Source organism: Camelus bactrianus, chromosome 20, assembly GCF_048773025.1.
Source record: "Camelus bactrianus isolate YW-2024 breed Bactrian camel chromosome 20, ASM4877302v1, whole genome shotgun sequence".
NCBI classification, from domain to species: domain Eukaryota; kingdom Metazoa; phylum Chordata; class Mammalia; order Artiodactyla; family Camelidae; genus Camelus; species Camelus bactrianus.
Window position 1 is genome coordinate 42,913,376 of NC_133558.1, and position 144,179 is coordinate 43,057,554.

Here is a 144,179-nt window from a genome sequence, read left to right on the forward strand (position 1 = left end):
CTGCCACACCCCAGCGAGGATATGCCTGAAACCCAGCCTTTCAGCCACTCACAGTGGTGCCCTCTGAGCAGACTCAGAATAAGAAAGGACAGGATACTGTCCCTAGATAGCTAGGTGCTTGCCAAAGGAATGAATTCAATAACCCATATATTTGCTTCTTCCCATACATAGAAAAGCACTAAATACTTGAACTTGAGATATCTGGCTTTCTTTAGATAACAAGCAATCTTTTATTGTTCCAAGTACCTGGTCTTTGTTGTAAAGCTCCTATTTATCCAAGCTCCTCCCCTACCTCTTGGGAGCAGTCCCTCAGAGATCTGAGAGGCTGTCATCCAGGCTCGAGCCCTCCCGCCAAATAAAACATAACTCTTAAATTTTAGGCTGAACGATTATTTCAATGAAGTCCCAGAATAGACACAACTCATCAATTCTGTAATGGAACACACTGAATCAGGAACCAAAAGCATGTTCTAGTCCCGAAAAACTACGGTTTCCTCTTTTTTCCTGTCATTATACAATCCCACCAGAACTCATTAATTTGCTGTCTGCACGCTTGGCAACCAAACTCAGAGAAGATTCAACTTAACAGAGCTCCATGCTGGGGAGAAACCCCCGCAGAAGCACAGCGGTCGGCCTGCCCTCCCGCACGCTCTGCTGACCCCTAGTGTCCTCCGTGGAGACCAGGCCAACAGAACTGCTCCAAACAGCTACAAAGTCCCACAGATTAAATAAAAGCATTTTATTTTATACTATATGTTATGTATATACTCATCTCTGAAAACAGCTTTGCCAGAAGCCCAAATCTTCAACATTAATCTGCAAAGGCAAATCCGGTCCCCAAGGGAAAACAAGTTTTATGATGATGCTATGGCCTCCAAAGTCCTCTCCAGGACCATCAACCAAACTGCCTGCAGGCCTGCAGCTGCAGGCGGCTACATGTCTGCTTTTAAAGCAACCCCTTCCTGCCCTCGGGCACTACAATGTCCCTCTATGCCCTCCCTTCTCAGGGTAAGAGCAGCTGCTGCAGAACCTTGCAGGGCAGCACTGACAGGACTGGACAAAAGGATCAGAGCTAAACTAAGCCTTCTGATGACACGAGCTGTGTCACTTTACAGATGAAGATATATATAGAGAGGGGTGGGGTGATATTGCTCAAAGTCACACAGCTAATAAGTGGCAAAGTCCATACCTCTGCTCCTCCCTCTGGCGTGATGCCCCAGCTGGGACGCCGACAGGGTTCTCTCGTGCCTGCCTGACCAGTCCTTTACTGTCACTCATAACCCACAACACGGTCTGAACCTAGCCTGCCTTTTCAGCATCTTTTCCTTCCAATCTCGCAGGAACAAGGCTGCTTGGGCCACTTTATGACTTCCGGCTTCCCAAAACCTCCATGCTCAGGCTGGTCTTGCCTGTGCATCCTTCCCCATGCTCAGAGGCACTTCTTCCCCTGCAGGAGGACTTTTCCACTCTCCGCAGGGACACCCCCTCAGGGGAGCCCTCTTCTTGCCCTCAGAATGGCAGGTGTCCCAGGCCACATCCCGAGCTGCCCCATTAGGTCTGCGGGTGCTCAGGTCTGCTAGTCAGACCAGCAGCCTCAGAGCCAGGAATTATGCCCGGGTCACCCTGCAAACCTACTGCCCACCTCACAGCCCCCAGCCAGCAGGCCACCTGGAAGTCACAGCAAGTGCCCCACCCAATCCAGAAGTCTCTTCATTTGCCGGCACCGCTGATGACTTGTCTCCAACCTTTGGTCAGTTTTGCAAAAAAGAGCACCTTCCACAGTGAACAGTGGGTTTTCACTTCAGCACCCATCCTTACTGCAAACGTCAAGGGAAACCAAAAGGCCTTTTCTCAACACGTTTCTGATGACACCCTTCCACCCACTATACTCATATGCTCAAGAAAATTGGGTCCACGTGATTTTGTTTCCCTTACGCTAAGTGGCTCAAAACACTGTGTGATTTTTTTTCCCTTTTTTGAGGGTATTTGTACTCAGTTTCTCGGCTTTAATCTGTTTTTGTGTCTCTCTTCAGTATCCCAAGCAGTTACCACTTCTTAGCCACTTCAACAGCCTCCCTCCCAACATCTAGTCTAGGAAATGAGCTGTGATGAGGGGCCTGGAGGCAATCACAGAAGAAGCAACTAAGGGACAGAGAGGCGACATAGTTTGCCCAAGGTGATCAGCCTCAACCCCCAACAGTGTGTTTCACGTCCCTCTGTTAAACTCTTATGCTAAACAAGCTAACTTTTTGTAGATTATGGTTATAAACAAATGAGGTATCAAAATACATACAAGGACACACATCAACTCTAAGATGTTCATTAACTTCACTATTTTGTTTCTATTTTTTTAATTTCTATTAAAAAATAATTAAGAACCTCTGCAGTCAATATAGAAAAATGTTACTGGGTTTTAATCCAGAATATAGAGGTGTTGTGTGTCATTACTCATACTTATTTGTATGTTCACAAGACAAAATGATTTGAAGGTCTCTCTCCCCTCCTCCTACTCAGTACCTGCTCTCACCAGATCTCCCAGTCCACACATCTAACAGCCTTACACTTCACCCACAGCTGAACTCATCAGTTTTCCCCCAGAGCTCCCTCTGCAGCTTTCCCTCCTCAGAGCACAGCAGGACCATCACTTACCTCATTAATCCACCCAGAAACCTGGGCCTTCCTCCATCCTACCTTCACAGACAGCATTCATCCTTTCATTTTTACCATCTAAACATGCCTTCAATCTGTTCGCTTTTACCCACTGACCGTCCCACCGCTCAAGTGGAAGCCACCAACACTGTACACCTGGACTCACGAGTCTCCCAAGTGTCCCCACAGCCGCTCTCACGTACTTGAGACAAAAGGGATTGTGTCACTCCCGCGGTTTTAGGACTCTTTTCAAACCCACTCTTCTTAGAAGAAACTCCCAGTTCTTCACCTGGTAAAGATCTTTGCCATCAAATTGTCAGCTCAGGGAGGGCAGGACACGCCCTCTCCCCTCGGCCCCTCCCTCCGGCAGAGCATCAGCTTGGGAGGACCTGCTGAGCTACACCAGCCTGTATTCTAACCCTGGTCTTGAGTTCTTAGCAAACTGCTTCACTTATCCATACAAACCCAAGGTAGATTAGAAAGATTTTAGATGTTGAGCTAGACTATTGATTTGGGGATTTTGCACTAGCAACCTGCAAGTACATGTTCTAATGATTCTGTCTTCTTAAAACCACACCCAGATTTAAGGAGTATTTGTGGAATGTCTTCGGAGTAAAAGGGACTGTACTTTAACAGACTATATGTTTTATAACATGAACAACCCTGACAGGGTCACAAATGGAACCACCTCACAAGTGACAGAAGACAGGTGAGAGGCACAAAGCAACAGGTCACAGAGATGGTAAGAGCAAATTTGTTTCTCCAACCCCCCAAAAATTTTTTGAAAGAACCGAAAACTCTGAATTTTAAAAGTATAACACTATCATATAAAGAAATAAATTAAATAATCCTCTTCATCAGTGTTTCAAGATCTGACTGCAGAATTTTTAGCATGCCATTCTGAATCCTAGCACAGAAAAATCAGATGGACTAGTGGTGCGTAAGTTCCAGGGAAACGGCAGCAATTCCTCCACTTGTAAGAGGACACACACTCAATTGTCGAAGGTGATTTTAAACCACATTCTGGAGAAATTCAGAAGATTCAGGCACCGATTCTAGATGGTGATGACTCGGAAGGACGGGTTGGATGCATGCTTCTAACTGAGTCACCGGCATTCTTACACTGCAGGGGGAAACGGAGGCTCTCAGTTATGAGCAGAGATGTTCCTGTCATTTCTCCCAGGCCGTGCCTAGGGGACTCAGTGTCCTGCAGCAGCCTGGCCCCAGGCGAGGACCCGCAGCGTGGCCCACTCAACCAGGAGGGGCACTGTGCTTGAGAAAGCCCATCCCCGATGGGAGAAAGAGGGGCTGGTGGGGTTGTGTGTAACTATAAATGATCATAGAAATACACCTGCATACATTCATTTGATACAATTAATATTAGCAGGCTATTTAACAAAATTTCAATTGTCAGTGTTAATTTTACCATTCCTTTCCTTTTGTCCCCTGCACTCTGAGACAGGCTTAGGCTCTCTCACACCTGCAGCTCTGATGCAATAGTTGTGAAGTCATTTTACTTTGCTGCATGTGTCCTCGCTCCCCGTGTCGCTGTGACTGTCGTCTCTTAACAGAGTCAGATGTCTTCCTGGATCTCTCCCTGAGTTCCTTGCTCCTGCTTCTCAGATCCTGAGATAAAGAACAGGTGAAGACACATGACTAGAAAAGGCACTGTGGACTTGACCAAAGTCCTCAGTGACCCCTAGGTGAGTGCTGCCCACCCCTTACCTTCGATTCTCAACGTTCTGCCCAGGGTGACATCCAGACAGGAAAGAGTCTTGGGCCCAATTAAAAGCTGTGAGGCTTGGGTGCAGGGAAAGGTGCAGGAGCTGGTTCTGGAGCCGGGCCCCTCCCCACCTCTGCTACTCTCTCTCCCGAGGCCCCGCCCCCAAGCCCCCAGGCTCCCTGATCTTCTGTCCTTCTCTTCTACACTACTCCAAGCCCTTTTCCCCTTCCTTTATTCCCTGATTATCCCCAGCTGGAGTGATTTTTTCATCACAGCATCTAAAAAAATTTCCTACAGCTGAAAAAGAAGTCTCCAGAGGTCAATGCCCACATGGTGGTTCCTGAAGAGAGCCCCTGGTTAGGGGAACTCTCACCAACACTCACAGGGCATCAGACATGTTGCAGGGTCGACCACCCCAACAAGAATTTGCTGTGACCCCTATGCCCGCACAGCATCCCTGTTCACAAAACTTTAGTTGGGCCACTTATCCGTTATTAAGAAGCAAAAGTAAAAAAATTGCTCATGTTTCTTACTAAAATTATCTATGAGGTGGAAAAAGAAATTGTAATAGAAAAGAACAAATTTGACTCCATGTTAGATGTGTTCGTTTGTCTTTAAACCTGTACCCTGTTTTCTAGGCTAAGACTTGTTATCTCTGCACCTTTTGTAAAAGAAAGTTGCCTTTAGCCTGAAATATCCAGGAGGGCCTATTCTGCGGGCTCTGATCTTTAAGGATGTTAGCTCTTCTACACTTATGTAGAGATGGCAAGTTGCAAAATAAAGAATAAACTTTGTTTTTTTGAGGTTTTACAGGGGTGCCATGATTTGACCCACATGGACAGCTGCAAGAACAAAGGATTCCAAGGAAATCAATTCGTACAGCAAGAAGTTTGCAACAACCAACCACACCCCCACCACTTTTTAGTATAAAAGGAGACTGAACTCTGACTTGGGGAAGAGAGTTCTCCTGGATATCAGTATGCCATCTTCTGAGTCTGCCAGCTTTTCAAATAAAGTCACTATTCCTTACTCCAAAAGCTCCTCTCCCGATTTATTGGCCTGTCATGCAGCAAGCAGAACGAGTTTGGACTTGGTAAATAAATGACTGCATTAGAGGTAGTATGTCTCCACTGTTTCCTCATTTCCAGTATGTCACAACCAATCAATTTTATATGCTGTTTAACAACACGACCAAAAAACCTATTATACGGAATTGATTCCATGGAAATAAAATTATTTCTTCTCCTTCAAAACTTTGTTCTTTTCTACTTTATTTTGTTTTGCTTATTGAAAAGAAAATAAAAGTCAAATCATTTTATTTCACCTATTTTTTATAGCTACATATTGTAAATACTACAAAGATATTTAAATTGCAATAAAAATTGTTCATATATTAGTATAAAGATATATACACAATCAAAGCAGAGTAGGAAAGGAGTGGATATTTACTAAAAATCCACTGCACATCCAGTCTTTTACAAGCATATTCTGGAATATAAGCTCTATTATCCAGGGGTCCACCACCCCCATTCTCACTGCCGAGTCCCAGAGTAATCAACCTCCAAGGCACCAGCATAGAACCACGCGATCACTATTTTAGGTATAAATGAGGGAATTAGCTCTTTCAATTCTAAAACAGAAACCTTAAAATAAATACTGAACTTATTTACAAAGAAAATTGGACACAAAAAAGTACAGTTTCTCCCCCAAGTCACAAAGATAATTACTGGTAAAGGCAATATTTGAACTCATCTGCCTGATTCTAAAAACTAAGGTGGAAATCCCCTTCGACTGTGGAGGTCCAGCAGCACAGCCTATCACCCTATCTTTGTTCAGATCTAGCTTTAGACAGCCTGAGACAGCACCCCATTCCTATGGAACTCGAGGGCAAACGATAACAATAAGGATTTTATATTCAGTAGTTTCTTAGGTCTCATTTATATAAAGTGTCAGCAGGTCAGCAGAAAACTCTGGGAAATATGAGTGGGTCCAGAGCTTTTTGCTGATAAGAAACAATCTATCAGGAAAGAGTGACCTTCCCATGAGAGGCCTCATGGACATAAACTAAAGGCAGTTGAGCAATGAAAACTAGCAAGACCATGGAACTCAAGCAAGAAAAATCCCTGCCATCCCCCACCCAGTTGCCTCTTCACCCACATGGACAAGATGGCAGAAGACCCAGGTTCTTGTCCAAGTTACACCATCATGGATTCTCACCCATAAAAATTTATGACTCTATGCTGTCTTAAGCCATTTCCAACTCAAATATGATGACACCAATATCTCAGCAGAATGTCTATGTCTTCACTTTCTCTCTTCTATTAGAATACTATATCTATGGCCAAAAAGCAGAAATCCAATTAAAAACAACATGCACGAAGGCTGGTGAAAGTCTGCGTAAGAGACTTTGTTCTCACGCTCAGTGAATGAAAACTCAGAAAAAGTGTTCCTTCTCCCTCTGCAAGTGGGAGGTAGCCTGATTGTGTGTGTGTTTGTGTGCACGTGTGTGTGTGTGTAAATCAAATACAATGCATTCTGGGATGTGTACAGATTTTTTTTATGTTACTGTCATTTCATGAGGATGAGCCAACCTTTAAAGTAACTTGAATCTAGTGTTCTGAGAGAGTCCCAGGATCTTTTGATGGAGGAGGGGAAAGGGGAAAGGAAAGGAGGAAAGAAGTAAATGAAGCAAAGGAGTAAGAATACTACTAGGGAAAGGCAAGACTTTAATTTTATTCCTACTTGCATCACACACAAATTAGGGACTGACTTTCCCCCATGTCTCGTCAAGAACTGAGTTGCAGAAGAAGAGGCGACAGCCCATTTCTCACTGAGATTGTGACTGTACATGGCATCTTATAGACACAAATTATTTACCCTGATCAAACACTCTAGCAGCAGGCCGTAATTCTCCTGTTTTGAGAGACAAGAAAACAGGAGTTCAAAGAGGATGTATAACTTGAGAAAAGTCAGAGGACCAGTAAACTAAAGAGGATGAATTCAAACTCAGATCTGAATGGAGAGTCTGATCTTCCCACTCCCAGGGCTGGAAAATCCTTAACAGACAGGCTTCCCAGCTCCCTGCATTGTTCCTGGCACCAAGCATTTCCCATGGCGATGGTCTCCTGTTCTCACAGACACAGGGCTCTGTGCAGCCAATAACCTCCATTCGACCTTGATCATATACCTGCCTCACTCACCAGGCTTCTCCATACAGACAGGAAAGCTGGCTTTCAAGTGTGTACAAAGCCACCCCTGGTCTTACCTGGGCTCTTCAGTGGCTTTTCCAGCATAAAGGCAGCCATGAAAGTGCTCACAGTTTGTACATGAGCCACACTACCTCTCTCCATCTGTCTCCCCACCTATACTACTTAGCTATGACCATTTTGAGAATCTTGGAAACAAATTTTTAAAAACAGAAAAGAAAGTATTCTGTAACAAGTACTTAATACTTACAATTTTAAATGACAAGTTACAAAGTGAGTATTTACAAATTGAATCTGCCTTCCTAGGTGTCAGTTTTAACAGTTAAAAAATATAATAGCAAAAATTCTCACTTACAAAATTAACAAAAACATCAACAATAATCTGGAATAAACTCAAAAACAATGCCCATGTTGTACATGGAGAAACACAGGACTGTACTGAGGGGTAAAGTAAGAAGTGTGAATGCAGAGACATCAACATATTGTATGGAGGAAAGCAGTTTTGTAAAGATGAACGTTCTCCTAAAGATAATTCAAAACTTACTTAAAAATCCCATGACAGCTCTTATCTTTTTTTTTTAACTTGAGCAAAATATTTTGGAACTCTTCAGGAATAATAAAGTCATAATACTAGACAAGAAAATTGGGGATGGAAAAAAGAATAAAAAATCACACTGTCATATATTAAATAAATTTTTACAATATGTAAGATATAGCACTGGAGTAAGAAAGTAAGACTGACAGAAATAAACCATGAGCTCAAAAAGAGATTCTAGTGTACATAAATATTTTGTACAGGTGGGATTTCAAATCAAAGAGCAAAGTATGAATTCAATAATTGTCTTGGGACAATCAGAGAATCACCTGGAAAAAACAAATTCTATTCCAGTCATAATGACCACAAGAAAAATTACAGATAGTGATGTAAATATTAGAAAGTACTAATAACAGCAAATACAACTCTTTGCTCATAGTAATTCAACTTCTCCTCACTATAACAAGTAGTATTATCATCTCCATCATAGAGATTAAAAAATCCTACAGAGGAGATATATACCATTATAAGAAAGTATTTCTAAGAATACTATCAAGGATAAAACCCAAAAAGAAGACATTTACTGTCTTAAGATTATTTTCGGCCACAACAAAAATAAACCTACTGAACAAAATGAAAGGCAAGAAATGACAAGAAAAAGCTCTGTGATACATGTTAATGAAGACAAGGGGTTAATGTTCATAACATACAAAGAGCTGTCACAAAGCAACAAGAAGCTCCCTCACTTAAATGTGTGCAAAGGACAAAAGGGATGATTCACCTTTTAAAAGTCAGATGGCTAATGAGTGAAAAATGCTCAATACCTCACTGGTCATCAAGTGCAAACTAAAACAATGAAAAAGCAATTTTGCTCATCATATTGTCAAATGTTTTTAAAAAATATTCTAGGTAGTGTCCGTCTTTGAGAGAACAAACTGAGCGATCTTTTTGGAGGACGACGTGTCAATGGATATGTAAACTCTGAAAAATGTGTGTACACACAAACTGAACTCCATTTTAGGAATCGTTTCGTTTAGAAAAAAAATCAGTTCAAAAAGATGTACTCATCAGAGCATTTACACAGCACTTTTTACAATGGTGGGAAGAAAAGCTGAAGTGAAATCATATCCAGCGATACAGAATTGGTTACATAAGTTATTCTACATCTTTTCATTCCCCGCAGGAGAAGGAATTTCTAGAGTCACTTGAAAGGATCCTGTGATGTATGTAATTGTCACATCCAGGGACTAAATTCCCAGAAACCTTAACTAAAGGAATACTCATACAAGATCACAGGAATGTTTGTACAAGAAGGACGCCAGTCAAACACCCTTTCTGACAGTGGAAAATGGAGAAAACTTAAGTATCCACCATCAAGACAATGATGCGGTAAATCAAGGCGAGCTGTGGGCACTAAGGGGCAGGCGTTTTGGCGTGGTCCAAGGCCTTGTCCACAGTACTCTCCCACCAAAGGTGTCCTTACACAAGAGACCAAATCTACTGCACATCAGGAGACCCCTCTACTCTATCTGAAAGGACCGGGTGAGTCTGGAGTGGGAGGACGTCTATGATATACACCTCAGTGAATAAACCGAGCTGCACAAAACATATAGTATGGCCTTATTTTTCAATAAAGCATATATACACACACATATACATAGATTTCTCATATACATGTATGTATGTGTATATATATATGACAGGCATAAAGGTCATGAAATATATACACCACATTGTCAGCAGTTTTTACTCTCAGGAAAAAAAGGGGAAGGGATGTAGGGGCCTTTCGGTACCACCACAGTTCTCTTTTCAGTATTTCAGTTAATTAGACTTGGAATTTAAAAGTTTATTTAAGTCCGAAGTAAAATGGACGATGCCTCCACAAGACAGAATGCTATACTGGTCATTAAAAATCATGCCAGGGGAGAGAGAATACTGTAGAAAAATGTGTAATAAGCCGAATGGAAAATGGAGGTCTCCACACAGTAAACAGGCACAGAGTGCTCGCTGGTTTTTATGACAGACGTAATACACACTGATGAAAAGAACAGAAAATAGATGTTAAAGTGTTAATTATTATCTCTGAGTAGTGGGACCAGGATAGACACTTTTGTCCCTTTTTTCAGACTTATTATATTAAATACACATTATTTTTCATCTGAAAAAAGCATTTTTAGATGTCTAGTACCACACATTGAAAACATTACACTAGTACTTACAGAAATAACTAGGACACACGGCAGCAGCGTCACACAGTGTAGAACGGGCGATCCTGATTAACATCGTGCAGTTACATAAGGACCCACAAAGTGAGAGCACCTGCTGTCATAGGGCGTAGCCCCCTTCTATTTGTCAGTTGTGTCTTCAGGGCTGAGGCAGTTCTGAGCACGGCCAGTGTCAGTGCTGGTGTCTGGATGGATGCCACTGGAGGTGAGGGCACCTGCAAGCCGAGAGGAAGAACAGAAATCATCCTCTGCTTTTTCTGTCTTGTTTCTTTGTTACTTTTGAAGAGAGGTGTAAATAAGATAAACTAAATCTTCCCTACTAAAATTTCAGTAATGAAACCGTTTTTAAAGTCTTCACAACTTATATTCTGCCTATAACTGTCTTTTCAACAAAGCATCATATTTCTTAAATGTTAATTAACTCAGTTAATTAACTACCTGTTGAAACCTATTAAAGAACATGAAATGCACTATGTAAAATCACCACGCCTGCAGTGACTGGCACAGCTGCCTTGATAGCAGTGCAGTCAGCCCCCACCATCCCTTGGCCCTGAGCTCCTGATGCTGCTAAGAGAGCACGCTGCCACCTCAGATGGAGAGAAACGGTGAAAGCGTTTTCTGAAATCTACAGCACTGACAAAACATAACTGACATATCCCAGGCTCTTTTGAGGCTGTCATTTTCTGTTTCTGGCCTACACCCGTCAATTAGCAGAACCACCCCATTCCCGAGCCATGGGACTCACGTGGGAAGCAGTTTTGGAGAAATTTCCAGGTATAGAATGTAACCAACTATACATAGAACTCTGAAAAAAGAAAAGATGCAATACTCTGATTTTGGAAGAAACTCAAAATATTCTCCTAAGCCTTAGTAGCTGGAAAGGCTGGGCATCTCCTAAGCCACTTATTTATTTCACAGCCAGTGAGCATCTCCCACAAACCCTGTTTCCCTGTGTCTGCTGGGAGCCTCAGGCACACTGTTGCTGTCGATCTTATAAGTCACAGGGCTGAGGCGTGTGTCTCACGCCTGCAACTCTCACACAGGCTCGCCTCCTAGCCTCACTGTCTGAACTTGGCCCCATTTTCTCACCTGTTTATTTGGTATCTGTTCTTCTGTAAGCTGCCTGAAATGCTTTTTGGAACAAGTCAGAAGAATCAGTGGGTAGAGAAATGGACAGATGGACAGGTGAGAGTTGGGGAGACAGAGTGACTCCAAGAAAAGGGGAACAAAGAAAATTTCCTATGCAGAACCCTCTTCTAGTCAGGGAAGAAAACCACCACGGAGAAGTGTGAAGAGGCAGGTGGCTTAGGACTGTTTCCTGGATTCCATGAAAAGTCACACCAAGAGATGAGAGAGTAGAACTATAAATAATAAAAGAAAAAAGCATGCATGCTTGAAAAATATATCTACAATATGTACTTTCTAAAGAATAGATTCAAATCAGCACGGCCCAATAACACAATCCTTGGGTATTTACAGAAGTGAGAATCCCATCTCCAAACCACAAGGCATCCCTTCGGAGCACTAAGAGTCTACACGGGACGGTCATAAAGCTGTCACCGCAAAAGCGATGCTATCCTGCCCTTACAAGGAATGAGCAGCTGTGCTCAGGCTGCCCACGCGCACCATTTACACCCCACAGCACCTCTACGGGAGAGGGACGCCTAGCGAGACCCGTCTCTGCAGGACAGGAAACAAGTATGGGAGAGGCTAAGCCGACCTACCAGTTCTCCAACTCACAGGACTGGTCACTCCAGAGCAGGACTCGAACTCGGACCCAAGTTTGTAACCGCAGTACTACCGTGATTTGTGTGCTTTTTGTGTGTATAATACATTTGTTTCCGGCATGAAAGGATATTTAACAAATGTTCGGTTGTCTTGTCTATCTCATTAGCTCACAATCTTTATATTTTTAATTGTACTCTTTTCCCCTGGAGAAAGGAACGGAAAGAGCGGGGGTCAGAATGAGATGGGGCTCCATTCTTTATCTGTTACCTCATCTCATCCAGTCCCCAACCAGGGAGAAGGAGCAAATGTTCTCTTCATCTTTAAAGAGAGAGCTCCACTGATGGTGACTTACTCAACTCCAAAACCAAGTCTGGGAGAAGGGCACAGACAGCAACCAGAGAAATATCACCCGTAGGAAGGAGAAAAGAGCTCAGGGGAGGGCTCAGGGGGTCAGCCTGATTTAATTTCAATGGATAATATAATACCACAGACTAAAAATACTAGCATGCAATGAATTTGCTATTTCTTGACATCTAGCAAGTTTTCATAGCCCGCATGAAACATTATCGTGAACTAGTTAAAGGAAGAGTCCACACTCAGGGAAAATCAATGCCACAGGCAGGCTGAAACCCAGGCTGGAGGAAAGGAAGAGAAAAGGCATAGTTAAGAAGAGGGGAAAGTCTGGGAAAAAGACATCATCACAAGGAATCTCCAGCATCATCCAGCTATCATATAATCATTCATTCAAGAGAGAGTTACTTAGGTCCTATTTTGTGCAAGATTTTACACAGGGCAAAGCAAGAGTGCAGCGTCCATGGTGGCAGCAAGTGGCGGGGCTATAATACAATTCTGATCCTGGTACCTTGCACACATGTACTCAGTATAAAGGCAAAAAAATAAGGTAAAATAATACTATGTAAACTCTACGCATTGTTGAAAAAAATTAAAGAAGACCTAAATACCTGGACAGACACACCACGCACATTCCTGGATCTGATGACAACGCTCTTGGGATGGCAGTGCTCCCCAGAGCGATCTGTATACTCAACGTGGTCTCGATCACAATCCCAGCGGGCTCCTCTGCAGTAACTGACTAGCTGCTGCTACTATTCATATGGGAATTCGAGGGACTCAGTAACCAAAACGTATTTGAAAAAAAGAAAAAAATGAGAGGACTTGTAATTCTCAATTTCAAACCTTACAACTGTATCTCCAGGTGAGATTACAGGCCATTTTTAAGTTATTACTGGGTTTATCCTTATTTTCAAAATTCTCTACAATGAATATACCTGTTAGAATAAGAAAAATAAAAAGTAAGGTATCTTGTAAAACATGCACAGTGATTCATTCATTGGGAAAAAAATTATTTTAACTATAAAGAGGTAAATATCTAGTGAAAAAGGACTACTTAAAAACAAGTGTGCATTTACAATTTTCATAAATTGAAAACTGAAAAGCACAAAAACATCAAGTTTCTAGGGAGACTAGTGAAACATATTAATAGTTATTTTCAAAAATTCTAATTGAACAATGAAAACTCAAGAAAGGGAAAATTGTGATTGACACCCAAGTGCAAACACATGGAGAGCAAACGCCTAGAAATCACAGTTCTTTAAATCTGCTTCTAACTCAATAGGAGAGGAAATTCCTCACTTAGGGGACAGTGGAATCCCATACATAAGACAGGATACACAGTACAAACTGCAGTAGTATCGGGAGTGAATTTCTTAGAATTCTAATGTTACAACATTGCTGAAAAACTATAAAAACACTGACAGACAGATTAAAACACACAGTCATATATATTATATAGAAACATATGAAGTCTGCTCACATGTTGCATAGAAATACAAACATATTTGTTCATTTATGGGCACTGATTACTTTATCCCAGATAGAATATTTCAACTAAAACAAAAAATCAATAATACACTCCTCTTGTCAAATCTACTTGATAAGTTACTCTGCTATGTAACCATAATGTGTTTAAGATAGATCTAAAATTAGTGAAAAATCTTTGTATGGTTTCTTGAATTGTTCTCAAAATTCCAAGCTAAATTTTAAAATAGATCTGAGCAGTATTTCTATATTATCTTTTCCCTTGTGAAATGAACAACACAGTCTGTTGTCAAAATTCTGTCCTTACAATGATTCACGAGCACCGTTTCCTAACAAAACTGCTGAACAGCAAGGCACTATCCAGACACTGTGACCAAATAAATGAAACACAAGGAAGACAGTGACCCTATCCTGGAGGGCTTATAATCTGTGTCAACAGCGGGTTTTTATTTGATTGGTTTGATTGGGTAGCAAAATAAAATCAATCAAGTACTTTCTGCTTTTAGCATTCTGTAAGTCATGACTGTTTTTAGTGTCATGAGAAGGAAAGAATTAAGCATGACTTGATTAGGTCAACTAGCAATAATCATCACTGGAGAGTGAGTAATAAAGAAGTTAACTGATAGAAATGCTTCTGCCTACATGAGACCTAAAATAAATCTACACTGATATCCGAAAGGAAAATGAGGAGATGAGGTCCCCAATGAGAAAACAAACTAACAAGGAATCAAAAAAGGAAAGACGTTTTCATTAACGATTCCAGGCAGTAGTGGAGCATGGTGGTGAGGATCACAGATGTTTGGGACAAACATGAGTGTCTGAACTCCCACAGCACTGGGTAGCTGTGAAACTGATATTTCAGAGAAATTTTCTGCATCTCAGTCTTCTATCCATACACTGGGGACAACAACCGCACCCATCTCCTAGAACGGTCCTACGAATTAAGTTATTTTATATATAAAATTTTAAATAAAATACCTCAGATTTTAAATAATACCCCAAAAGCACAAGGAACAAAGAAAACAGAGATAAATTGGAGTTCATCAAAATTTAAAACTTTGCTTCAACGGGCACCATCCAGAAAGTGGAAAAACAACACACAGGAGAAATTTTTTTCAAATCATTTATCTGATAAGGAATTTGTATCTATAAAAAAAAAAAAGTACCTCCTACAACTCAACAATAAAAAGGCAACTCAATTAAAAGTTGAATAAAGGATCTGAAATGGTATTTTTCAAGGAAAATATACAAATGGCCAATAAGCACAAAGAAACGATGTTCAATATCTTTAGCTGTAAGGGAAATCAAGTCAAAATCACTAGGAGAAACCGCTTCACACTCACAACAATAGTTTATAATAAAAAAAAGAGTAACAAGCACTAATAAGGACACAGAGGAAGCGGAGCACGCAGCCCTTGCTGGTGAGGACGTAACACAGCGTGGCCACTTTGGAAAACAGCCTGGCAGGTCCTCAGAGAGTTGAACATTTGGTTTCTGAATGACCCAGCAACTCTGCTGTCTGGGCACAGACGTAAGAGAACTGAAAACAAATGTCCACATAAAAACTCCTACAGGAATATTAATGGCGACACTACTCATCACAGCCAAAAAGCAGAAACAACCCAATTGCCTATCACTTGATGAATGGGTAAACAGTGGGGCCCAGCCATACAGTGGAATATTATTCAGCAATAGCAAAGCATAGAGTACTGACCCAGGCCACAACGTGGACAAATTTTGATAACTTTACTCAGTGTGAAATAAGTCAGTCACAATAGACGGTTCCACTTACATGAAGTGACTCGATTTAAATGAAATGTCCAGCACAGGCAAATCCACAGAGAGAGAAGAGTGGCTCCTTGGGGCTGGGGGAGGATGGGGAAGATGGGAATGACTGCTTATGCATACGGGGCTTCCTCTTGGGGGAATGAAAATATTCTAAGATTAAATGGGATGCACAATTCTGGGCATAGAGTAAAAACGACTGTATATTTAAATGGGTGAATTGTATTAAAACTGGTAAGAAAAAAAGCACCTCGGGCCAGTACCTTCCCTAGTAAATGCAAATTGCTAACTTTTATTAGAGGAAGAAGAAACTGCCCTCAGCATGAAAGTAGGAGATCAGCAAATGTGAGTTAACCGAAATTGGACAAGAGCATTTCACTTGAAACAGTTGCTGAGTGTACACGAAATATTCAGAAATAGGAAAATCTGTTTCACATCAGGAAGAAGCATTCTGCTTCAAATGCAGATCAAGGATTCGGCAAGCCCAGATGCTACAAATGACCAGAGAAGAAACCTGGTTCTTAAAACAAGCACCAGAGCCAACAAGGAAATGGTGGTGAGGAAAGCAGGCGGCCGACTATCTGGAACAGTTTGCTACAAATAATTTCTCCAATGAAAATTTAAAAATAAAATGAAAGTGATAAAATGCTCTGTTGACCTCACGTGAATGGGCTTCCTTCGGTGCTCGACTGTTCTGTAACCCCGATTGAGAGACTCAGGAGAATCAGCATGTCTCCTGGGAGTCCCCAAAGGACTGCCCACCAGCACGCTGACCACCATCACATCTGCCAGGGTTGAATTGCAGAGAAGAGACCAACTTCTTAAAGGCACAGGAAATGTTGACAAGGGAAGAAAAAGCTGCAGTCAGTCCTGGGACAGAGGCCCTGTGAGCAGAGGCCAGAAGGCTGCAGGTGAACTGCAGTGGCCGTGGGACAGGAAGGGACCATGGGGGAGCATATCTCAATTCTCTCCTCTCTCTCCATCGGGTAGGAGAGATAAACCTGCATCCTTCTCACCTGGAACTGTGGGTTGGCTGGCAGATGTCTTACCGACATGGAATGATTATTCAAGTCTCTGTGGAAAAAGTCAATAAATCGAGAGGGAGTAGGGAGCCAACTCCACGAGCCTCTCAATTGCATCCTTATTTATTGTGTATAATCAAAGGAAAAATTCATTAACAGTTGTGTGATAGAAATAGGAACTTCGGGAAAGACAGTATGAAGCAGAGATTGTAGAATACACAATGAGTACAAAGGATTAGTGTATCTTTAGGGAAGTCATGGGGTGAGGGGAGCAAGATACATTTTTAGACATGTGAATTACAAAGCAGACCACCAGACCAGCCAGGTCCTTGTTCTGTGGATCATAGACTATCTAACAGCACACAAGCTCAGCGTTTATAGCTGAGGGCCTCGGTCCTTGCTTTGCAACCAGCAGAGTGCTATCTAAAAGCTCAACTATGCAAGCAAAGCATTGTCTCTGCTTTTTAAGGCAAGGAGACTGGAGTGAGGATGTACAGGCACTTGCTTGCAAAGCAGTTTTTAAGCATATATTTTTCTTCTTAAAGTTCACAGGAGGCTGGTGTGTGTTACAATTTTTTAAACCAATCATGGGGTCCCACATGGAACCATTATGGAGGACACCCTAGGATGACAAATCCTGCCTCTGGGTCTTTTCCTGCCATCTTCAGCCACTCTAGCAGGGTCTAGGCACATCCGTGAATAACGATCCTACAGAACTACCCACACTCTTAACTCCTGGTGCTTGAAACTTAATTTTAGCTCTACACAACTTACCGTAGAAAAGTTTCAGAAATAAAAGATATAATATTCCTTTTATATCTCATCATATTACTGATTTTTCTGATTGCTCTAAGTTGCTTCTACTTGGTAAAGCACATAATTCTGCAGGTGAATTCAGTAATTTCCATTGGGCATATCTAGCCATTTTGGGCTCTCTAACTTCTGTTGGTCAAATACCGATACACTTAATTGATTTCTTTGTTTATCAATTTCAGCCGGGAGGAGAGGGAGTGTCACTCTTTTCCTCAGCCCACCCTCAACCCTTTTCTCATCAACTCAGGCCTCCTGAAAACAAAACAAAGGATTTGTTTCCCTTCTACTCTTTCCACAAAACCAACAGGAAACATCAGCCTGGAGAAAGAATTCAACGCAAATGTTAAAACAAAAATCTATAAACCTGGAGCAACTCCATCTCCGAATCATGATACACAATGACATGAGAGTAAGTGTGTCAGGCACAAAGCATGCGTGAGCCTGACCACCTGATTTCTATTCTTCAAAGGAAGGAAGGTTTTCATATTTTTTATTATCATACTTTGTCATTGTTTCTGATTATGCCAAAAAATAGTTTATGAAAGAATTATGCACTGCAATAACAGATTACTATTGTATCAATTATAGAAGGCATTCAGAGGGGATAGGAAAAGCCACCTCTGTAAAAAATGCAAAATTTCTTCCCCTGTTAAGAACACGTATGCAAAATGCAACAGAGAATTCAAATTCTTGTGGAGAGGAGCAAAAGCCACAGAACCAAAGCAAAGTCAATAGAATGAGTTAATTCAGAATTCACTGGACAAACATGCTCAATGCATTCAAATAATTTTAAAGGCACACTGCAAACCATTCACTTAATGATCTGAAGGCTAGAGGAAGCATTTCCCGCTTTAACAGACAACAGAAATCAATAGGGTGCCCCAACAAACAAGGACCAAAGAACAATCAGGTTTTTAACAGCTCTGATAAATCAGCATGTTCTAAAGATCAAAATCCAGAAATTTTAAACATTCATTCACACCGCAATGAAACAAGAACTTAAAAAAAAAAAAACAAAGAAACTAAGCACATAGATCATGTACATAGATCAATGAGGACTTCATGTACCGCTGGAAGAACAAGCTATAGCCTTTTACTTGAAAAATAAAACTACTTTTAATGATAACTGCTAAAACACATTTCATCATTCATGTTGCCTTGAAAAATCTGAGGCACTTGTATCTGATCAGAAAAGCAATTCTGGGTAATAGTAGGTTACAATTCAGTGCCAGTTTGCTTTAGAAGAAAAGAGAAAAAAAAGCTACTGTTTCTCATATCCTGCACAAAGTGTGAAGTGCCTCCCTGCCTCTTTCTCCTCCCGTTTTCTGAGCTCATGCTCCCCAACCCTTCTGAAACAAGTATGAGAAACTCTTATTCCCACCAATATGCAAAATGACAAAAGAATATCAATTTATTTGTGTAAATATATGCCTATACCTTGAACTGTAGGAGAAAGGTATCAGAAGTCCATATGAAACTTAATTCTAGATTCCTGAAATCACACACACAAACGTTCACACAGACACAGACACATACCCCCTGGATTACTGGGCACTTCACAAGTTTAGGAATTCCAACTTCTAGAAGATAACTTTGTAGTTAGTTTAAAATACAAATCTGTCAGCTTTTGAAAGCCTTGATCATCTGCTAAACCATCCAAATATCAAAGAGATCCAATTAGCTTTCTCTGTAGAATGTAATTTCACTTGATAGCAAAACAGACCCTAAGAAGTACTGGATCAAAGATTCGTGTTTATCACTACCTATGATCGTTTTTAAGCACATTAACAGATTCAGAAATGTATGTCTCAACAACATTTATTCTTATTGAAAAAGCATACGTGTTCAACTCTCTATACAGTGACTAGGTCCCATGATGGGGTTTAAGAGCTATTTTGTGTATTGAAATATTTATTTTCAAGTGCAGACAAGGAGGGTGTGTATTACTCAGTTGTAGAGCACCTGCTTAGCATGAACAATGTCCTGGATTCAGTCCCCAGTACCTCCAAAAAAATAAATAAAAATAAGTGCATATTTAAAAATAAGAATAAAGTTATATAAAAAAAAGCAGACTAAAAAGCACTGCAATCTATGTGCTACAATTATACTAAAAAAAAAGTGTTTCTTTCAAATATTGACTATATGCCAATCACAGAGACAATCACAAATCACACCTGAACCATCACGTGTGATTCTCAACAACCCTAAGTAGACACGGATGAGAAACCCGGCACTGAGGATGAGGAGACGGAGCTCGGAAGATCCGGGGACTCTGACCGTCCTGCTCCCCGTGACACCACGTCAACCCAGGGCAAGCTCTGACAGACCTGCTCTGAGGGGACACCCAGCTGCATGGAACCTTGGGGCATTGGGGAGTCCCAGAAAACACTAAAAATTTTTCAGTGAAAAACCAGCTCAAATATATTACACTTTGCCACATCCTTTAAAAAGGGAAAATGACTGAGACCTTTTTGATACCTCCGTGTCCTTTCTGCCATCATCAATTATTTGCCCTCTCAGGGTGACCAGTGATGAACTGGACCCCATATGAAATGCACTCAGATGGAAGAGCTTTTAAAGTTATTTTAAGAAGTTTGTAAGACCCTGTCTATGCCTCACACAGGTGGTCATCCATCACTTCTCACCTGAAATCACTCCTTTTCTGCTTTTTAAAATCCCTTCATCTAATCCAGGATTTTCAACAGCAAAGAAGCACCTCAACCACAGACACTGGACAGCTTTTCACCAAACGGGCTCGAACAGCCCATTGGACTACCTGGAAACCCTTTTCTTCTATTAAAACCACTTCCAGGTACTTCATCATTTTCTGATTGGTGGACTTGGCCTCTGACTGGCCTACTCAGAGAGCTCCCAGCCTCACATGCGGGGGTGGGAGAGGACCCTGCTGTTGGGGGAAATCAGTGAGGAAGGCGGACATACTCCCGCCAGGTCTGCAAGGGTAGAAGTGCCACAACGTGCTCAGAAATTATACCGTCATCACCCCTGGGCTCCCATGGACTTGTTTCACTTTAACCAAACTCATGACACACTGATGAAAGAAAACCAGAAACTTAACTTATTAATGTAACAGAAGACGTGAAACTATGAACCAGACTGAAATATCAGAGTTCAACCATGAGTACATTTTCTCAATGGCCTAATCACGGGGAGGCAGTCACATGGCAAGCATGGACAGAAACAGAGCAGGAAGGGTTTCTAGATTAACTCAATGGACTAAATTTCTGTTATAAGAACTGATCTACTGCCTGGAAAACAAATAACGCCAATCACGATGCACTCTCTGTGGACAGTGGCCAAGACATGACTATGCGCATCTGTGTAACTCTCCTTTCCCTGTCCTTTCTGGGCTAACATATGCACAGAGGTACAAAGATTCAGGGATGCAGATAACTCTAAACACCCAAAGCCCATCTCTGGGAGCCTCAAACCAGTAAGCCAGGGTTTAAATACCAGCTCTGCCACTTACTATTTCTGTGATTTTGGCCAACTTACCCTCTGTGTGCCTCAATTTCCACACTGTAAAACTGGGATAACAATCAAACCTTCCTTACTCGCTTGTTGAGAAGATTGAAGGATTCATTTCTGTAAAACTCTCAGAAAAGAATGTAGCACATTTTGGGTGTTCAACAAATGTCAACTTAATATCAAAGTGATTTACAAGTCTCCATTCTAATCATCTTATGTGTTTCCTGGCTAGTCTAAGTCGCAAAGAAAATCCTTATTTCTCCTTTTATAAACTCTTGGGGAGGACCCTTCTCTTCCATCCCACCACCTGTTTAAACCGAGGGAGGGAATGCCTCCTAACCACTCCTCTGGGCCATGGAGAGTGCTTCTCCATTCACACCCCTGGCCCCTGGCCAACAGCTAGCCCTCCTCACACTAACAGAGTGAGGTGTGAGTCCGGTTAGACAAGCAGGGCATTTGAAACCCTTCCTTTCCCTCCAGTGTTGATCACCATTGGGAAGCACTTGGGATGCTCGGCTCCATGGCAGGACAGCCTTGTGCATGAACGGGCAGGTCCTCTCAAGGGAAGGCTCGCTGTGTCACAGAGCTACATGGGACAGGGTGAGTCTCTAATTCTGGGACACAGTATCATGACACGCATTTTCCCACAGCCCTGAAGTTCATGGAGTACGTGGCTTCATCAGTAACAAATAAGACATTTATCGCCTGCCTACTCTTTTGTGTCATCTCTCAGTTGGCTGCTGGAGACAACATGTGTATAAGTATTGGATCCCTTTAAGCCACAAAATATATGAAGTAACAAAGAATTCTGTGGCTTAACGTTGGTTCAGGGCGACTGTGTAACTGTTCTGACTCTGCTGATGCTTAATTATGGGTATAGGAACTAAGGAACCTCCTCAAATATCTTTCAGCATAAAACCAGCTTTTCTTATTTTCCTGTTTCTTAGTAATTGCCAAAGACTCTCAAATGATGGCTTCACACAAAAAAGCAGCTAAAGTTTATGAGCCCTCTTGACATACCCACTGTGGTAAACACTTTACATAATTTCTAATTCTCACAATTCTACAAAGCAGATATGAATGTCCCCATCTCACAGGCGAGGGAAAAACTCAGAGCAAACTGACTCAGGCTCACGTGGCTCAGTGGCAGCACGTGCACGCAAACCCAACTCAAAAATCTACACCCCTTCGTATATGTACCAAACCTCCTACCACCAATTAACACACAGCGGCAGAGTCAATACTCAGGAACTCAATACACTTTTCAGCTTTAAGGTGCTCCAGAGGCCGCTTCTAGCTGCTTTATAAAATCCCGGCTCACTGACTTCTAACACTGGAAGAAAAGACCGATTTTGCCATTGTTTGCACAGCAAGTCTGAAATGTACACAGCGAGATGACAGAATAAGTCTAAGACATAAGCAGAATAATTTTTCCAGGTAGACAGACATAATGGACATTGTGCTATTCTGAAGCACTAAGCAACGGAATCAAAACAAAATAACATTTGTTAAGCCTTCTTTTGCAAAAGGAATATTAAGACTGTTAGAAGGTGCAACAGCGCCACCTATGGCTAAAATGACCTTCCAGGTTGCCGGGAAAGATGCAACACAAAAATTGCCTGTAGGATCAGAAAAGAGAATCAGATAACTAAAAGCTTATGTAGCACATACTGCACTTTGCTTCGGGGGAAGGGAAGGGTATTCAGTATTTAATCTGATATTGCTAATACTCCTGAATATAAACAAAAGACATAGGTTCATGGAAACTCATCTTAGAAGAGGAAAGAATCCAGTCCAGCCACTTCATTTTACAGGAGGGGAAACTGAGACATGGGTTCTGTCCTGCAATCGGCAGCAAAGCTCTCCCAGGCCTCATGTCTTGCACTGTAGCATAAACCAACAGATCTGTACTAGGCCTATATTCATAAAAGTCACGTTTGTATTTTTCCAACAGTAGGTTATCTAAGTATCTTGCAAAATAATTCTCAAAGAGCCAGGATATCATACAAGATTGATGAAATACAAAAACATTTATTTACATAATAAAACAGCATGAACTTTATTCTATTAAAAAAGTGACTTGTTAAATCAATGTTTTGATATTTTAAACCTGTTAAGAGTGCAGGAAAAAAATCAAAATTTTGCTTAATCACAAAAGAGAGAAGCTTATTCCCTGAAAATGATCAATGTGGATTTTACTAAACTTAATGAATCTGGTCAGAATCCCACGAATTTAAATGTCTGTGTGGATGGTTACACGGCAACATGAATTCTGAGTTGTAACAATAAATATTCTGTGTAAATAATATTCAAGGTCGTCTGATTAAGGCAATTTAACTAGTCCCTGTCTCACTAGTATGATACAGATTTCATTAAAACTTCATACTACACTAAAAAAAAAATGAATCCTTGTTACTTTAAACCATATTCAAAGATATCATATATATAAATATTATAAATACTGAATATGCATCAGAAATAAGCGACACTCTTTAGTATTCAGAGTTGATCCTTCTAAAATATCTGTCATTCTGACAGCACATTTTTATTAAGCACCTCTTGGGTTCTTTGTATACAAGGCGTCTAACTCTCACAGTCAGACAAGTTAAACGATATTACTCAAATTTCACAAATAAGGAAATGTACTTAAGCCATGAAAACAACTTACATATTCACCATCAGGAAAGAAAAGAGTAAAGATTTTACTTATAATATTCACTGACAATCTTGTCTTCCATATTAAGACTACATAAAACCAATTCAGTCTTTGTAAGTATTTCTGTCAATAAGGGCCACTAGAGAAAAGCAAGTAACATCACTAGCAATGATTGGACTTTCAAAGCCCACTTCTCTTTTGCACTATAATTATTTTTAATGTTTTGTTTTTAGTGCTCACAGAGCACTAAAATTAAAAAAAAATTAACTTTTAAGTTATTACCTGAGAATAAAACTTTTGTAAAAATGTACAATTTTAATTTATGCCACTCTGTCTCACATTCTCACTGGTGTCTCTCCTTTGAAGGCCTCATCAGGCTGAGATCACTAAAATCGGCCATTTATGGAGTCACAGCAGTTCGGGTAACCACTCAACGGGAGGCTGATTAGAGGAGCAATTAAGAATGCATCCTGTGCAGCCTGGGTTCCAGCACCGAGCTAGCCACCGCCAGCTGGGTGTGATTTAGGACAAGCTGCTCCATCTCTCAATCCCTCAGCTGCAAAAAAGGAGACACTGATACCTACCCTCAAACACCTGCTATGAAGTAAAACATGAGGAAAGCATTTTAGTGTTAGGTAGGTGTCCACTCAGAGCGAGTTTGGTCATTATGATGATGAGGATGGCTGTTAATAAATTAAGCTAGACCAAAAAGGAGAAATCACCTTAAAGGAGAAACATTTTAATTCAATCAGCATTTCCTTTTGGATGGATTGCAGAATGTTCTATTGATGTTTTTAATAAACCAAGTTTTGTTCATTAATTATAGATTTACAGGTTCATGGACAAGTCTCCAGAAAAAGAATTAGAGGCCTCTAACCTCTGAATACTAAGAAAGTAAATTAAAAAGAAAAATCATTTGGGAGATTATACCTCATTTGGGAGAGTATGTGCTTAGCATGCATGAGGCCCTCAGTTCAGTCCCCATAAACTCCATTTAACAACTTTCTTTTTTAAGAAATGGAGAATTAAAGCAAAAAGATGGAGGAATACAGAATTTTTTAGAGACTCATCTCAGATTTAAGATGGGGAAAAATCCATCCATTTCTCAGAGGAAATCTTGAGAACTATGTAAACAGGATCTGAGTTGTCTAGTCTTCTAACATTATTCATGAATTCATATTACCAAGTCTTAAAACTACCTGATAACCCACAGAGGTGATACTGATCGTAACACCTGCCAACACGGATCGAGCTCCCGCTAGGACTGCTCTGTTCTGACATCTCTGCTCCTGAGGCCTGACCAGGCTGAGAGCACTAAATTCGGTCATTCATGAGAATCTCGTGTAAGTCCTCCATGTGTGCTTCTAACTCTCCCCTCACCAGCCCCTCTGTGGGAAGCACTGTTATCATCATCCCCACCCGCAGATAAGGCCACTGAGGCACAGAGACTAAACCCTTTCCAGGTCACATTGGCATTAAAGGACTTCTGTATTTCTGCTGTTTTGCTTTTGACAAAGTAATCTGAGATATCAATTCAAGGGAGACTGTTAAATAGTCAAGTCTGTCAGGTCTTCACCTCAAAGAGCAGATACTATAAATTCCTGATGTAGGATGAGGCTGCCGCCACAAACTGACTCAGCTTGAAATTAATATCCAAGATGAAGCAGCGGATTCACGTAAATATTCACGAATGTCAACTCTGCTCTCGGGTCTGGGCCCTTCACTGCCTGAACGGGGGTGAAATCCCCACCCGTGTCAGGGAGGGACGCGCAGCTCTTCCGGGACTCACCCAGGATTCACGGGCTGTTTCCCCCCACAGGCTGTCCTCAACGATTAAAAAGCTCTCAAGATTTTTACACCATGCAAAACTAAAAGACATTTCTGCAGATGGAGCACTTTCTCAGACTTAAACCTTTTTTGCCTACACTCAGCAAGGGGCAAAAAAAAAAGAAACATGACTCTACAAAGTCTCTGACCCTCACCACTCACGGGAGTAGCACGGCCACAGCAGCAGATGAGTCTTCTCATTGCACGATGAGAACAAAATAAAGCCGCCCCAACCACAGGCACTCCCAGAGACAGAGCTCAGCAGTCTTCTGCACACTCACAGTTGTGCAGCCCTCACCACCATCTATTTCCTGAACACTTCATCACCCCAGAAGAAACCTCCTGTCACTAACAGTCACTCCCTAATCCCCCTCCACCCAGCCCCTTTCAACCATCACCTGCTCTCTGCCTCTGCATGTGCCTTTTCTGGGCATTTCAGATCACTGAAATCAACAATATGTGGCCGTTTGTGTCTGCTTCCTTTCACTTAAAATGCTGTTTTCAAGGCTTATCCATTTTGAAGTGGTATCAGCATCTCTCTCTCTCTTTTTTTTTTTTTTTTGAAAACGTTGAAGTTTATTAGAAGGTAGTAGGTACTCTCAAAAAGAGTACGGTGGAGCATAAGTGATTGGGTTTCAAAGGGAAAAGTGCGGGTTGAACAGTCAGTGAGGAGTTCCCAGAACAGGTGGCCTTTTTCATTTTCCTCTTTATTTGTTTTTTCTTTTTTATTCACTCTTACATGTGAATAATGTTCCACTACATGGAGATACTACATTCTGTTCTTCCATTCAGCAGCTATTTATGAATGAAGTCCAGTAGAATGAGTGTAAGAAGTGACTACCATGGATGGCATTTAAGCAAAGGGCAAGACGTGCTTTCAAAAAACAAGCCAACAAACAGAGGCACAAGGAAATTCAGTGCGTTTCTGAGCAAAGAGCATGCTTGCTTCGGCAGGACTACCGTGCAGGGCTGGGGCGGATACTGGCAAGAATCACGGTGAGGGAGTCACCTGAGAAGACTCCCCACTGCAAGCAGCTCAGCCAATTCTCCCTCACACTGTATTGTTAGAGCCATGTTTCTAGGTTACTCTTATTTCAAGTAATAGTACTTTAAATGCACATCTGATCATCTGCCTCAGACCACATTACCTAGAAGCCACAGAAAATCATTCACTGACCGGAGCAGCTCCAGGACATAACGGTGATGGATCAGGGAGTCCAGCAGCATTCCAGCCTGCAGGCACAAACCCCACATGTGCCCTGGTGATGTCCGGAAAATAAAATGCATGGAAATATCTCATTGCTGGTACACGACATCTGCCCTCAAATTGCCCCAAAATCATGCTGGCAAAGCACTACTCAAACTTTTCACTCCAAAAAAAAAAATAAATGCTAAGAAGGCAAATTTAGGCCCTTCCATTAAAAGCCAGCAACCATCACTGCCAGTATCTGAGCTGGAATTCTCCTGACTTCAAAAACCACCGCGCAGTTACTTTTCAAAAGTGAAAGTCATATATGTATTCCACGTAGATGATATTACAGTAGGATTTTTCTTTTCAAAATTTCCAGTTGCAACATTAGCACAAGAAAGTTTATGTTTCAGCTTTAAAAAAATCAATTATCCTCCACTTTCTTAATTTTGAACCTATTATTATTTTATAAAGGGAGCTATGCTGCATATTATAAACCAACTCTTTGGTTTCTGCAAATAAGACCTTTATGACCTCACTATTTCAGAGCAAACTTTAATGATGTTTTGAGAGGTGGGGCCTGGGGCGCTCACTAACAGCTCTTTAAATACTGACAAGGATGTGCTCTTAAGTAATGCAAAGGCTCTAACTCCACACTAGCTCAGAAAGTAAAGAAACTGCACCAAAGACTTACTTTAACATTTTAATATATTCCTATTGTTTTGAATATTAAAGTTCTTAAAAGATATGATTTTTTTTGAGAAAGCCAACAGCTGTATTAAATTTCCTCTCACCAAGAAAGCAATCTTTATCAAGAATAAAAACCCCTATAGAAGTCGAAATGACGGGACGTTTCTAGCTAAGTGAACATGCAGATCTGAACACAAACCTATATCCTATCAGATCTCACTCGAACGAGCTCAACAAAGTCCTGGGCTACCCTGGAACTTAGCTCTTCTTTTCCAAAAGTTGGCTGAGCTAAGATCATCACACAAGGCAGGGAAGGAGAGAAGAGGAAAGTCCACCTGGCAGCCTCCATCTGTTTTCTTCCAGCCAAAATTCGCCTCTAGGGTCGCCCTGCTAACAAGCCCTCCCCATAAGGAAATCCGGCATCCACACTGCCCCTGCCGTCCCCAAGCATTCCCGACGCCTCTCTCCCAGCCTGTGAATGTTCTTCTAATGACCCCTCCTGTTGGTGGCACCCTTCCCCTCTTCCCTGCTACACACACACACACACACACACAGAGCCACAGCAGTCTTCCCAAATCACAAATTTGATTACATCACCCCCACTTCAAACCCTTCAGAGGCTCCCTGGTGGAATTCTAGCCCCACCCCAGACACTGCTTGCCCAGCCTCACCCCAGTACACAGGTCCCCAGTGACCTCAGGGGCCCCCTGACTTGCTCCTACTTCCCACTTGTCTCCAGGCTCATTTTGACTGTTTCCCAAGGAAGACTTCCCTCCTTCCAACTACCACAATTTGTTCCTCTATTCCTAGAACATTCTAGGCTAAGTCAACTTCTGACAATGCTAAGCTCACAAGAAGCAAATACATTTTGCTTACTAATGTGGCTCCACACTCTCTCTCCCCTAGACACACAGAAGTGCACGTGTTATGAATAAATGATTGACGGGGTGGGTCTCAAAGAGACAGATATACCTACTCTCACCCGTCCCGACCCTTGTGTCTGTAGAATATCAGAAGAAAAACCAGAATTACCTTTCCTGAGGGTCACTTTCTGATGACACCCTTCACTGACTACTGTGTCAGTTCTAGTAAAACCCAAGCTCTTCCAAAGCCCTCCATCCCGGACTCTCTCCAGTGTCCTCACCAGCAGGGGCACCTTCCACCCTGGACCACACAGGGCACTCTCCCCGTTTCCCCACGCCAAAAGCCTCCAGGCATCTGCCCGGGCTGCACCTGCCACCTGAGCCACATTCTTGACTACTTCTCCTGGCTGACACTCTGTCCTCACAAATGAATGTAGAGTCCATTTCTTCCAGGAAGTCCTCTCTGATAATGTCCTTTAGGGCTTGGTTGGGCTTCATCTATAGCAGCAGTACATGGTGACCAACTGGGTGTTTGCCCGCTCCTTTGAGACCACGAACTCTTGGGGGCCACGTGGGAAGGAGTGAGAGATTACAAGAGGGGTGCGGGAAGCAAAAAGCAAAAATCACAGCCCAAGTCCCAAATTCAAGGATACTTTCTCAGGAAAAAGTATAAACAATTTCACACGTGTGCAATTTGGCTACTGTTTTTGTGGCTTGTGGACAGCAAGAACTTGGTGTTCTAGTCCAAAACCCAGATTACATGCAAAGAAATGTATATATTCATATCCAAAGGAAACCAGAGCTGCTCAACAACAGTTTGCAGTTAGAATTGAAAGGAACTTTGATAAAGGCAATCTCTCTCTCTCTCTTCCTTCTCTTCTGGCATCATATAATTTTAGAAGTATTTGCGTGACCAAGAGATGGCTACAGCCCGTGATTCTTCACTGGAGTGTTTGGGGCTGAGGAAGATCAGATTACATTCACTGCGTAAATGCAATCACACCAACACACTGATAGGTGCCGTGGTGGTGGAGATGATGTTCCAAAGCAGGCAACCTTATTCTGTAAGAGAACTCTAAATAGAAAGTAAGAAATGCAATGTTCTGTAGTCAATTTCATTTGCTATATGGGTCATTAATTGATAGTATATCTTGTCTAATGAAACCCAAAAATAAATTGTCAACGTCGATTTTCTTCATCTGACCATTTTATGCTAACTTTGGATATTAAACCCTCACTCCATAAGTAAAACTCAGGCCTACGCTGCAGCACAGTTACATCCCGTGGAAGAAAGCCGATCAAGGGAGAACTGGAGAGTTTCCCTTCAGAAGCTGCTAAGTCTGGTTTTGCACCTGTACGTGATTTGCAACCACGTCATCGAGAATGGAGAAAACCTAACAACTGTGGGGCGAAAAGCACTGCGGTGCTTCAGAAAAATCAAAGAACGCTGAGCTTTGTGAAACAGTCCTGAGGCACTTAAATCGTACTTTTTCTGAAAGGCTCCAAAACTGACCCAATTCACCATTCCAGGTTCAACAGGGAGGTACCGGAATTAGTAGAGAAAACATGCCCTTGAAGTCTGACAAGGCCTTGCTTGAATTCTGCTGCAGCATTTACTAGCCACTAAACGGACCAATTCCTTAACCCTCTGAGAAGGCTTCCCGATCTGCAAAAGGGGGCTGCCACCGCCCACCTGGGAGGCATGGATGTGAATTCAACACGCAAGTAGGGCGGCCGACTGGTACCTGACACGGGGCCTGGCTAGTTTCCCTCCGCTGCCCTTCTCCCCCTTTAAACTTGCACTGTTCCCCCGGTAAGGATCAAGACCACGGAACAGAATGCCCGATTTTTCTGTGTATCCCCGGATACATGACTTACCCTTAGGAGGCCAGAAAAATTGCTTCCTCCCCAGTCACTATCAACGTTCTTAAGATTCTGGGTATTTTTAACTCTGTTTTCCAGGGAGACTATTCCAGAACTTTCCAAGCACCATTCTCCAGGTTGGCTCCCCTCCCAGCACCCATCATTTCTCACTTCAGATACTCTGTATGATTGCCTTCTGTTCATGGGAAAGCGAGTCCGGTAGGGTGGGGACTCCCAAGGACTCCCCCCTCCCTCACAGGTGAGTGTGACTACCTTCTGCCCACTCCTCACTCCAACTCCAGCTTCTAAGAAGTCTACCCTCCAGGAACCTGCAGACTCTGCATCTTCCCAAGACACACACGTGGCCACGACCCTCCCTTCAGATTTCTTCCTGGCTGGCCCTGCACACCCCCCGGCCCCTTAAAGTTAAATGGCATTAGGCTGAAAATCGCAAATGCCGCTGACTGACACACCAAAGCTGCATGGTCTGGGCTTTCCTCCAACCCAGGCAGGGCCCTGCCCCCCCTCAGCCTCAGTCTGCAGCTCTCGAGATGATCTAATTCCCATGCAAGGCTATGAACACCAGCTAAGAATGACGACTCCCAACGTGTATCTATAGTCCGGCTCCTTCACCTGAGCCACAGTCTCATAGACACGAGTGCCTCTTTGAAGTCCTAACTTGGATGACAAATGGCATCTTAAAAATGCCTCATGTTCACCATTTACTCTGGAATTCGATTCCTGGCAGGTACCTCCCAGACTCCCCATTTTAGTAACAGCCCCAGCACCCAACTATGTGTTTGAGGTCACATTCAATTTCCAATGTTCCCTCCCCTAATCCCTGGCCTGGAATCAGTCCTATTATTTCCGTCGCTAAGCCCATCTCAAATGTGGTTCTACAGGGACCATGGCCGTAACCCCCCAAGTTCACAGCATGGTACACTGACTAACAGTCCTCCGTAGGGTGCTCCCTGGAGGGGGAGGCATCTCCTGCCACTGGTCACCACAGAAGGCACTGTATTCTCACAAAGGAGGCCCAGGAGAAGGGACTCAAGGTTCTCCCGTGGTCTGAGCTTTGAAGGGCCCGAGGTCTGGGGGAGCTCCTAATTAGCAGACACACTTGCCAGTGAGCAGATGAGGATGGAGGAACCCAGGCAAGGCTGTTCTCACTCCAACCCCTGGGCTCTCGGGAGCCACGGGAAAGGCCTGTGTCCAGGGCACAGCCCGGCCATCACAGATCCCAGCCAGCATTAGCCAACACGGACAGCCTAGACTCCATCTAATTGTGACACTTACTTCTGTTCTGTTCCCCATCCAGAATGTGATGGACTCATTCAGATATTATGGCCTGTCTCAAGCGATACAAATTCAGTGATAAATGAAGTGTCCACATTTGGACCAGAGCATGAAAGGAGAAACAAGGCCTCATGTTCAGCATGATGGTGGTGGCCAAACCCTTCCACCGAGTGAGATGAACCATGATGGGGGTGAGGATCCAAGGTCCTAGGTCGGCCAAAACTTCTTCCTTCAAGGTTGGCTGGGGTGTTGCAGACTCCCTACCGCAAACTAACTACACGGCCGTCAGTGGTGGACATCAGCTGCAACAGACACGGAGTCAGCTATTTATGTCAACATGGGTTAAAAGTAAAGGCCGGGGCAGGGAGGCCTGCACGGCTGCTGAGGCAAAGCACAGACCCGTCTCTGAATGCCCACTGGCTGGAGAAGAGAGGAAGCTACGGTCCCCTTTAGCGGTCGCTGTGTCAACAAGATCCAGGTGAGCCAGCTACTTAGGAGAAGGCCATGTTTTCCTGATACTCAGAAAAACCAGCCTCGTAAAGGGAACACAAGAGTGGCATGGATTTTAGACCCCCCTAAGCCACTTTATGAAGGCAAAGTAAAGTAAATGGCACAGGGATGTTGAATGCAAAAAAAAAAAAAATTAAATAAGTAAACGGTGACTGCTTCCTCCAACAGCGTCCCCTGCAGCTGCACACCCATGAGCCTGCCACTTTCTCACCAGTGACCGCTGGCCAGGAAGTGCCATCACGCACGTCACACAGTGACAGCCAGGAACCGCGTGAAGAGCACGTTTGTGTAAAAGCAGGAATCGAGCAAGATGCTGCAGAATTTGACTTTACAAGTTTAAATACTCCATGAAAAGAATCCCTCAGCAGCCGCCTAAATCAATTCGCATCTCACTTCTTCAAAACAATCAAACAAATTTAATAAGGGCGCATTTGTCACCAAATATAAGGAGGACCAAACAGGTTCCTCAAAGCAAAGATTTTAACAGGTATCAAAAACCAGTGGGTGATGTGCTAACAAAGCAAATATTCCAAAAAATTAGAAAATAAAAAATGACTAGGATAATACATGGATCAAGGTAACTGTTAAGTTTTTGCTCTTTAAAGCGATGGAGACAGTACGGAGGGCAATCTGGATATTTCCAATGCAGGGTGTGCACAGCCCACATTTTCAGACGCAACAACATGCTCACTGGGCAGTACAAGAGAAAAAGAATAAAGAAAAAGGAAAAGAGGAACAAGAGAAAATTAGAAACACACAAGAACAAAAATGATTTTGACAGCATGTACAAGAATTTATGTGAGTGTGTGAGGCCAGGGATGCTGGGAAGGTGAGACCCACACTCACCTCCTGCTCCAGGGAAGGCAGGGGCCTGAGGGGAGCGGCGCTGCCGGGGGACCCCAACGTGATCAGCGCCCCTAACCAAAACTCCACTTATATGCGTCTAGGCAGCTTTTGAGCTACAAATTGTGGTCGCATTTCAGGCTGGACAGTATTACTCCCACCAAGAGTAGCAGGAGAGAATTAGGCTGTTCCTGTACCAAAGCATTGTTTAAAAAATTAATGACTGTGGAATAGTAAAAGCAAAAATTGAGTAAAAGTGACTGGAGGAGAATGTGGTTGACCCGAGCTCACTGGCCACGTTATCTCACTGACGTTAAGATGCTGGCTGAGCCCTTATGGTACCAAAACAGACAGACCCACCAGGAGGGAGGTTTAATGCGCTGCTGTATTTTGATGCCGGGAGCCATGCCTGGTACACGAGGTTCTGGGTAAACAATGGTGACAGTGTCAACCACTATGGGCTAAGCACACATCCAGCTACTCCGCCAAATCCCAAGGGCAGACTTCAAAAGGCAAAAACAAGTTGGCATTCTCTGGTGGGTCTGCAGAGTCAGAGCCAAGCAGTTGCTGAGCAAAAATGTCACCAGTGCCTCCTATGACAAAAGAGGAGGCACTGGCCTGGGGCTGGGGCAGGGCTCTAGGCTTCCACTGCTCACCAACCAATCTGTCCAGGGGGAGAACGTGGTCTCTGCGTATGTTGCACCTATGCACCTACCTTGACTGACGCCTGGGGGCTCAGCAGGAGGTGACATGTGAGGTGAACGGAGCCAGCCTCGGTGTAGCACAGTGCTGGCAGCTATGCCCTCAGCAGTGCCCAGGCTCCTAAACCTGACACCTCATCTCCAAGGAGCAGAAGGGGAGTGCGGGCATGAAGATCACAGGGCCCTGTGAGGACAAGTACAGGCCATGACATGCCTTGCCTCTTCCTTAAGCCATAGAGTTATGTCCGGGAGGAACAGAAAATTCATCCAGAGCCCGCTAGGCACCTCACACACGTGGGGGACTCGGGTACCCTGTGTCTATCACTCACAGGGCTGGTCTGGACATTCTTTTTATCAATTCTCTGGCATCTTCTCCTCCAACTTACCAACAACCAGAAAGTAGAATCTGATCTTAGTTAATTTCAAGAATCACAGAGCACCGCCTCCACAGTGGGCCCGGCAGCCGTGCCAGGTCCTCCGACCGTCACCTGTGAGACCGCCATGAGCGCTCTCCAGACTCAAGGCCTGAGGCCGTAGGCCGTGGGCACACAGCTTCCCTCACTCTCCCCAGCAAAGGGGGACCACCTCTCGGCAAAGGCATGTCACCCTCTTCTGCACGAAGGACAGCACTATAGATACACGGGGAAACAGAGCAGATGGTGGGGGGGTAGGCAGCCCAGAAGAGCTCGTCTGTAATTCCGAGACAAAGTGGGGCCGTTGACTTAATCACAGGGACAAAGTGAGGATGAACAATTCCCTGCTCTTTCCCATACTCCGTGATACGCCTTTCCCTGCATAAGGAGTTCATTCGGAGGTCCCTGGCGGTGATTCTGATGTCCCAACATGGCATGCTGGCTGTCGGGCAGGAAGAGAGGGCCTGAGCCGAACAGGTGCTGGGCCTGGGAGGCAGGAGACACCGGCTCCAGCCCCAACTCAACCAGCGCCTCGTTCTGCCTCTCGGGATTCAGCATCTCATCTACAAGCAAAGGGATGAGACTATCTTAAGACAGGCTGCCCAACATAAATGAAATGAGAGCCATGTAAAGAAAGTTTCCCAGTTGCCACATTTAAAACGGTAAACAAAGAAACAAACCAACAAACAAAAAACAAATACTAGAAAATGATTTTAAGAACAAATCTTAACCTACTGTATGTAAAATACTATCATTTTGACATGTAATCAATATAGGAAGTGATAAGATAGTTTACATTCTTTTTACTAGACAAGTCTCAGCGTCTGATGTTCATTTGACCTACAGCAAATCTCAGCTCAGAGCAGCCTCCTCCCAGGCTCTCCTAGCATCAGTGGCTGTGGCTAATCTATTGGACAGCAACTCCAGGGGTCCCACCAGGGTCCTGGCTGAAAAGCTGGAGTAATTGTCCACAATAACCCTAAAAGGATCTCTCTGAAACAAAGGCGGATTCACTTTTAAATGTCTGTAAACCGGCGGGCTGCACCTCCCTCCACCCTTGGCTACAAGAGAGTCCTCTTCCTTGCTGATCCCTTTCTGGATGTAGGGAAGAAACCCGGCACACAGCCAGGGTGGACTGGCCTCCAGGTAAACTTACCTGCTTTCTGTGTCCAGTCCCATGATGTCCTCCTTCTCAAATGGGATGCAGAGAAGGAGGCTCTTGTCCCCAGAATTGTCGGATGCACCGTCCAGCCCCTTGGACTTGGGCAAGATGAAGAGTGACTCAGTGAAGTCCTCGATCCTCTTCTCCACCACCCTGCAGTCCTCGTAAATTGAAGGCCACTTCGGTGCGCGGCTGCTCGGCCACCTCCCCATGCAGCAGAAAGTCAAAGAGCTGAGAGTCATAGAGCGTGGTGCCATACAGCTCCTCTGCACGTGGAGATTTTCGAAGCCTTGGCCGAGAGGCAGTCAGTAATGATGACAAGGCCCAAGACCTTGCGGTGGGTCTGGAAGTCGCTCCACCCATTCTTGGGCGCATAGTGGTGCCTGTAGTGGATACAGTTTGCCCACTGGGAGCCGCACGGACTGATCTGACTCACCAAGGTGATTCACTTATAGATGCAAAAGAAATTCTCCTCTGAGATGATCCCCACGTGTTCGACCACCACGGGGAAAGTCTGGTGGTCCTCAGCACACTGCACGTAGTCAGGGATGCTCATGTTGCAGGCCCTGACGAGAGGGGAGAGGAGATAGAGGTACATACTGTACTGTGGGCTGCAGGCCCATCTGGGTTGCGGTGACCTGGTGTGTACCAACCAGAAGGCAAGGGAAGCTCAAGTAAATCCGGGGGTACAGTTTGTCCTCAGAGTCTTCAAATGGCTACCGTAGCTCGGATCACATTACCCAGCTTTTGGTCTAGGCTTCCTGCCCTGCAGAGAAGGGTCATTTCTTGTTTTCTGTTTCCAAGGACCTACCAAGGCCCTGATGCAAAGTCACTGCTGAAAAATGCTGAATAAGGAAATGAACAAAGGAAGTGCTTTCCCCAACCTCCTTCAGCAGAATATAAAGAAAAGTACTACAGTGGGATCAAAAGATCTGGTTTTCTATCCAATTTATTTGAACTCCTAAGCTTCAGAATAATGGATAAGAAAACTTGCCTTGGGGAGGAGGGTACAGTTCAGTGGTAGAGCACGTGCTTAGCATGTACGATGTCCTGGGTTCAAACACCAGTACCTCATTTTAAAAAATGAAACAAATAAATAAACCTAATTACCCTCCTGAAAAAATATTTTTTAATTCAAAATTCAAAAAAAACCTTGCAATTGACACAACATTGTAAACTTGACTATACTTCAATTAAAAAAAAATCTTTCTCTTACATGAATATATCTGGATTACAGAAGTTTGCAAATGTAAAATGCCTAGGGTACAACCTGCATAAAAAGGGGTGACTGTACAAATTTAGTATCGCTCCTTTATGAGCTATATTTCCTTTGGGGGGGGTTATAACTTCTTAGAGCTAATTTTCTCAGATTAAAAAATATAAACATTACCTGATTCTCAGGACTGCTGAAGAATCAGATAACCCTATGAAAGCATCTGACCCACAGAGGTTACTCAATAATGTTTGTTGAATGAATGAATAAACCAGCAAAGTGAATGCTGCTCCCTGCCACAGACCATCATAATGGTACTGCCTGGAAATCCCAAGCCCACGTTCCACTCGTCTCGACACTAACAATGTGGGTGACCTGGTCAGGCCTGTGTGATTCTCTAAGCCCCAGTTTAATCGTGAATAAAATTAGGGCAATAAAACAAACCTCAAATTGTTAGTGAGTCAGTAATGAATTGTACCCCAAACTTGCAAGTTGGAACCATTAAGGAAAACTATACAAAGGGTCCATAGGCCCTCTCCATATTATCTCTTACAACTACATGGGAATCTACATTATATCTCAAAATAAAAAGTCTAATTTTTTAAAGAGGCTATTGAGGTTAAATGAGCTCACTGTCTCAAATAAGGAACACAAAGCACAAATAGGACAATGCCCAGCACATGAGATACACTCAGTTAACATTCCCACTCAACCCATTGGTCCCTCCAACTTCAGAGCAAGAGGATGGGTCCTCGTGGCAAGAGGCCACTGCACCTGAAGCTAACAAAACTAATGGTGCCCACTTCCAAGAGCTCCTGTCATCACCCTTGTTCTAATTTCCTATTTGTAATTTTTTTCTTTTTATTAAATAGAAACTCCCAATTGCATAGCCTTCACCTGACTAGATATCATGATGGCAGCACTTCAAAACCTGACCACAGAGATCATGATGGCAGCCCTTCTTGGTGAAACAATAAAATGAAAAGCCATTTCCACAAGACCTCTGTGTAAATCTACTAGGGAACTTAATCCTGGACTGAGGAAGAGGACTGGGGAGGAGGGGGCAATCAGGCTCACAGAAAACTATGGGCCACCTGTCCCACGATGGACTTTAGACTCAACCCTCACCCTACAGGAAATTCAAAATACACACCGACAGATTGCTATGGACAAGATTTTTTTTTTTTTAAACAAATCCCTGAATCCCTAGCAGGTCTTATTTCTACCGAAACACAAATGGATTATGTGTATAATGTTTCACAAAAGCCCTAAAATATTATCACGCCAACTTGACACATCAAGAAAAACTGAGGTAGAGAAGTTTATCACATTGTACATGATTAGAGAGAGGCCACGTCAGACACCGCATTTAAATCCAAGCCACTGCTCCAGTGCTCACACTAGAAAGTGTGACATACTGCACCTTTCCTGCCCTCTCCCTGCAATAAATCTCTGAAGAGTCTTTTCTGTGCCACCTGGAATCAAAATCACATCAATTTTCCACAAAGTGCTATGTCACTCCTTGGAGGCTGTATCAAAATCTAAAGGGTTGGGATGGGAGGAGTGATTTGCATTTTCGTTTCTCAAAGGAAACATGGCTTTAAAAGAAACTGAAAAGCACATATCTAGTCTAAGCCCTCATTGTGCAGAGAAAAAAATGGAGGCTCAGAAGAGATGAGGAAAGTTCCTTATTAATAAATATATCCTCAGCGCAGCACCAAGCCAGCCCTGGGCACTGCTGGGGGAGGATCTGGGAGACCCAGGAGAATGAGTGTTAGAAAAAGGAAAGAGAATAAGCATAAAAGGCCCTGTCTCTACACCACCATACCATGGAATTCCACCAAATTACCAAGTAAGGGTGCAGCCAATGTTAAGGTGGGCTAAGCAGGTTATAGAAACCTGGAAGTCTCAACCATATTGGAAATTCCAACATTTACTATGTTTTTTTCCCAGTTCAAGCATCAACTCAGTGGGAACTCTGTACCAGGGACTACACGAGGCCTGGAGTTCTCCCAAATACAGACCTCTATTACCACGTGTACAAACCACATAAAGGCCACCAGAAGAAAAGCACCCACAGATGGAATTACTGAAACTGAAAGCAGCCAACCAGCATATATTACTAAGAAAAATGGTGCTCCTAGAAATGGACTCATGGACATAGAAAGCCAACTGTGATTAGCAGGCAGGAAAGGGGGGATTAACAGATACACGTTAATAAATATAAAATAAATGACAAGGACCTGCTATATAGCACAGTGAACTATATTCAATTTCTTGTAATGAGTTGTACTAAAAACAATCTAAAACATTTATACACATATGCATATGTTTATAACTGAATATCTGCTGTACACCTGAAACTAACATTGTAAATTGACTACACTTCAATAAAAATTAATTTAAAAAAATAAGTAAAAATAAAAGCAACGCCATTAAGAAAAAATAAAAGAACACTCTAATCCCCTTAGCTGTAGCTGCTGAAGAATTTTGGTTGCAAGCACCAAGTCCACTGTATCACTCCAGCACTGGCTGTCACTCTTTCTGACCATCAGAGAGTCACTTGGCTTCACTGAGGTTAATTTTCTCTTCTGTGAAAGGCTACAGTTGCAACTAATGATGTATAGAATCTCATCATTCACAAGCCCAAAAATTAGTGAGGACTTCCCATGGGCCAGGCTCTGGAGAGATGAAAATATAGGGTCCCAGTTATATTCATGGGTAGAAGAAGTTTATGCCATAAAGACATTAATTCTTCCTATTTTGATAGACAGATTCATTGCAATTCTGATTAGAATTCCTACCAGATTTTTCATGGAATGTAACAAGTTAATTTATGGTCAAGAATAGCCAAGAAACTTCTTTAGAACCACCACTGGGGAGGGGTGGATTGGTCATTCATTTCCACTGGTCTTTCTGATGTGATGAAAACGTTTAGGATAATAATTGTTGCACAACTGTAAATATGCTAAAAGCTGCTGAATGGTACCATTTAAATGGGTGGACTTCATGGTGTGTGAACAATATCACAATAAAGCTGTTATATGAAAAAATATTTCTTGACAATTATTTTTCCCTCTATAATACTTAGTCTGCCCCACAATTTAAGAAAAACAAAAAACCAAAATAAACCAAACTGTGCCAGGAGCTCTTTAGGACTGCAATGTCCCTGGTTCTCCAACGCCTCTGGTGGTGCTGTTCCTGTTAACACACCAAGCTGGGCTGGGCTAGTTAGGGAATGTAACTGTCTTTTTAAAATCGATGGTCACACGTTTCACCCTGGGAGAGGGAAGGAAGGAGGATGACACAGCCTTATGCCTTCAGCTCATTTTTAACTGAACCAAGCCCTGCTTTCAACACTGTAATCCCTCTCACTATAAAAACACATGACACCAACAAGCACCGCCATCATAACACCTGAAAGTGTTCAAGGTACTTACCTGGGGCAGAAACACTGAGGGAGGAGACAGAAGCTCGCTTGGCACTGAGGATCCCTTTTCCCGACTCCACCAGTAGCTGGGCTTTACAGCCGGAGGCTCTCAGCCCAGGGAGCAGCGCAGACGCCACTGAGCTGTTCCTCAGGGAGCGGGAAAGGAAGACCAGGGCAGCCCCGGAGTCGCGGGGCAGGGAAATGGGTGGAAACGCGGGCTGCAGCCCCGCTCGGAGGCCATCCCCAGCCCCAGCCCCAGCTGCCCCGTCCGGGTCCGCAGACCCCGCCCGCCTGGGACGCAGCCCGCCCAGTTGTGGGGACGGGACGGTGGCCGAGGAGAGGAAGCCCGGGAGGAGAGGACTCGCGGGCGAGAGAGGGGAAGGGGACGCCAGCAGCGGACTGAGTGGAGCCCGGCTGGGTGAGAGGCGGCAGGTGCACACCTGGCCCCGGGAAGCTGTGGCACTGGGGCACTGGGACAGGTGGCGCGGGCAGAGGGGTCTGGCCCGAGCAATTCAGCTGAACACAGGCTGACTCACGCCCTCGTGGTCTGTGACACGCGGACCGCCCTCCCGCAGCCACCTGACCCCTTTCCCGGGAGACCCCACATTGCACTTCCACAGCCAGAGGCACCGGCCCCAGGCAGGAGCTAAAGGCCTGCCGGGCGACAGAGCTGAGAAGCCTTTGGGGCTAATCCCCGGCTCGGAGATGGAGCTTCCAACCCGCGGTCCAGCTGACACCGACTGCCCACGCGCAGGAGGGCCAGCAATCCGCTCTGGGTTCTGCGAGAGAAGGTGGGGCAGTGAGGGAAGGAAAAGATGGGAGGGGGAGGAGAGGAGGGAAAAAGTGGAGGGAGACAGATGGACAGGAAGAGCAGAGAGAAGGGAGGGATCTGGAAAGTGTAAGGTCCTAGCGGGGATGAAGAGAAAAAGCTTTACCTCTGGTGGCACCCTGAAGAAGGCGGCAGTCCTGCCTCTGTACCCTTCTGTAACACTTCAAGGCCCGCAGCTCAAGTTTTACCTCCCTGATCCAGCCCTCCATCCGATGCTGCTGCAGAACCCCTACGGGTATCACACCTGTTGCCCCCAAGCGGAGCAGGGTTTTCTGTTGGTCTGGGAACCAAGCACCCGCAGGTGTTGTCGCTCAGAACTACCTTGTGAAGAGTACATATTCCCCCTTTACACGCTGGGAAACAGGCAGGCACGATCATTGCCTTAGCTCCACTGTCCCAGGTGTTGGGATGGCAGGGAGCGGGGTGGTTCAAGATCAGAGCCCCAGACAGAGCAGACTGCCTGAGTGTTGGTGCATAGTCCCCATCCGTCCTGGGTAAACCACACTCCACCCTAGTGGAACCATCAAGGGCTCACAGTAGTTCCCTGGGTGTGGGAGAGCTGTCCTCATGTGAAGGAAAAGCCCAGCTGGGCTAACAAGCTAAGTCACAAATCTAAGTGTGATAAGTGTCGGTTTACTGATCTAAATTCTGCTGGGCTAACTCGTAAATCTGAAGTTTAGTGTCAGTTTACTGGGCTAACAAGCTAAGTCGTAAATCGAAGCTCAACATGTGACTATTACAAGTTGACAAGCACCAGTGTGCTGATTCCTTCCTTTTTGTTGCTTGAGCCTTATTGGCTAATACACCCTTACTTGTAATTAACCCTTTAAAACTTCATGTGTATGTCTTGGAGGTGGGTGCTCAGAACTTCGGAGCAGAAGCCCCTCTGAGCCCGCCGGCATAATAAATCTGAGTACGCCAACACTCCGAGTGGTGATTGTTCCTTGGCTGGCCTGTTGTTTCCATAACACTCAGTTCCAGTGCCCAGCTTGCTAGGTATATAGGAGTGCTACCAAATCAAAATTCATTCTCTTCAGTGCAGGACAGGCCAATAAGTTGGGAGACCAGGTGTTGGGGCATGGAATAGCAAGTTTCTGTAGACCTAGATGGCAAACTAATGTCCTGGAAAACCATCTCCCCAAGTCAGAATTCAGGCTCCTTTCCTACGTGCTTGGTTGTTGCAATCTTCTTGGTGTAGGAATTCCTTCTTGTTAGAATCCTTTGTTCTTGCAGCTATCTGCCTGGGTCAAATCTCTGTAAACCTCTAACAAAACAAAAGTTATTTTCTATTCTGCAATTTCTTATCTTTTTATGAATGAAAATGTGTTAAATATACTTAAAGATCAGAGCCTTCAGAATAGGTTCTCCTGTATATTTCAGGCTCTAAGCAACATTGTTTTACAAGCAAGATGAAGCCTAGGAGACAGAGCAGAGGGTTAAAGTCAAAGGAAAAGATCTAATATGGAGTCAGATTTGTTCTGTTCTATTACCCAGGCAGAAGCCACTTGAGGATTTAAATCCCTTTAAGTTAAAAATAACTAAAACTTTAAAGGAATTTACATACATAGGTGGGAATGTGCATAGCATATCTGGAAAAGCACCCAAAGGATAGTAAACAGTGGCATCTCCAGGGAGGGCTGAAAGAAGAGAGGATGAGGGAAAACTTCTTTCACTTGTGTATTTTTGTGCTCTGTTTGAATTTTTTTTAACCATTTGCATGTATTTCTTTTTCAGTTAAAAAAATGTGTAATGGAGCAAAGGAGTAACTAGCTCAGCAAATACAGCAGCCATGGAATCACTGAGTCATCACTTTTGATTTAAGCCAGGAAGCATTTATTGACTCACCTATGTGCCCAGTGCTGTTTTAAGACTTCTTTTTTTATTATTATTATTATTATTATTATTATTATTATTATTATTATTATTATTATTATTATTATTACTACTACTATTTTTATTATTACTATTTATATTATTATTATTATTTTATGAATTAATAACAAGGTATCCCTCACCCCTGCCCATGGCTGGTGGAAAACCAACTGAGTTTTTATTGAGTTGTTTTCCAAGAAGTAGAGATGAGTTATAAACTGAACACATCTTCAGGGCAAAACAGTCGGAGTGGTTTTCCAGCAGGCCAGACAGCTATCAAGGGTTTTCAATAGAGGCCCCCAGAGTCTGAGAGAGAAAGCCTCGAGGACCCTACAAAAAGCTGCCCAAACTGTCTTCTCCATGGCAATACTGAAATAGGAAAGAACAAATCTGACTCCAAATTAGATCTGTTCCTTTGACTTTAAAAAAGCCAAGTTAATACTCTCCGGTCTTTTCATGGGTTAGGATGTCACAGAGGAGATGGACAGGTCAACAAGGAACCACTCTACCGTGATCACGGAGCCGGGGAGCGGGATGGGCGGCAACATGTGTGACGCAGTTGTAGCCGTGCCCGCGTTTCTAGGCAGGTACCCAAAGTCGCCTCGACAAGATGTCAAACACTTGTGCCCACGTCCTCATCACCTGACATGTATTAAAGAGAAATGGAAATGTATAAAAGGCCAATACCCTTGGTGGGTACACCGTCCAAAGAGCAAAGTCACAGTTTGACAACTGGCCATCTCGGTTCCCTGGGCTTCATTCTTGGAGAACCTTAAAAACAACTCCTCTGTCCTTAAGAAGTGCTGCATATTTGTCCTATCTTTGGCTCAGGGATGGAGCACGTTCAAGTGAACTTTAATGTCTGCACAGATTTGACTGTCTTTCTCCAGGTTCACGTGTCCATTCTAAAGAGGCCTGAGCTAAGTCCATCCTCCGTAAGATCTATTCCCTCCAGTGACAGCTCATTGAGCCTGCAATTAAGAGCCAGCAGAACAAGAATGTCCTTAGCTAAAAAGTTCACCCACCCTTCACTGCTTTCTTAATCTCCTCTCCTGGCTAATTGCAACAGACTATCACCACCCTCCACCAAGTTCCCCAACTATGTCAGTTTGTCTCCCCAAAGAGAAGGTAAGGTCCATAAAAGAGGAGACAACTCCATAGTCACCTCTGAATTCCTAGCATAAAGTAATGTTAAGAAATAGAACTATGATTATGGCTTCTTTCCTTTAAAACCTTTCTGGTTATTTGATTGAGACCTTGGAAGACAGGTGTTTGCAGTCAAGTATCTTGATCCTCAAGACTCTGGAGGCCTTTTTCGGAATGGCTGCTCACTGATTCATTCAAACCACAGCTTCTCATTCCAGGAGTAGCTGTGATTCTCTGCCAGGAGTTTGTGGTTACTCTCATGCCAGAAGAGCTTTAAACTATATCCTTACTTTGGATTTGTTATTTTTCCCCTCTTCCAAAAAAATTGACTTTCCTTAATGTCTTACCTTGAGGAATTTTTTTTCATAGTTAACCCTTTAGTAAACCATGCTTCTCGGGATGGGCTTGGCCTTACATATGATCAGTCATCCAACTCCCATTGTGAGAGGACTCGGGCTCACCTCCTACCCTCCAGTCAAGGCAACTGAAACTCAGTACAGGAGCCAACAGGCACCCCAGGGCTTCTAAGGCTCGCGTATCACCCAGAATCCCTGCTTTCTGGTTTGTCTTGGCTTCTGAGGATTTCCCCTCACTTTCTTCACAATTAGCTGTGCAGCTTGAAAGATGAAGAAGGAAGGTTATATTTCTTAATCAGCATTTTAAGAAACTTGTGTAATGAAGGTTTTCACGAGTTTCTAGAACCCTCCGTTGCCGAGACAGAAAACACACTAGATATTTTCTAAGTTTAGCTATCATGTGTATTTTTTCTTTTCTTTTGTTTTCTTAACTGCAAATAGACATTTTTTAATTAAAAAAAATAAGGCCCCAAATAGGATAGAGACTTGAAGGGGCATACAAAATTAAAGGGCAAAGACAGAAAAATGATAAATACTCTACAAGGTTAATATAATACTTACACTATGGATCAGATCAGCAATTCTCAGTAACAGCTAATTGAAATATGTCCATGAGGTAAAACTTCTCTCCTGTCAGGAGATGGCTAACAGAAAATAGAATTAAAACAACAAACTAAAATTCTAAGTCTGGCGAGGTACAGAATTCTACCAGCTAAATGTGTCTTCTTCTGGAAAAGAGGGAGGCTCACCAGCTCTTTACTGTGGAGCCTGAGCCCAGGGGATGGCGGTGAAGTGAGCTCTGTAAGTACCCAATAGCAAACTTGTGATGAATAAAGAGATGTGAGCTTTGATGACAGAGATGATACTACTATTCACTTGTCCTGTAAAGTATGTCTTCACGTTCAGTGATCAATACCTCAGCGTCCTCAGGGATTAAGATTATAGGAAAATTCACAGCGCTGGCCCAGACCTCCTCTTTGAGCTCATGACAATGCACTTAGATATCTCAAAGGCAACTCGAGCTCCACCTGCAAAGAGCTGACTTCACGGTGCTCCTCCAATAGCCGTCCTAACCAGGGCCCCTGGTCGGGGGGCAAGGTCTCCCTTCCTCTCCCAGCTCAGGCCCATCACTCACAGATGTGACTGGACCCCACCTTCAGGGCCCAGATTTCCTCAGTCACCGAGTCCCACCACCCACACCTGACCTACCAGGTACTCACTGGCACTCACTCAGCACTGACTGTGTGCTGGGGACCACGCTGCACACTGTGCACACGTTATCTCACTGGATCGCCACAGCAGTCCTGGGAGGTCGGTACATAACTTCTTCAATTGATTAGATAAATTGTTTACTTCCTTGAGTGCATCATCCAAAGTGACACAGCTACTCAGCCACAAAACTGGGACTGAAAACCACTTGAAAATTCTACACTCCTACACCTGGCAGCCACCCTAATCTGACTCATCACATCACCTCCTGCAGAGCCTTCTAAATGTTTCTAAGCATTCTACAAGACAAAAGTGATCTACGAGAGCACCCCACTCCCCTACTAAAAATCTGTCAATGACTGTCCACTGCCCTTAGGAGAAAGCCCCACCGGGCCTGAGCACAGCCCAATGGCCCGGCATCCGTGTTCCCTGCGCGGCCTCGCCGCCTCACCCACCACACAGATCTACACGTGCCGTGTCCAGGACAGGGATGCTGACTCCGTACAACCCGGGGCTCGTCTCACTCAAACAATGATCACCTTCTTCAGTGTTCACCCTCTTCACTGCTGACGGTCAGAAAAATATTTTCTCAGGATGAATCAATATCTTTTTCCTTACAACTTCCTGTCATTGATAATGAGCTCCATCCAAAATACAGAAGACCTAATTCTCAGTCTCCTTATCTGTAAAGTGAGAATAACAAGGAAATATATGAAGTTTTAAGTGAAATAATATACATGTGAGGCTGAGGGACAATTCCCAACATACAGCAAGCACTCAATATGTGCTTACTTAATATTAATAGGAATATATTGCATTCCAGCAACATTAACTCAATGTTTTATGGCTTTGTCCAACAGACTACAGACAAACATTTGGACGAACACCTTTGAGCAGATCAGCCCAAGCGTGCTGGGAGAGGTAAGCACTGACTCCAGTTACAGCTGCAGCCAACCAGCACTACGGGACTGGGGCAGTTTGCTCAAACTCTTACATGTTGCTTGAGAATTTAGTTGTCATTAATGAATAAAGACAGGTGTTCTTTAGTCAAAATTCCTGAAACATATATCTTCAAAGATTGATGCAAATTTGATTTCAAGTACAACACTCTCACTAGAAATTATTTGAAAATGATAGTCTTAGCTCCTCTGCACATCAAAAGGGCATGATCTTAATGTATCTGACAACACCAAAAGTGTTGTTTAAAGGAATTTAAGATGAAGCCATCCTAAATAAGCTCTCAGTATCATCTTCACAAAGCCCCACCCAAGGGTCTCATTTCTCACTTCCACATAGGTGTTCAGGTAGCTTAACCTGGGTCTTGGTTTCTTATAACACGGGGGTGGGAAGAGTTGTGGATAGATTTATGTAGCAAATATAAACCTAGAGTATTTGCTGTGTAGAAATCCTAGAAATAAACAAATTAATATATAGTCTTACCCTCAAGAAACTCAGCCTTTCCATTTACAACAGCATTAAAAATAAAATCAGAGATACATTTAACAAAAATTTACAAGATTTGTACATTGAATATTTTGATGTATCACCGAAATAATACTTAAAAGATCTACATATATGGAACAAATCCCATGTTCATGGAATGGTAGACAATATTGTTAAAAATGTTAAGACTCCCCAAAGTGAGTTACAAATTCAGTGGAATCCTTATCAATATTCCAGCTGACTTCTTTGCAAAAATTGAAAAAGTGATCCCAAAATTCATATGGAAGTGCAAGGGGCCCAGGTCAGCCAAAACAATCTTGAAAAAGCAGAGCAAATTTGGAGGACTCACTTTAAAGGGTACTAAAAAGCTATAGTACTAAGTCAGAATGGTACTGGCACAAGTTTGGATAAATAAATCTATAAGACATAATAAAAACCCAGGGGGAAAATCTTACATTTACAGTCAGTTTTCCACAAGGGTGTCAACAACACTCCATTGAAAGAATAGTCTATTCAACAAATGGTGCAGGGAGTGCTGAGTATCTGCAGGCAAAAGAATGAATCTGGAATCTGGACCCCCATATTTTAAATAAATAAAAATTAATTCAAAATTGATCACAGACAGAAACGTAATAACTAAACCTATAAACTTTCTAAAAGAAGACACAGTATAAATCTTTATTTTCCTAGGATAGGCTTTGGTTTCCTAGATACAATACGAAGAGCACAAGTGATAGAAGATAAAAGCAGATAAACTGGACTTCATCAAAGTTAAATCCTTTTTGTTACAAATTACATCATCAAGAAAGTGAAATGACAGGGGAAGGGGGTATATCAAGTGACAGAGTGCATGCTTAGCAAGAAAAATAAAATAAATCAATACATCTAATTACCTCCCCTGTAAAGAAATTGTTTTAATGCTTAAAAAAACTAAAGTGAAAGGACAATCTGCAGAATAGGAGAAAAATTTTGCCAAGCATGTATCTAAGAAGAGACTAGTATTCAGGGTATATAAAAAAATGCTTACAACTGAACAATACAAAGAAAATCGACCCAATGTTTAAATTTGCCAAGGATTTAAATAAATACACAAATGGCCGATAAGCACATGAAAAGAAGCTCAGCATCACTAGCCAAATCAAAATCAAAATGAGTTCTCATTTTACACCCACTAGGACGGTTTTAATCAAAACATGGACAATAACAAGTGTCGTTGAGGAGGCAGAGATACCTCATTTGCGGCCAGTGGAAAGGGACAATGGTGCAGCTTCTTTGGAGAAGTCTGGTGTTTCCTCAAAAGGTTAGAGTTATATGGCTCAGCAATTCCACTCCTACATGTAGAGTCATCCCTCAGTATCCTCGGGGGGTTGGTTTCAGGAACCCCCCACCCTGGATACCATAATCAAAGGATGTTTGAGTCCCTTTAAATCAGCCATCTGGATCCATGAAGTGGAAACTACAGATATGGCGGGCCAACTGTACAGCCAACAGAATGAAAACATATTCTCACAAAAACTTGCACATCAATATTCATGGCAGTATCATTCAGAGTAGACAAAGGTTAGAAACAATATCCATCCATCAATGAATGGATAAACAAAATTACCAAGAATAGGCCCACAAACTTTTGGTCATTGAATCTTTGACAAAGGAGGTGAGAACATACAATGGAGTAAAGACAGCCTCTTCAGCAAATGGTGTAGGGATAACTGGACAGCTGCATGTAAATGAATGAAGTTAGACTACTCCCTCACAGCATACACAAAAATAAATTCAAAATGGCTTAAAGACTTAAACATGTAGTCAAGACACTATAAACTTCTTAGAAGAAAACATAGGCAAAATATCTGACATACATCTCAGCAATGTTCTCCTAGAGCAGTCTACTCAAGCAATAGAAATACAAGCAAAAATATACAAGTGGGATGTAATTAAACTTACAAGGTTTTGCACAGCAAAGGAAACAGTAAGCAAAACTAAAAGACAACCTATGGAATAGGAGAAAATAGTTGCAATAAATGAGACTGACAAGGGCTTAATTCCCAGAATATATAACACCTTTTACACTTGATAAGAAAGAAAAACAAACAATTCAATTCAAAAATGGGCAGAAGGCCTAAAGAAGCTTTTCTCCAATGAAGACATACAAATGGCCAATAGGCACATGAAAAAATGCTCAATATCATTATCAGAGAAATGCAAATCAAAACTGCAATCAAATATCACATCTCACCAGTCAGAATAGCCATCATTCAGAAGTTCACAAACAATAAATGCTGGAGAGGCTGTGGAGAATAGGGAACCCTCCTACACTGTGGTTGCAGTTTGGTGGAGCCATTGTGGAAAACAGTACAGAGGTTCCTCAAAAGACAAAACATTGACCTCCCATATGACCCAGCAATCCCACTCCTGGGCATATATCCAGAAGGAACCGTAATTCAAAAAGATACATACACCCCAATATTCAGAGCAGCACTATTTACAATAGCAAGCCATGGAAACAACCTAAATGTCCACTGACAGATGACTGGATAAAGAGGTTGTAGTATATTTGTACAATAGACTACTATTCAGCCATAAAAAAATAATAAAGTAATGCCATTTGTAGAAACATGAATGGACGTGGAGAATGTCATTCTAAGTGAAGTAAGCCAGAAAGAGAAAGAAAAATACCATATGAGATCGCTCACATGTTTAATCTAAAAAAACAAACAAAAAGATAAACTTATCTACAGAACAGAAACTGACACACAGACATAGAAACCAAACTATGGTTACCAGAGGGGAGAGGGTGTGGGAAGAAATAAATTGGGAGTTCAAGATTTGCAGATACTGAGTATGTATAGAGTAAACAGCAAGTTTATACTGTATAGCACAGGAGAATATATTTAATAACTTATAGTAACTTATGTTGAAAAAGAATATGAAAATGAATACATGTATGTTCCTATATAAATGAAGTGTTGTGCTGTACACAAGAAACTGATGCAAAATTATAAACTAACGCAACATTATAAACTGACTAGAATTCAATGAAAATATTTTTAAATAGAGAAAAAACGAAAAAAAAAAGAAAAAGGATATTATAAAACCAAAAGAATAAAGTACTGACTGAGGCTACAACATGGATGAACCTTGAAAGTTTATACTAAAATAAGCCAGACACAAAAGGGCAAACAGTGCCCTTTTAGGTGAACTGTATCTAAGCCTTTATTGTACTATTCCAGTAAATTTTCTGGAAATTTGAACTCTCAAAATCAAAATAAAATGTATTATTCATTAAAAACCTAAAATGATTCCTCACAGGAGGGCTTTAATTATTAAATGCAGAAATGCATGTAAAGCTCCTGGAACAACACTTTGCACGTCCACACACAGTCACTGCTGTCACTGCCACTCAGAGGGTGGTGCCAGCGCTGATGAGGGCTGCCTCCAGTTGCTCCCCTGCAGACAGGAGTGAGGGCCTGGGCTCTGACAGGAAGGGTGACCGGGAACATGGGTTAGACAGAGCCACGCCCCAGACTTTGTATTACCCAACTTTCTTATACAAACTGCTCCATGTAACATAAACACGCTACAGGGATGTATCTTATGACACAGGGAATATAGCCAATGTTTTACAATAACTATAAATGGAGCATAACAATAAAAATTGTGCAACTATTGTACACCTGAAACTTATATCATATTGTAAATCAGCTATACTTTTATAAAATGTTAAAAAATAATTTTAAAATGTTATCACTTCAGTATTCAATTCGGTTTTTAAGTAACTAATAAACAGCTTAGAATGTATAAAATATTTAAGTGTGATAAGTTTGTTTACATATTTATTTACTTTCAGCCTCCTGCTAAAAGAGAAATTAAACAATTTTTAACACAGCTTAACAACCATAATAACAAAAAGACAAAAGTTAGAGTGAAAAGAAAATGGAGATTCAATACTTAAATGAAACCAGGGGGAAGTAAACTCATAAAAACGAATGCCATGAAGTCAGGGTAAGTGTTAAAGGCCGACTAGAAATTCAGCCGTAAGATTCTTGGCAGCTAAAGCAAAAAGTAAAAGATGATGGGGCGGGTGGTAGAGCTCAGTGGTAGAGCGTGTTCTTAGCGTGCACGGGGTCCCGTGTTAAACAGCCAGGGCCTCCTCTAACAGATAAATACACCTAATTACCTACCCCCCCAAAAGAGCCCCAATGAAAAGAAAAAGAGAAATTTCTTTCCTAAGAAAACCTGATGTTAAATTTAGATTAAATACTTGAAAAAATAAAGAAAGAAAAATAGAAAAAGATGAGTGACACAAGCGATAATGCCCGTGAGATAAATCTGCGGTGGCTGCTGGCACGTCCCCATGTACCACGTGGGAAAATCTGAAACATCCTTCTCACAACTCAGAGTCATCCTCAGCCCACCCCACCCCTCTCCCTGTTAAATGCAGGAGCACAGGCAGGGCCCGGCCTTTGCTCTCTCTGTGTCAACACAGTGAGACAGGATGGAAGGGTCCAGAGCACAGCCATTCAATGAAGGCCACAGCAATTAACATCAAAATGGTGAAGGATTCATCCCCCAGTAGGCCTTGAGGCTCAGGATGAAGAGATTTTACTTCTAGCAGATCTTGAGCTTCATTATACACCCTTTGTAATAGTAACATGGTGAATAACACGCCCCAAGGCACCATGGCCATCCCAAGGCTAGCCACAAAAGGTCAAACGGTGGGAAATGGCCAACTCCCTGGGAATCCCAGCCCCTTGCCCTTAGGCTGCTCCTTCTAATTATTAGCATATAAAACAACCAAGCCCATGAAAACCAGCAACACAGCGCCACCTCGCGGTCATCACTCTCTCTCCCTCTCCGGAGAAGGCCCACACTTTGTCTGTGGAGTGTGTACCTACTTTTAATCTGAGCACACAACCCCCACACCTCGTGGCATTTCTCCTGCCTTTCAATGTGTCTCTGTGAATAAATCTATCTTTACTCAACAGTGGCTTGCTCTTGAAACCTTTCCTGCATGAAGCCAAGGACCCACGTCTGGTGGGGCACATTCCAGGGGCTCAACCAAAGCCTGGGACACAGCCCTTCCCATGCCCCACTTATGTTTTCTTGTATCAACAGGACTGGGATGTGAAGGGAGTTCTGAGGCCCCAGCTAAGGGACAGAAGTAGCCCCCAGGACCAAAATGGCGGGCAGCCCCTCCCCCAGCAGGGGCCCTGAGGTCAGCCCGGTTCTCTGTGGTTCTCTGTTGTGCTGACTCCCCAGCCAGAGAGCGTTCTCCTAGGCCTGTCCCCACAAAACCCTTCTCTCCAAAATGCAAGCACATCATTTCACAGTCCTCTTATTCAACCAGGAAATTTTCAGCCCACTTTTTCCTTCCCTAGTAAAGAATCTATCTGTCCTCCCTCCCATCCCACCACTTCTTTCTTTGTGAGAACTCTGTACTCCCCATACACCATCCTGAACGCAGGTGCCTTGCTGGCTGGGACCGAGATGTTTCAGTCTCACACAGCCTGCATCCTTTCACTTTCCCCTTTCTACCTTAAAAAGCCTTTCCTGAGTCTCCCACCCCTCTGATTCTGAACTTCACAAAGTGCTGAGGTTGCATGAAGTCACTGTGTGAAAACCTCCCAGGTTTTGACTAGGTTTCCTTCACAAGATCTTCATTTAGGAGCTTCATCAAGAAGTTTAAAGAGTCTTTTCTTACATCGGAGTGGAGGAGCCTGCATAAAATTTAAATGGCCTTGAAGAGAGAGTTAACCAGGGACAGAGAGGTCATAGGTCTTAGTCAACAGTGTCACGAGGCAAAATGTTCTTCGAAGGCTCAGCATGGCTTCTGAACACGGAGTCGGGAGGGAGGAGGTGCCAGGCTGTGAGTGGGATGAGTGACACTGGGTACGCTACCACAGCTGGGGAAGTATTGGATTTTGTTCTAGTTTTCCAAAGAATTTCTTACCACCTTTTCTCTTATTGTTACATACCATTTCCTACGGATTAAGAAAATCAATGTCAGTCATTTGGGCCACTTGGTAGAAGCTACACGATGCCATTCACAGGGCTGGGATGTAACAGCCACACCAGTCTAGGTTGAAAGACCAGTGGGGGTATTTCCAAGGTAATCACGGGCATGCAGCAAACTCCCCAGCTTCAATGACCTCATCTCAAAGGTGGGGCCAATAAAACTACCAAGCAAAGTGCGTGATGATTATGGCCGACATCTGTTTACTAGGTAAGTGCCCGTGACAGCTGACACTGGATTAGGAATGAATATGATCAACGAGGCACAGTCAGCCTGGTTACATGCACCCTGCCTTCATGCCTTGCTGCAGGAGCGGAGTTTGTTTAGCTGAAATGAACGCCCCCAGAGCAGCCCCGAAGGGAAAGCTCCCAGCTCTGCACGGCGAGGCGTGTTCCTTTCCTTCTCTGAGCTGATAACAGTTTACAGTCGTCTGTTTTTACATTTATCCCTTTAGTACCTGCCTCCCCTCCGGAGTTTTTGCTTAAGCAGAACAGGTCCAGGTTTGTGTTGCTGCCTGCCGGATATTCTGGGCTGGGAGACAGGCGACTCCACGTCTGGCTCTGGTGCTGAACGGAGAGGGCAGAAAGCCCAGGGGCCCATGCTGAACAGAGGCCCCTGCACCCAAAATTATGGTCTGACTTTGGGCAAATTACACCGTCTTCTTTACCCTAAGATTCCTCATCTGTTCATGAAAATAACTGCCCATGGCACGTAGAGTTTCAAGGATTAAAGGAAATCACCAAATTCACAACCTATTCAAGGGGCTACCAGTACGTCCTCAACAGGCACATGCTACCTTTACGGCTGTAACACACGCTAAGCGGGGCGGAAGGACAAAGTGAACACTGCTAATTGCCTGTTAAGTGTTTCATGTGTGTTATAATACTGTTTAAACTTACAACAAACCCAGGAAGAAACGAATATTATAATGCATATTTCACAGATTCACCAACAGTTTAATGGAGGTTACACTCTAGTCCAAGGTCCTTTGGTGAGGAAATGGCGATTTAAACCTGAATCTGAGCCCAGGCCTGGGCTACACCTCTCTCCAATCCACCTCACCACTTGCCTATGAAATCCACCTGTCCAATACACGTTTGCACAGGTCAGCTCTTAAATGCAAAGTGTGCCACCGTTTGTCAATGTTTGTTAATTACCATAAAGTGCTCTCAGAAACCGCTACAGAAAAGACAGGTTGACCCACATCCCTGCCAACAAAGAAGAGATATTCTGCCTTGCGTTCTCCTGTAATGTGCAGAAACCTTTCCCTACACCACCAAATTCAAATGTATGCTTCCTCCATGTTTATGTTTGCACACGGCTTATTAAAGTAGAAAGTACCTGCAGTAATTCCATCTCGTTTTCTTTGCAAGTTTCCAGATTATCCACAATCAGTCTGTGAATGAAAATACTACAATGTGAATTAAAATACTACAACCATGTCAGTAAACAAAGAATGCTGAAACCAAGTCATCAAGGCTGCCGCCACCCCCCAGTGCGGACAGACCTGAAGCCCAGCCTCTACAGCCACTCAGAATGCTGCCCTCTGAAAAGACTGAGAAAAAGAAGACAGGATAATTGCCCTAGATAGCTAGGTGCTTGTCTAAAGAATGAATCCAGTGAGGTCAAATGATACATACAAAGGCACTAAATTCTTTAACTTGAGATGCCTGGATTTCTTTAGATAACAAGCAATCTTTTATTATTCCAACTCCCTGGTCTTTGTTGTAAAGCTCCTATATAATCCTAGATCCTCCCCTACTTCTTGGGAGCAGTCCCTCAGACAGATTTGAAGGCTGTCATCCCGCCTCGAGTCCTCCCGCCTAATAAAGTGTAACTCTAAACTTTCAGGCTACACATTTCTTTCAGTCGACAAGTCCCAGAATAGACACAACTCATCAATTCTGTAATGGAACACACTGGATCAGGAACCAAAAGCGTGTTCTAGTCCAGAAAAACTACGGGTCCCTCTTTCTTTCTGTCATTATACAATCCCACCAGAACTCATTAATTTGCTGTCTGCTCATCTGGCAACCAAACTCAGAGAAGAGTCAACTCAGCAGAGTGCTCTACTCGGGAGAACACCCCGCAGCAGCACTGCAGTCTACCTGCCCTCCCGCACGCTCTGCCGACCCCTAGTGCCCTCCGTGGAGACCAGGCCAACAGAGGTGTTCCCAACAGCTGCAAAGTCCCACAGATTAAATAAAAGCATTATATTTTCTACGATATGTTATGTATATTACCATCTCTGAAAACAGCTTTGCCAGAAGCCCAAATTTTCCACATTAATCTGCATAGGCAATTCTGGCCCCAAAGGGAAAACAAGTCTTATGACGATGCTAAGGCCTCCAAAGTCCTCTCCAGGACCATCAACCAAACTGCCTGCAGGCCTGCAGCTGCAGGCCGCTACCTGTCTGTTTTTAAAGCAACCCCTTCCTGCCCTCGGGCGCTAAAAAGTCACTCTATGCCCTCCCATCTCAGGGTAAGAGCAGCCACTGCAGAAGCTTGCAGGGCAGCACTGACAGGACTGGACACAGAGGATCAGAGCTAAACTAAGCCTTCTGATGACACGAGCTTGTCACTGTGTCATTTTACAGATGAAGGTATATATAGAGAGTTGGGGTGATCTTGCTCAAAGTCACACAGCTAATAAGTGGCAAAGTCTATAACTCAGCTCCACCCTCTGGCATGACGCTCCAGCTGGGACACCCACAGGGTTCTCTCGTGCCTGCCTGACCAGTCCTTTACTGTCACTCATAACCCACCACAGTGTCTGACCCTAGCCTGACTTTTCAGCCTCTTCTCCCTCTAGTTTCTCAGGAACAAGGCTGCTCGGGCCACTGTGTGACTTCCGGCTCCCCAAACCCTCAGTGCTCAGGGTGGTCTTGCCTGTGCAACCAGCACCCTGCTCAGAGGCTCTTCCTCCCCTAGGAGGATGTTTCCACTCTCCGCAGGGACACCCCCTCAGGGAAGCGCTCTTCTCCCCCTCAGCACGGCAGGTGTCCCAGGCCACATCCCGAGCTGCCCCATTAGGACTGCCTGTGCCCAGGTCTGCTAGTCAGACCAGCAGCCTCAGAGCCAGGGATTATGCCCGGGTCTCCCTGCAAACCTACTGCCCGCCTCACAGCCCCCAGCCAGTAGGTCACCTGGAAGTCACAGCAAGTGCCCCACCCAATCCCGAAATCTCTTCATTTGCCAGCACCGCTGATGACTGGTCTCCAAAGTTTGGTCAGTTTCACACAAAACAGCAGCTTCCACTGAAGCTGAGGGTTTTCACTTCTGCTCCCCATCCTTAATGGAAACGTCAAGGGAAACCAAAAGACCTTTTCTCAACCCTTTTCTGATGACACATTCCCACCCACAATACTCACATGCTCAAGAGCTTTGGGTCCACGTGATTTTGTTTCCCTTATGCTAAGTGGCTCAAAACACTGCAGGATTCTTTCTCTTTTGAGAGTATTTGTTTGTACTGAGTTTATTGACTTTAATCCCTTTTTGTCTCTCTCTTAAGTGTCCCTAGCAGTTGCCACTTTTTACTCCCTTCAGCAGCCTCCCTCCCATCATCTAGTCTAGGAAATCATCTGTGATGAGGGGCCAGGGGGCAGTCACAGAAGATGGAACAAATGTACAGAGAGGCTACATAATTTGCCCGAGAAGATCAGCTTCAAGCCCCAAAACTGTGTGTCACGTCCCTCTGTTTAACACTTATGCTAAACTAGTTAACTTTTTATAGATTATGGTTATAAACAGATGAGGTATCAAAATACATAGAAGGACACACATCAACTCTAAGATGTTTATTAACTCCACTATTTTGTTTCTATTTATTTTATTTCTATTAAAAAATATTAGGAAACTCTGCAGTCAATATAACAAAATGTTAATGGGTGTTAAATCCAGAATATAGAGGCGTAAGTGTATCATTACTGATAAGTATTTGTATGCTCACAAGACAAAATGACTTGAACGTCTCTCTCCCCTCCCCCTACTCGCTACTGGCTCTCACCTGAGCTCCCAGACCACACATTTAACAGCCTTTCACTTTATCCACAGCTGAACTCATCAGGGTTCCCCCAAAGCTCCCTCTGCAGCTTTCCCTCCTCAGAGCACAGCAGGACCATCATTTACCTCATTAATCCACCCAGAAACCTGGGCCTTACTCCATCCTACCTTCACAGACATCATTCATCCTTTCATTTTTACCATCTAAACATGCCTAAAATCTGTTCGTTTTTTCCCGGTGACTGTCCCACTGACTGTCCCACCGCTCAGGTAGAAGCCACCAACACTGCCCACCTGGACTCACGAGTCTCCCAAGTGGCCTTCCAGCTGCTCTCCCCTACTTGAGACAAATTGGATTTTGTCACTCCCGTTCTTTTATGACTCTTTTCAAACCTAGTGTTCTTAGAAGAAACTCCAAGTTCTTCACATGGTGAAGGTGTTTGCCATGAAACTGTCAGCTCAGGGAGGGCAGGACCCCCCTCCTCCTTGGCCCTCCTCTTTCCCTAAGCCCCGCCCTCTCCCTCGGCCCCGCCCTCTGGCACAGCGCTGGCTCAGGAGGACCTGCTGAGCTACACCAGCCTGTATTCTAACCCTGGTGTTCAATTCTTAGCAAATTGCTTCACTTATCCATACAAATCCAAGGTAGATTAGAAAGATTTTAGATGTTGAGCTAGACTATTGATTTGGGGATTTTGCACTAGCAACCTGCAATTACATGTTCTAATGATTCTGTCTTCTTAAAACCACACCCAGATTTAAGGAGTTATTTGTGGAATGTCTTCGGAGTAAAAGGGACTCTACTTTTACAGACTTTATGTTGTATAACATGAACAACCCGGACAGGGTCACAAATGGAACTGCCTCACAAGTGACAGAAGACAGGTGAGAGGCACAAAGCAACAGGTCGCAAAGACGGTAAGAGCAAATTTGTTTTGCCAACCCCCGCAAAAATGCCTGAAAGAACCAAAAATTCTGAATTTTGAAAGTAAAAGATTATCATATAGTGAAATAAAATAAATAATCCTCTTCATCAGGGTTTCAAGATCTGACTCCAGATTTTTTAGCAGGCCATACTGAATCCTAGCACAGAAAAATCAGATGGACTAGTGGTGAGTAAGTTCCAGGAAAACTGCAGTAATTCCTCCACTTGTGTAAGGACATACACTCACCTGCCGAAGGTGAATGTAGACTGCATTCTGGAGAAATTCGGAAGCTTCCAGGCTCCGCTTCTGGATGCCGAGGACACGGACAGCTTGGAAACATGCTTCTAACTCAGTCACCGGAATTCTTACACTGCAGGGGGAAAAGGAGGCCCTCAGTCGATAGCAGAGATGTTCCTGTCGTGTATCACAGGCCGTGCCTCAGGGACTCAGTGCCCTGCAGCAGCCCGGCCCCAGGCGAGGACCCGAAGCGTGGCCCACCGAAGCAGGAGGTGAACTGTGCTTGAGAAAGCCCATCCCCGATGGGGGCAAGAGTGGCTGGTGGGGTTGAGTGAACATATAAATGCCCACAGAAATATGCCTACATTCATTCAAGTGATACAAGCAACAGTAGCAGGCTATTTAACAAAATTTCAAATTTCAGTGTAAATTTTGCCATTCCTTTTCGCTTGTCCCCTGCACTCTGAAACAGGCTTAGGCTCTCTCACACCTGCAGCTCTGAAGCAATAGTTGTGAAGTCATTTTACTTTGCTGCAAGTGTCCTCGGTCCCCTTGTAACTGTGTCTGTCCTCTCTTAACACAGTTGGATATCTTCCTGGATCTCTACCTGAGTTCCTTTCTCCTCCTCCTCAGATCCTGAGATAAAGGACAAGTGAAGGCACATGACCAGAAAAGGCACTGTGAACTTGACTGAAATCCACAGGGACCCCCTAGGTGAGTGCTGCCCACCCCTTACATTCGATTTTCAAGGTTCTGCACAGGGTGACATCCAGCCCAGAGAGGTGTCCCAGGCCCATTGGAAGCTACGTGGCTTGGGCACGGGGACAGGTGCAGGAGCTGGTTCCGGGGTCAGGCCCCTCCCCACCTCTGCTATCCTCTCTCCCGAGGCCCCGCTGCCAAGCACTCAGGCTCCGTGATTTTATGTCCTTCTCTTCTACTCTACTCCAAACCCTTTTTCCTTTTCCTTTTTTCCCTAATTATCCCCAGCTGGAGTGATTTTTCAATCGCAGTATCTGAAAAAATTTCCTGCAGCCGAAAATGTGGTCTCAAGAAGTCAAAGCACATATGCTACTTCCTGAAGAGTGCCGCTGGCTAGGGGGACCCTCACCAACACTCACGTGGCATCAGACATGTTTCAGGGTCGGCCACCCCCAACAAGAGTGTGCTGTGACCCCTATGCCCGCACAGCATCTCTGCTCACAAAAATATAGTTGGCCCACTTATCGGTTATTAAGAAGCAAAAATACAAAATTGCTCATGTTTCTTACTAAAATTATCTATGAAGCAGAAAAGGGAATTGTAATAGAAAAGAACAATTTTGACCCCATGTTAGGTCTGTTCCTTTGGCTTTAACCCTCTGCCCTGTTTTCTAGGCTCAGACTTCCTAGCTCTGCACCATTTGTAAAAGAAAGTTGCCTTTAGACTGAAATATCCAGGACAGCCTATTCTCCTGGCCGTGATCTTGAAGGATGCTAATTCATCTGCACTTATGTAGAGATGGCAAGTTGCAAAATAGAGAATAACCTTTGTTTTTTTTTTTTTTTTGGAGTTTTCACAGGGGCAACATGATTTGATCCGCATGGACAGCTGCAAGAACAGCGGATTCAAAGGACAAGCAATTCATACAGCAAGAAGTTTCCAACAACCAATCAAAACCCCACCCCTTTTTAGTATAAAAGAAGACTCAATTCTGACTTGTGGAAGATGATTCTCCAGGACATCAGTCTGCCATCTTCTGGATCTGCCAGCTTTGCAAATAAAGTCACTATTCCTTGCTCCAACACCTCATCTCCCGGTTTATTGGCCTGTCATTTGGTGAGCAGAATGAGTTTGGACTCGGTAACAAAATGACTGCATTGGAGGTAGTATGTCTCCAATGTTTCCTCGTTTCCAATATGTAACATGCACATTACTTAAGATCTAGTGCAAATAATTCATCAAAGACAACCACAAAAAGAAACTATACTCACCCAGCTATCAACACTGAACACAAAACCTGTCAATTTTATATGCTGTTTAAGAACACAACCGAAAAACCTAACATAGGGAGTTGATTCCACGGAAATAAAATTATTTCTACTCCTTCAAAACTTTTTCTTTTCTTTTCTATTTTATTTTGTTTTGCTTATTGAAAAGAAAATAAAAGTCAGATAATTTTATTTCACGTATTTTTGTTATAGCTACATACTTTAAATACTACAGAGACTTAAATTGCAATAAAAAATTGTTCATATATTAGTATAAAGATATATACACAATCAATGGGGATTAGGAATGGAGTGGACATTTAATAAAAATCCACTGCAATCCAGTCTTTTACAAGCATATCCTGGAATATAAGCTCTATTATCCAGGGGTCCTCACCCACATTCTCACTGCTGAGTCCCTTAGTAATCAACTAATAAGGCACCAGCATAGAACCATGTGATCTGTATTTTAGGAATAAATGAAGGAATTGATTCATTCAATTCTAAAACAAAAACCCTAAAATAAATACTGAACTTATTTACAGATAAAGAAAACTGGTCCCTCAAAAAGTAAAGTTACTTCCTCAAGGTCACAAAGCTAATAAATGGTAAAGGCAAGATTTGAACTAATCTGCCTGATTCTAAAAACTAAGGTGGAAATCCCATTAGACTGGGGAGGGTCCAGCTGCGCAGCCTATCACCCTATATTTGTTCAGATCTAGCCTTAGACAGCCTGAGACAGCACTCCATTCCTATGGAACTCGAGGGCAAACGATAACATTAAAGATTTTATATCCAGCAATTTCTTAGGTCTCATGTATATAAAGTGTCAGCAGGTCAGCAGAAAATCTCTGGGAACCATTAGTGGGTCCAGACCTTTTTGCTGATTAGAAACTCAATCTATCAGGACATAGTGACCTTCCCATGAGAGGCCACATGGACATAAACTAAAGGCAGTTGAACAATGAAAACTAGCAAGACCCTGGAACTCAAGCAAGAAGGATCCCTGCCATCCCCCACCCAGTTGCCTCTTCATCCACGTGGACACGAAGACAGAAGACCCGGGTTCTTGTCCAAGTTACACTATCATGGATTCTCACCCATAAAAAGTTACAACTCTATGCTGTCATAAGTCCTTTCCAACTCAAATATGATGACACCAATATCTCAGCAGAATATCTATGTCTCCACTTCCCCTCTTCTAATAGGAGAATATTTCTATGGACACAAAGCAGAAATCCAATTTAAAAAACCATGCACGAAGCCAGGTGAATTTCTGCTTAAGAGACTTTCCTCTCACGCTCAGTGAATGAAAACTCAGAAAAAGTGGTCCTTCTCCTTCAGCAAACGGGAGGCATCCTGATTGTGTGTGTGTGTGTGTGTGTGTGTGTGTGTGTGTGTATAAATCAAATATAATCGTCTGGGATGTGTACAGATTTTTTTTAATGTCACTGTAATTTCATGGGGATGAGCCAACATTTAAAGTAATTTGAATGTAGTGTTCTCAGACAGTCTCAGTCTCTTTTGGTGGAGGAGGTGAAAGGGGAGAGTAAAGGAGGAAAGAGGTAAATGAAACAAAGAAGTAAGAATACTGCTAGGGAAAGGCAAGACGTTAATTTTGTTCCTCATTGCATCACAACAAATTAGGGACTGGCTTTCCCCCGATGTCTTATCGAGCACTGAGTTGCAGAAGAAGAGGCGACAGCCCATTTCTCACTGAGATTGTGGCTGTACGTGGCATCTTATACACACAAATCATTTACACTGATCAAACACTCTAGCAGCAGGCCGTAATTCTCCTGTTTTGAGAGACAAGAAAACAGGAGTTCAAAGAGGATGTATAACTTGACAAAAGTCAGAGGACCAGTAAACTAAAGAGGATGAATTCAAACTCAGATCTGAATGCAGAGTCTGCTCTTCCCACTCCCAGGACTGGAAAATCCTTAACACACAGGCTCCCCAGCTCCCCTGCAGTGTTCCTGGCGCCAAGCATTTCCCATGGTAATGTTAGCCAGTTCTCACAGACACAGCGCTCTGTGCAGCCAATGACCTCCATCGGACCTTGATCATCTACCTGCCACGCCCACCAGGCTTCACCATACAGGCAGGAAAGCTGGCTTTCAAGTGCATACAAAGCCACCCCCGGTCTAACCTGGGCTCTTCTGCGGCTTCTCCAGCCTAAAGGCAGCCATGAAACTGCTCACAGTCTGTACATGAGCCACACTACCTCTCTCCATCTGTCTCCCCACCTATACTACTACTTAGCTATGACCATTTTGAGAATCTTGGAAACAAATTTTTAAAAACAGAAAAGAAAGGATTCTGGAACAAGTGCTTAATACTTACAATTTTAAATGACAAGTTACAAATTGAGTATTGACAAACCGAATCTTCCTTTCTAAATGTCAGTTTTAAGCATTTAAATATATAATAGCAAAAAATTCTCACAAAATTAACAAAAACATAAACAATAAACTGGAATAAATTCAAAAATAATGCCCATGTTCTAAATGGAGTAACTTCAGGACTATACTGAGTGTTAAAGTAAGAGGTATGAATGTAGAGACATAAACATATTGCATGGAGGAAAGCAGTTTTGTAAAGATGTAAGTTCTCCTAAGAATAATTCAAAACTTACTAAAAACTCCCATGAAAATTCCAATCTGATTTTTTTTAACTTGAACAAAATATTTTGGAACTCTTCAGGAATAATAAAGTCATAATACTAGACAAGAAAATTTGGATGGAAGAAAAGAATCAAAAAAAAATCAGACTGCCAGTGATTAAATAAATTTTTACAATATGTAACATATGGTGCTGGAGTAAGGAAGGGAGATTGACAGAAAGGAACCATGAGTTCAAAATGAGACTCTAGTGTATGTAATTATTTTGTACAGGTGGGATTTCAAATCAAAGAGAAAAGTATGAATTCAATAATTGTCCTGGGACAATCAGAATCACCTAGAAAGAATAAATTCTATTCCTGTCATAATGACCACAAGATAAATTGCACATAGTGATGTAAATATTAAAAAGTACTAATAACAGCAAATACAACCCTTTGCTCTTATTAACTCAACTTCTCCTCACTATAACAAGTACTATTACAATCACCACCTTAGAGATTAAAAAAACCTACAGAAGAGATTTATTCCATTATAAGGAAGTATTTCTAAGAATGTCAAAGATAAAACCCATAAGGAAGACATTTACTATCTTAAGAGTAGTTTGAGCCACAACAAGAATAAAAAACTTTCTGAACTAAATGAAAGGAAAGAAATGACAAGAAAAAGCTCTGTGATACATGTTGATGAAGTCACGAAGTAAATTTTCATAACATACAAAGAGATGTCACAAAGCAACAAGAAGCTCCCTCACTTAAATGTTTGCAAAGGACAAAATGAATCATTCATTTTAAAAAATTCAAAAGGCTAATGAGTGAAAAAAGCTCAAAACTTCACTGGTCATCAAATGCAAACAAAAACAATGAAAAAGCAGTTTTGCTTATCATATTGGCGAATATTTTTAAGATATTCTAGTTAGTGTCCATCTGTGTGAGAACAAATCATAAGCGACTTTTTCAGAGGATGACATATCAATGGATATGTAAACTCTGAAAAACGTACATACACACTGACTCAACTCCACTTCCAGGAATCGTTTCCTTTAGAAAAAAAACAATCAGTCGAAACAGATGTATCCATCAGGGCATTTACACAGCACTGTTTACAAAGGTGGGAAGAAAAACTGAAGTGAAATCATATCCAGCGATAGAGAATTGGTTACATAAGTAATTGTGCATTTTTTCATTCCCCAATGGAGAAGGAATTTCTAGAGTCACTTGAAAGGAGTCTGTGATGAATGTAAGTGTCACATCCAGGGACTAAATTTCCAGAAGCCTTAACTAAAGGAATATACATACAAGATCACAGGAATGTCTGTACAAGAAGGATGCAAGTCAAACATTCTTTCTGACAGTGGAAAGTGGAGAAAACTTAACTGTCCACCATTAAGACAATGTTACGGTAAATCAAGGCGAGCTGCGGGCGCTGAGGGAGCCAGTGTTTCGCCGTGGTACAGGGCCTTGTCCACAGCACTCTCCCACCAAATGTGTCCGTGGACAAGAGACGACACCCGCACATCAGGAGACCCCTCCAATCTATCTGAAAGGACCGGGTGAGTCTGGAGTGGGAGGACGTCTATGATATACCCCTGAGTGAATAAAGCGAGCTGCAGAAAAACATATAGTATGGTCTCATTTTTAAATAAATCATATATACACACACCTATACATTGATTTCTCATATGTGTATATATATGTATCTCATAGGCCTAAAGGTCATGAAATATATATACCAAATTTTCCACAGCTTTTACTCTCAGGAAATAATGGGAAGGGAGTTAGGGGCCTTCCTGTACCACCACAGTTCTCTTTTCAGTATTTCAGTTAAGTATACTTGGAATGTAAAAGTTTATTTAAGTCCGAAGTAAAATGGACGATGCATTCCTTAAGACAGAATGCTACACTGGTCATTAAAAATCATGCCAGGGGAGATAGAATATTGTAGAAAAACATGTAATAAGCCGAATGGAAAATGGAGATCTCCGCACAGTAAACAGGGACAGAGTGCTCACTGGTTTTTATGACAGAGCTGATACACACTGACGAAAAGAACAGAAAATAAATGTTAAAATGTTAATTATTATCTCTGAGTAGCGGGACAAGGATAGACTATTTTGCCCCTTTTTTCAGACTTATTATATTAAATGCAAATTATTTTTCATCTGAAAAAAGCATTTTTAGGCGTGTAGTACCACGCATTGGGGAATAATACATGAATACTTACAGAAACAAGTAACTAGGAGACACCGCAGCAGCGCTACTCAATGTAGAACGGGCGATCCTGATTAACATCGTGCAGTTACATAAGGACCCACAAAGTGAGAGCACCTGCTGTAACAGGGCGTGGCCCCCTTCTATTTGTCAGTTGTGTCTTCAGGTCTGAGGCAGTTCTGAGCACGGCCAGTGTCAGTGCTGGTGTCTGGATGGATGCTACTGGAGGTGAGGGCACCTGCAAGCGGAGAGGAAGAACAGAAACCATCCTCTGCCTTTTCTGTCTTGTTTCTTTGTTACTTTAAAAGAGAGGAATAAATAAGATAAACTGTGTATCTTCCCTACAGAAATTTCAGTAATGAAACCGTTTTTAAAGTCTTCACAGCTTATATTCTGCCTATAACTGTCTTTTTAACAAAGCATCATATTTATTAAATGTGAATTGACTCAGTTAATTAACTCCCTGTTGAAACATTCTAGTAAAGAACATGAAATGCCGTATGTAAAAGAACCACACCTGCAGTGACTAGCACAGCTGTCTTGACGGCAGTGCATTCAGCCCGCACCATCCTGTGGTCCTGAGCTCCTGATGCTGGTAAGAGAGCACGCTGCCGCCTCAGATGGAGAGATACTGTGAAAGAGTTTGAACTCTACAGTACTGACAAAACATAACTGACAAATCCCAGGCTCCTTTGAGGCTGTCATTTTCTGTTTCTGACCAACCCCCGTCAATGAGCAGAACCACCCCATTCCCGAGCCATGGGACTCATGTGGGAAGCAGTTTTGGAGAAATTTCCAGGTATAGAATGTAACCAACTGTACATAGAACTCTGAAAAAAGAAAAGATGCAATACTCTGATTTTGGAAGAAACTCAAAATATTCTCCTAAGCCTTAGTAGCTGGAAAGGCTGGGCATCTCCTCAGCCACTTATTTATTTCGCAGCCAGTGAGCATCTCCCACAAACCCTGTTTCCCTGTGTCTGCTGGGAGCCTCAGGCACACTCTTGCTGTCGATCTTATAAGTCACAGGGCAGACGCGTGTCTCTCATGCCTGCAACCCTCACACAGGCTTGCCTCCTAGCCTCACTGTCTGAACTTGGACCCATTTTCTCACCTGTTTATTTGGTATCTGTTCTTCTGTAAGCTGCCTGAAATGCTTTTTGGAACATGTCAGAAGATTCAGTGGGTAGATAAATGGACAGATGGACAGGTGAGAGTTGGGCAGACAGACAGAGAGACTCCAAGAAAAGGGGAACAAAGAAAATTTCCTATGCAGAACCCTCTTCTAGTCAGGGAAGAAAACCACCACGGAGAAGTGTGAAGAGGCAGGTGGCTTAGGACTGTTTCCTGGATTCCATGAAAAGTCACACCAAGAGAGACGGTAGAACTATAAATAATAAAAGAAAAAAGCATGCATGCTTGAAAAATATATCTACAATATGTACTTTCTAAAGAATAGATTCAAATCAGCACGGCCCAATAACACAATCCTTGGGTATTTACAGAAGTGAGAATCCCATCTCCAAACCACAAGGCATCCCTTCGGAGCAGTAAGAGTCTACACGGGACGGTCTTAAAGCCGTAATCACAAAAGCGATGCTATCCTGCCCTTACGAGGAATGAGCAGCTGTGCTCGGGCTGCCCACGCGCCATTTACACCCCACAGCACCTCTAAGGGGGAGGGACGCCTAGCAAGCCCGTCTTTGCAGGACAGCAAACAAGTCCGGGAGAAGCTAAGCTGACCTAACATTTCTCCATCTCTCAGGACTGGTCACTCCAGAGCAGGACTCGAACTCGGACCCACGTGTGTAATCACGTTACTACCGTGCTTTGCGTGCTTTTTGTGTGTATAATACATTTGTTTCTGGCATGAAAGGATATTTAATAAATGATCTGTTGTCCTGTCTATCTCATTAGCTCACAATCAATGTTTATAGTGTTGAATTGTACTCTTTTTCCCTGGAGAAAGGAATGGAACGAGCGGATGTTAGAATGAGGTGGGGCTCCATTCTTTATCTGGTACCTCATCTCATCCAAGTCCCCAACCAGGGAGAAGGAGCAAATGTTCTCTTCATCTTTTAAAGAGAGGGCTCCACTGATGGTGACTTAACTCCAAAACCAAGTCTGGGGAAAGGGCACATTCAGCAACCAGAGCAGTATCACCTGTAGGAAGGCGAAAACAGCTCACGGGAGGGCTCAGGGGGTCAGCCTGATTTAATTTCAATCGATAAAACAGTAACACACTCTAAAAATACTAGCATGCAATCGATTGGCTCTTTCTTGACATCTAGCAATTTTCCACAGCCCACATGTAAAATGATCGTGAACCAGTGAAAGGTAGTGTCTACAGACAAGAAAAATCAATGCCACAGGTAGACTGAAACCCAGGCTGGAGGAAAGGAAGAGAAAGGGCATAGTAAAGAATTGGGGAAAGGCTGGGGAAATAAAATCATCACAAGGACTCTCAAGCATCATCCAACAATCATACAATCATTCAAGAGAGAGAGAGAGTTACTGAGGTCCTATTCTGTGCAAGATTGTAGAGCGGGTGAAGCAAGAGGGCAGCGAACATTGTGGCAGCAAGTGGCGGGGCTCAAATACACTTCTGATTCTGGTACCTTGCACACTTGTCCTCAGTATAAAGGCAAAAAACAAAAAGTAAAATAAAACTCTGTAAACTCAAAGCATTGTTGAAAAAAAAATTAAAGAAGACCTAAATAACTGGACAGACACACCACCCATATTCCTGGATCAGAAGTCAGAGCTCTTGGAATGGCAGTGCTCCTCAAAGCGATCCGTATATTCAACATGGTCTCGATCACAATCCCAGCGGGCTCCTCTGCAGAAACTGACGAGCTGCTGCTACAATTCATATGGGAATTCAAGGGTCTCAGTAACCAAATCGTACTTGAAAAAGAAGAACAATTTAAGAGGACTTGTAATTCTCAATTTCAATCCTTACAACTGTATCTCCAGGTGAGATTAGAGGCCATTGTGAAGTTATTACTGTGTTTATCCTTATTTTCTAAATTCTCTGCAATGAATATAACTGTTACAATAAGAAAAATAAAAAGTAAGGTTTCTTTTAAAATATACACACCGATTCACTCATTGGGAAAAAAATATTTTAACTATAAAGAGGTAAACAAATATCTAGTGAAAAAGGACTACTTAAAAACAAGAGTGTATTTACATTTTTCATTAATTGAAAACTGAAAAGCACAAACACATCAAGTTTCTAGGGAGACCGATGCAACAAATTAAGTTATTTTCAAAAATTCTAATTGAACAATGAAAACTCAAGAAAGGGAAAATTGTGATTGATACCCAAGTGCAAACACATGGAAAGCAAAGGCCTAGATATCACAGTTCCTTTTACTCTGATACTAACACAAGAGAAGAGGAAATTCCTCACTAAGGGGACAGTGGAATCCCATGCATAAGACAGCATACACAGTACAAACTGCACTAGAATCTGAGGTGATTTTCTTAGAAGAATTGCAAAGTTACAACATTGCTGAAAAACTATAAAAACACTGACAGACAGATTAAAACACACAGTCATATATATTATATAGAAACATATGAAGTCTACTCCCATGTTGCATAGAAATACAAACATATTTGTTCATTTTTGGGCACTGAATATTTTATCCCAGGTAGAATATTTCAACTAAAACAAATAATCAATAATACACTCCTCTTGTCAAATCTACTTGATAAGTTACTCTGCTATGTAACCATAATTTGTCTAAGATAGATCTAAAATTAGTGAAAAAGATCTTTGTATGGTTTCTTGAACTCTTCTCAAATTTCCAAACTTAATTTTAAAATAGATCTGAGCAGTATTTCTATATTAACTTTTCCCCCGTGAAATGAACAACACAGTCTGTTGTCAAAATTCTGTCCTTAGAATGATTCACAAGCACTGTATCCTAAGAAAACTGCTGGACAGCAAGGCACTATCCAGACACTGTGACCAAACAAATGAAACACAAGGAAGACAGTGACCCTATTCTGGAGGGCTTACCGTATGTTTCAACACCAGGTATTTATTTGATTGGTTTGATTGGTTAGCAAAATAAAATCAATCAAGTACTTTCTTCTTTAAGCATTCTGTAAGTCATGACCCTGTTGTTAGTGTCATGAGAAGGAAAGACTAAAGCAAGACTTCATTAGGTCAACTAGCAACAGCCATCACTGTGGAGTGAGTAATATAGAAGTTAACTGATAGCAATGCTTCTGCCTACAAGAGACCTAAAATAAACCTACACTGATCTCTTTAAAGAAATGAGGAGATGAGGCCCCAATGAGAAAAACAAAAACTAACAAGAAATCAAAAAAGTAAAGGCTTTTTCATTAACGGTTCCAGGAAGGAGTGGAGCATGGTGGTGAGGATCACAGATACTTGGGACAAACATGAGGGTCTTAATTCCAACAGCACTGTGTAGCTTTGACACTGATAAGTCAGTGAAATTTTCTGAATCTCAGTCTCCTATCCATAGACTGCGGACAACAACAGCACCCGTCTCCTAGAACGGTCCTAATAATTAAGTTATTTTATATATAAAAGGTTAAATAAAATACCTCAGATATTAAATATTACCACAAAAGCACAAGGAAAAAAGAAAACAGAGATAAATTGGAGTTCATCAAAATTAAAAACTTTGCTTCAAATGACACCATACAGAAAGTGAAAAAACAACACACAGGAGAAAATTTTTTCAAATCATTTATCTGATAAGGAATTTGTATCTATAAAAAAAAAAAAGGACCTCCTACAACTCAACAATAAAAAGGCAACTCAATTAAAAAATGAATAGAGGATCTGAAAAATATTTTTCAAGGAAAATATACAAATGGCCAATAAGCACGAAGAAACGATGTTCAATATCATTAGCTGTAAGGGAAATCAAGTCAAAACCACTAGCAGAAACCGCTTCACACTCACTACAATAGGTTATAATCAAAAAAAGAGTAACAAGCACTAATGAGGACACAGAAGATGCAGAGGTCGCAGCCGTTGCTGGTGAGGATGTAACACAGCCTGGCCACTTTGGAAAAACGCCTGGCAGGTCCTTAGAGAGTTGAACATTTGGTTTCTGAATGACCAGGCAATTTTGCTTCCTGAGCACACACGTAAGAGAACTGAAAACAAATGTTCATATAAAACTCCTACAGGAATATTCACGGCGCCATTACTCATCACAGCCAAAAAGCAGAAACAACACAAATGTCTATCACGTGATGAATGGGTAAACAGAGGGGCCCAGCCATACAGTGGAATATTATTCAGCAATAGCAAGGCATAGAGTACTGACCCAGGCCACAACTTGGACAAATATTGAAAACGTTACTCAGTGTGAAAGAAGTCAGTCAAAATAGATGGTTCCACTTACATGAAGTAACTAGATTTACATGAAATTTCCAGCACAGGCAAATCTACAGAGAGAGAAAAGTGGCTTTCTGGGGCTGTGGGAGGATGGGGAAGATGGGAATGTCTGCATATGCGTAAGGGGCTTCCTGTTGGGGGTATGAAAATTTTCTAAGATTGACTGGGATGAACAATTCTGGGCATAGAGTAAAAACCGCCGTACATTTTAATGGGTGAGTTGTTATTAAAACTGGTAAGAAAAAAAGGACCTCCAGCCAGTTACCTTCCCATAGTAAATGCAAATTGCTAAATTTTATTACAGGAAGAAGAAACTGCCCTCAGCATGAAAGCAGGAGTTCAGCAAATGTGAGTTAACCGAAATTGGAAAAGAGCATTTCACTTGAAACAGTTGATGAGTGTACACAAATTATTAAGACATGACAAGGAAAATCAGTTTGACATCACGAAGAAGCATTCTGCTTCAAATGCAGATCAAGGATTCGGCAAGCCCAGCTGCTACAAATGACCAGAGAAGTAACCTGGTTCTTTAAACAAGCGCCAGAGCCAACAAGGAAATAATGGTGAGGAAAGCAGGCGGCCGAAAATCTGGAACAGTTTCCTACAAATACTTTCTCCACTGAAAATTCAAAAACAAAATGAAAGTGATGTGATGTTGTGTTGACCTCACGTGAATGGGCTTCCTTCAGTGCTCCACAGTTTTTTAACCCCGAATGAGAGACTCAGGAGAATCATCATGGCTCCTGGGAGTCACCAAATGACTGCCCACCAGCTCGCTGACCACCATCACATCTGCCAGGGTTGAATTGCAAAGAAGAGACCAACTCCTGAAAGGCACAGGAAATATTGACAAGGGAAAAAAAGGCTGCAGTCAGTCCTGGGACAGAGGCCTTCTGAGCAGAGGCCAGAAGGCTGCAGGTGAACATGAGTGGCCCTGGGGCAGAAAGGGACCACGGGGGAGCAGACCTCAATTCTCTTCTCTCTCTCCCTCGGGTAGGAGAGATAAAGTCTGCATCCTTCTCACCTGGAACTGTGGGTTCTGGCTGGCAAAAGTCTTACCAACATGGAATGAATTACTCAAGACTGTGGAAAAAGGAAAGAAAGCGAGAGGGATTAGGGAGCCAACTCCAAGAATCTCTCAAATGCTCCCATATTTATTGTGTATAATCAAAGGAAATAGTCTTTAACAGTTGTGTGATAGTAAGGAGGAACTTCGTGAAAGATGGGATGAGGCAGAGACTGTAGAATCCGCAATGAGTAAAAAGGCTTAGTTTACCTTTAGGGGAGACATGGGGAGAGGGGAACAAGATAAATTCTTTAGATATCTTCATTACAAAGCAGACCACCAGATCAGCCAGGTCCCTGTTTTGGGAATAATGTACTATCTAACAGCAAGCACGCCCAGCGTTTATAGATGAGTGCCTGGGTCATTGCTGTGCAGAAATCTTCCACGCAGGTCCGCACAGGTAGAAGTGCCACAACGTGCTCAGAAATTATACCGTCAGCACCCCTGGGCTCCCATGGACTGGTTTCAAATTAACCAAACTCATGAGAGACTGATGCAAGAAAACCAGAAATTTAATTTATTAATGTAACAGGAGATGTGAAACTACAAACCAGACTGAAATATCAGAGTTCAACCATGAGTACAGATTCTCCTCAACAGCCCAATCACAGGCAGGCAGTCACATGAAAAGAGTGGACAGAAGCAGAGCAGGAAGGGTTTCTAGATTAACTCAATGGACTAAATTTCTTTTATACGAACAGATCTGCTGCCCAGAAGACATTTAACGCCAATCACAGTGCACTGTCCGTGGACTGTGGCTGAGACACGACTGTGAGCACCTGTGTATCTCTCCTTTCCCTGTCCTTTCTGGGCTAAGTGATGCACAGAGGTACAGAGATCCAGGGATGCAGATACCTCTAAACACCTAAAGCCCATCCCTGGGAGCCTGGAAACCAGACAGCCAGGGTTTAAATACCAGCTCTGTCACTTACTAGCTCTGTGACTTTGGCCAACTTACTCTCTCCGTGCCTCAATTTCCACATTGTAAACCTGGGATAACTATCAAACCTTCCTTACTCACTTGTTGTGAAGACTGAAGGATTCATTTCTGTAAAACGCTCAGAAAAGAATGTAGCATATTTTTGGTGCTCAACAAATGTGAATTTAATAAGAAAGTGATTTACAAATCTCCCTTCTAATCATCTTCTGTGTTTCATGGCTAGTCTGATTCCCAAAGGAAATCCTTATTTCCCCTCTTATAAACTCTTGGGGAGCACCCTTCTGTTGCATCCCACCACCTGTTTAAACTGAGGGAAGGGATGCCTCCGCCACAATCTGGTCCATGGAGAGTGTTTTTCCCTTCACACCCCTGACCCCTGGACAACGGCTAGCCCTCCTCACACTAACAGATTGAGGTGTGAGTCCGGGTCGACAACCAGGGCATATGAAACCTTTCCTTTCCCTCCAGTGTTGGCCACCATTGGGAAGCACCCGGGATGCTCAGCTCCATGGCAGGGCAGCCCTGTGCATGATGGGGCAGATCCTCTTAAGGGAAGGCTCACTGTGGCCCAGAGCTAACTGGGACTGCATGAGTCTCTAGTTCTGGGGCACAGTATCATGACACGCATTTTCCCACAGCCTTGAAGTTCATGGAGAACGTGGCTTCATCAGTAATACAGGAGACATTTATCGCCTGCCTGTTCTTCTGTGTCATCTCTCAGTTGGCTGCTGGAGAAAACATGTGTATAGGTATTGGGTCCCCTTAAGCCCCAATATATATGAAGTAACAAAAAATTCTGTGGCTTAACATTGGTTCAAGGCGACTGTGTAACTGTCCTGACCCTGCTGATGCTAAATTATGGGTATAGGAACTATGGAACCTCCTCAAATATCTTTCAGCATAAAACCAACTTTTCTTATTTTCCTGTTTCTTAGTAACTGCCAAAGACAGTAAAATGATGGCTTCATACAAAACAGGAGCTAAACTTTTTGAGCCCTTTGACATTCCCACTGTGCTAAACACTTTACATAATTTCTAATTCTCACAATTCTGCATAGCAGATACGAGCGTCCCCATCTCACAGACGAGGGAATAACTCAGAGCAAACTGACTCAGGCTCACGTGGCTCAGTGGCAGCATGTGCACGCAAACCCAAGACAAAAAACTACACCCCTTCTTATATGTACAAAATCACCTCCCAACAAATGATACACAGCTGCTTGGTCAATACTCAGGGAACTCAGTACACTTTTCAGCTTTAAGGTGATCCAGAGGCCGCTCTTAGCTGCTTTATAAAATTCCGGCTCACTGGTTGCTAACACTGGAAGAAAAGACCGATTTTGCCATTGTTTGCACAGCAAGTCTGAAATGTTCACAGCGAGATGACAGAATAAGTCTAAGACATAAGCAGAATAATTTTTCCAGGTAGACAGACATAATGGACATTGTGCTATTCTGAAGCACTAAGCAACGGAATCAAAACAAAATAACATTTGTTAAACCTTCTTTTGCAAAAGGAATATTAAGACTGTTAGAATGTGCAACAGCACCACCTATGGCTAAAAACACCTTCCAGGTTGCTGGGAAAGATGCAACAAAAAAATTGCCTGTTGGATCAGAAAGAAGAATCAGATAATTAAATCTTATGTAGCACATAGTGCACTTTGCTTCGGGGAAGGGAGGTGTATTCAGTATTTAATCTGACATTGCTAATACTCCTGAATATAAACAAAAGACACAGGCTCATGGAAACTTCTTAGTAGAGGAAAGAATCCAGTCCAGCCACTTCATTTTACAGGAGGGGAGACTGAGATCTGGGATCTGTCCTCCTGGCAATCAGCAGCAAATCTCTCCTAGGCCTCATGTCTTGCACTGTAGCAAAAACCAACAGATCTGTACTAGGCCTATATTCATAAAAGTCACGTCTGTATTTTTCCAACAGTAATTAATCTAGGTATCTTGCAAAATACTTCTCAAAGAGCCAGGAAAGCATACAAGTGTATTGAAATTCAAAAACATTTATTTGCACATTAAAACAGCATGAGCTTTATTCTATTAAAAAAAGTGACATGTCAAATCAATGTTTTGATATTTTAAAACCTATTAAGAGTGCAGAAAAATAAATCAAAATTTTCTTTAATCACAAAAGAGAGAAGCTTATTCACTGAAAATGATCAATGTAGATTTTTCTAAACTTAATGGTTCTGGTCAGATTCCTACGAATTTAAATGTCTGAGTGGATGGTTACACGGCAACATGAATTCTGAGTTGTAACAACACACATTCTGTGTAAATAATATTCAAGGCCGTCTGCTTAAGGTGATTTAACTAGTCCCTGTCTCACTAGAATGATAAAGATTTCATTAAAACTTCATACTGCACACACACACACAAAACCCTGAATCTTTGTTACTTTAAGCCATATTCATATATTCATAAATATGCATATTGAATATGCATCAGAAACAAGCCACCCTCTTTAGTATTCAGAGTTGATCCTTCTAAACTATCTGTCCTTGTGACAGCATATTTTTATAAGCAGCTCTTGGGTGCTTCATATACAAGGCGTCCACCTCTCACAGTCAAACAAGGTAAAGGGCATCACTCAAATTTCACAAATGAGGAAATGTACTTAAGCCATGAAAACAACTTACATATTCATCATCAGGAAAGAAAAGAGTAAAGATTTTACTTACAATATTCACTGACAAAACTTTCCTCCATACTAAGACTACATAGAACAAATTCAGTCTTTGTAAATTTTTCTGTCAATAAGCACCACTAGAGAAAAACAAGCAACATCATTAGCAATGGTTGGACTTTCAAAGCCCACTCCAATTTTGCACTATAATCATTTTTAATGTTTTGATTTTAGTGTTTACAGAGCACTAAAATAAAAAAATATAAAGTTTTTAACTCATTGCCTGAGAAAGCAACATTTGTGAAAATGTACAATTTTAATTTATGCCACTCTGTCTAACATTCTCACTGGTGTCTCTCCTTTGAAGGCTTCATGAAGCTGAGATCGCTAAAATCGTTCATTTATGGACTCACAGGAGTTCGGGAAACCACTCAACTTGGGGCTGATCAGAGGAGCCATTGAGAATGCATCCTGTGCAGCCTGGGTTCCAGCCCTGAGCCTGCCAGCGCCAGCTGCGTGAGATTTGGGACAAGCTGCCCCATCTCTCAACCCCTCAGCTGCAGAAAAGGAGACACTGATACCTACCCTTAAACACCTGCTATGAATTAAAACATGAGGAAAGCATTTTAGCCTTAGGTAAGTGTCCACTCAAAGCAAGCTTGGTCATTATGATGATGAGGATTACTTTTAATAAGTTAAGGCAGAACAAAAATTAGAAATCACCATAAAGGAGAAACATTTTATGTCAATGAGCATTTCCTTTTGAATGGATTGCAGAATGTTCCATTGATTTTTTTAATAAATCAAATTTTGTCCACTAATTATAGATTTACAGGTTCATGGACAAGTCTCCAGAAAAAGAATTAGAGGTCACTAACCTCTGCATACAAAGAAAGTAAAGTTTAAAAAAAATCAGGGGGGAGATTATACCTCACTTGAGAGAGTATGTGCTCAGCATGCATGCGGCCCTCAGTTCAGACACCAGTAACTCCATTTAAAAACTTTTTTTTTAAGAAATGGAGAATTAACTCAAAAAGGTGGAGGAATGCAGAAATTTTTTAGAGAATCAACTCATATTTAAGATGGGGAAAAAAATATCCATTTCTCACAGGAAATCTTGAGAACTATGTAAACCGGATCTGAGTTGTCTAATCTTTTAACATTATTCATGAATTCATATTACCAAGTCTTAAAACTGCCTGATAACCCACAGGGGTGATCCTGATCATAACAGCTGCCAACACGGATCGAGCTCCGGCTACGAATGGTCTGTTCTGCCATCTCTGCCCCTGAGGCCTCACCAGGCTGGGAGCACTAAATTCGGTCATTCATGAGCATCACGTGTAAGTCCTCCCTTTCTGCTCCTCACTCCCCCCTCACCAGACCCTCTGAGGGAAGCACTGTTATCATCTTCCCCAACCGAAGATAAGGCCACTGAGGCACAGAGACTAAACCTGCTCCAGGTCACATCGGCAATAAAGGACGTCTATAATTCTGCTGTTCTATTATTGAGAAAGGAATCTGACATATCAATTCAAGGGAGACTGTTAAATAATCAAGTCTGTCAGGTCTTCACCTCAAAGAGCAGATACTATAGATTCCTGACGTAGGATGAGGCTGCCGCCACATACTGACTCAGCTTGAAATTAATATCCAAGATGAAGCAGCGGATACATGTAAATATTCACGACTGTCAACTCCGCTCTCGGGTCTGGGCCCTTCACTGCCTGAACGGGGGTGAAATCCCCACCCGTGTCAGGGAGGGATGCGCAGTTCTTCCGGGACTCACCCAGGATTCACGGGCTGTTTCCCCCCCACAGGCTGTCCTCAACTATTAAAAAGCTCTCAAGAATTTTACACCATGCAAAACTAAAAGACGTTTCTGCAGATGGAGCACTTTCTCAGGCTTAAACCTTTTTTGCCTACACTCAGCAAGTGGGAAAATAACACATGACTCTGCAAAGTCTCTGACCCTCACCACTCACAGGAGTAGAATGGCCTCAGCACAAGATGACTCTTCACGGATGAGAACAAAATAAAGCCGCCCCCAACCACAGGCACTCCCAGAGACAGCGCTCAGCAGTCTTCTGCACACTCACGGTTGTGCAGCCCTCACCACCATCTATTTCCAGAACACTTCATCATCCCATAAGAACACCCATGCCACTAGCAATCACTCCCCAACCCCCCTCCACCCAACCCCTTGCAACCATCACCTGCCCTCTGCCTCTGCATGTGCCTATTCTGGGCATTTCAGATCACTGAATTCAACAATATGTGGCCGTTTGTGTCTGGTTCCTTTCACTTAACATGCTGTTATCAAGGCTCGTCCAGGTTGAAGTGGTATCAGCATCTCTCTTTTTTTTTTTGAAAGTGTTAAAGTTTATTAGAAGGTGGTAAGTACTATCAAAAAGAGTAGAGAGGAGCATAAGTGATTGGGTTTCAAAGGGAAAAGGGCGGGTTGAGCAGTCAGTGTGGACTTCCCAGAGCAGGTGGCCTTTTTCATATTCCCCTTTATTTATTTTTTCTTTTTTATTCACTTTTACGTCTGAATAATGTTCCACTACATGGAGATACTACATTCTGTTCATCCATTCAGCAGCTATGTATGGACGAGCTCCAGACGAATGAGTGTATGAGGTGACTAGGCTGGGATGGCATTTAAGCAAAGGGCAAGATGTGCTTTCAAAAAAAAAAAAGCCAACAAACAGAGGCACAAGGAAATTCAGCGCGTTTCTGAGAAAGTGCATGCTTGCTTCACGATGACTGCCGTGCAGGGCTGGGGGGGGAGTGACAGGAGACACAATGACGGAGTCACCTGAGAATATTCCCCATGCAAGCAGCTCAGCCAATTCTCCTCCCTCATCCTGTATTTTAGAGCCATTTTTGATAGGTTTTCTATTTCAAGTAACAGTACTTAGTTACACATCTGATCATCTGCATCAGATCACCTTACCTCCAAGACACAGAAAGTCATTCACTGACTGGAGCAGCTCCAAGACATAAAGGTGATGGACCAGGGAGTCCTGCAGCATCCCGGCCTGCAGGCACAAACCCCCACATGTTCCATGGTGATGTCCGGAAAGTAAAATGCATGGAAATATCTCACTGCTTGTGCACGATATCTGCCCCCAAATTGCCCCAAAATCATGCTGGCAAAGCACTACTGAGCCCTTTCACTACAAAAAAAAAAAAAAAAAAAAAAGAGAGAGAGAGAGAACAGAAAAGAAAAGAATAAAGCTAAGAAGGCAAATTTAGGGTCTTCCATTGAAAACCAGCAACCATCACTGCCAGTAACTCAGCTGGAATGGTCCTGACTTCAAAAACCACTGCGCAGTTACATTGCAAACGTGATAGACATATATGTATTCCACGTAGATGATATTACAGTAGGATTTTTCTTTTCGAAATTTCCAGTTGCAACATTAACACAAGAAAGATTATGTTTCAGCTTTAAAAAATCAATTATTTTCCACTTTCTTAATTTTGAACCTATTATTATTTTATAAAGGGTGCTATGCTGCAAATTATAAACCAATTATTTGGCTTCTGCCAACAAGACCTTTATGACTGCACTATTTCAGAGCAAGATTTAATGATGCTTTGAGAAGTGGGGCCTGGGGCGCTCACTAAGAGCTCTTTAAATACTGACAAGGATGTGCTATTTAAATAATGCAAAGGCTCTAACTCTACATTAACTCAGAAACCAAAGAAACTACACCAAAGCCTTACTTTATCATTTTTAAATTTTGCTATTCTTTTGAATATTAAATTTCTTAAAAGATAAGATTTTTTTTGAGAAACACAGCAGCTGTATTAAATTTCCTCTCACCAAGAAAGCAATCTTTATCAAGAATAAATACCCCTATGGAAATCCAAAAGACGGGACGTTTCTAGCTAAGTGAACATGCAGATCTCAACACAAGACTAAATCCTATCAGATCTCTCTCGAACGAGCTCAACAATGTCCTGTGCTACCCTGAAACTTAGCTCTTCTCTTCCAAATGTTGGCTGAGCTAAGATCATCACACAATGCAGGGAAGAAGAGAAAAGTCCACCTGGTTGCATCCGTTTTCTTCCAGCCACAAGGTGCCGCTAGGGGGTCCCCGTTAATAAGCTCTCCCCATGAGGAAATCCGGCATCCACACTGCCCCTGCCGTCCCCAAGCAGCCCCGACGCCCCTCTCCCACTGGTGGCCCCCCAGCCTGTCAATGGTCTTCTATTGACCCTCCCAGTTGGTGGCACTTTCCCCCTCTTCCCTGCTTCACACACACACACACACACACACACACACACACACACAGAGCCAGGACAGCCTTCCCAAAGCACAAATTTGATTACATCACCCCCACTTCAAACCCTTCAGAGGCTCCCTGGTGGAGTTCTAGCCCCACCCCCGACGCTGCTCGCCCAGCCTCACCTCAGTACCCAGGTCCCCAATGACTTTAGGCGCCCCCTGAACTGCTGCTACTTCCCACTTGCCTCCAAGCCCATTTTGACTGTTTGTCAAGGGAGCCTTCCTTCCCTCGAACCTCTACACTTTGGGTTAGGTGCCCCTGCTGTGTTCCTAGAACATTCTACGCTAAGACAACTTCTGACAATGCTAAACTCTCAAGAAGCAATACATTTTGCTTACTACTGTGAGTCCACCCTCTCTCCCCTGGACACTCAGAATTGCATGTGTTATGAATAAATGAATGAAGGGGTGGGTCTCAAAGGGACGGGCAGAGCTGCTCTCGCCCACCCCGACCCCTTCTTTCTGTAGAACATCAGAAGCAAAACCAGGAGTACCTCTCCTGAGGGTCAATTTCTGCTGACACCATTCACTGCCTCTTCTGTGTCAATTCTAGTAAAAAAACCAAGCTCCTCCTAAGCCCTCCATTCCTAGGCCCACTCCAGTGTCCTCCCAAGCAGGGGCACACTCCACCCTGGACCACACAGTTCACTCTCCCCGAGTCCCCACCCCACAAGCCTCCAGGCCTCTACCCGGCCTGCTCCTGCAACCTGAGTCACCCTCTTGATTCCTTCTCCTGGCTGACTCTTACTCTGTACTCATAACTGAATGTAGAGCCCATTTCTTCAAGGAAGCCCTCTCTGATGATGTCCTTTAGCTCTTGGCTGGGCTCCCTCTACAGCAGGACTGCTTGGCGACCAAATGGTGTTTGTCCACCTGCTCCTCTGAGACCATGAACTCTTGGAGGCCACGTGGGAAAAAGGAGTGGGACGATAAGAGGGGTGGGAAGAGCAAAAAGCAATATCACAGCCCAAGTCCCAGATTCAAGGATTCTGTCTCAGAAGAAAAGAATAAAATGTTTAATACGTATGTCATTTGGCTATGATTTTTGTGGCTCATGGAAAGCAAGAGGTTGGTGTTCTAGTCTAAAATCCAAGTTACATGCAAAGAAATGTACATATTCATATCCAAAGGAAACCAGAGCTGCTCAACAACAGTTTGCAGTTAAAATCAAAGGAAATTTGATAAAGGCAATCTCTCTCTCTCTCTCTCTCTTTGTTTTTGTTTTTTTTTTTTTTTGTATCATATAGTTGTAGAAGTATTTGTATAACTAAGTGATGGCTACAGCCTATGATTCTGCACTGGAGTGTTTGGGGCAGAGGAAGCCCAGATTACATGCACTGTGTAAATGCAATCACACCAACACACTGACAGGTGCCCTACTGGCTGAGCTGAAGTTCCAAAGCAGACAACATTACAATGCAAGACAGCTCTCATTAGAAAGTAAGGAATGTAATGTTCTGTACTCAATTACTTACGTTATATGGGCCATTAAGCGATAGTGCATCTTGTCTAATGAAACCCCAAAATAAATTGTTAACGTCGATTTTCTCCATCTGACCCTTATTTGCTAACTTTGGATATCAAACCCTCACTCCATACAGAAAGCTCAGACCTACGGTGCAGCAGGTTACATCCCGTGGAAGAAAGCCTATCAAGGGAGAACTGGAGAGTTTCCCTTCAGAAGCTGCTAAGTCTGGTTTTGCACCTGTACGTCATTTGCAACCACGTCATCGTCAAAAGAGTAAGACCTTACCTCTGTGGGGCGAAAAGCACTGCGGTGCTTCTGAACAATTAAAGAACACTGAGATTTGGGAAAGAGTCCTGAGGCACTTAAATCGTACTTTTTGTGAAAGGCTCCAATACTGACCCAATTCACCAATCCAGGTACAACATGGAGGTACCGGAATTAGTAGAGAGAACATGCCCTTGAAGTCTGACAAGGCCCTGCTTGAATCCTGCTACAGCATTTACTAGCCGCGAAATGGACCAATTCCTTAACCCCTCTGAGAAGGCTTCCCAATCTGCAAAAGGGGGCTGCCACCGCCCACCTGGGAGGCACGGATGTGAATGCAACACGCAAGTAGTGAGGCCGACTGCTACCTGACACGAGACCTGGCTAGTTTCCCTCCGCTGCCCTTCTCCCCCTTTAAACTTGCCCTGTTCCCGCTGGTAAGGGTCAAGCCCCGGACCAGACTGCCCGATTCTTCTGTGTATCCCCGGATACATGTCTTACCCTTAGGAGGCCAGAAAAAGAACTATCTCCTCCAACGTCACTATCAATGTTCTTAAGAGTCTGGGTTTTTTTAACTCTATTTTGCAGGGAGACAATTCCAGAACTGTCCAACCACCATTCTCCACTTTGGCTCTTTCTCACCTCAAATCTTCTGTCTGCTGGCCTTTTGTTCGTGGGAAAGAGAGTCCGCTAGGGTGGAGACTCCCTAGGCCTCGGTCCCTCCCTCACAGGTGAGTGTGACTACATTCTCAACACTCCCCACTCCGACTCCAGCTTCCGAGGAGGTTCCCCTCCTGGAACATGCAGCCTCTGCTTCATCCCCAGACGCGCACGCGTGGCCACAACCCTCCATTCAGATTTCTTTCTGGGTGGCCCTGCCCAAACCCAAGACCCATAAGGATAAATGCCATTGCTCTGAAAATCCCAAACGCCACTGAGTGACACGCCAAAGCTGCATGGTCTGGGCTTCCCTCCAACCCAGGCCCAGCCCTGACCCGCCTCAGCCTCAGTCTGCACCTCTCGAGATGAGCTCATCCACCTGCACGGCTGTGAACACCAGCTAAGAATGACGACTCCCAACGTGTATCTCTAGTCCGGCTCCTTCACCTGAGCCCCGGGGCCATAGACCCGATTGCCTCTTTGAAGTCCTAACTTGGATGACAAATGGAATCTTAAAAATGCCTCATGTCCACAATTTACTCTAGAGTTCGATTCCTGGCAGGTACCTCCCAGGCTCCCGATTTTAGTAACAGACCCAGAACCCACCTAGGTGTTTGAGGTCACATTCAATTTCCCCTGTTCCTCCCCCCGGCCCTGCCCTGGAATCAGTCTTGTCATTTCTATTGCTAAGCCAAACTCAAGTCTGGTTCTGCAAGGACCACGGATGGAACCTCACAAGCTGACAGCAAGGTGCAGTGCGTCACAGTCCTCCGAAGAGAGCTCCCTGGAGGGGGAGGCATCTCCTGCCTCTGGTCACCTCAGAAGGCACTGGATTCTCACAAATGAGGCCCAGGAGAAGGGACTCAAGGTTCTCCTGTGGTCTGAACTTTGAAGGGCCCGAGGTCTGGGGGAGTTCCTAGTTAGCAGACACACCTGCCAGTGAGCAGATGAAGATGGGGGAACCCAGGCAAGGCTGTTCTCACTCCGACCCCTGGGCTCTCGGGAGCCACGGGAAAGGCCTGTGAAGGGCACAGCCCAGCCTTCACAGATCCCAGCCTGCATTTGCCAACCCAGAGAGCCTAGACTCCTACTTGCGATTCTTGTGTTCTGTTCCCCCCCAGAATGTGATGGGCTCTTTCAGAATGTCTGGCCTGTCTCAAGCGAGACCAAGTCAGTGAAGGATGAAGTGTCCACAATTGGACCAAGGCATGAAAGATGAAACAAGGTCTCATGGCCAGCATGACGGTGGTGGCCAAACACTTCCCCCGGGTGAGATGAACCAGGGTGTGGGTGAGAATGCAAGGTCACTTCACAGCTGACTAGGGTGTTGGAGACTCACTACCGCAAACTAACGACACGGCCGTCAGTGGTGGACGTCAGCTGCAACAGACACGGAGTCAGCTATTTACTGCCAACATGGGTTAATAGTAAAGGCTGGTGCAGGGAGGACTGCATGGCTGCTGAGGCAAACCACAGACCCGGCTCTGAATTCCCACCGGCTGGAGCAGAGAGGAAGCTACAGTCCCCTTTAGCGGTCCCTGTGTCCACCAGATCCAAGTGAGCCAGCTACTTAGGAGAAGGCCATGTTGTTCTGATACTCAGAAAAACCAGCCTCGTAAAGGGAAAATAAGAGTGGCATGGAGTTTAGACCCGCTCCTGCCTCTCTATGAAGGCAAAGTAAATTAAATTGCACCGGGAAGGTGAATGAAAAAACAAAAAACAAAAAACCGGTGACTGCTTCTTCCAACAGCATCCACTGCAGCTGCTCACCCCCGAGACTGCCACTTTCTCACCAGTGACCGCCGGCCAGGAAGCTCCGTCACGCACGTCACACAGCGACAGCCCTTAAACGCGTGCCAAGCACGTTTGTCGAAAAGCCAGAATCAAGGAAGATGCTGCAGATTTTGACATTCCAAGTTTAAATACTCCTTGAAAAAAATCCCTCAGCAGCCGCCTAAATCAATTCACATCTCACTTCTTCAAAACAATCAAACAAATTTAATAAGGGCGCATTTGTCACCAAACATAAGGAGGACCAAACTGGTTCCTCAAAGCAAGGATTTTAACAGGTATCAAACACCAGTGGGTGATGTGCTAACAAAGCAAAAATTCCAAAAATCTAGAAAATAAAAAGATGACTAGGATAATATATGGATCAAGGCAACTGTTAAGGTTTTTGCTTTTTAAAGCGATGGGGACAGCACGGAGGACAATCTGGCTATTTCCAATGCAGGGTGTGCACAGTCCACTTTTCAGACGCAACAACATGCTCACAGGGCGGTACAAGATAGAAAGGGAAATAGAAAAAGGAAAAGAGGAACAGCGAAAATTAGAAACACATGAGAACAAAAATAACTGAGAGCAATTACAAGAATTTACGTGAGTTTGGTGAGGACAGGGACGAGGGGACGGTGAGACCCACCCTCACCTATTGTTCCAGGGAAGGCAGGGGCCTGAGGCGAGCGGCGCTGCCGGGGGACCCCAACGTGGTCAGCGCCCCAAACCTAAATTTCACCTAGATGCGTGTAAACAGATTTTGAGCTACAAAATGTGGTCGCATTTCAAGCTGGACAATTTTACTCACTCTCACCAAGAGTAACAGGAGAGAATTAGGCTCTGTTCCTGCACCAAAGCATTGTTTAAAAAATTAATGACTGCGTAATAGTGAAAGAAACAATGGAGTAAAAGTGACTGGAGGAGAACTTACTTGACCCGAGCTCACTGGCCGCGTTATCTCACTGACGTTCAGATGCTGGTTGAGCCCTTACGGTACCAAAACAGACAGACCCACCAGGAGGGAGGTTTAATGCGCTGCTGTATTTTGATGCCGGGAGCCATGCCTGGTACACAAGAATCTGGGTAAACAATGGTGACAGTGTCAACCACTATGGGCTAAGCACACAACCAGCTACTCCGCCAAATCCCAAGGACAGACTTCAAAAGGCAAAAACAAGCTGGTATTCTCTGGTGGGTCTGCAGACTCAGAGCCAAGCAGTTGCTGAGCAAACATGTCACCAGTGCCTCCTGTGACAAAAGAGGAGGCACTGGTCAGTGGGCTGGGGCAGGGCTCCAGGCTTCCACTGCTCACCCACCATTATGTCCAGAGGGAGATGTTGGTCCCTGCTTACGTTGCACCGATGTACCTACATTGACTGACGCCTGGGGACTCAGCAGGAGGTGACAGGTGACGGGAATGGAGCCAGCCTGGGAGTGGCACGGTGCTGGCATCTGTGTCCTCAGGTTTGCCCAGGCCACTACATCTGCCAGCTCATCTACAAGAAGCAGAAAGGGAGAAAGCCGTGTAGATCACGGGGACCTGTGAGGACAAGTACAGGTCATGGCCACGACAAGCTTCGCCCCTTCCTTAAGATATAGAGGTATGTCCGGGGAGGAAGTGAAAATTCATCCAGAGACCGCCAGGCACCACAAGCAGGTGGGACTCGGGTCCCCTGTGCCTGTCACTCACAGGACTGGTCTGGACTTTCTTTTTATCAATTCTCTGGCATCTTCTCCTCCAACTTACCAACAACCAGAAAGTAGAATCTGATTTTAGACTCACAGAGAATCGCAGAAACCCTCCTCCACATCAGGCCCGACAGCATGTGCCAGGACCTCCGACCGTCACCTGTGGGACCGCCATGAGCCCTCTCCAGACTCAAGGCCCGAGGCCGTAGTTCGGGGTGGCACAGATTCCCACACTCTCCCCAGCAAAGGGGGACCACCTCTCGGCAAAGGCATCTCACCTTCTTCTTCCCGAGGGACATCTCGATAGATACACAGGGAAACAGAGCAGAATGTGGGGGGGTAGGCAACCCAGAAAAGCTCGTCTGCACTTCCAAGGCAAAGTGGGTCCGTTGACCTAATCACAGGGACAAAGTGAGGACGAATCTTTCCCTGCTGTGCCCCATGCTCCGTGACACGCCTTTCCCTGCGTAAGGAGCTCATTTGGAAGCCCCTGGCAGTGTTTCTGTTGTCCTAAATTGGCATGGTGGTTGTCAGGCAGGGAGAGAGTTCCTGAGCCGTGCAGGTGCTGGACCTGGGAGGCAGGAGACACTGGCTCCACCCACAGCTCAACCAACACCTCATTCTGCGTCTCAGGATTCAGCATGACATCTATAAGCAAAGGGATGAGACTGTCCCAGGACATGCTGTCCAACAGGAATGAAATGACAGCCATGTAAAGAAAGTTTCCCAGTTGCCACATTTAAAAATTTAACCCCCCCAAAAAAACCCTAGAAACTGATTTTAAGAACATATCTTACTTATTCTACAGTATGTAAAATACTATCATTTTGACATGTAATCAATAAAGAAAGAAACAAGATAGTTTACATTCTTTTTACTAGACAAGTCTCAGCGTCTGATGTGCATTTGACCTAGAGCACATCTCAGCTCAAAGCAGCCTCCTCCCCAGCTCTCCTAGCATCAGTGGCTTTGGCTACTCTATTGGACAGCAACTCCAGGGGTCACACCAGGGGAATTGGCTGAAAAGCGGGAGTAAGTGTCCATAATAACCCTAAAAGAATCTCTTCGAAACAAAGGCGGATTCACTTTTAAACGTCTGAAAACCGGCGGGTTTCACCTCCCTCACGCCTTGGCTACAAGACAGCCCTCCTCCTTGCTGATCACTTTCTGGATGTAGGGAAGCAACCCTTCACACAGCCAGGGTGTCCGGGCATCCAGGTAGACTTTCCTGCTCTCTGTGTCCAATCCCACAAAGTCCTCCTTCTCAAACAGGATGTAGAGCAGGAGGATCTTGTCCCCAGTCTTGTCGGATGCACAGTCCAGCCACTTGGACTTGAGCATGATGAAGAGAGACTCAGTGAAGTCCTCGATCCTCTTCTCCACCACCCTGCAGTCCTCGTAAATTGAAGGCCACGTTGGTGCGCGGCTGCTCGGCCACCTCCCCATGCAGCACAAAGACAAAGAGCCGAGAGTCATAGAGCGTGGTGCCATACAGCTCCTCTGCACGTGGAGCTTCTCGAAGGTCTTGGCCAAGAGGCAGTCGGTAATGGTGACAAGGCCCACGACCTTGCGGTGGGTCTCGAAGTCTCTCCACCCATTCTCGGGCGCATAGTGGTGACTGTAGTGGATACAGAGTGCCCACTGCGAGCCGCAAGGGATGATCTGCCTCACCAAGGAGATTCGCTTATAGATGCAAAAGAAATTCTCCTCTGAGATGATCCCCACGGGTTGGACCACCACGGGGAGAGTCTGGTGGTCCTAAGCACACTGCACGTAGTCAGGGATGTTCATGTTGCAGGCCCTGACGAGAGGGAAGAGGAGACCGAGGTACATACTGTGCTGCGGGCTGCGGGCCTCACTGGGTTGCGGTGACCTGGTGTGTACCTGTCAGAAGGCAGGGGGAGCCTAAGCAAAGCTGGGGGTACAGTTTGTCCTCAGCATCTGCACATGGCTACCGCAGGTCGGATCACATTACGCAGCTTTTGATCTAGGCTTCCGACCTCTGCAGAAAGGGTCATTTCTTGTTTTCTGTTTCCAAGCACCTAGCCAGGCCCTGATGCAAAGTCAGTGCTCAAAACTGCTGAATAAAGGAATGAATAAAGGAACTGCTTCCACACCCCTCAGCAGGATATAATGCAAAGAAACACAGTAGGATCAAAAGACCTGGATTTCAACCCCAATTTATTTGAACTCCTAAGCTGCAGAATACTTGATAAGAAAACTTGCTTTGGGGAGGAGGGTTCAGTTCAGTGGTAGAGCACATGCTTAGCATGTATGAGGTCCTCGGTTGAATCCTCATTACCTCATTTTAAAAAAATGAAACAAATAAATAAACCTATTTACCCCCCTCAAAAAATATTTTTTGAATTCCAAATTCAAGGAAAAAAAAAAAAAACCTTGCAGTTGACACAACATTGTAAACATGAGTATACTTCAATTAAAAACAAATCCTTGCCTTACAAGAATATATCTGGATTATGGAACTTTACAAATGTAAAATGCCTAGGGTACCACATGCATAAGAAGAAGGAACTGTACAAATTTACTATCCCTCATTTATGAGCTATATTTCCTTTTGGCGGTTTATAACATCTCAGAGCTAATTTTCTCAGATTAAAAAAAAGAAGGAAACATTACCGGATTCTCCATACTGCTGAAGAATCAGATAAACCTATGATAGCATCTGACCCACAGAGTTTACTCAATAAATGCTTGTTGAATGAATGAATAATCAAGCAATGTGAATGCTGCTCCCTGCCACAGTGCATCATGATGATACTGCCAGGAAATCCCAAGCCCAAGTTTCACCAGACTCTACACTAACCATGGGTGACCTGGGCAGGCTTGTGTGCTCCTCTTAACCCCAGTTTAATCATGAATAGAAATGAGGGCAATAACACAAACCTCAAAGGGTTAGTGAGTCATTACTGAATTGTATACCACCTTTGCAAGATGGAACCTTTAAAGAAATTTGGGCAAAAAGTCCGTAGGCCCTCTCCATATTATCTCTTACAACTACATGGGAATCTACATTATATCTCAAAATTAAAAAGTCTAATTTATTAAAGAGGCTATTGAGGTTAAATGAGCTCATTGTCTCAATTAAGGAACACACAGTACAAATCGGTCAATGCCCAGCCCATGAGATACACTCAGTAAACATTCCCACTGAGCCCACTGGTCCCTCCAACTTCAGAGCACGATGATGTGTCCTCATGGCCAGAGGCCCCTGCACCTGAAGCTAACAAAGCTAATGGTCCCCACTTTCAAGAGCCCCTGCCACCACCGTAGGCCTAATTTTGTACTTGTAATTTTTTTCTTTTTATTAAATAGAAAAACGTAATTGCATAGCCTTCAGGTCACCAAAACCTGACCACAGAGATCATGATGGCAGCCCTTCTTCATGAAACAATAAAATGAAAAGCCATTTCCACAAGATCTCTGTGTAAATCTACTAGGGAACCTCATCCTGGACTGAGAGGAAGAGGCCTGGGTAGGAGGGGGCCATCTGCGGCACACAGACCCATGGGCCACCTGTCCCACGATGGACTTTAGACCCAACCCTCACCCTCAAGGAACTTCAAAATAGACACAGACAGAGAGCTGTGGACAAGATTTTATTTTTTTTAAAGAAATCCCTGATTCTCTCGCAGGTTTTGTTTCTACCGAGAAACAAATATCTTATGTGTATAATGTTTCACAAAAGACTTAAATTGTTATCACCCCAACTTGACGCATTAAGAAACTGAGGGAGAGAAGTTTATCACATTGTGCAAGATTAGAGAGAGGCAAAAAAAAAAAAAAAGATTAGAGAGAGGCCACTTCGGACACTGTATATAAGCCCAAGCCCCTGTTCCAGTGCTCACACTAGAAAGTGGGATATACTGCCCCTTTCCTGCCCTCTCCCTGCAGTAAATGTCTGAAGAGTCTTTTCTGTGCCACCTGGAATCACAATCACTTCAATTTTCCACAAAGAGCTATGTCACTCCTTGGAGGATGGGTCAAAATGTATATGTTGAATGGGAGGAGGGATTTGTATTTTCTGTTTCTCAAAGGAAACATGGCTTAAAAGAAACTGAAAAGCACTTTTGTAGTCTAAGTCTTCATTGTGCAGAGAAGGAAACGGAGGCTCAGAAGAGATGAGGAAAGGGCCTTATTAACAAATATTGCCTCAGCGCAGCACCAAGCCATCCTTGGGCACTGCTGGGGGAGGATCTGGAAGGCCCAGGAGAATGAGTCTTAGAAAACGGAAAGAGAAGAAGCATACAAGGCCCCGTCTCTACACCACCATACCATGAAGTTCCACCAAATTACCCAGTATGGGTGCAGCCAACATTAAGGTGGGCTAAACAGGTTATAGAAACCTGGAAGTCTCAACCATAGTGGAAATTCCAACATTTACTATGTTTTTTTTCCCAGTTCAAGCATCAGCTCAGTGGGTGCTCTGTACCAGGCACTACACGAGGCCTGGAGTTCTCCCAAATACACAACTCTTTTATCACGTGTGCAAAACACAAACAGGCGCACCAGAAGGAAAATGCCCACAGATAAGGTGGAATTACTGAAACTGAAAGCAGCCAACCAGCATATATTACTAGGAAAATCGATGCTGCTAGAAATAAACTCATGGACATAGAAAGCAAACTGTGGTTAGCAGGCAGGAAAAGGGGGGTTAACAGATACACATTAATAAATATAAAATAAATGACAAGGACCTACTATATAGCACAGGGAACTATATTCAATTTCTTGTAATGAGTTGTACTAAAAACAATCTAAAACATATGTAGATACATATGCATATGTTTATAACTGAATCTCTGCTGTACATCTGAAACTGACATTCTAAATTGACTACACTTCAATAAAAAATAATTTTAAAAAATAAGTAAAAATAAAAGCAACGCCATTTAGAAAAAATAAAAGAATACTCTGATCCCCTTAGCTGTAGGTGCTGGAGAATTCTGGTTACAAACACCAAGTCCACTGGATCACTCCAGCACTGGCTGTCACTCTTTCTGACCATCAGAGAGTCACTTGGCTTCAGTGAGTTTACTTTTCTCTTCTGTGAAAGGCTTCAGTTGCAACTAACGATGTATAGAATCTCATCATTCACAAACCCAACAATTAAAGAGGACTTCCCATGGGCCAGGCTCTGGAAATATGAAAATATAGGGTCCGAGATATATTCATGGGTAGAATAAATTTATGCCATAAAGACATTAATTCTTCTTGCTTTGATAGTCAGATTCAATACAATTCTGTTTAGATTTCCTAAGAGATTTTTTATGGGTAACAAGATAATTTATGGTCAGGAACAACCAAGAAACTTCTTTAGAACCAGCACTGGGAAGGGGTGGATAGGTCATTCATTTCCACTGGTCTTTCTGAAGTGATGAAAACGTTCTGGAATATTAATGGTTGCACCACTGTGAATATGCTAAAGCTGCTGAATTGTAGCATTTATGTGGGTGGACTTCATGGTGTGTGAACAATATCACAATAAAGATGTTAAATGAAAAAATATTTCTTGACAATTATTTTTCCCTCTATACAACTAGTCTGCCCCACAATTTAAGAAGAACAAAAAAACCAAAACAAACCAAATTTTGCCAGGAGCTCTTTAGGACTGCAATGTCCCTGAGTCTACAAAGCCTCTGGTGGTGCTGTTCCTGTTAACACACCCTAGCTGGATTGGGCTAGTTAGGGACTGTAACTATTTTTTTAACATCGACGGTCACACGTTTCACCCTGGGAGAGGGAAGGATGGAGGATGTCACAGCCTCATGCCTTCAGCTGATTTTTAACTGAACCAAGCCTTGCTTTCAACACTGTAATCCCTCTCATTATAAAAACAGTGACATCATCAAGCACCGCCATCATAACACGTGAAAGTGTTCAAGATACTTACCTGGGGCAGAAACACTGAGGGAGGAGACGGAAGCTCTCTCAGCACTGACGCTCCCTTTTACCGACTCCACCAGGAGAAGCTGGGGTTTACAGCCGGAGGCACTCAACTGGGGGAGCAGCGCAGACGCCACTGAGCTGGTCCCCAGGGAGAGGGAAAGGGAGAGGAGGGCAGCCCCGGGGTCGCGGGGCAGGGAAAGACGGGGGGGACGCGGGCTATAGCCCCGCTCGGAGGCCAGCCCCAGCCCCAGCCGCCCGACCCATACGGGTCCGCAGACCCCGCCATCCCGGGACACAGCCCGCCCAGGAGCGGGGACGGGCCGGCGGCCGAGGAGAGGCAGCCCGGGAGGAGAGAACTCGCGGGTGGGAGAGGGGAAAGGGACGCCAGCCACGGACACAGGGGAGCCCGGCTGGGGCGAGAGGCGGCAGGTGCACACCTGGCCCTGGACAGCTGTGGCCGGGGCGCCGGGGCAGGAGCAAATGTCCTACCGGGCGAAAGAGCTGAGCAGCTTTTGGGGCCGATCCCCGGCTCGGAGCTGGAGCTTCCAACCCTCATTCCAGCTGGCAAAGACTGCGCATGCGCAGGAGGGCCAGCGATCCTCTCCGAGTTCTGTGAGAGAAGGTGGGGAAGCAAGGGACGGAGAAGATTGGAGGAGGACGGGAGAAGGGGAAAAGTGGAGGAAGAGACATGGACAGGAGGAGCAGAGAGAAGGCAGGGATCTGGAGGGTGGAGGAGAGTAGCAGAGATGGAGAGAAATAGTTTTAACTCTGGGGGCATCCTGAAGGAGGCAACAGTCCTGCCTCTGCACACTTCTCTAACCCTTTAAGGCCCGCAGCACATATTTTACCTCCCTGGTCCAGCCCTCCACCCAAGGCCTCTGCAGAACCCCTATGGGGATCACACCCGTTGCTCCCAAGTGGAGCTGGGTTTCTCTTGCTCTGGGAACCAAGCACCCGCAGGTGTTGTCGCTCAGAACTACCTTGGAAAGAGTACATATTCCCCTTTTACACGCTGGGACACAGACAGGCAAGATGTCTGCCTTACCTCCACTGTCCCAGGTGTTGTGCTGGCGGGGAGCGGGAGGTACGAGGTCAGATCCGAGAAGGAGCATGCTGCCTGAGTGTTGGTGCATAGTCCCCATCCTTCCAGGGTAAACCACACCCCACCCTCGGGGAACCATCAAGGGCACACAGTATGTCCCTGGGTGTGGGATAACTGCCCTCAATTCCAGTGCCCAGCTTGCTAGGAAGATAGGAGTGTTACTGAGTCCAAATTCATTCTCCTTAGTGCAGGACAGGCCAGTAAGTTGGGAGACCAGGTGTTGGGGCATGGAGTAGCAACTTTCTGTAGACCTAGATGGCAAACTAATGTCCTGGAAAACCATCTCCCCAAGTCAGAATTCAGGCTCCTTTCCTACGTGCTTGGTTGTTGCAATCTTCTTGGTGTAGGAATTCTTTGTTGTTAGAATCCTTTGTTCTTGCAGCTATCTGCCTGGGTCAGATCCCTGTAAACCTCCAACAAAACAAACGTTATTTTCTATTATGTAACTTGTTATCTTTATATGAATGGAAAAGTGTTAAATATCCTTAAAGGTCAGAGCATTCAAAATAGGCTCTCCTGTATATTTTAGGCTCTAGGCAACATTGTTTTACAAGCAAGATGAAGCCTAGGAGACAGAGCACAGGGTTACAGTCAAAGGAAAACATCTAATATGGAGTCAGATTTGTTCATTTCTATTACCAGGGCAGAAGACACTTGAGGTTTTAAATCCCTTTAAGTTAAAAATAAGTAATACTTTAAAGGAATTTACATACATAAGTCGGAATGTGCATAGCATATCTGCAAAACACACAAAGGATTGTAAACAGTGGCATCTCCAGGGAGGGCTGAAAGAAGAGAAGATGAGGGAAAACTTCTTTCACTTGTGTATTTTTGTGCTCTGTTTGAATTTTTTTAACCACATGCATGTATTTCTTTTTCAGTTAAAAAAAATGTGTAATGGAGCAAAGGAGTAGCAAGCTCAGCAAATACAGCAGCCATGGAATCACTGAGCCATCAATTTTGATTTTAGCCAGGAAGCATTTATTGACTCTCTCCTATGTGCCCAGTGCTGTTTTAAGACTTCTTTTATTTTTTTTTTTATAAAATAATAAAGTGCTATTCCTCACCCCTGCCCATGGCTGGTGGAAAACCAACTGAGTTTTTATTGAGTTGTTTTCCAAGAAGTAGAGATCAGTTATAAACAGAACACATCTTCAGGGCAAAACAGGCGGAGTGGTTTTCCAGCAGGCTAGATAGCTATGAAGGGTTTTCAACAGAGGCACCCAGACGCTGAGAGAGAAAGCCTCCAGGACCCTACGAAAAGCTGCCCAAACTGCCTTCTCCATGGCACTACTGAAATAGGAAAGAAAAAATCTGACTCCATACTAGATCTGTTCCTTTGACTTTAACCCTGTGCCCTGTTTCCTAGGCTTAGTCTTGTTGGTTCTGCACCTTTTGTAAAACAATGTTGCCTAGAGCCTGAAATATACAGGAGAACCTATTCTCAAGGCTCTGAATTTGAAGGATATTAACACTTTTCTATTCACATAAAGATAACAAGTTACAGAATAGAAAACAACATTTGTTTGTTGGAGGTTTACACGGATGTGACCCAGGTGAAGAGCTGCAAGAACAAAGGATTCTAACAACAAAGAATTCATACACCAAGTTTGCAACAACCAAGCATTCCCACTTCCCATTTTTAATAAAAGAAGATCCTGAAATCTGACTTGGGGTGATGGTTCCTCAGGACATTATTCTACCATTTCTCAGCTGGCTTTCCAAATTAAAGTCGCTATTTCTTGCCCCAAAACCTGGTCTCCTGATTTATTGGCCTGTAATGCACGAGCAGAACAAGCCTGGACTCGGAAACACAGACATTGAAAGTACCCATTTGGTATATTAAATGACCTGCTTCTACTCATCTTCCTGACGTTTTATTCTCTTGAACACTCCTGCTATGTTTATGAAAAGCCTGTCATGTGGACACATTTCCACCTCTAGCCACTACCCTTCCAGGTAAGAACTGACGCCAAGAAGGCAATGGAAGTTGCTAGAAGGTATTACCTGGACAAAATAGAGCAGAAGTGGGTTCTGGCTGATGTTCAGGAGCAGGCTGGAACACCTGACAAGATGTTATAAGTACGGATAGACAGCTGGGCACCAAAGGAGAAGCTTCTAAACTTCCATGAGGGACGTGTTGGATAGGAAGTAAAAGTCCCAGACTATAGCTAGGATCCCATCACGAGCTTCCTGGGTGAGTCTGGGCAAGTAATTTAAAATCTCTAGGCCCGTGCTGTCCAACATGGGAGCCACCAGCAACATGCAGGATTATGAAGTTATTCTGTAGCCAGACAGAATTATAAAAAGACATTTTATTGCAAAGGCCCAGCAGGTATAATATTTAAAAACGTTATTGGTTATCTTGACCTAACGAGTTATTTTTGTATGTGTAGGTTTCTGTGGTTTGTAAGGCCTGTGACTAATGATTCCGTTACAGTGATGTATTTTGAAATTATAAGTTACTAGACACAGTATCCTCATATCACAGTTGAAAAAACTGATCCACATAAGCAAGGTGATCTGACTTATTAGTTATGAGCAGGGGCTCTTGGGCCAGCCTGCCTGAGTATAAATTCTCACTCTGCCTCCAGGGGGTTCTGTGTGAATCTTGGACAAATTATTGTTGTTTTTGTTGTCGTTGTTATTATTTGTGCCTCTTTTTCCTTACCTTTTAAGTAGCGAGGAATATGTGGACTCTATCTCCTACTGTGTTGGCAGGATTAAATGAGTAAACGTCTGTGCTGCCCACTTCCCTGGGTTTCAGCATTCTCCAGGCAATCAGTGCCAAACTCAGAGGCATTCTCCACTGTCTTCGTCAGTCTGGGATGCTGTAACAAATTACCGCGTGTCGGGTGACTTAAACAACCAGCATATTCCTTATGGTTTGGAGGCTGAGACTTTCAAGGTCAATGTATCCTTGAGAGGATTGCCAGCTCGAAGATGGCTGTCATCCCAATATCTTCATATCCCAGAGAGCAGAGAGAAGCAAGCACTCTGGGGGCTTGCATAAGAACACTAATCCCATTCATGAGGGCTCTACTCTCATGACCTCATTTTATCCTACAAATCACCTCCCAAAGGCCCCGCCTCGCAATACCATCACCCTGGGAGATGGGGTTTCGACATACGGATTTTGAGGGGATGCAAACATTCAGTCCACACATCGGCTAAGTCTCCCCAACATGCAGTCATCAAACCTGTAGCTAATTTCAAAGTAATATTTATGTCTCTCTGCCCATTTCCAATCCTACATCCACTATCACTGAAGCCCTGTTACATTTTATTCCTTATTTTTCTGGTAGAGATTTAATTGATTCCTCTAACTCCAATGCTCCCCTCGCTCCAGTCTGCTTAACAGCCCTGCCAGGTAAGTCTTCCTTAAAACACCTTCCCATTTCACCTGGTTGTTTTTTAGGTGTAAATGTCAGAATCCTCTCCACACCCCATCCTATACCTTTAATCCGTTACACTACGGCCCACTATGTTATTTTCCTTTTACCAATGTAAGAATTTTCCATAAGCTTAAGAGCTTAAACCAGCACAGATTTATCAGCTTATGGCTGTGGAGGTCAGAGATCCAACACAGTTCTCACTGTGCTAAATTCAAGGTAGCAGCATGTTTCCTTCCTTCTAGAGGGTCTAGAAGAGAATGTTTCCTTGTTGTTGTTTTTTTTTTTCCAGTTTCCAGAGGTAACCCACCTTCCTTAGCTTGTGCCCCACGACTTCCTCCATTTTCATGGTCAGCAGCCTTTCTGAACATTGCTCTATGGCTACACCTCCCTCTGATTTTAAACTCAGCTGGGAAATGTCCTCCATTTCAAGGACCCCTGTGGTTACATTCGGCCCACCTGGACAATCCAGGCTACTCACCCTATTGTCTCATCTCAGGATCCCCTTGTCCCATCCCATTCAGGCATTATGAATGTGGCTGTGACACTCACCTTGTGTAACATTTCCTCTCATGAGCATTTTATGGTTCAAGGCACTTATGAATGACTTTTTGTTTTTCTTCCTTAGCCTTTCTACATTCAGTATGTCTGGTGAGATTATATGAATCCTTTTTATTTGTCCCCCTGCACTAATCTTTAATAATGTATCATGGGTTTAAAACGCTAACTGGTAGACAATTTAGAAGACAGAAATCCTCTAAGAATTTTGTCCTAAAATATCGGTCATGCATTTTGCCATGTACAGTAACATGTCACAGGTGGCTACCCTGTGGCCGGGGAGGGACATGATTCTGCCATCACACTCCCCTCATTCTCACCAATGTGCTGATCACCTGACCAAGGACCTATGCTCCCCGATTCGCTCACTTCCTCCTCCTTTCCATTGACTACCCTGTTCCCATCACTTCCTTCATTCAGCACATCAGGATTTCATGACCACATTCTTCTCTAAATGGAAAGGGTATCTTGAATCTAATGTCTGAAAACTCTTCTTACTGTATATGCACACACTGACCTTCACATAACCCCGTCCGGCTCTTTATTTTCCTAGAATCTCCCAGAGGAATCAGTTCCATGATGATGGTGATGATGATGATGATACTGACAATGATGACAGGGACCTCTCAAGGATTCTGATAAAGAGGGAATCAATAAAGGGAGGGAATCATTGCAAAATTGCCCCAGAGACAGGCTTAAATGTAAATAACTGCTATAGTGTTTAATGAAATTGACTAATATATAACTATTTTTAAAACTTTATATCACTGAATTTAAAATTTTAACGGGAATTCTCATTCACCAGTAACCAAGATTCAACTCTAGGACCAAAGTCTAAGGATTTTGATCTTCTAACAAATTGTCCACTAGCCTTTTAAACACGTGATCCTTTTAAAAAAATAGTGCTGGGCTGAAAATAAGCAGGATTCATATAATCTCACCAGACACAGTGAATGTGGAAAGACTAAGGAAGAAAAACAAAAAGCCATTCATAACGTCTTGAACTTCACGTCGCTCACAGGAGAAAATGTTAGCCAAAGTGAGTGTCACATCAACATGACGCCTGAGTGGGATGGGGAAGCTGATCTTCCTCATCAGACATTTATGCTGATTTGTTAGATGCCAACACAGTTTCCTCATTGGATTTGCTTCTAACAAGTATGGAAGAATTTACGTTCTACCAAAAGCAGTCTAAACATTTTCCCCTGCTGTCAGGTCTCTGGACTGAATGTCCCCACAAGAAGGACATGAATATGCTTCATAGGGAATTCTTCCTGAGAAGCAACAGGATTTTCGAGGGCAGAACTGCAGGCCCCCCATGGAGGGCTGGAGGAGGGCTACAGGGGGCACTGGAAAAACAGCAGGAGTGAGTTCAGATACTACCGCTCAGGTTGCCAAAGACAGCATTGCTATCTCTGAGGATATGACATTCTCCCAAAAGTTCCATGAGTGAAGGTACCTGTGAACACTAAGCAGGTTGTTAAGAAACAGCAGCACATAATTTGCGTCACAACTCAATTACAGTATGTTTTGATATTTGGAAAATAATTAGCCCATTGTCCTTTGAAACTGCAGCAGTAGCAATAGAAATAAAAAAGGCTGAGCCGTCTTGGAGACAACAATCAATAAACAATTCTAAATCTGCAGGATTCCTTGACGATATGCAAGCAATGAGCTAGATGTGTCTTGCAGATAGCTCTTACTGCAGGGCGCTGTCCTGCAAAGCATAGAACTAGTTTTCTCAGCAGACAGAGGGAACCAAGTCAAGATTCCAAATCTTGAGAGATTTACTATATGGCAGGAAAGATCACAAGTACATCCAGTCAAATATGAATAAATGTAATCAAATATTATCAAATGTGATTGGAGCACAGATGAAAAAGAAATTCCTTTCACCTGGGATCTAGAGAGACTTCTTCAGAAAATGTGGCTTTGGAGATGGCCAAAGACATGGGTGGAATTTTGGCAGAACAGGATGTAAGGAATTTTAAAACTGATTCTAAAATTCATATAAAAATTCAAAGGATCCCAAATATCCAAAACAATTTTGAACAAGAAAAACAAAGTTGGAAGACTTGCACTATCTGATTTTCAGCTTTTTTTTTTTTTTAAACTACAGTATTCAGAAAGTATGGTGTTGGTGTAAAACAGGAAAATAGAATAATGGAGCAGAATAGAATGTTCAGAACTAAACCAACACTTATATAGACAATTTATTCTCAAAAAGGATGCAGTGGAGAAAGGATCTTTTCAACAAGTGTTCCTGGAAGAATTAGAGAGTGATATGCAAAAAAAAAAAAATGAACTTTGATCCACACTTCACAAAATATACAAAAATTAACTCACAATGGATCATAGATCTTAATAGGAAATCTAAAACTACAAAACAGCTAGGAGAAAAAGCATAGGCTTAAGCTTTATAACCTTGGGTTTGGCAAATATTTCTTTGCTATGACACCAAAAGTATAATCTATTTTAAAAAGAAAGTGATAGAGTGAACTTTATCAAAATGAAGACTCTTCAAAGTTGTTCTAAACACTGCTAAGCAAATGAAAAGACAAGCCATAGACAGAAGCTATTTGCAGATCATATATCTGATAAAGGTCTCTCTTTGTATCTGATCCAGAATAAAGAGGTCTCAAAACTCAATAATAATGCAAACACCTGAATGAATAAATGAGACCAGAAAACACACTTCAGTAAAGATATCCAGATGGATAATAAGCATATGAAAAGATGCTGATTAAAGATGCCATTAGTCATTAGAGAAATGCTTTTAAAAACCACAGTGAGATACTAGTACACATACATACAAGAATGAATACGATTAGAAAGACCGACCTTACAAAGTGCTGGTAAGGAAGTAGAGCAAGCAGAGCTGATACACACCACAAGGAATTTACAATAGTACAACCATTTTGAAACAGTCTTTTACAGTTTCTTTAAAAAAGGTAAATACCTATCTACCATATAACCCAGATATTCCTCATCTGGTGCTTTAGAAAAGAAAAGCATATGTCCATATAAAGACTTGTAACCAAATATTCACTGCAATTTTATTTATAATAGCTCAAGTTGTAAATAACCCATGCATCCATCAAGAAGTAAATGGAGAAACAAATGATGGTCTATCCAAACACTGCTCACAACAAACTATTCAGTAAAATCTCAGCACTAAACAATACTCTGCTATAAGACAAATAAGCTATTAATACAGCAACACAGATGACTCTCAAAATAATTACACTGAATGAAAGAAGTCAGACAACATAGAGTAGATACTGCATGAATCCATTCATACAACGATGTTGAAAATGCAGACCAATATGTTGTGATGGAAAGCAGATCAATGGTTTCCAGGGGAAGAGATGGGGAGGGAGGGAGGGACAACAAATGGCAGGAGAGAAGCTTTGTGGGTGATGGGTTTGTTCAATCTCTTGAATGTGGTCATGGTTTCTTGGGGATATACTTATGTCAGAACTTATTAGCTGTACACTTTATACGTGTGAAAATTACTTTGCCAAGTATACCTCAAAGCTGTTTAAAGAAAAAAGGCACTTCAGTCCTGATCCACCTCAGCGCCTGATTGGAGCGACATGATCAGTCCCTCACCCTGTTTGCCTAACAGGAAGGTAGAAAACCTCTCACGGAAAATATCATATGGATTTTTCATTTGCAATGTCTGCCATGTAATAAAGAATTTCAAGACATGCAACATGTCAAGACTATATAACGGATAATATGAGAATAAGAAACATTAGAAAAGGATGCAAACCCCCAGGTGATGTAGGCATCAGAGTTACCAATAAAGGCTATAAAATACTTTTAATATATTCAAGAAAATAAGGAAATTATGGGAGAATAGACAACAGGGTAAAGACTTTCACCAGAGAAATATACTGGAATGTATTTTTAAGAGAAATCAAACAGATACTCGAGAACTGAAGCTTTCAGCTCTGGAAACAGATAAACAGAGCTAATTAGGATCCCTTTTAAGTAAAACTTTCAGTAATGCCAGGTAAAATACAACAACAAATGTAACACAGAGCTAACTATGGAAAGAGAAGTTCCCAGGTGACAATACAAAGAGGACACTTAAAGCCCAGAGTGGTAATCTTGTGAGCTGATGCCACCACACCCTGGAGGGAAGGGGTTTTAATCTGCACATAAATAGAGATACAATGTCCATTTAGGAAAAAGGGTCCATACCAGATGTAGAAGACTCTTCCTTTATATCTATATAGTCAGAGACAGAGATGTAAAGTGGCAGCAGAGGTCACAGTGACACAGGGCCCTGGGCCAAGGAGTGTGAACACCTCTGCAAGCTGGGAAAGGTAGGAAGACGAATCCCTCCCTAGAGCCTCGGTGTGGAATGTAGCCTTGGCCACACGTAGGTTTTAGCCCACTGACAATGACTTTGCACTTCTGCACAATAGAACAGTGAGATGATGAATGTGTATTGCTTTAAGCCACTGAGTCTGTGGTCCTTTGTTACAACAGCAAAAGGAAAGAAACTCAGGAACCAACATGAACATGAACCCCAAGCTGCCTGCTGTGCTGGCAAGAAGTTCTTTGTCTCTGAACCTGGGGGAGTCTCCTGTCTTCTGGCAGCATCCACAAACTACCTCATGCTAACTTGACAGCTTGCAGAGGGTTAAATCTTAACCCTGCACAGTTCTTGATATTTAGTTAATAAAAATGATGGTGTCATCATGGGTATTTTTCCATCTTTTAAATACCCTTCAGTCTTCTAATAAAGCTACCTCTAATTGAGAGACAGTGTAAATAGTTTTCAAACTTCATAATAAATAACTGTGGTTTTATTTGGTTACTTAAATTATGAGTAATAATATTCACATTAGTAAAAGTTATTAAAATCAACATTGTTTAATGAAAATATCATTTCTTTTTGCATGAACATGTATTAACTACAATAAATGTTCCATGCTTTGTTCTACGATTTACTGTTAGAGCCTTAAAGAAAAATATTTTCCTCAAAAATATTATGGCAAAGGGATTTCTTTTGGTGGAACAGTTCCTACATCAAATCTGGTGCATGGCTCAGGCCACTGGGAACCTAGAGATGATAGATATTAGGAGGCATTATAAACACAAAATGATTTTTAAAGGAATTAAACAACTGGATGTGTGAAAACAAAGAATCTGAGAATATTCTAGTGAAATAAATGTATTTTTCAGCTTAAGCAAGACACTGGGTGAATAAATCTAAAATGAAAAAACCACCCAGAGATCAGCAGTGAGTCATGCATGCAGTGTGACTGATCAAAACCAAGTTGTTTCCAAACCAGTGTGCAGGCTTGATGCCTTCATGAATCAAGTCTGTGTGGCACCAGGCCATCTCGAATACATGTTGATGAGGTATTTATAAGCCCTTCACCATCCCAGCACAAAGCCCACACATGAGCCACAAGACCATCACCTACACATCTGCAAAAGACACAGCATGGTGTATAGAACTTTTCTTGTTCAGTAGCCGGTGGCAGGGCACTGTGAGCAGACAGAGATACAGGGACACAGAGACACAGAGGCACTTCCCCTCACTCAGCTGATAACCTTCCGTGCATTCCTGGGGACAGGATTGTCATAAAATGCACCATGGATTGATCCTCCTCCTAGGAAAGGAACGGTAGGTCTGTCCTCAGGTTGGAGCAAGGGTGGCCGGAGGATCTCAGAAGAGCTGTTTCAGCACAACCAATAGAATTTTCGGCCACCGTGACCACAAGAGACAGGTCTCCTGCCATCCCGGTAGGCACTTGGGCTCCTGACAAAAGCTGGGCTCAGTAAAGGCTTGAGTAGAAGGCACAGACCTGAGGGATACCCCAGCAAGAGACAGGAGGTAGGGCCTGGTTTATACTGCTCTGGGTGTATCCCAGCCTCATCCGAATACGAAATCAGAAATTTGCAAAACAGCAGAGCTGGGATGGATCATCTACTCCAGACTCCTCACATTATAGTTTAAAGGGTGGCAGCCCTGGGAGGCAAAACAACGTGCTAAAGGCGGAACGTGGAAGAGGCAGCGCGAGATAAAATGCACCGTGCCAACCCCTGTTCAAGGATGCTGACACTGAGTGTGGGGCCAAGGTTTCCAACGAGGAGAATGAGACAGTGTAAATACTTTGTTCCCCCCAAAACCCCAAATATTTTTTAATGGCACAAAACTCACCTTAACTAGCTCTCTTCTGAGGGCGCTCTCTTCTGCTTCTTCGTCTTTCTGTCTGTCTCCATTTCTCTCTCTCAGACAAAAACACATACAATTTTGTGAAAGGGGACTTCCTGCCATACAAAGACAAAATTCATATCTTCAAAAAGACACCTGACAAAGCACGTTTCTCAATTCAAGTCTTTGTGTGGGGTCTGGGCAACTGGCTTATTTTCTAGAACATTCGGTGGTTCGAAAATCAGATCATCTTCCCCAAAGGAAGAGTTCTGGTCCGTGTTGATGAAGTTAGGGATGTCACATTTCATGAGCAAGTTCGGCTCCTCCTCTGGCCACCTGCTGCTTCTGATGGCTTCCTGGAGCCGAACATCACTGTCAAGGGCTATGGTTGGGATACTAGCTTTGGCCTTGTCGAAGTGGCCCACTTCATTGACGTAGCAGTGAAAGATGGACCTAGATTCGTCATTGACCTGCCAGAGATCATCTGGGGCACCAGCGGTCTCCCAAAGTCTGACACAAATCTGTTCAGTCTGAATCTGTTCTCGGGAGACTCTGCATTGCTATAAAGAAAACCAAAATAAAATATCGCTCACACTCTAGCTCGGTGACCTGAAGAATCATAGTTTTTGCCATCTACTGAGAGCAAACCCCTGCAGAGAGCATGCTGACAAGCACTGGAAGTGAAAGACATCACTTCTGAACACATACAATTACACCAAAGGCAAAAGTCTCAAGTGAGGACCCTTTTACAATCCTGAAAAGACATCGCTCCCTGAGAATCCTCAATATTGGTGTCTCGCACACCAGTGTTTATCAGTGGGACAATCAGATCATCTTCATCAGATTTAGTTAAAGTGCTTCTTAAAATGCAGAATTCTGGTGTGCGCACCCTCAGAGTCTCAGAGGTAAGGACGGGTAGTCTGTATTTTCATAGCCACCAAGATCACTAAACATGCTCAGGTTTAGCACAGCGGTCTACATCGGGTCACCTGAGCATCGACAATGATGTCTCATGTGGTGGGGTGGCCATGTGTGTCAGGGTGCTGTCCTACCCACGTGACTCCCCTGATTCTCAAAACTCACAGTGCAGCCCCATTGGGCAAGAAATACCACCATTTCACAATGCATACTCAAGGCGCCCGACTGACAGATACAATCAGTGATAGGAGAGGGGACAAAACTCAGCTTCCTGATACCTTCTTTCACTTACTGTGGGACAAATGATCAATTCAATGGTAATAAATTAGTGAATGAGTGAATAAGATGACTCGTTAGTCCCACGAGTGCCTGGAAGAGCGAGCCTGGGCACACTGAGAACCGTAACAGCCCATCTACTTAATTGCCATCCTCCCCAGATCTATGTAAAGGTTACTACCATGCAGGCAGTGTCTCCTGAAGGGCAAGAATCATGTCTGAACACACTCTCAAATCCAGAACAGAACCTGACAACAATTAGGCTCTGGAGTCTGTGTTTAGCGAGTGTGGAATCTCAGTGATGCCAGCTCTTAGACCTTGCCTTCCCATCCCACCCCTCATGATATGGCCCCTAAGACCAGTTCCTTCATGGCTGGGGCCACGGAAACCATTTACAGGACTGGAAGAATCTGATCATATAAACCATCCCCCAGATTATCATCAAGTGTCACCTGCATTTCAGGGATCAGTAATTCCAGAAGCTTTGCAGTTCAGGCAGCTGAGGGATTTTTATATCAGCTCTGTCTTCTACTGTGACTGCCTGGGTCACATCCGACAAGGAATTCTCAAAAGCCTGAGCTTTTCCTTTCAGGAATAATCTAATTAACAAATCTCGCTGACCACTCAACCATTGTGATGTGAAGATCAATGATTTACACAGGAGTACAACATTCACTAGGTCGTGGATTTAGAATCAGAGAAAAATCATTTGAGAAAGATTGACAGAATTTAGCTTTAATGCAAATTTAAGTATTCTTACCTTTCAGTAAATCATCTTCCCCTACTTATCACTTCACCCAAGTTTAAAAGATATTTGAGAACAGGGATGTGTGTGCCAGCAATCTGTGACCCAATAACCTAAAATGTCACCTAGGAAAAAGAGAGGAGTAACACATTTTTAAAAAGCATGGTGAGGATGGCGGGGCCATCCCCCAACTCCACACTAAGGAGCTCTGAGTAATAGCTTTCCTGCCTGCCTGGGGCATCAGCTGATGTGAAAACCCACCCAGAAAACTCACTGTCCAGCAGCTCTTCCGTAACACAGGCTACACTTCCTCAGAATTAAGAATTGGGTCAAGTAACCCCTTCGCTGAAGAATAAAGACAAAGGAGAACAAGAGGTTTCTGCCCCTCCCCAGGGGAGAGCCCAGACCTTGGGCTGCATGCACTGCGCCCACCTCCCAGGAGAAGAATTAACTGGAGAAGGGCGTTCTGCGAAACTGGGGCAGCAAAGTTTGATATGGGAACAAATTGACCAGCTGGCCAGGGACAGCCCCCTTCGTCGCTGCCTTGGCAGCTGCCTCCGCCCCCTCAGCACAACCTGCCCACCTCCAGTGGCTAAGCTGTCAGGGAAACTGTGCTTTGGGACCTGGGGCAAAAGAGGCTGCCCCCAGGCCAAGCTGCGGAAGAGATGGGAGCTAAACCACCAGCTCCCAAGCGGCAGGTTCCATACCCCAGCCAACACCCCGCCGCCCCCTCACCCTACTGCATCCCCGGGGCAATATGACCCGGAGAAACGTGACCTGGGAACGAGGGTCGGCCACGTCAGGCCTCCAGAGAGATGGGAGCTTATCCTCCACCTCGCCAGGGGCAGCCCCTCTCTCCTCTCCAACACCTGATCTCACCGCGCCCACCTCCCAGGAGCAACCTGACCGGGTGTGGGGTGTCAGGCGAATCTTGCGCGGGAGAGGCCATCCCCAGGCCAGGTCAGTGGAGAGGAGAAGAAGTGGCCCCATTAGGACGGGCAGCCGGATATCGCAGCTGCCTCTGCCCTTCGACCGCATCGCGCCCTTCTCCCAGGAGCAAGCTGACCTGGAGACGGGCATCCGGCTTCTTGGGCAGCAGAGGACGCCCCCAGGATTGGCAGCGGGGAAGAGGAGAGCAAATTGACAGGCTCAGCGCTGCAGGTCTTCTACCCCCGCCGTCGCCACCCCCGCACCTTAAAGGCACCGCCCAGGGCACCCCTCCCCCAGCAGGTTGAATGAGACAGGTGTGTCTGGTGATCTGGGGGAGGAGAGGCCACTCCCACACCAGGCAATCGGGGAGACGGGAGCCAATCCACCAGCTCCCCAAGGCAGCCACCTACCCCCGCAGCAGCCACCTCTCTTGCCCCCTGACCTCACGGTGGCCTCCTCTAGGGAGCAGGCTGACCTGGAGATGGACGTCCGGCGAACTTGGGACAACAGAGACAGCCCTCAGGGCAAACCATGGGGGGAAATGGGAGCAAATGGACCGGCTCCATGGGAAAACCTGCCGCTGCTGCCAACACCCCCAACGTACCACGCCCGCCTCCCGGGGTCAGGCCGACTAGGATACACGTGTCCCGTAACCCAGGGCAACAGAGGCCGCCCCTAGGACAAGCCGCGGGGAAGATGGGAGCAAATGGGCCCGCTCCCCCGATGCAGGCCCCCGACCCCCGCCACCCGTGCACCCTGACTACCCTGCCTCCCGCCCCCAGCAGGCAAAGTGGGACAGGGGTGTCCGGGGACCTGGCGCAGCAGAGGCCGCCTGCAGGCCACGCGGCACAGACATGGGAGCTAATACACAAGCTACCCCGGGGCAGCCTCCCTATCCCCGCAGCCACCACCTTACCAGCCCCCTGACTGCACCGCACCCATCTCCCAGGTGCAACCTCACCTGGAGTCGGACCGCAGGCAAATCTCCGGCCGCAGAGGTCGCCCTCAGGCCAGGCCGCGCGGGACAGAAGAAATGGAGCTACTCCCTGGAACGGACCCCCTCCCCCTGCAGCCGCCGCCGCCGCCTCCCAGGGGCAAGCTCACCTGGAGACCGGCGTCCCGCCTCTACGGCAGCAGAAGCTGCCACTGGCTCCGCCGCGGGGGAGAGCTGAGCGAACTGACCGGCTTCCGCGCGGCAGCCCCCCTAACCCCGTGGGCCCCGCACATTAATGGCACCGTCCCCACTCAGCAAGCTGAGCGGGACAGGCGTGTACGGTGACCAGGGGCAGCAGAGGCCGCTCCCAGGCCCGGCAGCCGGGAGAAGGCAGCTATTCCAACAGTTCGCCAGAGGCAGCCGCGCTCCGCCCCCCTTTCGCTGCCTCTGCCCCCTGACCTAACAGCCCCACCTCCCAGGAGCAAGCTTACCTGGAGTCCAACATCTGGCGAATCTCCAGCGGCCAAGGCCCCCCTAGGCCAGGCTGCAGGGAAGAGAAGAAATCGACCGGCTTGCCCGGGCAGCCTCCCACGCACCGCCGCCTCCGCCGCCCCAAACGATTGGACTAGCCTCCCGGGGTCAGGCTGACTGCGAGGATGTGCACTTGCCTTCTAATCCTGGCCACGTGCCTGAGCACCTCCCTGCATCCCTACACTCCCCGCACCTCTGCACCCCTGCCACTATCTGCACTTCTGCACTGCCTGCACTTCTGCACCCCTGCACCCCCGCATCCCCTGAACTGCCTGCGCCCTCCACAGCCCCTGAACCCCTGTCACCAGTTACACTTTTGCACTGCCTACACTCCTGCACCCCTGCATGTCCCACACACCACCTCTTGGGCCTGTGGCAGAGTCTCTGCTGTTAGACCAATGCACAGGAACTCACATCTTTGCCAGTATATGATGCATCAGTGGACATCTGGGGTTGGCTGCAGGAAGGTACATGTTCCCGGTCACTAGCCTGGGCCACTAGGGTGATCTCTCTGAGGTCACCAAGGGCGGGCTCAGAGATGCTGTTTTCCGGGAAGAGAGGAGTTGAAACAGGTCTTGAGGGCAGAGCTGTGCTCACCAGGCCGTCCACGCTTCATGTTTTACACAGGGCTTCGAAGAAGTGAAATGGATCCAGCCAAGTAAGACCGGCCTGCTGTACGCCCACCTCAGTCCTGGGCTCTGAGTCAGACCGACTGGCTCCCACCCTCACGGCCCAGTTTTGGTACCTGAATGGTCCCTTTCAGGCAACCCATCAGTTCTCAGGAAGTAGTCTGGCTGCTTCCACCCCATGGCCCTCCCTCCTGTGCTGGCCTCAGGAAGTTTCCTTATTTGGGGAAGAAGGCAGCCCACCCCCTACCCCACCCCTCACCATGCTCTCACCCAGGCTGCAGCTCTCTCTGCCCATCAGAGTCTGGAAAGCCATCCCTCTTCAGTTATGTCCCTTCTGAGATGGACTTGCTTCCACTTAATTCTAGGCGAGGATGCACCATGGAATGCACTGGGTAAGAGAACCAAAATAAATAATTTCTTCTGTGAGGTTTTCTGTTTATCTACTGGGATGGGCTGTGTGTAGTTTGCTACAGCTATTGGTGTGAGAGGCTAAAACAGCCTGTGTGTCCTTGTTTTCATCTCCCCGCTGTCTTTGGGTTTTCCCTTGACACTCCTGAGACATTTACTTCTTTTAGTTTTATTCCTGTTATTACACAGGATCCCTACTGACATGGAGGTAAGGTGTTGGGGGAGCAGGACAGAGCAGGGCATCTGTAGTCCTGTGATTAGTTCTCATTGAGCCTATGCCCTGAGCTGTGACCTCCACAAGTGTGTCTCTTTCCCCCCACCCCAATTTGGGTGAGACAGAAGGGATTTCCCTTCTCCCAGGTTGGTTAGGCTCTGGTAAAATAATTTCTCATTAAAAAAACAAACAAACAAAAAACAACTTCCCCAAATGAAACAGAATGTTTTGGGTATATTTCAATAGAGTTATTTTCTCCTTTCCAGGCAGGAAGCATGAGGAGTTATCCTCTGAGGCCTTCATTCTGAGAACAGGACACGGTCCTGGAGGTAAAATGCATGAAAAAGAGCAGGGGGCCCCTCTGACTGGCCCCCTGGAGTTGTCACACTCGGACTTCCCCACGCTGAGATTTCCACTGGCCTCAGGGACCTGTTAAATCTGCCTGCCCTGGGGGTTGTTACAAAAGCGGGTTCTGCCCTGGGAGCTGTGACTCGCCAAGCCTGCCTGGCTGCCTCTCTGTTTTGGGAGCAGATTTTCCCCTCATTTTTCTGGGATCTAAGAAGTACAGTGGGATTGCAGCTCCCTCAGCTCTGGTGTTGTTTTCAGGACAGAAGGAGAAATTTCTGAGCTCCACACGAGCTGGAACAAAGGCTGGAATCCTCCCCTCCTCTGCCTCCGTGCAATAAGTGGCTGTGGTTCTAGCAGAGTTTCTGAAGATGTGGATTTAAACACACACATCCCAGCCCCTACAGGAGCACACAGTCCCATAAATACCCCAGTTTCCACTGGTAACTACTGAGCTGATGGGGACACGGGTTTCGGGTCCACAGAGGCCTGACTGCACTACTTGCTCTGTGGCCTATTAACGTGGTTGCTCTGGGTCTTGTCTGAAGTGGCTTGCTTACCGCACCTGGTACATGGGAAACACAAAATAAGTTCTAGAAACTTCACTTTTTCTCCCTCCAGGGCCTTCAAACATAGAAAGTATTAAGTGAACTCAGACGGCCTAGTCACCGCAATGAGGTCCGTCCAGCCTGGCTCTCCTGAGTGATGGGCACTGACTTGCACCTTAACTCGGAACAGTAGGGGAACCGCCTTCTAACTGGGCCTCTCCCCACACCGGGCACGCCCTCAGCTGAGACGGTGTCAACTCCCCCATTGAGGTGTGTGCTGGTGGCTTCAGTGTGACCTGGCCCTGCCGGGATATGAACCTGCAGTGAGTGAGGTGGAGGGTCAGGTGGAGGGGGGTCCATTCTGGGGTGGCAGGGGGCCCGGTAGCACCCTGCCCGGCCTGGTGCCTGGGGCTCCCTAACACCTCCTACAGCTCCTGGGTTGGCTCCGGTCCTGGCCAATCCATACACCCTCCCAGCATCTTCTCATTAAGTCCCTTTTTGCTTTTATCAGCGAGAGGTGGCTTCTGTTGCTTGTTCAGTGAAACAGTACATAGGGAAACCAGACTATTTCTAACATCAGTAAAATACCAACCTCAGTTATCTCGCCGGGCAGACCGTGCAGCACAAAGGCCTGCACAGGGCTGTGCGAACGGCTTACGTGAAGGGTCCTCATCATCTGTCTTCAGAGATGCAGAAGCTGGTGGTTCAGGTAAAACCTCAGGGAGGGATTGAGGAATCCAAAGCTGGTTGGTTTCAAAGGCTAACTGGTCAGACCAGACCCCTGAGCTGTGGTCAGAAGCCTAGCTCAACATCACGCAGACTCAGCACCATAAGTGCCAGGTGGGGGTGGTGGTGTTCCCTTTGCAGGCTCTCATTGGGGATTCACTGTAGTCCCTTAAATGCAGCAGAGATTCCAGCCCCCTTAGCCCCCACCCTGCGTGTTCCATGACACAAATCCCGGGAGTGTTTAATTTTCATCTTTGTTTAGGAGGATGAAGGAGGGGCAAGAGGAGACATAAATTCATACTGACTGACACAAGGTCACAGCCAGTACCTCCTCCTTGGAGAGATATGTGCTCCCAAAGTGGTGGCTGGGGGGCTGGGCGGAGACCCTCCACTGGTCCCAGAGGGACTCCCTCATCTGGCCACAACTGATGGGTTGGACAACAGATCCAGAGGGAGACAGAGCATCTTTCCTGGGAATTTGGAACTGACACACAGAAATCAAGTTCACTCATCTGGGGATTGGCGAGGGTCGGTGGTTGGAAGTCAAATGAAACCAGAACATGAGAGAAAGTTAGAAGTGAAAGAGAGAGAGACAGAGAGACTGAGCTTGTGAGAGCAAATAGTCAGAAAGAAGGAAAACAATCAGGGGACAGAAGAATTCCAGCTCTTGACTGTCTAGTCTGTCCTAGCCCATCAACGACCCCGAGGGATGGTTAATAAAATTCCAGTTTTGCAGATAAGGATAAAGGCTGAAAGAGGTGGGGGCTGGGTTTGGGTGCACAGTTAATTCAAGTGCCGCTGGACCCCTCATTTCCCATTGCCTGAAGGCACTGTAATCCTCACTGGGACCCCTGCGGTCCCCTGACAGCCCAGCACCCTGATCAAATGGCCCCTGCGGGAGTGGGAACCCCTCTGAGCGTGAAGAGTTCCCTGAACCGAGATGCCATGCATCAGCAGGCTCCTGCACACCCCAGGTTAACATCTCCCCAGCTGTGCAGTCTCCCGACCCACTTCCCTCCCTGCCAGGCACCCCTTCCTTACCACCGAGTGTACTGCAGGAATTCAGACACAGGGATGCCCAAAGCAACACGAGCCCACCGGCTATACAAACAGCAGACTCCCAGCCCCACCTGGGTTCCGAGGGGAGAGTAGGCGTCCTCAGCTTCCATGTGTCTAAGACAATCTTCTTCAGCTGGAGGTTATAGAGAAAAATAAAAGGTCCAAAACATAGTTCAGTGAGGAATTCCTCCAAGGACCTGACTCCAGAGACTACAACCAGGGGTCCCTACCCCCCGGACTTGGGGTGAAGGTGGATTATTGATCAGCACAACCTCCGGTGGCCCAGCTCCTCAAATTGGCTGCCCAGAGTGGGCTGGGGGAATGGGTAAAGCCAGGGCACTCAGGAAGAGCACAGAGGACCTGATCTCCCCTCTCCGCACTTGTAAACCCTTCCTCAAATCTCAAGGCATCTGACAGAGAGCAGCCACCACAATAAGGAGATGCTCCCATTTCTTCACTCACTCCAGTCTGTTCACTTACGTGCTGAGCATCCACTGGGTCCCAGGACATGACACATAGGATGGCCGATGGGACAGGCTTGGTCCTTCCCCCTGGACCCTGTTCAATCTGATGGAAGAATGATCACTCATAAAGAGTTTTTCAAAATTATACAGAGACCAAAGACAAACTGCAGAGTGAACCAAATTTAAAAATATATATGAAGATCCCCCAGTCTCCCCGCCTAAGGTTAACAGCATAAAGCAAAAAGATGTTGCCTTTGATCACCAAGGAAGTTGTCACCCCCTCTCAGGTGGAAAGGACAGTTATTCTTTGAGCAGGACACAGAAGTGCTCCATCGGATTGGACCAGGGCATCTACAGTCATTCAGCAAATGTGTATAAGCTCCTACTACGTACGGGAATCTCCTAACTAGACCAATTCACAAGGTTCTCGGGCTTTATCAGTCAACAAAATAGACATGAATCCCCATCACTGGGGGCTCAGAGTTTTAGTAGAGGAAACAGGCAGCATGTTGGGGGTAGCAAGAGCTTGGAAAAATTAAAAAAAAAAAAAGAGTGATATGAGCAAACTCCGGTGATGGCGGTGGGGTGGGAGGCAGGCAGGAGGGAATAAGGCAATCCTGGCAGATCTCACGGAGTAATGAACTTGAAGCAGAATAGATCCGGAGGAAGAAGGAAGAGCCGGAGCCAGAGGCCCCCTGAGTGAGGGGGAGAGTGTGGGCAGAGAGGCAGAGCACGCCGGGTCCTGAGGCCTTTGTGACGACTTTGGCTCCTAATGAAATGATGACCCGTTTAGTGAGTTTTGAGGGGAGGGGTGATATAGTCCAACTTAAGCTTTTGTGTTTGTGTTTTTTTGTGGGAGGTAATTTATTTATTTTAATGAAGGTGCTGGGGATTGAACCCAGGATCTCTTTTTTTTTTTTTTAACATTTTTTATTGATTTATAATCATTTTTGAACCCAGGATCTCTTGCATGCTAAGCATGCGCCCTACCACTGAACTAAACCCACCCCATCAATGTATGCTTTTGCAGGCTCCCTCTGACTCTGTGTGGATGAGAGATTGTAGGAAAGCAAAGATGGAAACAGGAGGCTATTGGTGTCCAGGAAGTGCTGAAGGTGGCTCTTAGGAGGGCGGGGAGCAGGGTGCAGGTGGCTAATGAAGACAGAATACCCAGAATTTTCTAACAAGCTGGATTTGCTGTCTGTGTGTGTAAGAGAAAGACAGAAAGAACATTGTTCCAACATCTGGACCTGGACAATGGGAGGGATGTCCTCTCCATCCACAAGGGATGGGACAAGGTGGGGCTGAGCAGGTGGAAAGGGGCTGGTATCAGCTCAGTTCTTCAATGTCATGGTTAAGGTGTGTATTACATATTGCCACAGAAATGCCTAATAGGTAGAGGAGTCTGTTTTCTTTTTCTTTTTAACATTTAAAAAATATAATTTAAATGTATTAATTGTATTATGTGAATGATTTGGGAAGTTTGTTTCATGCCAAGATATATGTTATATATAGCCAAATGGAAAATATATCAGAAAGGGGAGAAATGAGGGCTTTCACATAAACTGACTGTCCATAACGTAGGTAAAATTTCAATAAAACCAGTGTTCAGTGCAAAAACCTCATCTTGGTGTTACATAAAAATAAATGAAAAAGGACTATGTTAATGTATCATTATTTCATGTTACATAATAGCCCCAAACAAACACAGTGTTTAACTATGAGGCTTGTAGAAATGCTATTCGCTTTTTTCACATAAATACAGAAATGCAGAAAGGTTCTAAGGTAGAATAAGCATCTTAGTGGAAATAATACAGATTTGAGCATTTTACATGATATATATATTTACTGATACAAAATTTGGAAAAGTAATTACATAGTAGAACATATGTATGAATGTGAAAGCAAGATTAATGAAAGAAAAAGAATGTGAGTCTCAGGGATAAAGTTCCAGATGGAAAGGGCAAATCAGGGAGTTTTGGAGAAATCGAGAAATTGATGGCATGCCAATTTCCAAGGCTGGGTTGCTTCCACCAAAGGAATAGCAGAGAGAGAGATGAGAGGCCCAGGAGCCAACCCTGGGGCACACCCACAGTGTATGTTTGGGAAAAAGAGGAGACATTGGCAAAGGACCAGCCAGTAGACCAAAAGCAGAAAACAGACAGAGCGATGGGCTGGAGTTTAAGTTAAGCAGGAACACGGGGGAGGAGGGATGGAAGAGCTGGGTCAAATGCTGCCGAGGGTCTACGCATGATGAGGACTGAAAATTGACCGCTATATTTAGCAACGTGTGGTCACTGATGGCCTTGACAGAGCAGTTTCCATAGAGCGAGGGATCAGGGGAAAAGCCAGAGTGGGTGTAAAAGGGGATGGCTCAAGAGAAGATGCAGACAGTGAGTTTAAACAACTCCTTAAATATTTGCTGCAAAGACACAGGTTGGCAATTGGTGGGGGTGAATTAGGGTCAAGGAGTGCTGTTTGTTTCTTTTAAGAAGATGGACGTTTATATACTGATGGGAGCCAACTAGCAGGAGAACAAAATAGATGAGGTAGTGAAAGAGAGGATGGTTTTGGGAGTGACAACCCAGAGAAGATGGGAGGGATGGGGCCCTGGGTACTTTTCGAGAAATTGGCTTTCGATGTTACCTGTAATAAGAGGTGGGGCACCGAGAGTGAGGTCACAGACAACACTAGGTGAGCGGATGTGCTGGGAGTTGCTTGTGAAACTTCTCTTCTGTTGGCTTGTTTGCTTGTTCAAAGTAGAAAAGTAACCTTACCAGCTGAGGGATGAGGAGGAAGAAAGAGTTACTGGAGCCATGAGAAGAAGATAAGAAAGAGCCTTCCAGGGAGAATGGGACAGTGAAAAGAGCAGGGGGAGATGGGGGAGTGCTCTCCCAGAAAGTTACATTTTCTCTTTGACGTCCCCAAATGTGTGATGTGTGATTACCCTTCCTGCTGTCTACGAAATAAAAATTAATTATGGTTCAGAGGAAATGCTATTTCATTCTAAGAGGCTACCTGTTTCTCAGGAATGGCAATCTTAAACTGCAAATATTACAAAAAATGTTGAAAAGATGAACCTGTGTACCTAAAATCCCCTATTTTCTATTAATCTGGTTACTATTTAATTCCCCTATCAATAACTCATAACCAATACTGCCATGATGGAGGTACAGTGATGCTTAAAAGGAAATGATATCTGTATCCTTTTCCTAAATTCCATGGCTTCCTTAATATACAGTTCCCCTTGGAATTTAGGAATGTCTGGTATAAGAAGTGAGAAACAGTTTGAGAAAATCCCGGCTCAGAATTACACAGCACAACCGCATCTCAGAAGTATATACAGCCGTAAAGAATTTTAGAAGCAAAACTCCGTAACTACTCTTAAAGACTTTTGCAAACCTGGGCCTGCCCAGATGTTTCCAAACTGGAAAGGGACTCCAATCACTTGCCTGGTACCGGACCAGAGGCTGGCCAGCCTTTTCTGTAAAAGCGAGAGAGTAAATATTTTCAGTTTTGCAGATCATTTTGTTGTAACCATGCAGGTCTGCAATAAGAAAGCTAAGAGCACTGGGAGACAGGAAACAAATGGGCATGCCCACACCCTCCCTTCCACTCAGGGCAGCTTCTCTGTGGTGGGCAGTTTTGCCACAATAACTTGTTTCTTTGTTTCCATTGGTTTCTTTTTTTCCACCTTACTGCTCAAGCTCAGAAATTCAGGTGGTCCTGGTCCTTCAGCATCCATGCAGAGAGAAGGCTGAGTGGGGTTGGGAACCCCACCTGATGGAGAAGAGAGATTGCTGGGAGGGACACTACGGTGGCCACCATGACACGAGACAATCACACCTTCTGGGGTGAAAGGGAATGAAGACAAGGGAGGGACAGAGCAGTGGGACCCCTAGGTCGCCTGCCAGGCTTTCTCTCCCTCCACAGCCACCCTGGGTGCCTGGGGGGTGTTGGGATTCAGCTACGGTGATTAGGCTGAAGGGACTCAATATAAAGGACCATCCAGCTCCTCACTAGGTTCCAAACGCAGCCCCTCAAAGTCCACCCTCTGAGTTTCTGGAACTCAGCTGGAAGAATAAATGAGCAGGCCAGATCCAGAGCCCAAGCCAAACACGACGGTGGTCACGTGGGGTTGTAACCCCATGCTCAGTGGTAGGGGACGCCTTGCAAATCTGCAGAAATCCCTGTTCCACCTCATTCCTGGGGGAAACCCCAGATCTCCTTCTGCTCTGTCTGTTCTTCTCTTGATGCTATTGTCCTGGATGGATGCAGAGTCTTTGAACCTGGCCCTCCAAACGTACATAAGCAGCCTGTTCGATAAAACAAATTATGCACTTTTTCACATTTGCCAGTTTTTTGATTCCAGAAATTTTGCGGGACTCATTCTCACAGTCTCCTGTGCCCCCACCACTTGGTGGCCCTCTGCTCATGGAAACACCATTTCCCACAACTGCACCCTGCCTCCCAGCTGGTCAGAGGGGAAAGTCCCACAAAGACACAGGTGTTTGTGAGGATCCTGTCCCCCAGCAGAAAGCCTACTCCTGGAGCCACGGACAGGGATCTGGCCTCCTGAGCCGCTCAGCTCTAATTCAAAGCCTAAACTGGGGGCCCCGAACATTGCTGACTGACTTTCTGAGTCACCTGGACTGGAGGGGCCTGATTTTTCTTTCCAGGAATGGATGTAGTGCAGCCTCCATTTTCAGGGCTGATATTGACGATGGATTAGTTCCCCCCACTGCACCGCAGGAAGGAGAGGCCCTTCCATCCCACAGCTTGGAAACCCAGCCCAGGTAATTTCTGAAGCAGTGTATTGCTGCCAGGTCCAGTATCCCTGCAGAGTGGCCTCTGTCCCTGAATGAGCCCCTTACCTGGGCCTTTTCTGCCCCGACACAACCACACTCCAGTCTGTGCCAGAGATCTGGGGCTCTGTGTGTCCAGGGCACACAGTTGGGACCTGAGCCAGGTGTCCCCTGGGCCTCAAGGGGGAGAGGTCTGCCTCTGCATCAGGGGAAGGTGATCCCTCATGGCTGGCAGGACGCTCTCAATATGGACCTCCAGGCGCCCAGGGAGCAGTTTCCCTGCAGGTGTTAGAAGCCATCATCAGGAGGGCAGGCCCCTCTTTGTGCAGACCATCCCGCAGTGCTGGGCCCACGTGCTGACCACAGAAACCTACATGTCCCCAGGTTACCCCAGGCAACCTCACAAATTCGTCACTTGGTGACCTGGGTACCACGGGATCATTGGCCATCCCATGAGGGTGGTCCTTGCAGGCATGGACTCCAGGTGCTCCCGTTAAGAAATCCCCCTGGGTTTCTGTGGTCACAGAGCCCACACCAGAAGATTCTAGTCCTGCAGTGACCACCACAGCAGTCACCTCCCCTGTGCATGTCCAGGAACAAATGACAGCAATTTATTGCCAGGAATCGTGATGAACAAGGGGGTGGGATTCCATACTAGTTTTAGGATCCTGGTAACTCACTCTGCACCCCAAAAAGCATCCATGAGAAATGTGTTTATTGGGATATCTGTGCCCCTAGAAGAGCTGTTCCTCAGGGCTCCTGGGACCCTCCAGCCCCTCTCAAGATTCTCAGAGCTTGGGTCTAAATTTCTATCTCCCTCCTTTGGTGTACAGCCACCTGTGTCTCGTGATCACAGGTCACTTTATTGCATGACTTGGCATGTTCTTAGTTCTCGTCCTCCACCCCTGCACTAGACTCCCACGATGTTCCCACTGACCCTTGGCTCCCTGGGTGGGTCAGGGGGCCCTAAGTCTGCACCCTTCACTCTCCTCCTCTACCCCCAACTCTGAGGCCACCCCTAGGTGGACTGGAAGGTGTTTGTAAATGAGTCTTACACAAGGACATGACTGGACAAAGCAGGGCTCCACCCCCGGAAAGCACACCTGCTCCCTTCTCTGAAGAGGACCCCACAGCCCCACATTGCCTCCAGGGGTCTACTCAGCACACAGTCCCCCAGTTCTGGGCAAGGCGTCTCCCTGGAATCCTTGCTTCCAGGCAGAGTCTCTCTGTCCTTCTGAGTTTAGAGTTGTTCCCATGTTCCTGAGCACCAAGGTTCCCAGCACAGACCCTTCACTGACCTGGAGAGACAAGGAAGATATGTGGCCACAGGTATCACAGGACACACCTGCTGGGACCCCAGGCCAAAGGGCCATCCTTCTGCCTTCTCAGGTGTGGATCCCGTGGTACCTTTTTGCAGGGGGCCCAAATGGGGAGTGGGGCCCAAAGCAGTTCATGGGGCTCTCTGGGCAGGGAAGACTTGGGCCAGGCAGCCTTGCCTGGTTTCCCTCCTGGGGCACTCTGAAAACTCCTGCTCCTCTGGCTGTGGCTGGAGGCCCCCCAAACTTCAGGGCGGGGCCCTTTCTCTCAGCCTCCACTGCCTCCAAAGCCACGCTGGAGCTGGCATGGGGAAAGAGCTTTCTTGCCCTCTTGTGGCCAAGCTGCCAGAGGTGGATGCTGCGGGGAACTGGAAAGAGTTAGCAGTTGCTCAGATGTGAGTGGCTAGGCAATTTGACACCCTGTCAACTAGCCTTAAACATTGGAAAGAGGGCTTTCCCGGGAAAGCTGGAAGTTACTTTCAGTAATTTGTTTAAAGATTTCTTTTTTTTTTCCCTTAAAGACTCATAAAACCTCTCCCAGGTCATTCCTGGTATGGACCATTATCCAGGGATCAATCGGGAAATGCAGGAGGAGAGGGGTGGGGGTAGGGGAGAGGGTAGGTTAGATCAGAGCCCACAGAGAGGAGATGCCCCTCCCAGGAGCCACAAACTGGGCAGTGGCTGCTGGCATCCAGCTCTCCTGTTCTCAGGCCCATTTCATCTGTGGGGTGTTTCCAAAAGAAACAATGGTGGAAGGGCCATGGAGGACCCCTAGACCTCCCAGAATAGACAGGGGGAGCAGAGTCACCAAGCTGGCCCAGAGCTTGGAGACAGACCTGCAGTGGAGACCACAGGTCTTCTGAGAAGCCAGTTTCGAAATAAAGGCAGTATGCGCTAGAATACCCATTTCGAGCAATTGCTTCATCATAGACATGTAATTTACATAGTTCTTCTCACCACGAAACTGTGTTCCCAACACGCTACATGAATGACGGCTTCAACACACATTCATTTCTGAAATGTGAACAAGTGTAGAGCCGCTCTTTCGTCCAGCATAATGGGCATGGTTACACCTAGGAAAGCTTACCAAGATTTCTCAGCAACAGCCAATTTCGAAATAAAGGCAGTGTGCGCAGGAAAAGCCGGTTGGAGTGAGGGCTTCCCCATACACATGTAAGTTATATAGTTCCCCTCACCATGAAACGCTGTTCCCAACATGCTACATGCATGAAGGTTTTGACACACATTCAGTTCTAAGAAGTTAGCATGTGGAGAGCCGCTCTTTCATTCAGCATAAAAGGCCTGGTTACACCCAGGAAGATTTACTCAGATGTCTCAGCTGGTTCCTTCACCCAGATTCAAAATAAAGGCCGTTTTTGCTGGGAAAGCCTGTTGGAGCGTGTTCAGAGCTGTTTCGGGCTCTGTCCCAGCTGGAGGGTGCAAACCCCAACCTCCAGAATGAGGGACCAGGACCCCACCGGCCAGGTGGTGTTGCCTTTGCTGGGGAACAGTGATCTTTGGGTTAGATATTTTGCAGCTCTCTCTAAAACCTGTTTTGACTTAAGTTTGCATCCTAGTCACCAGTTTCAGGGCAACAGAAAAAGCATATCCTACATCCCTTTGCACTGAAATCTTCCCAAAAGAGCAAATATTTGCCCATGAAAATACCAGCTGCTCTTCTAAGGCCCCCTAAATACCCAGCAGTGTGGCCGGTGCACTCTTGATCAGGAACAGGATGATAGGGACCAGCGGTCTTCCAGCAGGCTTGGCCTGGTGTGGCAGCTGCGCTGTGGGTCCGTGGTGGGAGGGCCATGCAGGGAATCCTGTTTGAGGGGCCTCTGTGCACGTCTGCATTATGCTCTGAGGTTTCATACAAAGCTCCAGGCATCCTAACTGGTCAGATACAGCCCCCACCCTCGGGCTGGAACCACCAGGACCTCAGTACCTGTAACAGGGACGGTGCCCGGTGTGGGGAGAGGTCATGGGACACTCCGGGGGCAGGGGTAGTGGTGCTGGGGAAGGCAGGGGGTGCAGTGAATGGTGGAGGGAGCAGGGTCCCTTGCTTGGGGGTGAGAGTTCTTGGGGAGACCACAGAGCATGGCACACACAATCCCCACCCCATACCCCAAATTCCTAGCCCCGCCAACACAGGGGCTTCTCTGAACACTCTCACCGTGGCTAGCCTGTAAGACGGCACCTAACCCGGCATCTGGCACCCCTGCCCTATCTCCCCTCTTAGGACAGATCCCGTCTCCTTGGAAACTGCCCAGCAGCGTGAATTCAAGGCCGGCAGCGGGCCTGGAGGATCTGCACTTCAGGTGCCCTACCTGGCCAGCCGTTTGTGCCTTGGCTCAGTCCTCTATCTTGCCCAACGGCAGCCTGGGTCCACGTCCGGTGCAAGGGGAGGCCGCGGAGCCCAGGCTGAGCCACACACACGGACAGGTGAGGGTGCCCCCGCCCCGCTGCCCCACCGCCCCGCAGCCCCGCCCACTGGTGGCAGCACCGTCCCAGCATCCGGCCGGCGCCAGCTGCAGGTGAGGACGTCTGCTCGGCACCGCCCGCCCCGGCCCCGCCCAGCTGCCCCATAAGCCTCCCCCCAGCCCCCGTCCTGGCCGAGCCCTGGCTCCCATTGGCTCCGCAATTTCTGCCCTCTCACGTCTAGCCTCGGGAGGACACAGACGCAAGCGATAGAGGAGGGCCCCGCGGCGTTCCCATGGCTACATGCGCCGCGCTCTGCGCCGGCCGGTGTGAGCTTCTGGGGTGGGCAGCGGGCTCCGGAAGTGTGCAGCTACCCGGGACCATGGCGGTGCTTGCTGCTGGGGCTGGCGGCTTGCTCGCCTGGGCGACTAGTTCTTGCCTGGTCAGTCGGCGGCCGACATCCTGTCTGGGGCGGCGTCCCACAGACGGTAAACGTACGGCCGCGCCGTTGGCGGGGCCAGTGGACATGGACCGGGGTGGGATCCGGGTTGGTGTGGCTGCCGGGGAGGCGCTGTGGTGCCAGGGAGCGGGTTGGGGCGGGGAGGACAGGGCTGGGGCACAGCCTCGGGCTTTCCTCCCCCTCGGGCACTGGGGCTGGGACCGCGAGTCCGGGTAGCCCTGCTTGGCCGCGGCCTCCCAGAACCCCCGGGAAGGGCAGGCGGAGGACCTGACTTTTATGAAGCCGGGCCTTATCCGGGTTTTGAAGAGCCCCAGAATCAGATGTTTGAATGGGGTGGTTTATCAGCCTTGTTTATCTGCAGGTAAATTTCAGTTCCATCCAGATGTTGGCTCCTTCGGTAAAACTCAGGAATAAGACAAGGGTCATTGCCGATTAGCAGTTATCTAGGGCTTGACCCAAAATAGACTGTGCGGGGTGTAGGGATGGTAGATGGGCCTTCCCTCTCAAAGTTGGCAGTCTTCTGGGATTAGAGGCCCCAGTTGAGGACTACATCTTCATCTGCGGTAATGGAGGTTGTGGGAACATTAACACAGAGAAGGGAGGAGTGTGGCTGCGATAACTCATTAAAGAAGCCAGGACCCTTGCCTGGCTCTTGTGTAGGAGAGTCTCGCCTAGGGTAGGGCAGCAGTTATCAAAGTGTGTCTGAGGCCCCTGAGATGCAAGACTATTTTCATAGAAACGCCGGTATGTCACCTGCCTTTTGCACACTCTTGCACTCCCGAGTTTCCTGTGGGGATTTCCAGGGAAAACCTGGTCTGTGATATCACAAAACAGGGAATTTAGAGGCAGATAGAATTCAGAACTCACCAGTCCAAAAGAGTTTTGCAGAAATTAAAATCACTGCTCTTCTTCTCATTAATGATTTTTGTTTAGAAAAATATACTTATTTTTTGCTTAAGAGTATTAATGGTAACATGTAGTAGGTTGTTATTATTTTTAAGTGAAATCATAAGCATTTTTTAAAGTTCTTATTTAAGTTCTAACACAGGAACTATTGATAGATTTAACCCACATAAACAGCAGCCTTTTGGAGTCCTCAGTAATTAAGAGTGTACAGGGGTCTGTAGGCCAAGAAGCTTGAGAGCCCCTGGAGAACGTGTGCTCAGGTACTAGTCAGGTACTTAGCGTTGTTAGACAGATGCCAAGATGTCTTCTGCATGTGCTCCCGGACTCGAAGTAATTGGCCACATGGAGACGGGTGGGCAGTGCCTCCACTATACAAACCAGAAGCAGCTGAATGTGTCTGGATTGTAGGCCATGGGCTGTGCAGGGATTCCCGTTGTATCTGTTCTATCTAAGCCGGGATTCCTGTGCAGAGGCTTGGCCCTGAAGACCCGCTCTCCTTTGCTCCCTGCCAGGTACCTTCTGTGTGACGTCAACCCTCCAGAGGGCTTCAGCCTCCATAGGAGCGTCTGTATCCACATCGCCTTCCTCCTGAAGATCCTGCTGAAAATGGAGGAATCGGTGCTGGTGATACCCCCTTGGGGCCGCCTCTACCATTGTCAGAGCCTGGACATCCACCAGGTCCGGATTCCCTGGTCTGACATTTTTGATCTCTCAAGTCTCAACAGAAACATCCCTGACACTGAGTACCAACCGTTCATTGCAGGGGAGATGGTGATCGTTTAACTGGGGCCAGACGGTTGTTGTTCTGGTTCTGATGTGAACATCAGGCCATCTTGCTTCGGGCTTGTCGGTCTGCTAAGGTGTCCTGCTCATGTTTCCCGCACTGCAGGTGAATTTGGTCTTTCCATAGTTTTTCTCAGGAAATAGATCTGAAGTGTATGAGATATGTGTTCCCTCCGCTCTGAAAATCCTGGCCTCCTGGTGAGATGGAGCGGTGACAAGAAGGCCACTGCCACACAGGCCTTGTCTAAGGAGGACTCGCTCCCTGGGCAGTAAGGGCCATTCTTACCTGAAGGAAAACACGATGTGTGTGTAGCATGGGCCACGTGCTGGAGAAGGTATGTAACCTCTCATTCAGTATAATTTGGTCCTGCTCAAGCTTCCCATTTTACTTTCCGTAAGAGGTAAGAGTTGAAGATTTTCTTTGAATAAAGGTATTTAGAACTTATCTTTTTCTTTAATTGAAATGTGGTTGATTTACAATGTTTTGTTAGTTTCAGATATACAGCTGTTTTGTTAGTTTCAGGTATACAGCATAGTGATTCAGTTGTACATATACATAGTCTATTCTTATTCAGGTTCTTTTCCATTAAAGGTTGCAAGATACTGAATATTTTCCCCTGTGTTCTGCAGTGAATCTTTGTTGTTTGTCTATTTTACATATAGTAGTTTGTAATTGTTAATCCCAAACTCCTGTTAGTTTTCTAAGTCTGTGAGTGTGTTTTTGTTTTGTAAATAAGTTCATTTGTATCATTTTTAAAAATTCCACATACAAGTGATATCATATGATACTTGTCTTTCTCTGAGTTATTTCACTTTAGTGTGATAATCTCCAGGTCCATCCATGTTGATGTAAATGGAATTATTTCCTTCTTTGTTATGACTGAGTAATATTCTTCTATATCTAAATTCTACATCTTTATCCAATCATCTGTCTGTGGGTGTTTAGTTTGTTTCTATGTCTTGGCCATTGTAAGCAATGCTGCTGTGAACATTGGGGTGCAGGTATATTTTGGAATTAAGGCTCCCTCTGGATATATGCCCAGGAATGGGATTGCTGGATCAAATGGTAAGTCTTTTTTTAGTCTTTTGAGGACTCACCATACTCTTTTCCACAGTGGCTGCACCAAACTACATTCCCACCAACAATGTAGGAGGGTTCCCTTTTCTCCACAGCCTCTCCAGCATTTGTGGTTTGTGGATGTTTGAATGGTGGCCATTCTGACTAGTGTGAGATGATATCTTATTGTAGTTTTGATTTGCATTTCTCTGATAATTAGCAATATTGAAACTTTTTTTCATATTCCTATTGGCCATTTGTATATCTTCATTGGAGAATTGCTTGTTTAGTTGTTCTGCCCATTTTTGGATTGGGTTGTTTATTTTTTTTTCTTATTAAGTTGTATGAACTATTTATATAGTCTAGAATTTAAGCCATGTTCAGTCTCATCTTTTGCAAAAATTTTCTCCCATTCCATAGGTTGTCTTTTTGTTTTGCTTATGGTTTCTGTTGCTGTGAAAAAGCTGATAAGTGTAATTAGGTCCCATTTGTTTATTTTGTATTTTATTTCTGTTGCTTGGGTGTATTGCCCTAGGAAAACATTGGTGAGATATATATCAAATAATATTTTGCCTATGTTTTCTTCTGAGAGATTTATAGCGTCTTGTCTAATGTTTAAGTCTTTAAGCAATTTTGAGTTTGTTTCTTTTTTTTTTTTTTTTTTGCGACTCTATTGTATGCTTTCGATTTGTGGTTATCTATTTTTTCAAGTATATCAACTCATTACTATATCTATTTCCTTTAGACTGATAATCACGTAGGCTCCAACACATCCTAAGAATAATGAGAAAAAAAAAAGAAAGAAAGAGAAAAAAATCTATCTTTTCATGCTACCGTCTCCCATTACCACCTTTTTGTATTTTGATGTAATTTTTCTTTTTTCCATCTTCATGTTTATTGTCTTGTAACTCGTTATTGCATTTCCAACTATGGTTTCCCGTTTGTATAGCATCCTGCTTTCTTTCTGTTTAGAATAGAAACTTTTAATGTCTCGGTTTGGTTCAATAATGCTGAATTATCTCCCCACTCCCCTCCCCCCCTGCGTCTCTGAATCCTCAGTGCAGGGAAGCCAAACCATCCTTGCCTTCATCGGTTCTGGGAAAGCAATCTTCATAGTGGGAAAGAAAACATTGAAAAATAATATTCTGTGTGTTGCTTTCTACCCTTGCCCAGAGAGTGAGAATCACCTCTGAAGGCGGAGGAAGAAAGTTGGAGGTGCGGGGCACAAAGTCTTTTGTCCTTTTGCTACTGAAAAAATGATTGCTTTTGTAATTAGTGATGATGCCCTTTAAATTGGTGAGATCGAGATTCTACAGCTTCAGCGCCTGTGAATAACCAGCCGGGAGAAAGCTCTCAAGGGCCCCTGCAGTGGGAAAGGCAGCCCCTCTGAGCACCTGTTGTTCTGTATTCTTCCTGACTCCACATGGGTTTGCTACGCACCGCACCGTGCAGGACGATGCAGTTACCCGAGGTGGAGGACAAGGAGACCCCTGCTGGGTGGAGAGCCACAGGAGCCCACATTTGAAGGACAAAGTGAAGAGTAGTGGGGCGGGCATAGGAGGAGAGAATGGTTGAGACCCAGGATGGTGTCCTGGAGTCCAGCAGGCGAGGCTGGCGGGGCAGATGGGGCCCTGGGGCATGGGCAGTCCTTGAGGGATCTGAAGCAAAGATATGAACCAAGAGACTGGATTCGTGTGGGCGTACAGCGCCCCCTGGATGCCGCGGGGCAGTGCAGCAAGCCCAGGAGGAGCGGGCAGTTCCCCAGAGTTGGGTTGACAGGTCACAACCAATTCACTGGGGACCGAGAGGTACCGAGATTTTGTTAACTTTTTGTCCCTCTTCCTGGAAAAAAGCTGCTTCCTGTTGAATAGCCTGTGTCGTTAGTGAGAATTAAAGACATGAAGCAACATTTCCTCAAAAGTCATCCATTGTGTAGTTGTTAATAAGGGTCAAATGCAGACTTGAATAGACTAAATCAAACATTCATCATCGGATTTTAAAATCCTTTAAAATAAAAATTCTTGCCGTCTTTGTTCTTCATTTCAGAGTTCACTTGGTGATAATAATAGTAAACAAAGCAACAGCAAACCCTTACAGAACTCTGTCCTGCTGTTCCAGGAACTCTGTGTTCACGACAACCCAATGAGGTTGCACTTTACAGGAAGGACAGTCATTAATCACACAGCTAGTAAATGGCAGACCTGGGACTTGAACCCAAGCTGTCTGGCCCCAGAGCCCCCTCTCAGGCCTTTCACTGCAGCTCATCACTTGGCATGCCCGACACAGGCCAGCATTAAGGAGCAGCGTGACCTTGGCCAAGGCTGCTTCACCGCTTGGTCTCTGTTTCCTCATCTGTAGAATTGGGGTGTGGGCAGTGAATTCTGTGAGCTCAGTGGACACTTCCTCCTGCTCTGCTATTCTACTGCTTTAAGTTAATTTATTAAGTATCTGAGCCTCTGAATGGGCCACACTGGAACTTTGCTAGGACCTGGGTTACGGAGAAAAGTAAGATCAGCCTGCTTCTCCAAGGAGCCTGTCTCCCTCCACGGGAAACAGCTGCAAGGCCCAGGTTCCCTCGCTGGCGGACGGGGGCTGGGCAGGAAAGTCTGATAGAAGATGGAGGCAGAGCCCCTCCGAGAACAGTGTTGGCCACACAGCTCTCAAGAACGGGAGCGTCTGTCCAGACTGCTGAGAGGGGTGTCCTCGTGAGGCCAGCAGCCCCCCCAAATTAAGCCCTCAGGACAAAGATCCAGCCAGCCCTGCAGTGTCAACATAGAGCCAGTCCATCCTCATCACTGTGCCCCTGTGCTACTTTGTCCTGGGGACTCTCTTTCCCCTACACCCAGAAGACTCTTCTCCCTCTCTTTTCTGAGTGTCCCCTCACTTCACCCGTGGTCCCTGCTTCCTGGCCCACCATCTCTGGAGTTGACACTTTGCCCCCTCACACCCCCCGTTTGATAAGGAGCCTGGGTTTGCCTCCTTGTGCTCACTTTCCCCTTTCAGATGATTGCTCCTACTCTCCTGGGAGCACCTGGAAAACCCAGATCCTTTCCTAGCAGTGCCTGCCACCCTGGCCTCCCTGCTCATCTGCCTCAGTCAGGAGCACCTGGACCACCAGCTCTGTATTGCCTCGCCTCCTACCATCAAGACGTCAAAGTTCATTCTCCCTCCACCACCCAGTATGTTCATTTTAGGGTCTTCTTCACCGTCAGCCTGAGCCAGCCACCCCCCATTCACCCTACCCACGGGCTCATACCCGGGTGTGTCTCCACCCCAGGTCTAGCCTCTCTCTTTTAAGTGCCCACCTCTAGCCATCCAGCTGCTTCTCCACCAGCCTCGTTGGCCCTCATTCACCCTCACTAAGGCATCATGCACTGACTCCTCTGCTTTCCTGCCTGTCCACATTCCTCTTACTTCCACTACCCCACCTTCCAGCTCTGCATCCACAGTCAGCACTCTCTTTATGACAAACAAAACCCCCTTGAGCCTTGACCTTTTCAGTTCCTCACCAGGCCGACTTCCATCTCGGTTCACCCAGCTCTATTTGTTCTGAGCCTGCAGGCAGCAGGCTCTCCCAGCACAGGTTTCTAAGACTACAAATCAATGCCCACCGTGTTGCCACTGCCAGGCAATCCTCCAGGATTTCTCTAGTGAGCACATTTCCCCACTTATCACTCAGTGGTGTCAACATTCTCTGCTCTCTGCACACCTCTAAGCTTCCCTCTGTCTCTTCCCTGACTCCCAGCAGATGGTCTTCCCTCCTGCTTCAGAGAGAATGACATGTCACTGGAAAGGAACTCGCTCACCTGCAGCAAATCTTCTCACCTCATCTTTTATCTGTCCCTCTCCCACCTGGACTCTAGCTGTAGTTCTTAATTCAGTGAGTTTAGTTGACATATATATACACAGTTAAAAGCATAGCACACTATCGCCTACCTTCTAGGGCTTATGTTTCAATTTAACATAGAGTGTGTGATTCATCCACTTCGCTGCATGTACCTGCAGTTCATTTGTTTTAACTGATCTTAAGTGTTGTGTGTGTGAAAGTAACACAAGGCAAGGGTAAGCCAGGATTCAGGATGCTTGTTACTTCCTGTGAGAAGAGGCCAAGTGCAGGTTAGGACACAGTATGTCACTGTCAATAGTCCTGTTCTGATGCTGGGTGATAGGTTCACAACTGTTTCTTATAATATTAATTTTAATACATAAATACTTCTCAAAGGCACCTAAGGTGAGATTGTGTCATGAACCAAGGCATACAATGTGTAATATTACATCATTATTGTTATGTAATCTTGTTATAAAATATATTAATCATAATCCTACATTGTTATGTATTATATATTATATAGATGCATGAATTATATATTATGTATATAAATACCTACATACGTATTATATACTATCTGATAATAAATAAACAGAACATATTATGGTAGTATATCTACTATTATGTATTATTTAATAAATAATAACATACTGTATCCTGTTATATGACATGGCACCTAATCTTTAATCAAATAAAAATATGCCACTATATGTAATGGTAATTAATAAAATTAAATGAAAAAGCCCGCAGCTTTTAACGCCAACACCGCTTCAGCTGTCACTATCTTTTTTCTTCCCGTTCATGGCCGAGGTCCTCACAGTGCTATCTGTTCCCCCTTTCATCTCCTTGTCCTGAGCCTTCCTCTTCCTCCCATCCCATGCTGCCTTCTGCCCCGTGGCCCCTCTAGTCACCAGCGGCCTCTGGGGCACTGATTTCCGGAGATGGTCTCAGGCACCTGCTCACCTGCCTGTCCGCTGCCTCTGCCACCGCTGGTGGAGGCGGGGTTGGGGTCAGAATGCACCTCTTGTCCTGGAAGAGAACACAGCACAGACTGTGACCAGCAGCAGGTGTGGCCGGGAACTGCAGGACTGGGGGGAGAGCCAGACTGTCTGCATCCAGACCGGGGGCTCTTGGAGTGTGAAGGAGCCCAGTCCTCACTGCCCCTGAAGTGAGGAAAACACCCTCAGGTGAGTTAAAGTGCTTAAGACCTAGGTCTGTTTGCTGGAAAAGACAAACGGGTCCCTAAGGGGAGGGTAGTTGATGTTCCAGTCCCCACCAAGGCCCTAAGGGCTGGCGGGGAACCAGGCTGGATGCTCCACTGGACCCGGTGCCCCCACGGGGCTGGGGCCTTCGGGAACAAGCAGAAAGCCCTCAGTCTCTGGGGGGAACGGGGCAGTGTGGGAGCATCCCTGCAGCGAGTCAAGTGAAGTCAGGGCTTGTGGGATCCGTTTTTATGGCCACACCGAGCCTCAGCAGAAGCCATGGCAAGAGTGGATTCCTGTCTCTCCAGGTGCCATCTTGTCTGAGTTCCAGGATTCAGACCCGATCCCCTGGGGTGCTAGGACATTTATACACAGAGGCGGCTCGAGGAGGCCTCAAGAGTGTGGTAATGGCCTTCCTGCCAACACGATTACACAAAGATCAATCAATCGATGGGAAGTAAATAAGAACCATGGTCACATCTGGACCCCAAGCTTAGACGTGGTATATGGGTGACATTTATCGACAATCCAGCGAGGTTCTGGTCAGAGCTAGAGGCCAGGGCAGCAAGATGGGAGTGGCACTAAGGAGCATTGTGGTGCAGAGGCTAGACTGGGGGTCTGCAGGCTCCTCCCAGGAGGAGCCTCAGAGTTTTGGAGGTGGCTAACTTGCCTGATTCGTGTCACCAGCAAGTGATGCCACGTGCTGAAAATCAGCTATAATCCTGAGCCGGGTCAGCCCTGGGTGATGTGATAAAAGCTCCTACAAGAGGGAGCACCAGGCGGATAGTGAACCAACCAACAGGCTGATGCGTTTCTGGCCTGTGTTTATCGTGCTTTCATAGCCAAGAATGAGGAGAGAGTTGAATGGCTCACCATGAAGATTTTAACAACTTAAGAGGTTTCCGTGTCTCACTGCATTTCAGTGTCACCCGGAGGAATTCAGGAGGTGTTTAGACCCAGTGGAGACTAACGGCATCTTGGTTCCTCAACCTGGCAAACCTACCAGCCCTCTATGGCCAGACCTTGTCAAGTGCCTTCCCTTGTAACAAAACCTTTCCACCCACGATTGTGGTATGCTTTTATTTTTTTTAATTAATGGGAATGAAGATACCTTACAGCCTCCTCAGACCTTTCCTTGGGGCTTCTGCCCTTAGACCCCGGCAAGGGGGCCATCTGACCTGGGTCCTGCACTACAGAGGGTCCCTCTGGCCCTGACACTTCCTCTGGCCATGCCCTCCATGGGGTGGAGTCAGCAGGGCCAAGGGGACATGGTCATTGGCTCCGCCCTGTGCTCTAGAAACCCAGGACCACAAATGCCCTGTCTCAGCAGCCCCTGACCCATTTCTAGTGCCTGCATCAGCTCTCCCCGGAGTTCAGATTCCTAGGACTCACAGAGAGGCCAAAGCATAGCTGTTTGCATGGAGGGTATGAGCAGAGCCCGGACATGAGGTCTGTGTGTCCCCCTGTGCACATCCAAGGCCCCTTGTGGCAAGGGATGGACCCAGCATTGGGAAGAAAACGGTCAGGCTAGTGATCAGAGACTGGGAATCAGCTCTCCCCACACGCTCACTTTCTTTGCCGGACTCCCCTGTGTCTGGGAATTCTAAATTTGAACCTGGCCTTCCCCCTTATAATGAATGTATATTTGTAAAGGCAGGAGATTAGACCCTACTGCACTTAACATGTTTACATGTATAGGATGTGAGCTCCCAGGTATGCTCTGGCCCTGCACTTCCAAAGGTCCAGAGCAGTTATGTTGGCTCTACTGAGACTGTAAGTGGTAAAGACCATCTCCAGAGAGGAGGGGTTCCTGCTTCACGCTCCAAAGTCAGGATCTTCTGAGTGGATAAAACAATGGACACTGTGACCCTCAATTGTAAATTGATTTAGAATAACGCCAAAGTGTGTAAGACGTGTGTGTACGCATGCACGCACCTGGGGACGTGTGTGGTACATGACTGTGTGTGTGTGTGTGTGCATGCGCATGCCTGGGGATGTATATGGTTCTGTATGTTATGTATGTGTGTGCGCCTGAGAACGTGTGTGGTTGTGTGTATGTTATGAGTGTGTGTGTGTTACATGACTCCATGTGTGTGTGCCCGTGGGGATGTATGTGGAGCAGAGCCAGTGTGTCTGCACGTGTGTTTGTGTGTACGTGCATGTATTAGTTTTAATAGTAGAAGCTGTCCTTTAGAATTATGAAGTAGTAAAAATTGTATGATGTCCTTGGCTGTATAATTCAAAATTAAAATAATCTTCAATCACCAGAAATTTAGTCCCCCTCAGATTCTGATTTTTTTTTCCATATTGATTATGTCTTCATTTCACTGATGAGGAAACTGTAGCTTAGAGATGTTAACTGACTCAACCAAGGACATGGAGCTAGCGAGCCCAGGACCAGGACGCAGTCCAAGCCACGCTGTTCCAGAGGCCTGGAGCCCTGCTCACGATCATGCGTGGCCTCTTGGCGGGGGAACAGATTCTGATGGGCTGTGGCCAGCGTGCAGGCTGCCCAAGCCGGGGATTCGGGAAGCTGGGTGGAGAGTACCAGACAGCAGACAAGAGTGAAGGGCTGCTCAGAAGTCAGATAGGTTCCTAGGTCTTGGATGAGGAAGGATGCTCACTGATAATCCTTGATCCCTTTGCTGGTGGCTAAAAGGGACCAAGGCCTATGAGAGCACTTCTGGGAGCTGCCTGCCAAAACCTGGAAAAGGACTGCTCAGGACTGGCTCTGCAGTAGGAGCAGAGGAAGGAAATGCCGCCTCTTGGTGGACATTATTGGTGATGGCAGTAGGAGGCCTAGCAGCCTTGGCATAGAGGTGGCAGGACAAGGTCCTAGTGGATGATCGTTTTCAAGTGTCTTAAAAATCATTGCTTCATATATTTTATCCATTTTGTGGTTTATTGTAGGGTGGTAATTATGGTCAGTGTTACTCCATATTACCTGGATTAATTAATTTTTTTATTGTTAATTTTCTCTTCAGTGATTTGGAAGCTATATTACCTCTTAATGAAAATTCTCTCTAAATTTTTAAAAATCATCTCTAAGTTCGTAACTTTATATGCAATTGGACCAGTATTCCTATAAGAGTCTCAAAAATGAAATAATCTATTAGATCCTGTTCCTCAATAATGAAAAATTTAGCATATTTTACCTCTCTGCTCTTCCAAACTGTGTGTGTGTGTGTGTGTGTGCGTGTGTGTGTTTGTGTGCTCCAGTTACTTTTTAGACAGTTGCTTTAAGTTTGTTATATTAACAAAGAAAATATAGGTATAAACATCTTGGATTTCATTGCTCACTAACACTATTTAATTCCATGTGTTTCCCACTTTTGAGTTATTTACTTATCGGGATTTCCCAATCAACTGGACACAAGATTGACTAATTTTTTTCAAGCGGTTGACTTGGAAAACTTTCATATCTATATGCAGATTTATGTTCTCCTCATCAACAACTCTCAGTGTGTTGTTCATAGCCCAAACCTTATTTTAAATTAAGGCATTGTCTTTCATCACCAAAAAAAAAAAAAAAAAAAATTCTTAATTTAAGGTGCTGTCTTTTTATGGCTGGCTAGTCTTGTATGCTGAATGGATATTAATAGAGATTTCCTTAACCTTCCTCCTTCTTTTTGCCATAACTCGAATTCATTGAGAAGCATGTTTTTACCATTTATCACATGGGCTTCCACTTTGACTTCCGCCTTAAACCATCACCCCACTCTTTTTCTCCATGCTTATTCCTGAAAAAGTGAGCTCTCTATTGGTTTAAAGGTGGTTCCAGTTAAAGATGTGTGACTCCCTGTCCAAAGGTCCAAAGGAAGAGAAAAGGAAAGATTCCTGTTTCTGGTGGTTACATTTTGTCAGCTTAGAGATCTAGTTATCCGTGTGGCTGCGGTGGAATCTGCAATATCTTGGCACAGAGTTTCCTTTTTCTGGCTTACTAGGGGAGCCGCATTAGCTGGGGTCAAGGCGCTGTGGCCGTTGTCAGGATCCCGGGGCTGAGGCAGCCCCTCTCCCTCCTTGTTATTTTGATCTTGCAAACTGGGTCCCAGCTATGTGAACCCTGCACCTGGCGGCCAGGATCGCCCCCCATGCACCGTGTCCCCAGTTCCTCGGCGTCCCTCACTGCTATCAGCTAGTTCCAGTAAGAGTACGAGATGGCTTCCGCTGCGGTCCTTCCTCCTTCCTCTCCAGGCAGGCCCTCCTTTCCCACTAGTTGGCCCTAAGCCTTCTCTCCTGCGCTACATACGCTGACGGAATTCCTCAGGGTTTCCAGCAGGTACATCGCGCTCTTCAATGTTTGGACCCCTTCAGTGCTTGCAGTGGAAATTTAGGAGGTGGGAAGGAGGAGCTTGGGGGTTCTCCGGATCTAGGGGCTCCCTATCCAGCAGATTCAACTAACTGTGGATTGAAAATACTCGGGAAAAAACACAAAGTTTCAAAAAGCAACACTTGAATTTGCCATACACTGGCAACTACTTACATAGCATTCATGTTTTATTAGATACCAGAAGTAACCTAGAGATAATTTAAAGTACACAGGAGGACACAGCAAAAGAGAAAGTGACAACAAATATACGTGTATATTCATGTATAACTGAAAACTTCTGCTGTATGCTGGAATTTGATACAATGTTGTAAAATGACTATATCTCAATAAAAAAAGTTTGTATATATATTGAAAAAGTAGATGGGAGGATGTACATGAGTCCCATGCAAGTCCCATGTCATTTTATACAAGAGGTGTCAACATCCATGGATGTTGACGTCTGGGGGGAGTCCTGGACCAAGTGCCCCATGGTTACCAAGGAATGACTGGAGGCCCAGGCTCCTTATCCCAGCCTGTCAGGTCCCCATGTGGTCTGAATCCTACCTGTACCACACTTCCCTTGTCACTCTCCTCCAGCCCTGGCAGACTGCCCTCTGATTTTTGAACAGGCCACACTCACTGTGTTTCATATCTGGCCCCTAGAAATACCCGTTACTTTCTGAGAATGGCTCTGCTTTCACAAAATGGGCTGCATTGTTACTAGAGAAGACAGTGTGGATGTTCCTTTAAAAACTGAAAATGGACTTAACTCATGATCCAGCCTTCCCACACCTGGACATATGTCAGAAGAAAACTCTAATTCAAAAAGTCACATGCACCTCAATGCTCACAGCAGCACTATTTATTATAGCCAGGACATGGCAACAACACAAATGTCCATCAGCAGCTGACTGGATAAAGCAGTAGTAGTATAATTATACAAAGGAATACTACTCAGCCATGAAAAAAAAACAAAACAATGTCATTTGCAGTAACATAGATGGATGTAGAGATAGTCATTCTAAGTGAAGTAAGCCAGAAAAAGAAAAATGCCATATGATTTCACTTATATGTGGAATCTAAGAAAAGACACAAATGAATTTAACTACAAAAGAGAAACAGACCCACAGACATAGAGAAACAAACTTACGGTTCCCAGGGAGAGAAGGGGATGGGAAGGGATAAATATGGGGATTCAAAAAGTGCCCGTCTTGGGGAGTGATGGAAATGTTAGCAATCTTGATCGTGGTGATGGTTTTCTGGGTGTAGACATTTATCAAATTCATCAAATAGAACATGTGAAATATGTGTATTTTACTGTACAGGAATCATACGACAATAAACGTGCCTGTAAAAAAACAAGAAAAGATTGGCGGCATTTTGTCCTACTTTTTTATGTGTCTTTAGTGAGTGGGTCTTCAAGTTTCCGGTCTGCCATATTTTCTGAACCAGAAGTGCCCTGCTTCCCTTTCCTTTGTTAAACTGTCAGTGGGTGGCATTTATTCCCGTGGCTTCAACTGCTCTCTGTCCACTGATTAACTGTCAAATCTTTTCCAGCCTGGGCATCTCAGTTCAGTCCCAGAAATATACGTATAATTGACAACTAGACATTCCCATTTTATTAGCCCATAAAAATCTCAAGCTCTGTATGTTTGGATTTACACTCGCTCAGACCTAGGTTTACTTTTTCAAACAACGGCATCACTATCCCTTCTGTTTTCCGTGCCAAACATCTGGGAGTTTTCCTTTACTTTTCCACTCCCTCACCCCCGTCAGTACTACAATTCTATTCCTTAATGTCCCCCAACTAAGTCCCTGCTCCTCGCTCCCCACTGCATTAATTCCCACCCCTTGCTAGTCTGCCCAGTGCTGTTCTTTAGAGTGAACAATCCACTTTGCTCACTTTTAATGACAAATTTGTGTCACTCTCCTCCTTAAAACCCCAAAGAATTCCCCGCTGCGTATGTGAGGAAGTCCCTGCTCTCTGATTTAACGTCACACCTTCTCATAACCTAGTTGCTGCTTTTTTACAGCCTCAGCTTCCGTTAGTCCCTCACAGCCTCTAGCCTCACTGACCTTCCTTCGCTAATTGCAAAGTGCTGTTAGACACGACCAGACCTCTGCACGAGACACGCAAGCTGCTGAGAATCCCGTCCCCACCACGCACTCTCCTGGTCTACAGATTTGCTGGAATCCTTCAGATGTCAGTGCAGAAAGCATTTCCTCTCTGACACCTTCCCTACCTTCTAGAACCCTGCCCCAGGCAGTGCAAAAGCCCCTCTGAACATACAGTAAACATGATGCCAAGTGAATCTTAACACATTGTTTTGAAAACCTATTTAAATTTGTCTCTTCCATGACACACTGTGATCTCCTTGAGGGATGGGGGCTGTGTGGTATTTGTCTAGACAGCTAATGTCTGGCACAGACCCTGGGCCATCGGAAATAGTCTGCTGACTCATCAAGAATTGTCGTCTTTGCGATGTAAGAAAGACTACATGATGTCTGATCTTACACCATCCGGCAAGGGTCAAAATAATTTCACATAGAACTACACAGGAAAAATATGTGTATACTTTTCCTCTTTGTGAGCCCAAGATCATAGGCAGCCTGGAACGGAGGTGTCACTCTAAGCTGTCTGTCCCCTAGGCTGTCACGTCCAGCTTCAACATATTTTTTAGAAGTTGTAGGGATACGTGTACATCACCCCGTCTTAGAACAAACGGTGCTTCAGCCTGACCAACTTTAATGTCCATATAAAAATCAGAAATCTTCGAAACTGAAGCCTGAAGAAACATTTCACTTCTCTCCTTCCAGTCTGTCTGCCATCTGCATCCCACATCCCCACTGCTCACCTGCGTCAGACCACCTTCTATCTAGAAACATTTTAGGTGGGACACTTGGATGAGAACTAATTACAGCAGTCATGAAAATGGTCCCATGAACGTACGCTCTGCACAACAAGGATGTTTTGACAGGAGGCCTCAGCCGTGACCTTCAGGGTCTATTCACATGTTCTGCCTGGCTTCCCTACAGATGTTCTGCAGAAAATCAAGCCTGCAGTTAAAGTCATAGAAGTCCCAAGAAATCCAGAAAAATAGAGTGAGATTCATTTCCTTGGGAATATTTTTGAAAACCATCCACTAATAGGAAGAAGAGCTTTAAGAGGGTCATTTCAGATCAGATGTTGTCCAACTGCAGGTGGGTCAGTTTTGTCATTGTTGCTCGCTAGTTGGCTTTCTGCTGCTTCTAACATGCCGCTGTTTAGAGAAGTGGCCTGAGTAGGCCCTCAGAGCAGAAAGGTGAGCTGGGCCTGGAAACAGCCAAGCTCCTCTGCTGTGTAGTGACCCGCTGAGAAGGAAAGGATGGCCCAGCGCTTCCTCTGACTCTCTCCCTCAGTTATAAACTCTATGAAGGGAAAATGGAACAAAAAATCTTAATTCAATATGGTATTGTCAAAGTATAAAAATAATTGTCTTTGGAGGGGATGGTATAGTTGAAGGGGTAGAGTACATGCTGGGTTCAATTCGCAGTACCTCAATGTAAAAATATAATAAGAAAAAGTCTTTACAATAAAAGAAAAATAACAAATAAGAAAAGAGATCTCAAAGAACCCAAGTTTAAAAAGAAAAAAATGTCTTTTAAAAATAGTAGTCAGCTCGGTCTTTTGCTAGATTAGGAGTTTGGGATTAACAGATACACACTACTATGTATAAAATAAATAACCAACTCCCAGGTCCTTAATAACCTAGTTCAACCTGAATCCTTTCTCTTTTTTCCCCTAAGCAACCCGTGGAAGCATCTGAAATTCTCATCTTAAAAAAGAATTCATTTAAAGGCGTTTTGAAAGTTACTGGTTAAAAGTTACTTGTGGTTCCATGAATATAGGTCTAGTAAGAATGACAGACAATAAACCAGTAAGCAAATAAATATATGACGTACTGCCAGGTTCTAATAATTGCCAGAAAGAAACATAAAGCATATTAGGAGAGAAAATGATTGAATAGGAAATATGTGCGTGCTATTTTAAATAATGTGGTCAGGTAAGTCCTCTCTGAGGGTAAAATAATTTGAACAAAGTCCTGAATGAAGCAAAAGAATAAGCCACATAGGTAACAGACAAGAAAAGCCTCCCAGGCCGGAAGAAGTGTAAGTACGAGACTTGGAGTTACAAACACAGCTGTCCTGGTGGGGACCATCTGGGCGTTGAAGATGGGCTGGAGCAGAACGGTGAGAACTGAGGCTGCAGAGACGGGTGAGGGACCGGATCACACAGGGCCTTGGTAGGGACTCTGGATATCCTTCTGAATACAATGGAAAATTACGAGATTATTTTGCAAAGCAGAACAGCTTGATCCGATTCATAATTTAATAAGACCGTTGTGGGTAATATATGTGGAATAAGCAATGGAAGCAGGGCAAGGTAAGCTGATGGGAAGCCAATGGGAAGAGTGCTGCTGACCTGGAGAGAGACACCGAGGTTGGGCTGGGATGATGGCGGGAGACGGGCTGAAATGGGGACACGATTTGACAGTAATGGTAACAGGCCTTAATGCTCGAGTTGGACACAGACACAGAGTGGTTCAGGGTGATGGTTATGTGATATTTGGGGCTGAGCCACAGTTTTTGTGCAGAGACCTGAAAGGAGAATAAAGTGGGGACGTTGACATCGGTAAGAAGGGTTGGTGGGTGTTTAATTCCCCCTAGAGCCGCGTCTCTGTTTCTCTGTAGATGAAGTCAGCAGAGTAGGGATGTGTGTTCCTAATTCTGCAGTGAATTGCGTGTCCTTCTCATCGACAAATTCGAGAGGCCGACCTGCCCATCCAATTGCAACATCTTGAGTCTGCTTCTTTCTATCCAGGAGGAGATTTCCAACTAAGATGCCACTCAAAAATTTCCATGCCCACAGTTAGAGCTGTGTGCCTTTGGAATGATGTCAGAGATGCCTCCACAGAGTCTTGGTGTGCTCTCTCTCCCTCAGAGCACACAGTTCCCTTCAGTCCGGTGGGTCTCAGCAGAGAAGATTTCACAAGTAGCCCCTCTCAGGCCCTGGGGACCAACCTCATGCTTGGCAGAGCTCTGAAAATGAGCACGAGTTCCGGGCAAAGGGCCTTCTCCAGGGCGCCATCTGGCAGATTACATGAAGACAGTGTACAAAAGAGTGGGAGGGTTGATGGTATAAATGGATTTTATTTTTGCTCTGAATCTGATTCTGTCCTTCCATTTTATTAAGGAAGAGTTCTTAGGCCAGACATGATTCTATTTTTTCTTTCTATTTGATCATCCAAGAGGTTTAGATAGGGTATTTGTTTTAGGGTAAGAATCTTTAAAAAAAAAAACAAACAACTATGCAAATTGTATCTTGTTATGTATTTGGACAAGTAAATTCTCCCAGCAGTATTGAACCCCCTTGTACCTCCAGGGGTTCTCCAAAGGTTTACATGTTCCAAATCTGACCCAAAACCAATGAGCCTTTTTGTTTTAAGCACTTCACCATGGACAAAAGATGTCACTAAAGAAGGTGAGAAAAGAGCAGGTCCCTATCATCCAGAGTCCCTCCCAAAGTGCACACAGAAGTAAGGAGGAGATGAACGAGAGAAACGGTTTATTTATACACAAGCAGGAGCCAACCAGAAAAGTAAGTACCATGTTAAATGGTGAAAGTTAAAGGCTTTTTTATCAACCTAACTTAATAGGGCAAAGGGAGAGGAGAGAATTGGCTTCCATGACAGGTTTTCTTCTACATCTATTGAATCTCAGGTGTCTTCAGCTTAAAGTGCTTTTGTATTAACCATGGGTTCCATCTGACTTTCCATTCCTCGAACTTTGTTTTCTTTTTCAACATTCACTCATGTATTCTGAGCCCCTGGATTTACCACGTGAATTTTAGATTGATTGTCAATTCCTGCAAAACACCACCTGGGATTTGGGTAGGCATTCTTTGAATCCTTAGATCTATTCGTGGACTATTGTCATCTAAGTAGAATGAAGCCTTCTGCTCCATGAATATGGGATTATTCTCTGTGAATGTAGGTCTTAGTTTCTCTCAACAGAATCTCTAATCTATTGTAGTCTTAAGTGTCCAAGTCTGGTACTTCTTCCTCACCTCTTTGGATGCTGATTCAGAAGAGACACGACCTCCTGGAGAACCTCTGCTGCCACGGAGCTGACATGGAACTGCGTCCTGAGAAGACTTTAAATTCTTTTAAAAATAGGATTAATGTACTTTAATTACTAGATGAGTAATGAATGGGTCACATTAAGATAGGAATTTAATCCTTTTAGAATTAGTAGAGTAATATAGACACAGTACAAAAAATTGAAATATTGCCTAAAAGAGAAGAGATTTGTAATTCCCACCCACAGAGGTGACTATCATGAATGATTTGGTTCTTATGTCTCAGTCTCTGTGTCTCTCAGTATGTCTTTCTCCATCTCTGTCTCTCGCACACTCACAATCAGATCAGTTTACATCTATACTGATTTCACACATATGTGGTCATGCAGATGGGACCCTGGGTGCAGACAGTGGGTCTGCATACTTCCACCCTGAGGCCTCCCTTGACATTGGGTTGAGAACAGACACCCACTTTTCCAACTGCACAGCATTCATTCATCCACATGAACCAGAAAAAATGGACCCCATACACTCTTCATCAACATTAGTATTGCTTTAATTCAGACTGTTTCAACCAGTGCTGTGATGATCACCCTTGAAAAGGCATCTTTGAATAGGTGTGTAAGGATTTTAGTGGGATGAACTGTAAGGATCAGAACTTCTGGGGAAGAGCTGCATCTGTGGCCCTTTGATGCGTCCTGCACCCTGTTCTCCTGAAGAGGAGTGTCCCTTCTCTCTTCCCTCCAGGGGATCTGCTGGAGCCTCTGCCTGCTTACATTGTCACCAGGGCTGGTTGTCACCTGACTAAAGACCCGCCAGTGTGATGGTGACCGGTGTTGTCTCTGCAGTGTTTCCGTCTGCCTGTGTTCTCACCTGAGAGGTCAAGCATCTCTAACACACACTGGCCACCTGCATTGCCTCTCATTGGAACTGCCCATGTCTGTTCTGTTTCTGTTTAGAACACTGCGTTTCGAAAGGATTTTGGACTACAGGGATGGGAATCCTTTCTCCAACCTTGGGTTATGAGGAATGCTTTTTTCAGGTTGTGGTCTCACTTTCAAGCAGTTTTTCTGGGCTTTTGCTAATTTTTTTGATTGGTTTTGTTTTTGCCACAGGAAGAGCTAAGCATCTCCCTTATGTCTTCTGTCTGTGGTGTCACAGGGGGAACAGCAGTGTCTACCCTGAGATTATGCACAGAGTTACTAAAAGGGCTTCATTTTGTACATCACATCTTTAATCCCCCTGGATATCCCCTTAAAATGATAAAAATGCTGTTTCAAGTGAAAACAAAAAAAAATCCCCAGCCCCAGCTAAAAACAAGTGGGCAGGGACAAAAGAAAACTTTTTTAAAGTTTCATTGACAGGGAACACCAAGGAGAGTTAAAGACACTCAGAGAGAAAGAGGACTTGGTGTTGTCAGGAGCTGGGTGAGGAGGGAGGGGAGTGCGCGCTCTGGATCCAAGGTTTCACTTTGAGGAAAGAAATAGTATGAAACTAGATGGTAGTGATGGTCGCACAACATTGTGAATGCCTCTAATGCTCCTCAGTTGCACAATTTAAAAGGGGAAAAGTCTATATTTTATTAATGAAACTTCAAAAAGAAAAATAAACCTTGCCATAAATGAAGTGAAACAAACAAACGAAACTAAAGAAAACCAAACAAAAACATCTCCAGAGGAAGGGAAGTCAAGTTTGTGAGGGGGAGGGGAATGATAGTGGGAATTTGGAGAACATTTTGGAGAAGAAGGTGTGGGTGGGTGCAGAGGGGGCTCTGCCCCAGTTGGTGGTGATGCCTGAAATGTTTCTCCATTGTCCAGCAGTCCAGCTGCAGATGCAGGTTCAGGAGGAGTTGCAGGAGCGGCAGGAGGGAACTCGCGGTCTCCTGCTGGATCCAGATCATCCTTTTTTTGGTCTGTGACATCTTCCCCTGCCCCTGCCTCCTCTGTAACTATTGGATGTGGAGAGAGATTTAAGTCTTGTGGAAGAGCTCATGCTGTGTGAAAGGAAAAATTTACACACCTGCCTCCCTTTCCATGTGCCTCTTCAAGGACAGAAAACTTCCCAGAGATTTCCAGACAGCTCCCACCCAGAAAGTGCCCACACGATGTGTTCTGTGACTGAATTTTTCCAGACAGGTGGTCTGAGGCCATTCTTTTCTCTGGTCCCAACAGTAGCTTCTGGGTACACCTCCTTGTGTGGCCCAGCCCTCGCCCCTCCCTCACCTACACACACGCATCAGCCCTGCCTTCCTGAACTTCGGGCTCTGTTTTGGGGGCTCCTGGTCCTCCACCTGACTGGCAGCGAGGTGGGCACTGTGCTCCATGTCAGAGCAGGGTGTGCTGAGCAACCCGTCATCCCCGGGCAGGTACCAGGGGAGAGCCCTGGGTGATCTCTGGGTCAGAGGCGTGCCCCACTGATTTGTGGGCCATGGTGGAGTGGACCCTGCCATATCCAGAACCACCTGGATCCTGCGCTGGCCCTGAGAAGAGGGGCACATCAGCCCTTCACTTGGGGGAGGGGGCGTTGGTTTTCTTATTCATCAGCTGCTGTTCAATATGTGGTATCTAGCTCTGCAATGACAGTGACCAGCAGCTGACCCGGCCTGGAAGCCTCAGAGCCCTGCCCGGCCAGGAACACTCCTGCTTCTGTCCACTCGACCCTCTGCTGCCAGATCAGACCGAGACCTTTTTCAGCTCAGACACCCGGGAGGGAAAAGACATACCCAGAATGCATGGGCTCCACCTTGGGCAGCAGGACCCTTCCCTGGCTCTCCACATCACAGCCAGCCAGCTTTGCCCTGGGCTGTGGATGTGACCGGCCCACCAGGCCTCTGAACTGCTCTTGCTTTGGGCAGAAACCCATCCCCAAATTGACTGCTCCACCTGCACCAGCCAGGACAGGGCCGTCGGGATACCTGGGTGGGATCAGAGTGGTGGCCTGGCCTGGGCGGGCCTGCCCTGGGCCTCCCTGTGTTACCTTTGGGTCTCTCTGGCCAAAAGTCCATAGGCGCCTTGGGTGAGACATGACCCAGCGCTGGCAGCGTTGGTAAAGCCCCTCGCTGCGGGCTTTCCGGGGTCTGTGGCCTCGGGATATTGGGATGCAGCAGAACGTGACTCTGTCTCCAATCAAGTGAGCTGAGTAGGGACTTCTCTACAGAGTGGGTGCCTGGTGACTTTAGTTCCAAGTTCTGTTGGGCTCTATTGCTGGGGAAATGAGATCACTTCCTGGGGTCCACTTACCCAAGCTTCCTCCTGACACATAGCTCCCCAAGGAACTTTCTGGGCTGCCGATCTATCATTTCTCACTCCATGCCATGTCCACACACAGTGACACCAACTCAGCCCCCCTCATAGCCCTGGGGAGGCCTGGATGCAGCCAAGGCTGCAGCTCTGAAGACACAGCTGGGTTCAGACATGGCTCCCCCCACTCAGCAGTGCTATCACCATGGAAAAGCCACATGCCTCTCAGGGTCTCCCCAATCTCCCATCAGCACACTGGGGATCATTCTGGCCCCTGTTTCCTAGAGAAGCCATCCTGTCTCTAGACCTAGAAACACCTACTGCATCTGTCACCCCCATGGGCTGGCATCACAGGGAGCTCGTGCACAGACTTAGCAAAGGAATGACACCACAGAGGGCTGGCGGAGCGCAGAGAAGATGCCACACAGGCCTGGGTCTGCCCTGAGGTCTGGAGAAAGTCACTTTACTTATTGCTTGCTTCCCAGCTCCCAGTCGTGCGACTAAATTTAATTACAACTCTGACGTCGTCAGCTCTGGCAAACAACCTCCTAGGTCTTTCTGTCATGTTGACATACAGGCCCAGTGTCTGATCTCGGCCTCTGTGGTGGGCTGCCCCACAATGTCTTCATACTTTTTGCCTTCAGTTCCCACGCACTTTTGTGATCCCCACACCCTCCCCTGGAGGGTGGATGGACTTTGAGACCAGGTTCTGACATGCAGACTGACTTGTGAAAATGTGCGTGAGTTCCACTCCTTCCCAGCTCCAGTTTTCCTTCTCTCTGTCTCTGTCTCTCAGTGCCTCTCTCTCTGTCTTTTCTCTCTGTTTCTCTGTCTCCCCTGCTTCTCTGTGTTTCAGTCTGTCTGTCTCTTTTCCGGTATGTATGTGTGTATATATTTATGTGTATATGTGTGTATTTATGTTTGTGTATTTTTCGGGCCCAGGGCAGGTCACTTCTGAAAATCCCTTGATGGCATATTGATTATTTTGAATTCATGTTACTAAAGAAAAATTATCTTTGAAAATTGTGCAAGCACTTTGGTGGAATCTTCTCTAATGACCAGCACTGCTAGGGAAGTGATGTTCCTGTGGCACTTTGATTTATCCTGTACCTTGTTCTGCCGGAGAGGAGCGTCCATTTGCTCTTCCCTCCAGGGGACCTCCTGGGGCCTCTGCCTGCTCACGTTGTCATCAGGGCTGGTTGTCACCGGGCTAAAGACCTGCCAGTGTGATGGTGGCCAATGCTATTTCTGCAGTCTGTCCATCTGCCTATGTCCTCACCTTACAGGTCGAGCATCTCTAGCACACACTGGCCACCTGCACTGCCTCTCGTTGGAACTGCCTGTGTGTGTTTTGTTTCTTTTCAGAACACTGGGCTTCAAGAGGTTTTTGCACCACAGCGATGTGAAGCTTTTCTCCGACCTTGGGTCATGAGGAAAGCTTTTTCCAGGCTGTGGTTTTTCTTTCCAGCTGTCTTTCTTGGCCTTTGTTTTCTGCTTTAGTTTGGTTTTATTTTGCCACAAGAAGAGCTAAGCATCTCCCTTCTGGCTCTGGTTTCACACTTAGAACAGCAGTGCCTACCACGAGATTATGCACAGAGTTACCAAAAGGGCTTCATTTGGTACGTCTCATCTTTAATCCATCTGGATTTCCCTCTCAAAATACAAAAATGCTAATTCACGTGAAAACAAACAAACAAAAAATTCACCCGTCCCTACTTAAGATATGAGGGCAGCGAGAAAAAAAAGCCACCTTTTATATGATTTCATTGATAGGGAACATCCAGGATAGGTTAAGACAGAGAGAGAAAGGGGATTAGTGCTTCTCATTGGCTGGGGGTGGTAGGATGTGGGGTGCGCTTTGTATACAAGCTTTTAGTTTGAGGAAGGCAATTGTCTAAACCAGTGGTGTTGGTCTCACAACATTTTTAATGCACTTAATGCTCCTTAAAATTGCACAATTTAAAATGGGAAAAGGCTAAACTTTATTCTTGTAAACTTAAAACAAAAATAGAATATACTATAATAGAAAAGAAAAATATCTGACTCCATAGAAGATCTGTCTTTTTGGCTTTAACCCTGTGCCCTATTTTCTAGGCTAAATCTTACTAGCTCTGCACCTTTTGTAAAACAGTGTTGCCTTTAGCCTGAAATATACAGGAAAGCCTATTTTCAAGTCTTTGGTCTTTAAGGATATTAACACTTTTGCACTTATATAAAGACAGCAAGTTGCAGAATAGAAAATAACTTTTGCTTTGTTAGAGGTTTTACAGAGGCCCTATGACCTGGTCTACGTTGACAGCTGCAGACCAAGATAATGGCAGACTAATATCTTGGAGAACCATCTTCCCCAAGTCAGACTTCAGGCTCCTTTTCTAGTAAATAGGGGAGGGGCTGTGGTTGGTTGTTGCAAACTTCTTGGTGTCGGATTTCTTTGTCCTTTGAATCCTTTGCAGCTGTCCACGTGAATCAGATCACCGTGTTCCTGTAACACCTGCAACAAAACAAACTTTTTCTATTCTGCAACTTGTTATCTTTATAAGAGTGCAAAAGTGTTAATATCCTTAAAGGTCAGAGTTTTGAGAATAGGATCTTCTGTTTATTTCAGCCTAAAGGCAACATTGTTTTACAAAAGTTGCAGAGCTAGCAAGACTAAGCCTAGAAAACACGGCAGAGGGATAAAGGAAAGGAAAAGATCCAATATGGAGTCAGATTTGTTCTTCTCTATTACAGTGCCTTTGGGTGAGAGCTAAGAGGATGACTCCTGGGTGGGTCCTCTACAGTCCCAGGCTGCAGTTCAGGCAGGGTCCCTGCCAGATTCACCATGACTTTGGACCTGATCTCCCGCAGAGAAAGTGACAATTATTGGATTAAAATTACCTGTCAAAATCCCTTCAATTGCCTGTAAACTATACCACAGCAGGGGATGTCTCATTGGCCAGTTAACTGCCAGTCTCCCCTGATGCAAGGGACCAGCGTCACGGCGGGATCCATGGTGGCCTGGACAGTGCACATTCCTACTTTTCTCTCCAGCCTTGGCTTCCTAAAATTGATGCTTTGAAAGCTCCCGTCCCTCTTCCCTCTGGCCTGGTGTGAATGAACAAGATACCTGCACCCACCTGGGCTGAGGCCAGGCCACGCACACAGCCCCATGCACACAGCCCACCATCTGCTGTCTACCCCTGGGC

At 44.9% G+C, this 144,179-nt stretch overlaps 3 long non-coding RNA genes across 5 annotated transcripts; all 3 read right to left on the reverse strand.

Annotated features, from left to right (window-relative positions):
• Positions 1 to 4,101: 4,101 nt before the first annotated feature.
• On the reverse strand, positions 4,102 to 65,206 carry LOC141574273 (uncharacterized). The gene is made up of 6 exons (XR_012501186.1): positions 65,013 to 65,206; positions 64,509 to 64,733; positions 57,704 to 57,827; positions 35,019 to 35,790; positions 10,333 to 10,553; positions 4,102 to 4,275 (listed from the first exon to the last, which is right to left on the reverse strand). It is a non-coding gene; the product is annotated as an uncharacterized LOC141574273 (long non-coding RNA).
• A 25,450-nt stretch (positions 65,207 to 90,656) lies between these two features.
• On the reverse strand, positions 90,657 to 104,239 carry LOC141574162 (uncharacterized). Of its 2 annotated transcripts, none has more exons than XR_012500839.1 (5): positions 103,780 to 104,239; positions 101,832 to 101,941; positions 96,165 to 96,282; positions 94,369 to 94,528; positions 90,657 to 91,315 (listed from the first exon to the last, which is right to left on the reverse strand). It is a non-coding gene; the product is annotated as an uncharacterized LOC141574162 (long non-coding RNA). The 2 variants fall into 2 exon arrangements; XR_012500838.1 differs by having other exon boundaries at positions 101,832 to 101,899; positions 103,780 to 103,846.
• A 4,553-nt stretch (positions 104,240 to 108,792) lies between these two features.
• Positions 108,793 to 119,137, reverse strand: LOC141574163 (uncharacterized). 2 transcript variants are annotated; one of them, XR_012500841.1, is made up of 6 exons: positions 119,001 to 119,129; positions 113,955 to 114,036; positions 113,199 to 113,332; positions 110,569 to 110,655; positions 110,071 to 110,221; positions 108,793 to 109,019 (listed from the first exon to the last, which is right to left on the reverse strand). It is a non-coding gene; the product is annotated as an uncharacterized LOC141574163 (long non-coding RNA). The 2 variants fall into 2 exon arrangements; XR_012500840.1 differs by lacking the exon at positions 113,955 to 114,036 and having other exon boundaries at positions 119,001 to 119,137.
• Positions 119,138 to 144,179: the final 25,042 nt, after the last annotated feature.